Raw genomic sequence first — 144,179 nt, forward strand, 5'->3', positions numbered from 1 at the left:
CAAAATGAAATCTAGGACCTAGTAGACATACTTGCAGAATAGCCACCCTGTGCTACAGCTACCACTGACCATAAAGCTGTTTATCTCACTCTTCAAAATAGCCCTTACACGTCCTACTATGAAACAGATTTAATATTTACACGCTTATTAAAATGCTTTTTTTTGGTAGCTACTGTTTCGATTGGTTCATCCCTTGCCCTCTGGGGCTAACAGATCTGGGGTGTTTGAATTTTTTTAAAAAAAACTACATAGGGAAAACAGGAAAAAAACCCTAATCCAGTATGTTCCCTCAAGGAATGATATCCAGCCCTCTTAGAAAAAAAAGTAAAGGTGATACAACAAAAGAGGAAAACATTTTTCTACCTTAAGCCAAGATTGTTCTACATATGGTATAGATTAACATTCCCAGGGTTTACACATTATATGTCATATAAGAGTAATAAATTACTTACTTTAATTGGCTTAAGTATGTATTTCAGATGAGGAGGGGTTTTTTGGTAGGTGTTTAAATGTAACACAAAATTTATTTTTCATGAAAAAAGGCCACATACTCTAAGGCAAAATCCTTAAAAAATAAAATAAAAAAAATAATATAAAGACTTTTTAGCACCCAGCATTTCCAGCCTGGGCAGGAAGAATTCAGCGGGTTCTTATATCAAGTGGTTTAAACCCCCCATGTGCAAATGTGTGGAGAAATCATTCTCTTACCACTCGGCTCGCTCATCCACCAAGAAGAATCGTCGGGGTACAGAAACGATGCGCCGGCGCGCACCGAGGTGCCCGCGCCGGCCCGAGGGAGAGCAGCCGGCGGCACCCCCGCGAGAGCGCACGCGGCGCTCGCCGCAAATCTAACTTCTCGTAATCAAAATATTCCGCTCGGGGTTTTAGACGAGCTTTAGACCCTCCCAGTGATATGGACTTGTTCCAGTGTAAACTCTTTTTATTTAGTTTTTTTAATAACAACATAACAGGAGGGAGGAGTAAAACAAAATAGAGAAGAGCCTGTCTGCTCTGAATTTACTGAGTGTTGCTTCACTGTTGGGCTCGGTTCTGCATGGACTTGAACGAACGCTCAACGTTGTTGACGCGCCAGCTGTCTAGAGCGCACTCTCCTCGGTCGTCCTCTGCGCTCGTGCACAAGGCGCAGGTCTTCTCCTGGTGACCCTGCGCCGAGGAAGAGGTCTGCTACGACAGCAGTCTTCCTGCTTCGTAAAGCGATCCCAGCCCGAAGCTCCCGGGCTGGGACTCTGCAGGAACCTGAATAAAGCTTCAAGGGGCAAAAAACAGAATTTTGCTGTCCTAAACACAGCTGCCTGTCCCGATATCATCATCTCTGCAGAGAGAGCCTGAGCTAGGGACGTGACTCGGTGTATTCGTATTCACGCCTGGAGGGAAGGACCAATTTCAGAGATGATAAAAGTTGCTATGGGCTAGACAGCCCTAACGCACGGCTGGTCCCTCCAGGGCGGTGGGAATCCCCTTCTCCTTGGATATGAGATCTTTTGCATCTGCTTCCAGTTCCCACCCCAGATCTCTTGGTAACTAGCTTGCCCGGGCTCAGCGAGCAGAACGGAAGAGCGTCCAGGCGCCCACGGCAGAACCGAGCCTCGGCCGCGCAGCGGCGCGGGGAAGGCTGAGAACCAACAGTCGCGGCAACTAAAGCAGCTTCGTGCGGTGGCGGTGGATCTCAGCAGAACGGGAGATCTTGTAGGGTTCTCCTGACCGAGCGCCGAGATTGCTAGCACGATGCTGAAAGATTTAACACGGCCTTGTTCTAGTCTGTATTTTGTTTTCCTGTACTTGAAGGAGTTTCCCGTCACAGGGGCCCACTTAAGTTGAAAATACTGTAAGCTGCAGCATATCAACCACTTTCATTTTTATTCTTTGATGTGATTGGGTTTACAACTTGTATATATGTTTAAAAAAGGCATCAGCTAGGGACTGTGTCTTTCATTGCTACATCTGGCACTGAAATTTAAGAACAAAGCCAAGAGAACTGAGAAAAAAAAAAAAGCTGCCAAACCAAAATGCTTTTCCCACAAACATTCCACAAAATGCCAATCACTTGCTACAAATCTTGGAGGAAATCCCAGTAGATTTCTGCCACTCAGAGCTGTGAGGAGTCAGGACACGGGTGCGGTGAAATTGGGAAAAAATGTCTTTCCAGGGGTTGGAATTACAGAGCTAATCAAAGACAAGACACAGATACTGCCACTGTCAACATCTACACCGCATCATTTGTTCTTATCAGCCAAAAAAGCCAACAAACAAAATAGAGAAAAATTAATGAACAAGTTCTTTCTCTACAGAGCTGTAAGACCTTAGGAATCATTTCTATTTTCATCTATGAAGGGCATAACACTGTTGTTCTAAAATATAACTTGTGTGTCTAGATTTGAAATATTTGTATTATATTTCTATACTATCCATTATCAGAAGCTGTAATAATGGATAGTAGAGAAATAAAAAATTATTAAAAAAAATTAGAAAACTATTAAAATCCATAGATGGTCACTGAAGGTTATGAATGTTTACAGCATCTGGCCGAGATAAAAGAAATACGAGTTTCTTTTGGGGGCTTTGACACACACAATCTGCATGATCATGGGATGCTTCAGAGCCAGTCATAGTCTCAAGCAGACAAGGAGCCTTACTCATGCCAACAGCCCCTTCTTTCAACACGCCGTTACACCGGCTACATTATTCACTAAGCTCTGCATCTGCCTTGTCAGGCTTTCGTTCTCTGTGACTCAGTTCATTAAGTAAGATTTTTTTCCCCCTTTTCTCCTTGTGTACCTCTATTTCCTTACCCGTTGTCTTGGTTAGAGCAGAATGTCTCTGGATGACGTCTCGTAGTACATAGCACAAAAGGAAGCCAAATTTGGTTGGCCTGTACAGTTCTAAAACTAGCACAAACAGTAAATAGCTATTTTTTTTTGGGGGGGGGGAGTTGTTTGAATAGTCCATCTTTGCAAAACTCTCCAAAGTATATCAGAGGGGCCTTTGCATTCTGTGTCTCCCTCAAAGCATTCACATGGTCTATGATCATGCAAAATGCAGCTGGGAGTGGATAAACCAGATCTTTTCCATTTCCTCGGTGTTCCAACACGTGAAAGAGGAGCAGCTGGATTCTCTATGCTTTACAAAGCTAAGGAAAGAGGGAAAGCACAGGACCCTTCTTGGCTGACTGCCCGATGCTAGGAGTCTTTCAGAAGTATTTTACCTCCTGGTTCAGTGAGGCTCTGTAGTGCGCAGAGATCTGAGCTGGACCAATCGCCTAACTTTGTACACACGCCTACAGTGAAGAACTTAAAAATTTTGCATGTGAGTAACAGAGAGCTAAATGTAGTCACTTAACAACATCTGACATGTCCGGGTGAGATAAATCATGTAAATCATGTAGATGAACTTCATCTCAGGATAACCTGGTTACTCTTGGCAGAAATTTCCCCATTTGGCAAGAGTATAATTTGAGTGTCTACATGCAGGCTGGATGCTAGGGGCTCAGCCAGGAACAAGAAGACAGGAGTGAATACTGTCTGGTGCTCGTTAATGCTCATCATGGTTGATGAACAGAGGCTGGTGCGTCTCTTAGCCTAATTACGTGTGCTACGACTGAATTAGAGAATGGGCGAAGTGACCCTTGCAAAATAGGCTATGAAGTTGCAGGTCCAAGTGAGAACAAGCGTATCGCTCCTTCTGCTGAAGACGGGCGAGCCAGCGAGGCCAGGGGGGTTGCTGTAAGGAACACAAGGACACGGGATGCAGAAAGCAAAAAGTAGGGAATACATATGATAATAGTTTAGTGCAGTTGCAGGTGGTTTAGATATTTTTGGTCTGAGGTGATCTCAGCATATCTTTAAAGTACATTTAAAACACTTTTGAAAGAGCAACATTTTTTGCTCTGCTGCAGCAGTTCCTAAAACCATTTAGGAAAAATATGGACTTTAATAATCGTCTCTTCTTTTCCATTTTATCTGAACAGTTTAGTGATCCTTCTCCACAAGGTGGCAGAAAGACCACACAGTTGACCAATAACAGTTACAACCAACCTCTGCCTTGTCCTAGAATCATCACTTTAAAAGTCCTACTACCAAAGCAAAATAAATCCTTAAACAATTAACTCTGTGTTAATTGGAAGAGTGCGATGTATCCAAATGACACAACAAAGGTTTGAGAGAGAGACAGAAGGAGATTAAACTGCTTAGCCATCATGACCTACTCAAACATTATTATGCAAATGGAGGCTTTGCACCAATGCTGCCCAGTGATACCTTGGTTAACTGAAGGGAAACGGTTATGGAAGTAATTTGGGTAAGAAAAGGGATCACATTTTGATACAAATGAAACCAGTCTGGAGGGCAATAACCTCGCTTTGGAGGAGCTTGCAGATAATAAAGCTTCAGACGAAGCTGCTGAAGATAAAGCAGCTTTTAGGAAACACGCTCCCCCGTGGGCAGGGGAAGGCACCTCCCAGCAGAAAATCGACTTTTTTTTTCCTTTCTTTTTTTGGCTAACTTTTCCCAGAGCCTCTCTCCGTTACTTTCTGACTCTGTTCCCCTGCAGCCGAGCCAAAGACCAGCTGCACATACGTAAGAAGCCCCCTCTGCTTTTACACCAAATCCTCCCGGGTTCTCCTGCAATCAATAAATAGCAATTTCCGAGCAGCAGGAATAACCCTCACATCCTCCAGGAAGGCCTCCAGCCCAGGGGTGCTGTGCTTAAAACTGCCTTTTAAGAGGCTTAGAACAACAACAACTCACAAAATAGCTTTTAGCAGAACCATTTGTTGTAGTTAGTCCAGAAGAACATAAAAACCAAAAGATAACCAAAACTCAGGGCAAAAGCCTGTAAAGGCAGAAGTGTTAAAGCTGTGATACAAGTGCGCTGCAGTAACAGCAGTAAGCAGAGTCATGTGCTAAGAAAGTTTGACGTGACCTTATCTCAATGACAAACATCCTCTTCAACCTGTACAAATCTCCGTATTTTTGTCAAAAAAAAAAAAAAAGAAAGAAAAAAGAAAAGAAAAAGAAAAAAAGAAAGATTCCAAGACTGGTGAAACCAGAAAATCAAATTAGAAAAGCATTAAAAATCAGCTTAAAGTGATTTAAATTTTTGTGAAGTGTAACAAAGGGATTTTTAAATCACTTTCACCCGTCCAGAAGAAAGTACATCATCTGACCCAACGCGCTGCGCCCGCGCGCCCGGAGCGGCGGGGAGAAGCCAGGCCCGGCGGCGTGGCGGCTGCAGCGACCCGGCCGCGGTCGCGGCCTCCCTCCCCGGCCTCCTGGAGATCTCGGGGGGTTGTGGACCTCTCTGCCTTTCCTCCTCTTCTACAAGCGGGCAAAGCAGACCCAGGTTAAAAAAAGTAATTTATTGAGATACGCGAACACGTTTGAGATGCCACAAGCAGACTTTAAAAAATATCCTTGGTTAGATTTAGGGTTTTCGGTTTAAAGCAGCCAGCGTCTCCGGGATAATTTAGTGGAGTTTAAGAATAGCTTCTGCTTACACCCGTGGGACTATGCACCTGCGGCGATATTACCCTACATCTGAGAGAAGCCGGGGCACGGAGCAGGATTCTGCTCACAGAAAGAGAAAGCACTTTTTAAAGTGCTTCTATTCCATGAGGAAGATTAATTTTATTCATGATCTACACTGGAAAAAGGTGACTTTTGCAGCTAAACCCTGGACTGAAATTCAAGAAGCAGGGGTTTGTCACCTTGATCTCGCTGAGACCGAGCAGATTCTCCTAAAGCCGCCCGGTTTTGGTGCTGAGCGTTGGAGTTTCTCACTGAGAACAGCCCGTCCCCTCTCCCAGAAGAACGAGCCGGAGGAAGCCCTGCAAACAGCTCCCGGCTTCCCACACGGACGTTTTCACTATGTAAGGGATAATCTGCTTTGCAAAGCTCCTTGTAGTAGTTAGTGGGCAACAGTGTGGGACAGAGAAAATTATGACTAAGTGTGCTTAGGTAAAATGAAGATAAGTTACTAAATCTCTGCACAGAATGAACCAAGCTAAACACTTCACTCTGGCACAGTCATCCTGACACTGGCCATAACTATTTTGCCCACTCTCTGCAGAAGCAAGAAAGACAGTTTCATGCACTCCGTATCCCTCACCTAGCAGCTGCCACTTAGCGTCCTGCCCGGGCGAATCCTACAGAGCCCTAAAAGAAAAGTGATCGGGGACCTGAGGCCTCCTTTGCAGGTGCTTTTTTTTTTTTTTTTTTTTCCTTTGGCATATTCTCAAATGATTTATACCAAATTAGCCTGTTTGACTAACTGTGGCAGGGACAGCACGACTACGTCTTTCTTATTCTCATAAATATTATCTGGAGGTGCAATCAGGCTTGCGCTTGCGTCCTTTAAATGAACGGCCCGACTCCAGCAAGAAATGTGACAAATCCAATCAATTGTCTAAAAATACGAAAGCTTTTATCACGCTGCGTATTCATTTGCTGGGAACACGGGAAGAAAAAGGAAGAAATTAATGCAACCAGAAATTTAGCAAATTCTATAGAGTCACACCCAGACGAAGAAAATTTGCTCGGTGTCAAATCCTTAGTCAGTTAAGCTCTAATTGCACCGTAGTTTGAGATGGAAATGACTTTCTGAGCTCGTCAAATTTATGCCACTGCAAGGGCTGTCACAGAAGATGTATCAGATAGTAAGCCGAGGATACGTTTGTTCTTAGCAAAAAGGCCAAGAAAAAAATATATCTGCTTCCTACATCCATCAGCTGAGGCGAGAACACATAACTGGTTTAGAAGATAAGGCAATAACTAATGCAGTCATGTGGAAAGAGCTGCCATGAAATCCCTCCCACCACCCACAACATTTTTCCACCCACGTTGTTTGTGCTGCTGCACAATCCCCACCTAAACTTTAAGAAACTGAAATTCATCTCTTGGCAGTCCTACGGCTTTGTTATTTCAACCCACGATTCTCCGCTTCGTTGGCGGCATAATACGTTAACTGCAACGAAATCCCTGCAAGCCTAATTCAAGACCTTCACATGTCCACGGCGGCAGCCGCTCGAAGGGGAATCTATCCTTATTAGAGGAGAGAGGGTTGCGATCAATAGCTGTCGGCTGTGCATTTTCTTAAACACGCCGTCCGCGGGATTTCTCTCCCTCCGCGCATCAGTCAGATGCTTTTCATACTCGCAAACGTGAGAGCCACTTAGTCACTCTAAGCATCTGTTTAGATTTTAGTTTCTCCAGTGAGGATAGCAGCACGGAGGCAAACTTCGGCTGTGATTTTTCTGTATACGTGTATAGTGGAAACTGCTGAGACCACAAACTCATTTCACATTCTGTAGGTCACTGAACAGCTGCTCGTAATGATTTTTTGCTCACTAATGACCTAGGTTATATTTGAATTAGTGCCCTAGAGGTGAAAAACTCTGTATTTCATTACTGATCCCCTGAGTCACAAAATCCCTTGGTAATTTTTTCTAGGTGGCTTTTGCAGTGTTATTATTATTTATTGACTTATAAAAATTACTTGTTCATCAAGCTTCAGAAAAAATGATTAGGAAAAAAAAGCTACACACGTAAGAGCCAGATGCATTTGCAGTAAACGACCCTCAAAACGCGGCAATACAATGCAACCAACACTGCGTAGGAGTCCGGGGTGGGAGGCATGCTTTGGAAGGAAGCACTCTGTCGGGAGAATATAACTATATAATCATATACGTGAACAGGATACTGTTTCTGGCACAGTCAAAAAAGCCGTAGCAAAGGAATTAAAACCTTGACTTTTAGTCCCATCGTCAGGTAACACTCCAATATCTGTCGCTCGAATATTTAAGTTAATATGACAGGTCCTACTGGGAAAATACAGCTAACATGACCCGTCCTACTGGGAAAACGCCCTGCCGAGGGGCGTTCTGCTTTGTTGGATTAGCAGGCCCTAGAGTCCCGAGGAGGCTTTGCCCGGCAGCAGCAGAGCCGCTCGCCCTGCTCGCGCTCTCCCGCCGCGGAAGGCCGAACGCGTCCTTCCCGTCGGCGCGGGAGGCAGCGGCTCGGGGCGCGGAGCCGGGCAGCTCCTGCCCGGAGGAAAATGGAGCAGGAGGAAAGAAAAGATTATTTTTAGCTAAGGGAACCCTTTGTCTCACAGCATTAAAAATCCTGGAGTTGGCATCTCACAACCGCAGCCCTGCGCCGGGCTCTGCTTTTAACTCGTGGAGTGCTGTAAAAGGTTAAAAAAAAAAAAAAAAAGGCAAAGTGCAGCCATCAAAACTCACCTGTTTGCTCCTTGCTTGACATCCTTTCGGCTTCGATTAGGATTTTGCACGTGTCGAAGGCACAGATTATAGCGATAAGATTCAGAAAGTGGAGCACTTGCCCACTTCCAAGTTCCACGTTTTCATGCGTATCGCAGGCTTTAGCGAGAGGAGCTCTAAGCATTGTTTATTAGCCTGACAAAGTAAAACCGTTTCAAAATGCAATATCTAAAATTAATCTGAAGGTCCATTCCCATTTGAGCATTTTATCTAGCGAGACACAGATCACCCTTTTTCTCTAATGCCAAAGAAATTTGATTCTACATCCATTAATAATCCCAGATGTCAGCCATAGACAGCATTTTCATCAATCATTGCATTAAAGCACTGACCAAAAGATATACCTATAGAAGAAGAAAATACACTTCCCACTACCTTAATGTCTTATAATGTGTTTTCAAGATTTTAAGCCATTTTGCTGAAGGCCACTTTTAGTAAAGCAAAGAGACAACTGCATACACATCTCAGCTGCAAAAATTGGATTTTGTTTAGCAAAGAAAAAAATTCTTACAGTATATTTTAGCTGCAGCCTAGATATTCCCAAGTAACACATCCCATTTTTTCGTATACCTAGATGTTTGCAAGTACTACTTTTGGGCTGATCTGGATCGATTTTGATCTGATCTCCAGTGCACATGGAGTAGTTGCAACCGCGTGCCCTTGCTCCAGGTGCGGAGTGGTAAATCAAGGGTAGGTCTGCGTCGCACAAGTCAAACCAGAGGCGAACTACCCGAGCCGCCTCCAAAAGCTTTGATTCAAGTACGAGAAACAAGACAGATGATGCAGTATTCCACCCCCTAAATGAATTTTTCTGACTAATAAGCAGAGCTGTTTAGTCTACGCAGCAGCCTTACACCAGGGCACAGCTGGTGAACAGAAGAAAGCGAGTGCTTCTAGCATCCCACCGGGGCGGCTCTGCACGTTCCTGACTTCTGATTAGGGCCCGCGACGGCGGGTCCGCGCCTGCAGCGTGAGGAAAGCCCGCAGGGCACGGCAAGCCCTGCCTGATGACGGCGTTACCATCCACGTAAGACAGGCTTAGCTCTAAAAGTGAACGGCCTGGGCTTCTCTTCCCTCCTTGATGCGTGTAAATCCTACATCAACCACCACGCCGCCACCCGTCACACTTTTCTCGTGCAGCCTCAGGATTTATTTGCTTCTGATCATGTGTCTTAACTTTGCACCCCCAGCCACTGTCAGCTAATGCTGTATCCTTGATTTGCTTCCTCTTAACACTGCAACATTGGGTAACATCTTTCAAAGGCTTGAAGTAGCCTGGCAATTGAAGCTATGTTTCAATGTCAATGGGGCTCCTAAATCACTAGGAGAAATAGGTCTAAGAGCTAATTATATTTCCTGTTTGCACTTATGAAGACAGGCATTCTTGTAGATTCAACTAAACACCCAGGTGAACTGAATACCTGAATTCCCGTTGACAAATTCAGCAGCTAATCTTTCAAAAGCATTGTTACTAATTCCTTTTAAGTCCCTGTCTGCATTATGGATGCTAGTATAAAACCACATATAAATCTTAGGCTCTTGAAGCACTTAAGTTCTTTTTGAATTTCCTTCCCTCCAATTGCCTCTGTCAAACTTTTGCACTTCTCCAATGCTGTTCTCGCTCTATTTTTCGCCAAATATATCTGTTTTCTATTTCAGGTGGTTACTACATAGCTCTGTACTGTGAAGCTTATCTTCTGTAAGAGATTCAGCAAGAATTGAAAGAGCTCAGCCTTTGCTGGAGCCAGCATAGAAAGCACTGGGAAACCAACCTGATGGACATGTGCAGATGACTCGTTTTTCCAGGAGGAGCACGTCTGGATTCCCTGAGCACACGCTAGGGAGTCCCCCTGCCCATGCGCCAGGCTCTGGGCACTCCTAGGATATCCCTAGGAGTAACTGGGCTGGAAGGCACGATAGATAAGTGGCTCCTGGAAATGCCATTTTGAATCAACTAAGGCCCAAACTTCAGAACATGCAATTGCTAAGCTGACGCCATACTAACTAAGATAATTAACATTACAGGTGTTATCATACCATTTATGTAGCTTACTGGTGGATCAAGACCCTCTGGGTAGGGGCAGAACTGAAGGTAAAGGGGACAGAAAGAAGGTTCTTCTTTAGTCATGCGGAGATCGAGGTGAAAGCCAATCAGCCTGGTAAGGTGAGAGACAGGTCGAGATGTTAAAGTGGATAGGTGTGCCTTAGAGGGTTAAATGTAGCAGTGCTGAAGATGAGTGTGACAAGAAGGTAATAAAGAAGTAAAAGTGGGGTGAGGATAGGAAGAAGCAATGAGGAATCAATGGGAACTAAGTAGTAGTAGGTTCCTAGCGCTGCACAATTCCCCCTGCCAGCTCGTAGGGAGGAGAGAAGAGGGTCTGGATAGCACCAGTTGGAGGACTGAAGAGGAAGAAGGGAAGGCGAAAAGGGGACTCTTTCATTTCGAAATCTCATTCATTTTTTTGCGCTTTCATCAGAGACCTACCTGCAAGCCCTGGCATCAGATGGGACTTATGCTCTGCCAGACGTACTTGCTTTATACACCAAAGTACTCTCTAAAAATATATGTACAAGATAAAAAAAAAAAAAAAACCTACAAGATAAAAAAAAAAATACAAGATAAGTGGAGGTTGCCATCAGGGGAACAGTAGTGGGGAAGGAGCAGAGCAGCTTTGCCTCCCTCCCTCCATCAAATAACCCCTCTGTGCCCTCCCTCATCCTTGGGCAGCTCTCGGAAATCAGATATTGAAACGTTAATAAATAGTTGCCAAACGTGCTCTAATTTCCTAGCACTTACAGTAGGCAATGCATATTGTTTATTGATATTTGACACCATATATGTGTTAAATTTAGTGGCATCTAAAAAACCATAAGAAACTAAATAAATTATGCAAATATGGTGTGACTCAAATCTTACAGTCTCGTCCTTCACAGGAAAAGCATCTGAAATCTGTTAATAACTTGAACTTTAGTCATGTTTTAATGAGATACAGTCCTGATCCTTTTAGTAAGTGAGGCAGCAAATTCAGATGTTTCTAAAAATACAAATATAACAATTCATTGTGACCAAACACTTTCTTGGCATTCAGTCCAAACAATACTAATGAAGCATGATAATCCCTGATGGAACAGGATGTTTAAGCATCTAATTAATATTAACAGGCAAGGACTAATCAAGGGTTATAAAGAAAGTGCTATAAGCTGACCTGAGAAAGATGAATTGTGGAACACTTGCTTGAAAACTTGCTGATAACTGGATTTTATGAGGTAGGCTGTAGCGTCTACACACAAGTTTTAGAGTAGAAGCAAATATGTTGGGGAAGTGGAATTACAAGTGCCTTTTTCCCTGAAATCTAAATTTCCTAACAGAAGAAGTTCGATTTTGTGAAAATTTTAGTGTTTCTGAGGAGGAAACTTAACTGACAAATAATGCAGATCAAGAGAAGATTAAGGATTACTGCATCCAGGAATGTCTTTATAGAGGATAGAAATTGAGCATACAAATACATTTTTTGAAGTGTGGATGGTACATGAAATCCAGACAAACTGCCATTTGGCCCTGAGATAGGCCCAGGTGATGGGAAGAACTTTAAATTGGGAAGGTATTTCCACAGGGAGGAGACAGAAATGTAAACAAGGACGAAGGAACGGGTAAAGAAACAGCGATCGAGATGAGAGAAAGCGAACGGGAAAATGCTAACTCTGAAGAGTCGTGTGGTCAGATAAATGGTGTGTTCTGCGAAAAGACTAAGTTTAACTGGGCTGAAGAACCACATATGGTCAGTAAAAACCAAAGTATTCTTATATTAATAGAAAGATCTTGAAAAATATTTTCTATAATTTGTGTATGAGTCGGGGGAAAAAATCTCCTATGGAACTGAGGGTACCAGAGCCAGCTGGATAAGCAGCAGCTATTGCTAGGCTGGGAAGGAAACGGATTCCCGGGAAAAACAAAGGCCAGGCTGCCGGGCTGCAGCGTCTTGTCTGGGTAGCTCGGAAAGCAAAACTGCCAGCAAGTAACCTGGAAGCAAATATTCATTTTCAGGCAGCTTCACACTCAGTTATTTTGCCTGGAAAGCTCCTCCCAGTGAAAATTTTCACGGAACAGGATTGTCTTTCCTGGCCTCCTCTGCTTCTGCTTTAGGTCCTGGACCCGTTTTGTCTTTTCGCCTCTCTGGCTCGTTCTTCCCCCATCCGTTGTATTTATAATAAGGCTTACTCTCCTATCACACAGGCTTTTTGTGAAGACCTGTCACTTCATTAAACCGTGCTTCTCATTCATTAAACATTATTTCTACCTAAATCAGGCATCTCTTCCTTTGGCTAAGGAAATGCTGTTTCTCCTCTTTCTATTATTATTATTTTCATTAGAGAGAAAGAGGAGGAGACGATCCCTACCTGATTTTCTGTCTCAGACAGCTCGAGGCTATTTGACTTTTGTGCGCTATGAACAGTCTGCGAGCGGCATTCCGATCAAAGCGCGTGCGGAAACCTCGCTTTCAGTGAATGATCCCGCGTTCGGATTTCGGAGAACACGGCGCCATTCTGGCAAGAATATCTCATTACACGTAGCGTTGAGGCGAGTGGAGAAATAAGCAAGGATCCAGTTAAACCCTACGTGCTGCAGCGATCTCGCTGGGGGTTTGGCGGTAAGGAGGACGGATGTCCACCTGGCATCCAGCAGGAATTTGCAAAGACTGGAGTTGTTTCTCAGATCGCTTCCAGGACATGGCCAGTGATGACTTTCCTATTCCCCCAGCTGCAGCTGTGCGGGGAAAAAAAAGATGCTCTCCTTTCATCCAAGGGAAAACACCTTCCTCTGTCCATGGATTTGGGAGGATTTCACAGGCAGACTCCCAGGCCACGGACAAACAGGTCAGAAGTGAATACTCTCTGTATGATACTGAGCATTAAGCAGCTTCTTTATGAAAAACCTGCTCTGCTTTCTCTTCTAACCCGACGTTTGCATTCTGGCTTTTCCCTATCCTAATTAACCTTCGTCTAAATAAATGCTAGCCTCGGCCAGCTCGACTTAATGAACCCTTGAACAAATCGCTCAGAAATTATTACGGTTTTTGAAATATAAACTGACGTTAATTTTTATATTGAAAAGATACCAAATTCAATTCCGGTAACCATAAAAAAAAAAATCTAAAAAAAGAAAAGAGACAAAGAAGAGAAAAAATAACAGATAGGATGGTGGCTTTGATAGAGAGAGAAATTCAGAGCAAGAGTGGTGTACTTTGGAAAACCATGCAAAGATGATAAATTCTTACATATACAGAAAAGAAGCTAAGAGAATACTCTTTTTTTGGTCAGCGATAACTAGCAGCATTCTCTTAACTTCTACACTTTTTTTAATCGCTACTGCTATAGAGCATTAGCTGTACTCACGGTCACTAGAAAATAATACCAATATTTCTGAAATGTGCTAAGATCTCGTGGTATAGCAAGTTGTAAAACACAGTTATGAAAATGCAGGAAATACGAATCCTCATGTTTCAGGATAACCACATCCAGGGGTCTAGAAGGTCAAGACGGTATTTCCTGCATAGTATAGGATTGCTCCATTGATTACTCCAAAGATTTTCACCTTAAAAAGCCATTGTAAAACCAGAAAACAAATAAAGAATTGACAAAATACAGACAGAATGGCATATTCAGTTTTTTTCTTTTGAAAATTAGAAGCATCAGACTTCTCAGAAATTTAATTGAGTTTTCTTTTTCAGATGACGTGAAAAGGAAAGCACCATCACGTTTCTCTTTACTATGGTGGGTTGCTTTTGGTAAGACTCTGAAACAGCCCTGTCTGGTTCAGAACAAATGAAGTCCAAAGTGGTTTTCAAATGCTTTAAAAATAAAGGTTAAAAAAAAAGGAGAAAATACTGTGGTTGAGGTATGATTAAGTTGAAAGAAATGTCTTGTGTGACATACATCTATCCCAGGAAAAAAAATGAAGAAAGGGAGCTGCTGGGACAAGAATTTAGAAAACGTTGAATATGTTCGACAAGAGAAAGGTGAAATTAAGTTCCCACACTCAATAACGGGGCGAAAAAAGGAAAAAAAAAAAAAAAACATGAAGTCAAAAAGATGCAAAACTCGCCACTATTATGCCTACACGGGATGGAAGCAGAGAAAGAAGTGAGCATCTGCATGTTGAAGAGGGGAGGGCAGCAGCGAGGAGGTTTGGGTCCCGTTTCTACCTCCTCAGGTTTTCCCTGCTCAGAAACGACGGCGACTCCGGCGCGGCGCGGCGCGACGCCGGGGGACTTCAGCAGCAGTGCTTCTAGCTGCCTTAGGAAGCTCAGCTGCAACATCTGGTCCAGAAAAGCAAAAATCTGATCTGTATTCTGATGTATTGAACAGACTGTATGAACGGTGGTTAGAATCAAAATTCAGGGAAGGGTGAGACTGCCCTAAAGCTTGTGTTTCCCGGTGAAAAGGGACGGGTGAAGCAGCCCGGCGCGCTGTGCAACGGGAGTGAGCTTTCAAGGAGAAAGCTGCTTTCATGGATTGATCACAGCAGTTTCTTCTGGCCACGTACTCAGCCAAATCAGATGTGATCGTTAACGTTCCTCGGCTTTGATTTTGTGTTTTTCAGTGTTTAACTTGTTTGAATCTTTAAAGGGCAGCTCAGCGCTATGATCACCGCGGCTCAGGCTCGTGATGAGGAAAGGCGGTCGTGCCGCTCAGCTGCTTACTCCAAACTGCTCCGCATCGTCACGGCGGACGCTGTGAGCCCCACTCTCCCAACGCTATTCTCCCTGAGTAATTTTTCTGCAGAAACACTTGTTGACTTCAGTGCATGAGTGAATTTTATTCTCACTGGCAGGAGGCCTGATTGCAATTTTTGTTGTAGGAACAAATTGTTCCCCAGCTTCTATCCACTAACCATTACCCATCAACCACAGATATTTTTCTCTTTCTCTTGCGGGAAATACTAGTGAAACCTTACACTGGGCAGCGGTGCTTGGGAGCACCTGCCCTGCTGCAGAATAAGAAGCAATAAAAAAGGTGCTTAGAAACAGGTAGTTCCTGGAATGATTGTTTCCTTCTGGAAACAAACCCCTTCTCAATATTGTTCCAGATGCACAACCAATCCTGCCGATAAAGCAGCCGTAAGATGCAAGACTGGTTGTTTGTGGTCATTTGCTAAATCTCTTCCAGGAAATAGAGAAGTGTTAGGATGTTTAGGCTACTGCCACTTCTTTCTAAAATATGTTGGCAAGTTTTCCACTTTTTTTCTTTTTAAATATATTGAAGCGAAGGAGGATCCCCCACCTTCCTCTGGAACTCACCTGATTCATCCCTCTGTATTGAATATTTTTCTGTACGACATCTTAAGCTTCCTGGCTGCTTTGGCATTGGAAATGGGTGGGAAAATGCGTTAGCGGGAAAGTAAGAGCAGTGCCACCAGATCTGGAAGGAAATAAATGTTGCAGTAATTTTAGTAAACTTTACAGTAGCAAAAGAAGTAAAAGAGAGGAGGCCAAGTGGTCAAGCTTCCCGCTGACCTAAACGCTGCCCGTACTCCCCACCCAAGCGGCGGGGCAGACGACGTGCCTGCGGGGCCCGTGCGGTGCGACTACCTGAACCCCCCTCTGCTACAGAAGGCCAACGGGAGGAGAAGGGCAGACTGCAAGCGAGATAGGGAAAATAACCCAAACTAACCACAGGCGAGGCTCTTCGGTTTCGTTTTGATTTGTTTCCCCCCCCACACACACACTCTTGTTTCTTAAGGCATTGAAACACATGAGCCCATTTCTTTCGCTAAACCGCAGTCGCCTGCTGCAGCCCTTTGCCTGCTGCAAAGCAAGAGCTGGCAGTAAGCGGACTCATCCCCCGAGGAAAAAAAAAAAAAAAAAAAAAGAAAGAAAAAAAAGGGGCTGGAAAGGGCTGGCCAAACGCCAACCCTGAATACTTCTGGATACAATGGGAGCTAACCCGAAATCAGGCCGGCTGCCAGGCCCAGGACCCGTGCGCAGCCCTAATCTCCGGCGCAGGGGCGGAGGCAGCGTGATTAGGCGTCCTCGGCTCGCCCCTCACTCCGAGCGACCCTCGGGCGTCGCAGCGCCGGCCAGACCTTTTCCACCCAGAACATGACAGCACGAAATAAAAGATTTGGTTCAATTCCTATCACTTGGGGGAGGGGGGGAGAGAGAGAGAGAGAGAGAGAAATCTGAGGTCAGTGAAGGAAAATATTAATACCTGTGTTTGGACAGAACTGGAAAGGAAAACATTTATCACAAAAAAGCAAGATTTTAAAGCTATTTTTTGCACGGACACATAACTACACATGAATGGCATTGATTTCCTTTTTAGTAGGAAAAAATCCGCCTTAAGGACAGTAGGAAAAAATCTGACTTAAGGACAGATTCAAAAACGTTGGTGAGGAGGCAACGTCAAACTAGCAGCCCCCTCAACCCCAAAATATGTATTTTGGCTATTGGCGGTGACTTACGGGCTGTTTGCATGAGATAAACTTCCTTGACACCACCACCACCATCCAGCTAATTCCCCTCATTAGGCTCAGTTATTCACCATCTGTCCGTACAAAAAAATAAATAAAGAAAAATAAAAAGGGTCTGAATATTATTTCTTCATCACAACGTGCAGGCAATAATAAAAGACATCACGTGAAAAGCCAGCTGGAAGCCGGATACTCTGCAGCCAGAGCCGCGGGGCAGCGGGAGCCGCGGGGCAGCGTCGCTCCGCTGAGGGCTCCGTCGAAACACAGGGAGAAATTGTTCAAACAGCTCGTGGCTTTCAGCTCTCAAGCTGAAGCACCTGACCGAACCAGCAAGGCTTTGGAAGAATAAAACCAGCCTTGCCCTCCTCTCCCGACACGCGTCTCGGCGCCACTAACTAATGCTCTTGTGCTTTCTTCTAAGCACAACAACTGCGCGGAGAAGCTCGTAGCTGAGCCCGAGGGTAAATACTGGCTCTCGCTATCTACGAGCTGGCTACAGAATTAATCACTATGCAAAACTGGTTAGCTACTCATCACGGACAGTTTTAGGGAGTCGCAGGTACCAAGAGAAAGACAGACTTGCACGAATATTCCTGTATGCCCTTTCTCCCTTCTTGCTACAGAAAGAACCACAGGATATTGATTGGCTTTTTTTTTTTTTTTTTTTTTTTTTATGATTGATGGGAATGAAAGAAGTCTCCCATAGGATCATATAAATAATTTATATAACGCACGCAGTGGTTGTCAGTACTCAGCCAGACTCATCCCAGCTATAATTTTGCTTGGGTCTACGGCTTTCCGTCTGCAAAGCAGATAAATTAAATGTGTAAAAGAGAATAAGGAAAGAATAAAAAAATACCAGTAATCCTCTCTGGCAGCAGTTAAAATATGTCTTGCTGTATAATTCAAATCTAAACTGTATTTTTGGAAAGGTTATAAGGAAATTACGCCTTGAACTGCTTTGGGATCTTTGGGTGGAAGATGCTACGTATACGCAAAGTTGCTGGTAAGCCACCAGGACCTGAATGCTACTGCTCTGAGCACAGCTGATCCAACGTACGTGTAAAGGAGATGTTACAGGAGTGTTTTAAATCAGGGAGCCAATCCAGAAAGTATTAAAGTATATGAGCCGCCTGGTCGTCCTTAATGTTTTTAAAGCGAAAAACACTTGAGATCCTGATCACCAGAACTATCATGTTGTTACTGCTCATCGGAGCACACTCCACCCACTGCAAAGCTATGTGAAACCGCAGCTACCTGCAGCGAAAACTAAGCTTTGCTTGTTTTCCTTCCTTGTTTTCCATCACCTTGCCTTGTTTTCCATTTCTTCCTTAAAAAAAGGAAACAGTTGAGTTAAACTTTTCATTTCCACATCACAATGAAATTAGAAGATCTTGGTTCACTTACTGTTTTAGACTTAGAAGACTACATCTTATAAGTTACTAAAAAATGGAATATTTTCATATATTAAGGGAGTTAAGGGAGGGTTTCTTTCTCCCGTAAATATTCCTTTCAGAAGGGAACTAACTGTCTACACAGATTAATTTAGAAGCTGAAATAAATTTCATTACCTTAAGGAAATCATGGTTTGCTACAGAAGCCCAAGGAAAACCTACGTTATTGATTTTTTCCTTTGTACATCACACCAGCTACTATCTGAAATAGGCTTGTGCTGGGGGAGGAGGGACAGATACAATTTTATCTATCGAAGTCAAAGCACAAAGCGCAAACGTCACAGTTCTCAAAACCTTCGTCTCGGCAGGAAAAAAAAAACAAAAATGAAAAGTTACGCTTATTTAAATTTCTTGTTTGGGATTTTAAGTCTTTTAAAACTCCTTCCTAATGCACAGTTACAGAGGCATTTCAAACAACAGGACTCAAGGACTAAACGCGCTTGTGGCTTATTTTACGTAGGTAATCCTCCGCTTAGCCACCGAGTTGCTTTCGGCATTAAGAAACTATTGCATTTTTCCTCGATGCTCTCGGGCGTTAAGAAGTTTGCGTTTTTCTCACCGAAACGCGTGGACGCGGAGGGAGGCGACGGCGGCAGCGGGCAGGGATGGAGCCGCCCCGGCTCGAGCCGGCGCTAGCGCGGCGGGAACGGCCTCGGAAAAACTCCCGCCAGGTTCCTTAACGCCGGGGCGGCGTCCGGCGCGGGCACGCGGCTTTCCACCGCCCGGCGTTTCGCACCTGCGGCCGCGACCCGCTCCCGCGCACCAGGGGACGTTACCCGGAGGATCTGACGGTCCCCGGAGACTTTGAATCTGTGCTGCCGTTAATATTTATATCCGTAAAAGCAGGGTATTTGTATCCGTTAGAGCAGGGACAGAAAGGAAAGCGGCAATGACTTAGCAGTTTTTTAGGCATTAAATGTTTTAACCTGTTACGAGTCGAAATATTCCCATCATTTCAACACGGAGCAAATGTGTGCCTGTAGACAAAAAGCAGCAGTAACTAACTGTCTGCAGCAAAAACACAAAACCAACGATATTAATTTCAATTACCGGCCGTGAATTGCACTTAGGCAACATCGGAAATCTTCTAAAAAGGAATAACGTGATCAGACACATCAGTTAGGCTTCTCTTTATAAGCAGTTTTCTGCAATATTTACTTTCATCGGCATCCGCCTGTCTGCTTCCACATCACAGCAGGTTCCTGCAGGGCGAGAGCCGCGAGAATAACGAAACGCACGGCTCTCCGGTCCTGGAGATCGGCCTCCAGCACGCGCGGCCGTCACTCCAGCCGCAACGCAACGCAACGCAACTCGCGTCTGGTCAGAAGAGCTGCGACGGGCAGAGAGGGCCCGTCCATCGGGCGGCCCTGGCGCATCAAGCCGTTATTTCTCTGTTCCTACGTATTTGCGGTGCTGCGAGGTGAGGTTTGCGTTCAAAGGTGAATTCGAACGCTTTGGGACGGCTCACAGCACTGTTTTTAAAGCAGATAGGCTAAACCTACTGAATTATAAAAATAAAACCTTTCCCAAGACTTTTCCAAGATGAAGACTATTATTTGTTACATATTTTACTGAACAGGGATAGTCAGGGCTTACAGCGAGGCCGCTACGTAACCCAGCGTACGGAAGAGCCAGAGCGATTCGGGTGAAGTAGGTACCTCCTCTGCACTGCAGACCAAATAAAGTAGCAAGTTAATATTTGTTTTCATAAAGTTAATTATTTAGAGTGGCAATAGCAAGTCTCCAAAACACCTGTAAGCTACTAGTAGGAGGGAAAGCTGCTTTCTTCACGATGTGCACCTGAGGAACTGCAGGCACAGCAAGGAAGCCTAGAGACAACAGCAAACACAGGAACGGGTATTAATGCTGCGAGTTCTGTGTTTTACACCCTAACCACCATATACGCTCGTTTTCTGACCACGAGCAGGTAGACTTTAAAAAGACAGCTTTGCTCAAGCAAAGACTTCTGTTTGCTCAAGAGGAATGAGTTTAAAGACATGAAAATATTTAATTCTCTGGATTTCTCCACGTTCAAAAAATAATGCTTGGAAGAAAACTCAGGAGCAAGATGCATCTGGATGCTGTTTTAGAAAAAGGGTGGAAATGCTACCACACAGAGAAGCAAACATACAGTACTAAGTACCTACCTCGTCTGAAGGATTAAATTTGCCTAGCTACATTAATGGCAAGAAAAAGTTATTTTAGTGTGAGCAGCGCTATTGCCTATCCTTTCATAAATGAACTATCTCTAAATTCTAGATGGGATCATTAATCTAGAGTAGCTAAATGGGACCTCACAAGAACATCGTATCATGATTAAAACCTGAAAATGTGCTGAGCACCAATGAAACGTGAGAATCAAAGAAGCGAACCCCATCAGAAATGTTCATTACTTCCCATAAAATAACGCCATGCTATCCTGTGTTTTCCTGGGTTTACTGCTGGTAGAGGGGGAAATCGGTACAACGGCTCTTAACGACAGGGCTCTGTACACTAGCTGTGCTGAACCGCGGAGACGGAGTCGCTCAGTAGTAAACCTGAGATGATGCCGTGTTAACAGGTATTTTTCTATGAACAAACATCAGAGATAAAGGGAATGCTATAAACGTCTCTGAAGAAATATTAATAAAACATCTGGTAGAGTCATGCCGGAGCCCTGACTCGAGGGCTGGTTCGGTTTGCAAGTCACACGAGTGACCGGTGTGGAGGCACAAGCAAGGGATGATGATAAATGAGGCAGCAGCAAACTGAATACCTGATCACAAGAAGGCATCCTGGAGAGTTGTGTTAGCCCCACTCTGTTAAACAGCTATATTGATTAATTAAAAGAGCTCACTAAGAAGAGAGCAGCCCGATGGTCAGGTTGGGAGGTGACAATAAATTTCACGGACACCACCATAACTGAGAGAAGGAACTCAGAAATGTTACACTACTGGCCAAATAGAGATTTCTAGCCAGGAAAAATACCAGAAGTAACCCATCTGTGAGAAAGTAATCCAAACCAAGGAGATAAAATTCAAGCAAAATAGTCAGTGAAGCGCTGTGACCACAGGGAGAGAGTGGAGAAAGGGAGGGAGGTGCACGAAGCCTGCCGGGGCAGCTCTCCGGAGATGCTCTTGCAGCCCTGCGCCACTCCGCTCACAGGGGCTGGCAGCACACCAGCACCCAGATGTTCACCTGGGGACCTGAGTGATGATACCGACCTTGGAGAGAAGGCATCCTACCCGCCGTCCTGGGCGACGTACGCACTCAGGGCTATGCGACCTCCTGGCCCTTAGCCTTCTTGGGTGAACTTCTCTGCTGTCTTCTTGCACGTTTCTCTCCTGGAGCACAGATTCAGGTGTATCCTGTCCCCCAGCAATTTGTATTGTTGGCAGCCAATACAAATCTTCACAAATTTGCCCAGAAGAGTGGTGGTTGAGTGCCTGCAAGAAAATGAACTTGCACAATGATGCAAATGCCATACGTGCTCTGCTTCCTTTGCTGTCGCCGTTGTCGACTGGCATTGCTGAGCAGGAGAACCGATTTCAGTAGGTGCTCGCCACTTGTGCCCCTCTCAAAAACACAGAGGGAAGGAGAACAAACAGGCAGGTGTCTGGATTGAAAAGATAATGTGAGGATCACTCCAAGGTATAATTCAGGGTCAGCAGAGAAGCTGGTGGGAGGGATGCTGTGCTCAAGACTTGGATCAACGCATAGAATTTGCAAACTTGGCAGTTCCAGTGAAGGTCCCAAGGACCTCCAAGCTCTCTACACTTCTGTGGTGAAAGAACAAACAGTATTTTTAACGGCATATAGCAGAGTAGCCCATCAGATTTAGAACCTGATGGTCCTGCTGGTGAGGCACAGGGCATACCTACTTGGACATACTTGAATGTGCTAAAAGAGTTTGGCAATTTGTGGAGAATATAGAGAAAAACAACAAAGCAATATGATGTAGAGTACAGAGGTATTGATTGTCCTGACGCCAAGTGCAAAATCAAAATATGCAAAAGCCTGATTCATAGAATCAGTGAGGCTGGAAGGAACCTCTGGAGATCATCTAGTCCAACCTCCCTGCTCAGCACGGTCACCTAGAGCACGGTAGACAGGGTTGCATCCAGGCGGGCCTTGAAGATCTCCAGAGAAGGAGACTCCACCACCTTTCCGGGCAACCTGCTCCAGTGCTCCGTCACTCTCACAGGGAAGAAATTCCCCCTCACGGTCAGGTGGAACTGCCTGATTAAGAAAAGGAATGCCAGAACTGGCTGAAGTGTTTTAAACAAGCACAAAAGTAAGTGATAAACAGCTAGTAAATAAGTGACCATGAGAGCAGAGAAAGTCAGGAAGGAGTGTTTCAGGCAGGTATGATTTTTAAAAATAAATTAATTTTAAAGGGAGAAAGTCTCACAGATTAACAATCCAGTATTTTAAAGAAGTTAGCATTTCCCTTTGAAAGTGTTATAATGAAAAGCTGTGTAGTGAAATATTTGCAAAATCTGTTTCATTGAAAAATTTATGGTATTTTCTAAAGAAGAGAAAGCTAAAACAAAAGAAGTCATCTCCTATCTTTCAACAGGAACATTGTGGGGTTCGGGTTTTGCTTGCCTAGTTCTTTGCATTATTTTTGGCTGTTTTGTTATCGAAATTTGCACCGAGCCCAGAAGCTGTGACTTCCTGGGTGAAGCACCAGCTTCCTTGCGTGCTGCAAGCAGGACCATGCCCGCAGACGGAAACCCAGGAGCCCCCACGGTGCCTTCGCCGCAGAGCGTACAGGAGCCCCCAGGGCTCAGGGCCGCCTCGCTGCCGAGACCAGCAGGGAACGGCTGGTGAGAACGGGACAACCAGGCCAAAAGAACAACATTACGTCCACATTTCTAGTCACCCTCAGGAAAGGGGGGAGAACCCTTACGGGTTCAGCTCATGCAAACCACATTCACAGCAAGGCCTTGCTAGCCAAAAGTGTTCACATATCGCTGTTAGAGTGAAGTTATTGGGGTTCTTACTCAAAATATGGTGTAAGTAGATGGTCTAATCTGGTAGATGGTGCATTGGTGACCCTACTGTCCCAGTCCAACCTGAGAAACACATGGTCTTTGATAACGTCCTCGCTACCCTAATAAATTCCCTCCTGCTTCCCAGACATACCTTAATAATGTTGTCCTTGAATACTTGTGACATAATTTGGGTAGAATGAGATATTAACGCAAGGTGCATTTGTTCTCTACAAAACCCACACCTGCTGACTTGGGGAAAAAATAAATCTGTTTCTACAATCTGTGTGGTACGCATTATTGTTTTAGCTGCAGCTTTGCAACCAATAGTCCTGCAGTTATCTCAAACTTTTGTCAAAAAAGCCCTCACATCCATGCCGTTTCTAGAACAGTGTAGAGTATCATATATGTGTACCTGTATCTATAAATATATCACAAGAACTTTAGAGAAATACGCTTCCTAATAGGATATTTTTCTTAAAACAATCTTACATTATTACCTTTTACAGATTTACTGCAAGTCGATCGCTTTGCCATTTAAGAAACCGCTGCTTCGACGTTTCGGAGCGCGCTGCCAACAGGAAAGCCCGAAGGGAGGGGTATCGGCATCGCAGTCAGAAATCAGCAACCTTGATCAATGGTCTCTCTTGCTCCGAACCGCGACAGCGCGTCACACTGCAACGCTGTCCGTTTAGCTTCCTAGGAACATAAAGAAGAGCAGGCTGGAAAAAGAGAAAAATGGAAGGAAGAGCACTTTGTGCTTGAAAAGCCAGATCATACGCTTCCAGACAGTGGTACCTCTTTCACGAATTTTTTGTTTTTTGTTTTAATCTAGGCCTCGGAACTAAGGAATACAGCCATGCATTTAATAGCCAGCAGACCTATGGAAACATCACATTAAATCTTAAATTAGCACGTCCTAAATGAGAGCTTTATTACAGGATTCACTGCCAAAGACATTTGCATTATTTATAGAACAGCAAAAATCTCACTGCAGACAAAGTTAAAAATGCTATAAAGAAAATCTTCAATTCTTTCAATTTTAGAATAAGGAGTTATAAAGTGTTAACTAGGTACTCTGAATAAGAGAAAGTATTTTAATATTTTGAATATGTCAAAGTAATACAGAAGCCAGTGAAGACGTCTTTATGTCCCCAGCTATATTGCTCCTGTGAATGTCAGAAGCACCCACTAAAGAAAAAAAAATTAATTCTAGAATCCGCACCAAAAGAAGCCATTTTAATAAGCAGGAAGCGTGATAGTTGAAGGACACAGCACATCTGCACGAAGCACGCGCGCTTCCCGTCGTCAGCCCAGCGCGCCCCGCGACGCTGCCCGGGGCGACGGACGCGCTCGGCCCCCGCGAGCTTCGGCTCCGTAAATCGCCGTCCCAGGCTGAGCAGCACCCGCTAACGGCACGCGCCGGACGGGCGCCGGGCGTTCACAGCGCAGAGGCCGCGGGGCTGGCCAGCCGGACCCAGATTTTATACTATTGCACTAGGAGAGTGGTCCAGGTTGTACCACCAATATTACATTATGTTCCTATAAAAGAAACAGCACAAGAGGTTTGTAAACATAACCTGTAAAAAAAAAAAAAAAAAAAAAAAAAAAAAAAAAAAAAAAAGCTTCAAATAATGTTTTACCTAGTCGAGGTAAACAGACAGTGCAAATATTCACCAGGTGCACTTGCAGTAGAACTAAAAGAAATCAGTTTATTTTGCAGTAAAGAAGATTTAGCTTAGTTATCAAGAAAGTCTTTCTTCCCGTACAGATACAGAACCACTGAAATAAAACACTGAAAAAAGCTGTGGACTGTGTTTTATAGATTTTGAAGAACAGTACAGAAAAATACCCAGAGATACAAGAATGGCCAAGGCCAATATTCCTGTGTTGCAGGATGACATTTATCTTTATTATACCTCTTGCAGGCCAAGAGTTGTTACTTCTCAATACTTGTGTAAACTTTAAAACTTAATGAGCATTTTTGTTTTGATTGAATGAGCACCAAAATTGAAATAAAGAAAAGTAGTCAGCTATAGACACAAGCCAAGAAAAGTCACTTGCACATCGCAGTTTCCTGAGCTAGAACCCCTGTGTTAAGACCTGCAGACGTTTCCCTCTCTTCAGTTCACACTGGCAACTTTACGTGGATCTTCACATTATTTAAAAACTAAGCTCTTTCTCTTTTTAAGACATTTACCTTAATTCTTATCCATTTCCATATTTGGTTCTCTCTTTCACATTTTTTATTATTCTCACTGTTATACAACTTTCATTTTGTTTGTTTGTTTCTAAACCATACACCATACTCATGCATTTCAGAAGTATCAAGGAAAATTTGCAGGGTTTGCAGGTCTTCCTCCCTTCCTTGAAGTCTCTTGATAGAAAGGAGAAATACAAACATTGCAGATGTGAAACAAGAGGTTTGATTTCCTAAACTGACAGGCATGAAAAATAATTTAATATTGATTTAAGGTCCATTTTAAAATATTTTCAAAAAGAGGAGGAGTTACATAAGTAAACTCGTATTTCTCTCTACAGTGTTTACAGAGGACAACTCACAGCAATGCACCACACTCCAGTTTTCAGGGATTTCAGGCTGCATTTGAGCCTCTGCCCTGTCTAGAAACAAGGTATCAGCTACCCACAGCGCATCTGCTAAACCTGTGCAGCAGCACGTCCTACACAGAGAGCAAACAGGGGCCAATTCCCACTACAGAAACTCCCAGCGCTTCCTCAGTTTCACAGAGGTAAATACCAGAAAAGACTTCCTGTAAGCAGACATTTCTTTAGAAGCTCTTAGTTTTTTTCACTGCAAGGAAAAAGCTGGTGCAAACCATCTCCAGTGTCTTGTTGTCAAGGATATGACCGGATGGCACTCAAGACTGCTGCAGCATTAGAAATAATATGTGTTGGAAAATATCTTTGTGCTATGAAAATGCAGTGGTCAAGACAGACTGAATAAGCAGGCTAGGCTGCCACTTCACTTCTGCTCAGTCACTGGAAGGGAAGAAACCACCTGTATTTTCTTCAATTTAGCTTAAAATTTCTAAGCTCTTAAAATTCCTGTTCCTTCTTAGATTCCTGCTGATGAGCTGAACTAGTCTCATGTCCTACATGTTCACACTTTCTCATCTACTCATCTACCCAGCCAGTCATTCCATCACAGAAGGCCCTCAGATTGGTTAAGCAGGATCTCCCCTTGGTGAATCCGTGCTGGCTACTCCTGATCACCTTCTTTTCTTCCATGTGTCTGGAGATGACATCCAGAATGAGCTGTTCCATCACCTTTCCAGGGATGGAGGTGAGGCTGACCAGCCTACAGTTGCCTGGGTCCTCCTTCTTGCCCTTCTTGAAGACTGGAGTGACACTGGCTTTCTTCCAGTCCTCAGGCACCTCTCCAGTTCTCCAGGACCTTTCAAAGATGATGGAGAGCAGCCTGGCAACAACATCCGCCAGCACCCTCAGTCCCCGTGGGTGCATCCCATCTGGGCCCATGGGTTTGTGGATGTCTAGCCTGCCCAGAAGGTCTCTAATCCTATCCTCCTCAACCAAAGGAAAGTCCTCCCTTCTCCAGACTTTCTCCCTCACATCCAGGCTGCAGGATTCCTGGGGCTGCCCTTAGCAGTGCAGACTGAAGCACAGAAGGCATTCAGTAATTCTGCCTTCTCTGTATCCCCTGTCACCAGGGCCCCCGCCCCATTCGGTAGTGGGCCCACATTTTCCTCAGTCCTCCTCTTGCTGCTGATGCATCTGAAGAAGCCCTTCCTGCTGTCCTTGACATCCCTTGCCAGACTCAATTCCAGCTGGGCCTTAGCCTTCCTCGCAGCATCTCTACATACTCTGACTGCATTCCTATAATTCTCCCAAGTAGCCTGTCCCCTCTTCCACTTTCTGTGTACTTTCTTCTTCTGTCTGAATTTGGCCAAGAGCTCCTTGCACACCCATGCAGGTCTCCTGCCCCTTTTGCTGCACTTCTTACTCATAGGGATGCACCACTCTTGAGCTTGGAGGAAGCGATGTTTGAACACAAGCCAGCTCTCCTGGACTCCCCTTCCTTCTAGGGCCTTAACCCATGAGACTCTACCAATTAGGTCTCTGAAGAGCCCAAAGTCCGCTCTCCTGAAGTCCAGGGTTGCAGTCCTGCTTGTTGCCTTACTTCTTTCCTGCAGGATCCTGAACTCCACCATCTCTATTGTCAAATTGCTCATTTTCCTGCTGGGTCCTGAGCTCTGATAGACTGCACTATATGTGCACCAGTTTACCTCACTTCTGGGGAAAAACATATTAGTTCTCTTCAAAGAGAAAACACAGCCATGATTAAGGGGATAATTTGTTCCACAATTCAATTACTCTGCCAGGGACAATCTTTCAAATTATTCCAGCAGGATTCATGTCTTCACACATGCTCATACAATGATCTGGGCATTTACTGCACAGTCCTATCAAGCTATAAAAACACTCCTCTGACAAATGATAGTGTAGCTCTCATTTTCCTTGGTAGCTACCCACCTCTTTGGAAAAGCAGGAGGGGAACCCACACCTGGCCATGTACAAAGAGGTGGAAGGATGACCTAGAACTGCAAATCATGGTGGTATTATCAGTTAGAACCGTTTTACATTAAAAAACACAACAGAAGAAAAAAGACTCTCAGGGCAATACGCTTAAGAGGCAGGGATGCCAATAAGTAGTCTGCAGACACTTGGCATGTATGTCTCTGTTGTTTAACTGTACCAATTGCTGTTGAAGGCCACATGCTAACGCATGACCCTCCACTCAGGGGATGAAACTCCACATCAGACACAAGGGATTTTATTACCCCAGCCTCCGCAAGAGTAGTGTTAGCACTTGAGGTTAAAGAGAAGGATATAAAGGAGAGCTTTCCCATCTCCTTCCTCTATACCACCACTGGAAGACTCGAAAGCACTCTAAAAAACAAACCCCTACCATGGGAAGGAAGCTCAGTCCAGGTGAGTGCCTTCATCTCACTGACATGCTAAGAATTCTTAACACTTATCCTTCACCATTTTTACACTGGCTCCTCGCTGCTCTTTCCAACAATCCTTTTTTAAATGAGAGCTCAATTAACAGGTTAGGGTATAGGAAAAGGATCACAATGATGTCTGTGTCCTAGCAATTCTGATCTTCAGACATAGAAAAGGATCGCACTGTCACATTGCCCTAGGTCTTGCATATACATAGACCATAAAGATTGCTTCCATCCAAAAGAGCAGGTAAGTACATACAAACAAGTGCAGACTAAATGGGACATAAGATTATCGACAGACTTATTTTTTGTGGTTCCCATGAGGCTTTAGAAGAAACAAGTACTACAATCATGTTACAATTTGTAAGTTTTGACTTTAAGACTATGTCAAAGAGAAATATCAAGAGAAGTAACAATATAGCAAGCAATCATAAGCGGAAGGATAAAGAAATGTCTCACCTCTAACAGCTAAATAAAGGACGTAAGAGCAGTCTGATTTCAGTGACCACACAGGGTAACAAAATTAGACTAAACAATTCAGATGGGATAACAAAATTGGCTACATCTGCTTATATCCAGTTTTCAGAACTTAAAATTCAAATTTTAAGTATCAATTATCTGTAGCAGGTGGCCAGCCTGCTACAACTTTACTATCTTAGAAGCACTACTATCTGTATCTAAATCTTTACTGAAGAATATGCATGCATGTTTTATATATATATAAATAAAAAAGTATCACATTTTGTATATACGCACACATACTGTATTATATATATATATATTTTATATATATTTTATTATATATTATATATATATAAAAAAATATATATATATAATACAGTATGTGTGCGTATATACAAAATGTGATACTTCAATTACAGGTATTTCATTCTTTGTGATTTGCTATGTTCCGTCTTTAATAATTTCATGCAAGTACTTCAAAAAGCAGTTGCTCAAAGTACATTATTTCTTTGAGGTAGTTCTCTTGATTTCTTCCTCATTGCCAATTCTTGCCCAGGATTCCTGAGTCAGGAAAGGTGGTCATTGCAGAAACACAGTTAACTATCACTGCCAAGTAACAACAGTAGAACCTTAAAGGAGAAACCATGCTACCTGTAATTTAACAGCAACTTGATTTTTTCTGCAGATGCTTCACAAATTCGTCTCTCTTGGTGTCAACTGACCAAACAATCTCAACTCATAACTTACCGCTCCATACTCTCTCTCTCTCTCTTTTTTTTTTTTTTTTTTTTTTTTTTAACTCCACAAAACCCCGCAAGAGTGACTTAGGAGTCCCTGACAATTCTCTCATGAATGATAAATCTGGGAGAACTGCTGGAAAAGATGAGAATGGCTAGTTTGCTTTCTCTTTAGTTTTTCATTTCTGAAGTAGAAAGATCTTACAACAATATAGTGAATGATCATGCGCATTGTGATAGTGTAACACTAGAAAAAATACAAGTTGCAACTACACTACTTAAGTCTGCTGGTCCCTTGAGCAACTAGAAGTGCTCTTCAATTCAGTGCATCTGTATCTGCAGCAGCAACAAGGCCTTAGGAATGCTCCTCAACCATCATGCTTGCTCAACAGTTGTCACAAGATGCACCAAAGGGAGATAAAAAAAACACAGACAAAACCAAGGCAAGTATAACATGGCAAGACTTGCACAGCCCAAATAGGCAAACTTCTGCATCTCAAAGATTTATGTGCAGAGTCCTAGAGATCAAATACAGAGACCATTTCAAAATACCACATGCACATGGCTAGAGGTACCATCAAGAGATTCCCTTCCCATCTTTCCTCTATTCAAAGCAGCCTGTAAACATAAGCAACAGTGGCTTTTCATCATTATCAGGCTCACAGATTGAAAAAGAAAAAAAAAGTTATTGCTGTAGGTATTAAGCAAAAGTATTTAATTCTGTGTATTTTCTGAATCACACCAAATGAAGAACAGTAATGGACAAATTATTAACAACATACTCAGGTATATTAAACCCTATTCTGCAATATAAAAATCACCAGAATGTTGGCTAGGCATCAGTAACACTCAATTCAGCATGAAAAATTGGAACTGCAAGCACACATGTATTACATCTTAAAAGATGAGAAACATATGGGTAACAGTCATAGCACGCACCATCTATACACCTGAGAAAAGAATTTGTTGATAAGAAAAGGAGGTGTTCTCTTCAGCAGTCATGATGACAGATCAGACTGGTTCTTCTTGATTCTCTAGAAACTCTTATGATTAGCTGAAGGAATAAATTTAACCCAAGCGAGTATTAATTTTACACTTTGGTTGTCTAAGAACAGTTGTTCTTCAGGAAATAATATGTTGTAGAGATCAAACAGTCATATACTTCAGATTTAGTAAAGAAAACGTTTTTCATAGAGTAGTCTTAAAAAAAAATTCAATTTTCATACTAAAACATAGATAAAGATGCATTCCATTTGAGATGAAAATGACCAACAGCTGAATGCTTTGATTTATAATAAAACCTAGCAGCATTAAGATTTGAAAGCTCCCAGGAAGTTTCTGCAGTTATTTCTACATTTGCAGCATTACCCAAGACACTTTGAAGACATTCTAAGCATAGATGTTGCATGCACAAGAACGAGCAGGACGACTGTCAAGTTTTGAACCAACAGCTAGGTTTATCACATACAGTCAACAGAATACTATCAATAACATACAACCTGCAGAACTGAAAACTGCCCTCAAAATACAGTTTTTATTTCAGGTTTAAAAATTCTGGGAGGTGATGGAGAGAAGGGGAAGAGACAAGGAGCAGGGAAGGATTAAAAAAAAAAAAATGCAAGCAAGCAAAAAGAAAAATACTTTTCACTATTTATCACATTATATATAGAACCATTCCTCTAGCAGGGGATAAATCGGAAAAAATAATTTCTTGCTGAGCAGCTCAATCAAGTGAAAAAGGTAAGAGACTTCAGGAGCCACAGAACACGGCATGCATTGCATAGTTTAACACAGAACATCTTACAGTGCGACACCTTTGAGGTCTGCTCTCCTCTGTATGCGTGTATCCGCCTTGACGGAGGGGTACAATACTTGCAAAAGTCTTCACCATTGCGTGAGTCAGCTTACCCCACATTAACATACTTTTCTTCTTAAATATTCAGGCAACTGAGTAACTTCAAGAACTCAGCAGTTTAAAAGAAATAAGAGATCCAAGAAGAAACACCCCTTCCACCCCAAATGAACTTCTAAAGCATTTGGTGCACTCAGTTTAGCAAAATTTACCGCTAAATTTCATTTCTGTATATGCAAAAGAGACAGTAAGGTACTTTTGCCTTTAAAAATTTAGCAGGCAACTAAACTGAACATTATACACAATAAGCATCTTAGTATTTTATTCATTGCATCTTTTATACAGAATAAGCTTCACTGATATTTAATTCACTGCAGTATTCTGTTGGTATAGCAACAGATTACATTATAAACAAAGAACATAAGTTTGACTTTAAAAATTGTGTGTATATATATATATATATATATGTAATTCTTCAGTTGACAAACAGCATCACAATTACTGTAAAAAACTGAAATAAGCATGGAAGCTATGGGCAATTTTTGCTTCTGATCTCCAATTGATCATTTTTCTATGATTATCATAAATATTAGCAGCTAAATTCCAGCAACTAGACATATCTTAATTTTCTAGCCGCCAGTATTCAAATAACAGAGAAAAAATACAATGAAAAAAAAATGTTTCTTTTCAGTTAAGTTGACATCTGTGACCTATTTACACTACAGAGGTTAAAAATCCACAAAAATCATGGGAGGTAAGGAATTTTAAAATAACTAGCTAAACATTACTTGAAATGGCACTTTTACAACTCAAGTGTGGGATTGAAAAATCATCGAAACAACACTGAAAAACAATACACTACAGTATGGCTATAACAAAATTGCATTAAAAGACAAAAAAACTACTCCATAAAGTGTCACTGAGATGCTCAAGCCAAAGTAATATATATCTGTATTTTTATCAAGATAGTTATTCCCGTAAAAATGCTCACATTTAAAAATAGAGTTATCATTTGGATTTTCATTAAAACAAAACTATAAGGGACTACATTAGCCAAAGTATGAGGAATCTGTATATAACATGCTTCCTCATTTTATAGCGCTAATAAAAATAGTAATAGAGAAAGCTCTTTTATAAATCTTTAATACGGATGGTATAATTTCCTTTTTTTTTTAAAAAAAACTTTTACTACGTGGGCATATGTGCATGCAAGTCTGCGCACATGTGCTTGTGCACAGGAACACACAAACACTCAGAAGTTTCAGAAGGTATACAATATATAAACACACACGTCCACATTCCTGCATATAACACTTCGATAACGCAAACGGTATGCGGGAATTCTTACACATGACAGCCAAGTGCCACATGCTGTGCTTACTTCTTAAAATTTTTCTTTCAATGTTTTATCCAGTAACTGCAGTAACACTTTCATATTTGGCTAAATGCAAGCACTGAATTTTAACAATTCATGAAGTGATTTAATCATAACAGTATTCACATTAAGGTAAATGACACTGCAAATATTTTTGAACATATGACTTCATCATGGAAGTTCATGATGAAATGGAATGTAGAAAATTATTCTGAAAATTTTTAATGAAAGATTAGTTAAATATTATGGCAAACAACTTTGTAGAAAGTTTAAAAGGTAATTCACGTTACAAAGACTGGAGATACTTTACTAGATAGAACTTTTAAATATGGATATGACTGGCATTTATTTTTAAGCTTACTTCTATAAGAAATATGCTTGTTTCCTGTACAGGTGATAGTTCGTCTATACCATTTATAGTAGAAAAATAAATTCTTTAGCAACCTAGAAATAAGTTTATAAAACTCTTGAAGTTTAATATTCTTTGCTAAACATGCCAATGTTAGACTGACAACTATAAATAAAACTATATAGACAATAGATGTAAAGTAGAACAAGATAGGAATACTACAATTTACAGGACAGACTTTATTGTACTATCAATTCCTGTGTGCTTTGCAATAGGAATAGGGTTGGTTTCTCTCTTTTTCTGTTTTGTGTTTTCTTAGAAAAGATAATTACTTGCAAGAATATAACACAATATCAAGAATTTATAATATACATGTACTTCAAACAGCAGCCGGGTTTAGGGTATCATAGTAATCTAGAATGATAATCCAAGACATAATTAGAAGTACAATACCTAGGACATTAAGTGGGAAAGGCAATTTTTATTTTAGGAAAATGGAGCAAATCAAACTCTTAAGAGCCTTAATTCTCAAAATCATCTATTTACTATAATACATACAAGACGATCTTAAATCTTGTTATAAGTGAAGATTACAACAGTGACCATCATAAAGCTTTTTTTTTTTTTTTTTTTTTTTTTTTTTAAACTACACAAAACATTCTAGCAGCTGTATGAGCCAAAATTGCTTTTTTCTTTGAAGACCTAAAAAGGTAAATTTTGAGCATGAAAGAAAAAAGCTGCTATGAGAAGTCTCACAAATAGTCTTTATCTATGGTCTCCCCTTCACTACAATTTGTAACCTTCTAAATTTTCTTTTAAACCATTAACAAAATATTTAACCAAAAGATTTGTTTAAATAAGCAGCATTGTTTTACAGCAAAATTGGTACCAACATAAAAGGAAAATAAAAGAGAGATCATTAAAAAATGGTGCAAAACCAAAAATCAGTCATTTGAATTTTTAGTACAATATACCACAGGAAAAAAAAATATGAATACAAGTTTATGTGATTTTATATATACACACTCCAAAGAGGTTAATTGTCAGTACCCAAAGTATTTATTGCTATGTATTAGCAATGCATTTTTGTATATCTTTAAAGGGTCACATAAAAATAGATTTAAAGAATAGATTAATTGAAGTCCTAGATTAAAATGTTGTTTGGTTTAGAGAATTTTACTACAACAAAGTTCATGTTTATGTATGAAAAGTTATATAACCTTATATGAAAATGTCATGAACTATTTTCTAAACACTAAATGTATTCCCAAGTGGGAAAAATTAAAATATCTAAAATATATTAGATTAAGTTTACAAGACCATCAATGATCTTTTAAACATGCAGCTGTTTACAGAATTAACAGTTTTACAAAATGTTTAGTTCAGTAATGGAACATAAAAGAAATAAGTAGGCAACATCAAAATTTTTGTACAATATTTGAAACTCACTTTTACAACAAGCATGTCCTTGGTATTGTGCTGTAAGAAATAATAAGCAGGTTTACCCACCCTTAAACTCTCCACAGGTTTACTTACAAGTAAAGATGGAAGGTGAGGGACTGTAAAGTTCTCAACAGTGCATTTTGCATTTTTCCATAAGCATACTGTCACATAAGTAACCAGGAGATTACAAAATAAACTATAGCTGGGCTTTAGTTGTTTACACAGAATGCTTGAATGTGAATAAAATTGCCAAAAATAGCATGTTAAATAACAAAAACAGCCATAAAGCAGGCTGTAAGCATTGAATGTTTCATAAATGTAAGTTTTTTTAAATCATTAAATTTCTATAGAAAAATTTTATTCACAATATAGTGTGACAAATTGTCACAGGAATGATATAGTGATTGCAATAAGGTATCATGCAGCAGCAGCTTTGTATTTATAGATATTTTTGCTTTTAAAAATTAAACCTCTCCAGTCATGCTTATCACTTTTTTTTTAAAGTATCTGCAGCGTGTACAAATGAGGAACACAGTATGAGATAACAAAAACATGTCCAATCAGCTGGATGTGAATTATTTTTTCATAAATATGAAGTACATCACTGTATCCCAAAACATGCATGTCTATAGCTTTTCCGTACTGTCCAACGCCAGGCTGCCTGCAATCATCTTCTATCTATATAATACCAAGAGGGTCTGCTGGTAATTGTGGCTGTATCAGCTGAGGCTGCAGTGGTGGCGGTAACTGAAGAGGTACCATTGGTTCCACCATCTGCACTGTGTTGGAAGGCGGTGGCTGACAAGCCACTGTGTTAGGTGCTTCTACAATCTCTCCGTTGTAGAAAAAAAACTGACACTGTTGAATGAAGGTCTCTATTACTGACTGGTGGATCTTGGTGGTAGATAAAAATGCTCTGTTTTCAAAATCAGGTCTCATCAAAGTAGGCCAGAAACAAATCGATAAGTTATCAGCAGTCATAAAGTTGGTTTTATACTGCTGACTAACCCTGGAACAAGAACAACATGCACATAATTTAATTAAAAGTGGTGTACAACCAGCTACAATTTTTATATTCATATATTTCATATATTTTCATAACTCCCTAACCGTAAGCATTATTATTAAACTTCAAGATTTGTTACTTGTCTCCAACTATCCACTAAAACAATAGTCCTTGTTTTCTTTAAGCAATTATACAGAAGAAAATCTAGACACCATAAATTTTCATACTTTTGACAGCTAACAAACGATTATATTTTGAATCAAGAGAGAAATTCAAAAATGTTCCACCAATTTTTTTGAAATGACAATAATAAATACACTACATAACACCGGTGACTAAATTACCTATAACTAATAAATACAGTTACAAGACTTCACGTTTTACTAAGTTAAGCCCATTAAAATGTCCAGAAGAAAAATGAATGAAACTGCTTCTTCCTACAGGATAACCAGATATTAACTGACAATAATAGCACTCACAGGCAAAAAAAAAAAAAAAAAAAAAAAAAAAAGGAGAGAGATCACATTTGATCATAAAAATAAACAAAACAAGAAAGAAAGAATCAAATATTGATTAAAAGACATCGCTACAGATTTTTGTATTGGCCAGCAACAGAATTTAGCCAAACTAAAGAACATTACCAGTGGAATTTCCGCTAACAGTGTTAGCGGAAATTCCACCAACAGAAGCTGAAGTAGATGCCCCTTTGCAAGTCATTGTAAGAAATAAAACTAGTAAACTATGCAAAGCAAGGTCATTTTATTACATTCCTACTAATTCATATGAAAAAAAGTAAAAGCAGAAGAGTTCAAATGAATCTTTAAAATAACTCCAATGCATGATGGAAGTTTTCTGGCAAAGGGTTTCAGCAACCATTTCAGAATAGTAAAAAGAAAGGAATAAGATGCCTTAATGACTGAATATATAGATATTTTAACAGTAATAACTGTATTGCCATATAAACTAATTGAATCACTATCTTGCAAAGAAAAAAAGAAATGAAAGGGTTTTTTTTGCTCCTGATTTGTTACCACATTAAGTTTTGCCACTGTAGCTGCGCAGTCAGAAGTGTCACAGATCATGCAAAAGAAGCAGAAGGAACAAGCTCAACGTCCAGCCTTATCTCCCCTCCTAACTTGCAGCTTTGACTTTATTCTTCATTGCTGACTCTTCCATTGAAATAGCAGTTTCTTCTTCTATACTACTTCTTCCCCACCCTACCTCCTGTGGTATTTAATCTTTCTATGACTACAGCTTACTACTGTCAGAGACTTCTGAGGTTCAGAAATCTCTGTTTTGCCTTTATACTGCAAGCAGTTAACAATGCAACTCCCATGATTACTGTGGTGTTCTCCCAACGCAGTATCTAACCAAAGCACAATCTTGGTATACTCATTAGCTGCTTATTAAAACAAGTACAGATGGGTTAACTTTTAATTCCTATGTTCACTTTCCTCCTGTATTCACTTGATGTCTTTTCAATATGCTAATATGCTAAATTGAGACAGGAACTGGTTTTTTTATACCTACTTACAAGGCAGCAACTATTGCAACTCTTACCCAAATTTAACAGTTGGGAACTTCATGAATAGAACATACATTAATTAAGATAGGCAGAACGAAACAAATCAACTGGAAGAATTTTTAGAAGTATTTTAACCAAGATTAACTACTAATATTCTTATACAAGAATTTTGCTTTTCATGTTAATACCAGCTTTTAAGAAAATTTTTCTTTTAAATTTTACAAAGTAAAATGATAGTAGATGCATAAACTGTTGAAGTAAATTCATTCCCTATGAGACTGTAGATTTGCCAGTACAAAACTTAAGAAACAGTTCCATGAGACAGAATTAACATAATACTACTGTCCACTACCATCAAAAATAGGAATTCTCTATTCTCTCACTCCTCCAGGTACATGTGTCTGCTTATACTGGTTAGTTTTGGCACCTGTCACATCCTTCTGTGAGCTAATTTGTTTCATTAAATAGCAGAAAATGTCCCTACAAAAAAAAGGTGGCTTTTGGGGTGCAGGGGGGAATGAGAGGGGCATTTCAGTAAATTAAAATCACTTTAGCAATGGTTCCAGAACCTCACAGAAGCAAGAGCAAGGGAGGGTAACAGAGGTGGAAGGCAGAGGAAGAAATGACAAGTTGTTAGTCTCAACTGTCAATTAATCCATAGGTATATACATTGGATTTAGTACTACATTTTCATGAAAAAAAACACTATTCAATATCAAAACAGTTCTCCTAAATCAAGATAGATTTGAACTGTTAAAAAAAAAAAGTTGTAAACAGTGAGCTGTAATCAGTATTCCTGATTCAATGCTATTCACTATTAGATACCGTAACAAAACATGAAGTCATTCCCAGGGAGTTTTATTATTTCATGCATTAGATAAAATTTTGGAATAGTAAAAAAAAAAAAAAAAAAAAAAAAAAAAAGTAAAGTCCACAGAGTAAAAATCTTTTTGCTCTAGTTGTTTCATTAGAATCATGTAAATGTTTTGATACTATATAAAAACATCTCAAACCCAAATCCTGGAAACAAAATACCAGTCCCTCTTACAGCCTGGGGAATTGTGTTTGGAAAACTCTTAGGTCAGGAAAGAACTGACACTGTTTGAGGCACTAAGAAAATACAAGTTCCCCAAAAGAGACATGTACCAGAAGTTAAAGGGGATCTTGAGACATAGAAGCAGAGTAATTTCAAAGTCACAGCACAGGTAAGTTTGTGATTCCACTGAAAAGCTTGTGTTCAAACTTAAACATTATATTGACAAATAAAAAAGAAACACTAGCGTGGAACAACTTAACAACTTAAACATAATGAATAGCTTATTGGTGTATATATACAGAATTGTCTAAAATGCATAAAAAAAAGCACTGGCTACTTTTTAAGTGTTAAGTTACTGGATAACAAAGCTTTTCCTAAACAAGTTTACATTTGTTTTAGTATTGGTGATGCTAATTCTATCTATTGTTAAAATTTGTTAGCAATCCAATCCAGTATATTTCAGAGAATAATCCTGTTTTTGCTGAATATGAAACATTAGTAAGCTGGTCTTTTTATTGTTTTCTATAACCAGATATTGTGCACTTCAGGACATAAAGGGTTAGGTTATGAGATACCACACATCTACTAATACAGGATTACAGTAAATTTAGAAACAGTCTTTAAACAGCGAACCATTAGATTTCCACGTGACAGATAAGATTTTGGAAGCAAATAGAAGATGTTTACTCCAAGCAACATACATATTTTCAATTAGCTTCTAATACAGTTCTCAAAAATAAAAGGCAAGAAATAAATCCAGAACTTTCCCTATTTTACTGTTATGTATAGCTTTGTCCTACATTTTAGACATTTAGCACAGTTTTTGGAGCTATATTTAGATGCTAACTTAAGCTGGCTCTACTTCGATTAGCAGAGGAGGGGAGGGAGAATGACCTCCAGAGGTCAATTCAAATCTATATTAATGTATGACTTTAACATCCATCTCCTCAAAGAAATTTGCAAATGAGGTGTACATTTATCCTTTCATCATTTTTATTACATATAGCAGAGATTCTTACATCTCTGCAGTAGTGATGTTACTAGATATTTACACTTCAATAAAATCAGAGAACAGACCACGCAGTATTTTCTTGTGAGACCTTTTCAATCAGCCTTTTTAACTACTAGTTTCAACACCTATATTAACAGATGAGCAATGCAAAATGAAATTGTCAGTTTTGATAGTCCATTAATTTTACTAATACAAATATTCATTTGCAATTTTTATAAATCAAATAGAAAAAATACCAAACCTGTTTAGATGTGTTATTATGTATTTGAAGACATCATAGTTCACAGGATGGAATTTCTTCACAATTTCTTTTAACTCATGTAGTCGTTCTGTTTTATCCAGGATCTCTACAGAGAAAAGTGAAATTTCATCATACATTTAGAAAGATAAACTGAATAAAATGTTGCTGCATCTTTTTCCTACTATAAAGGTACATATAAAATAACCACAGAGAAATACAAAGTAAGAAAATAGTCTATAAAATTCTTATCCATATGTTATTGTATAGATTATGTTCTAATAGCAAGAGGTAACACATACAAAGATTTTTCTGTATTTAAATAGAATTATTTTTCTGTGTTTAACAGCAGAAAATCATTTTACTAACTTACTGCTGGCTTGTAGAACGATAAATAACAATGTGATAGAGTCGTTTTCTATTTATTCAGAGTGAAATTCTATAAAGAATTTGGGGAAGGAAGGCATTCCCACGAACTTAGAATATGTTATGCTTGTCAATTTGTCAAATAATAAAAAATACAAGTAAGTCTGATGCAGCTATTTTAAATACACTTTTAAAAAGAGAATAAATTTTCACAGACTATGGGAATATTATTTGTTTCAAAGATAATTAAGACAAACAAAGAAAATGACTATGAAATAAAATAACACATTATAAAAAAATTACAACGTATAGAGCTACTTGATATCAAGTTATCTATAAGAAGTCAATACTGTTTTGTAACTTGAAGTGAACCAAATGAGTTCAGATTAACTCAGAATTTGTCAATAAAAACAAAATTCTAAATCTTAGGCTTTTTTTGGGGGGGAGGGGTACGACTCTCCTGCAACCGAGCTGTAGGCCTAGGTATAAGGATTGAATGAACCCACATTATCCTAAAATTATTTGCATATAGAGGAACATTAGAGCTCACTCACGCTCTCAAAATTATCTTCCATAAATTCCTATTGTACATAATTACATTTTTGACCTATCCTACTGAGAAGGAAAACTCGTTTAAACAGAAAGACTTCAATTCTTATTTAAGCTCAATATATTAGTTAAATAATATGTCACCATTAAAGCCTTTCCCACTCATCTCTGAGAACCTGAAACCTAAATGAGTAAAACTAATTATTACAGAAAACTAATGCTACTATTATACCACTAGTGGAAAATACCACTAGAACACTGAAGAACTAAACATGCTGCAGTTTGCACTTGCATTCCATGATGATTCACACACAGAAGGAATACAAGCTCACTGCTATTTTACTAAAAATTACGTGCATGACTGCATTACTAAAAAGACATCTGGTATATGAGGGCACAAAGTGACATTAAATATGCTCCAATATGTCCCAAATAAAAATTTAAAGCAATACTAATAGCATTTTAAAACATTAATACCCTACTTATGCTCTATAGAAATAAAGTTACTGTATGTTTTGACTGAAATTCAACCAATGTGCTTTAAGAAGAAATAACACTTAACTGTAATTATATTAAACACAGGATCTGCTTGAAGAGTATCTCAGAAACATCATAAATTCATTTTTACAGAGATCAATCACAAATAGACAATTTCTAACAGAATATATATTAGTCATGTCATGACCCAACTCTTGGGGTTACACTGATATCACCATGTTTTGAACAAAAACAGTAATACTGTATGTCACAGTTGTATCCTACAAAAACGTATAGCTGTTTTTCTGAAACGGTTTGCTGCAATTGCCTAAAATGATCCCAAGGAAAAAAAAAAAGATACTTTCAAAAAATAAGACCAGTTAAGTCATGTTTTCAGTTGAAGGATCCGAAAAATATTTTAAGAAACAGAATTAACCATTTCTTATAAACTTATAAGGAGTTTGAAAACAATTTGAAAAAATCTTAAGACAAACATCATAATATTCCACAGACATCTAATTTCTAAAGTCTTACTTTGAAAGCAAGATTTCATGAATGCAAAATCTTTTTTTCCTATTACCAACAGAAACACACTTCCAAGAACTTTCATCACATGCAGAGCAAATACATAATGAAACACAGATTTCTCTAATTAAACTTTCTGGGAGAATGGGAAATAATAAACTACCATTTAGAAAAAAAATGTATTAAGCTTATTTTGTCATACAGTTCTGTTAATTTTAAATATAAAGTGCACATGCCTAAGCAATTAAAAAAAATTATTTCAATGCAGATAGTTATTTCAATTTACAATGAGTTAAAAATTATAGTAAGTGCAATCAATACAACATAAGAAGACAAAGACAAAATCGTTTATTACTTACTTGATGTTTCTAACAACTCTTGATGCAAAGAGTAAGGAATTAATGGATCTGGCAGATCTGCAAAAAAAGCTTTAAGAGCCCCAGCCACAGCATTTACTGTCACTTCCATAGACTCTAGACTGATATTATGATCTGTAAGAGAGAATTAAACAGCAGTGTAAGCAAAACCTACAGCTGCCATTCTTCACTGTATTTTATGAAAGTAAGAATTTGCTGAGAATATAAAAATGAAAATGTTGCCCAACTTTTGTTAAGCAGCACATGAAAATACGCACCAGTGGATCAACTGCCATCACTTTGATCCACATGCAAATATAATCAAATAGGAGAAAATCTGACAGAAAAAAAAAAAAAAAAAAAAGACACACGAGCAGGAACTTAGGTTGTTATAGGAAATAAGAGTTGTTTAACACTCCATGAGGACTTTAATGATTTTCTATTTGATTTTAACTGGCTCCTAATTGATTACTTTTGCCCAATAATAAATTTTAAATTCCATTTCCATTTCCCCGATTTTTTAAAAAATATAACTGGTATATTTGAATAATTTTAGAATTAATGTAACCTTGTTCATGTGGCCATATTTGAAGCCCTTTAAGCACAGATAACAGAATATGCCATCGGTTGCACATGACCATATAATTTACTGCTAGATTCCCAAATATCAGAAGCTATATGCTTTGTAACGGGAGTACTAAAAATTTTGAGATTTAGAATACTACATAATTTTTAACTGAAAGCAGTAAGTAGAAGCAAAAAAAACTAATCAAGTAGCTCTCTGATAAAACCAGGAGCAGTTTAGACTACATTTAAACCCTAGAATGTAACATAGGAAATCCACACACAACACTTAAAACCAGCTTTCGCTGGCTACAAAAATGCTTCCCCATCCTTTGTCTAGACACTGCATCATTGGTTATATCCTGGACAATGCCAATACAATATACCAGGGCATTACAAAAGCCAGTCTGAGATGCAACTCATTTACTTTGCATTGTCTATTAAAAATCTATAATAAAAATCTATGGAGAAGTTAAGCTCCATTTTGGCTTTAAATAATAAAATATATCATTACCTTGATCAAACTGCTTCTGAATGTTGTCTTGATCTGTTTTGTTTCCACTTACACGGTACAGGCCTTCAGTACACAAACCTTAGTAAGAAGAAAAAAATTCATATAGAAAGGTACCTCCTACAGAGCATGACAAAGCTAGTCAAAATTACTAATTCAGATATCAAAAGCAGGACTATAAATGTAAATGCCTAAAAAAAAAAAATTACAGAGATATTGGATTACAAAAATGCACAATACCAGTGGTCCACTATGTCCACTACTCCATTCAGTGTAAACCAGAGAAAACCATGTTGTAGGATGTCAAGAACCTAAGAGCAGGCATTTGTGGAATAATTTTCATGATTCTCTTCATGATCTCTATCACACCTGCTACTTGCAATTTAAAAAAATAATAATTAAATACGAAAATTCTTGGGTTTGATACCCACAAAAACATAAATTTAAAAAACCTTTACAATTTGGGCTCAACAGCTTCTTTTGGTAAACAATAACACACTAACAAAACCAACCACTTTGAATTCATTCTGAATTTTTTACTTATTAATTTCATGGAGAAATACACTTCTATATAACAAGACAAAGAATCTTCTAATACACTTTCCCTTTTATAAATTTGGTATCCACTTTTCCTCACTTCTTTTCTAAAGTAAGTTATCACATCATTTTCATGCCTATTCTCATGACATGGGGAAGAAAGCCCCAGGAAAGTTATGCAGGGTTTACATCATTCCCTTGTTTTACTGCATGTTTTGGAGTCCTTTTAATTACAACTGGCATTCTAGGTAAATGACATTATACCATATATACATACTTTCTTTTTACTGATATATATATATATACATATATATATATATACACACACACACACACTCTCTCTCTCTCTCTCTCTTTCTCTCTCTTCCATTGTTTATATGTCCTATCACCTTGCTACCTTTTTTGCCCACAGCTACTGAGTGAATGGAAGTGTCCATTCTGCTAATCACACTGTTACTCAAGATCTTTTTTCTTCATTAATCTAGAGCCCATTAGGGAATACAAGCAGCTTACAATTCCGTAACTCTTCAAGATACTTTCACAAGTGCAACATTAGCTATATGCTAACTCTCTATAGCATTTTTTTTTTAATTAAAAGTTTTGGAGCTCTATGAAATTTCTTGGCTCTTTACCATCACAGCTTAGTAACTGAATGCCTATTACATTACCAGGTCCATTCAGAGACTGTGGTGACAAAAGAGGTACTGTATGTGTCTTAAGTTACAGAGATGTTAGGAATCCTGTTAACATGCCCAAAGATATGGAAGAAAGCATAGAACGCCCTTAACTTCTTCATGGTACTAGGAAAGTTACACCCATTCATTCGCTGGCTATCTGCTCTTCCAATGTAATTTTTCCATTTTATTGCATCCACATTTCACACTTCACCTTAATGGCTCAACCAAGGCTACCTTAGCAAATTGAATATTTTGTTTTCAAAAAACCCCAAAACAAAAACCAAAACAAAAACATTTATACCTTTTATACCTTCATTTAGCTTTCCAAATCCATAGCCAAGAGTCTTCTTGTATAAGCAGGCATCTAAACTGATGCTCTCAAAAAACCCTGAGCACTACTCATTGACACAACCAAAAACTGTGAGTTTACAGTATGGTGGCACAAGGCAGAAAATGGTTTAAGTGACAGCAAATATGCTATCATTTGGTTGAGTAACAACTTCTCACAAATCAGGCTCCACTACAACAGATAAGATGATCACTCCCACAATTACTTTTGTAAATTGTATAATCTAGGGCACTCCATAGCTTTATTCAGCAGATCAGCCTAGCGTCCCTCTTAACCTGTATGTTACCCAGACACAAGATTAAATGAACCTGTCAGACTAGTCCAGAATGGCAATTCCCATATGCACAGGGTAAGTACAGTGCAAGGAATCCAAAGTCTTTTCAAGTAAGAAAACTCTAGCACTTATACAGAGTATATTAGAAATCCTACACACTCAATCTGTGCATATGAACACTGGTATTTAAAGATTCATAGGATGGTCAATTCACACACTCAAAAAGCAAATAAAACACTACTGCTTCTTATAGTGAAATAATTCATAGAATATTGAAATATAGAAAAAACCCAAAACACTAAGTACCATAAAAACCAGTAGTTTTAGAAAGACTCCTCAAAACCAGAAAGCTCTCATCTAAAACTGAATAGCTCTATAATTTACATTAACCAATTATTAAACAAGCTCTCAACCTTTTTACAAAGTGTTACTCTTAATCTTGTATTTCATGGCATGTTCACTTTGACAAAAGAATAAAACACTTCAATTAATATGACATGACAAACAGCAATTCACTTGCTCTGTATCTGTCAAAGAAAAGGTAGGTGCACTCTTTATCTCATTAAGAAACGGATGACAGATCTGAAGATACTTTAATTTCATTGTTCCCCAGCATATTCACTGTTTGGTAGCTTTGGGCCTGGAGGGAGGGAGAGGATGAAGAGGGGCAGCATAATCAGAAGTACTCTGTGAAAGACATTGACATCTTGGGCTTATCTTCATTGTTTAGAAATTATTTACATAATTCCCATGATGTTCTCTTTGAAGAGATACCTTAATTAGCAATACAGCACAAGTGCACAACATGTGTTCATGAATATTTATTTCAAAACATTTGTTTACAGTTTTCAGCAATTCTCACACACTAATATGTTTTGTGTGCTCTTCTCCATCCATTAGGTAGTCAGTCTTCTATTAGGAAAAACAACTGATGGCTGTTTTTCATCCGTTTGAGTGCGGGCAAGGTTTCTTCCCTGTTGACTAATTCCAAAGTTGCAAAACACAAGGAGAATCCTAAACAACAAAACTCAAGTCCTGAGGTGATTACAGATTCACTCAGGTTGGAAGGGACCTCAGAAGGTCATCTAGTCCAACCTTCTCCTCAAACCAGGGTCAAAACTAAGTTCAGACCAGGTTGCTTAGTCTCTTTGTCCAGTCCAGTCTCAAAATCCTCCAAGGACAGAGAGTCCAAAGCTTCTTTGGACAACCTAATCCAGTGCTTCAATAATCCTCCTTTTTCCTCTTCTTATCCAGTTGGATGACCTATTTCAGTGACCATTGTCTTCTGCCACATGCCTCATTAAAGAGCTTGGCTCCATCTTCTCAGTAACCTTTCACAGGTAAGGAAAGGCCACAATTAGGTGGCTTTCCTTTTTAGGCTGAACAAGCCCAGTTCCCTTTGCCTCTCCTCACAGGTCATGAGCTCCAGCTCCTGACCCTCTTGGTGACTGCTGGTCTCACTCAAGTTAGTCAACAACTTTCTTGAACTAGGGCACCCAGTATTTCAGATGAGATTATTTTTCTGTATTATCACTGCTGTTGAAGTGCTGGCTACCATTTTATTGGTACAGTCAAACACATCCTCAGCCTTCATCACTAGCAAGATGCACTACTGACTTATGTTTAGCCTTCTGCTCATGAGAATTCCCATATCCTTTTCATCAGTGCTGCGATCCATCCAGTTAGCTCCCTTGTACTATTGCAGGCATTTAATCTTTGCATTTGTCCTCACTGAACTTTATGAGGTTGCTGTCATCCCACTCCTCCAGCCTAACATTCCCCTGAACAGCAGCCCTGGCCTTGAGTGTATTAACTCCTCCTCCCATTACAGGATTGCTCACAAACTTGATGACCGTATGTCTTGTACTGTAAGAACAGCTAACTCTATTGTGTCTGTCCAGAACCTCTCATCACAGAATCACAGGCTACATGTATTTTGCTAGTCATATACCTTCATAGGCACCCGAGCCAACTTAATTGACAGTTCAGATTGAAAGATATCAGTCCAACTTTCTGCTTCGTAACTCTCTGCTTGTTCTTCACACTTGCTTCCTTGACCTGCTCCTACGTAGCTGCATAGTCCTGCTCGCTGCTCTGCACTTGTCCTGACACTTAACTGATCCTTAATTCACCAGAATTAACACTAAACAGCAGGACTCTGATCAATTTTTGCTGAGGTAATATTCTAAAATACTGAATTCCACTGCTTTACAGACAGGTCCAACAATCGCCTGACATGAAGAGTGGCAGAAGTATGCAGCAAGAGAGAATCATCCCATTTTGGAGGTTACTGGCTGTTACACTGATTTACTCCTTCTTATGTATGTACCCTTACAATGCCACATCCCAGACACTGGGGCTAACAGAGTGGCTACTCTTGTCACAATGTTTTCTCAACACTACCCAGAATTGTTACAAGTTAACCTCTAGCCCTCTCAAACCCTTCCAGTAAAAGAAAAAAAGAAGAAGAGATCATCCATCTTGAATTTCTGGATTTTAGAGTCATTATGAATATATTTTCAATGATTTATCAACCTTTTTACCTAATGTGGCTCCAATAATTCATTCGCTCATGTGGTTCCTTCCCTATTTCTACCCCCTTCTTTGCCTCTTTGACCTCTGCTCTGTACCCTTTTATGTCAAAATCTGGTCTCAGGGCATATTCTTTGGAAATAAGGGACGTGGGTATAACCTGGATGAAAGGGAAATTCACAGAAGACAGTAGTCTTTTACTCACATTACTTTTGAAATTTTAAGTTTAACAGTGTTAAAAGAATACACAAAGCTTCAAAAGCAGTAATCATGACACATATACGAAGTACACAACTTCTGATTTCACCTATAGCTCTCCTCTGAGACTTTCCACCAGACATCAAAACAGACTTGACACTGTCAAATGCGCTTTCCCTAATTTATGGCCTTCCTTGTCTCACAAGAATTACTTAATAAATTATTAAAAACATATTGTTGTACATATGTTGTACATAGCCAAACACTGAATTTATGAAATAGGAAATTTGAGCTAGTTTTCAAAATATTAATTTGATACCTCCTTACTTAGTAAAGAAGATGGAGTAAGTCATTCACACTAAGTATTTCCACAAAGGCATCCCATTCACTTAACAATATACACAAAAAATAAATCCCCAAAGAGAAAAAACAATATCCTAAAATTTCATGTAATATTAGAGAAATCTGGCAGATAATCCTCCTTATTGTCTACATGATAATTCATAAGAACCGCAGTGTCACAGAATTTCAAAACACAACTCATGATATTGATGCTATTAATGAACAGTTTGGCTTCAAAAGCTTTCTGTATCTCAGTTCTATTGCCTATGTTTAAATACATGAATTTGGAAAAATAAAATGTACTAAAAAAACGTTATGACCTACATCAGCTAGAATTTGAAAAAAATTAAAAGCTAAGGATTTTTTTTGCCTGCTACCATAATTGCCATTTGGTTTCTACTAGAACAGCCACTACAATTTTCTTAAAAAGCGAAATAGGAATTTAGTCTTTTTGGTAACACTGTTTCTCTGCTGAACATATTTCCATAAATCTAGGTTGCAGAACACCAATGTAGTTGAAAAGTTTATTTCAAATGATAACAAAATGACCTTGTATACAGTCCATCAGAATAAAACAGTAAGAGATGCCAAATATAACTGTACCATCAAAATATGTTTTCTGGAAGACCATAACTAAAAATAACCAATGTCAAAGAATTAGTTTAAGTAGTTCCCCTCATTATATACAGATTTAAGAGGAATGTAACACTGGTAAAAGCATACAAACATTAGCAGCTTTTACACTACACTGTGTCAGTGATGTAAAAATCTGTATATTCCTCAAAAAAAATTTCAAGTAAGATCACAAGATCTTCACCAGAACGTAGTTTTTCTGTAAGTAGTGTATATAAGTATTTTAGTGGAAAGTTTGATAGCTCACCACCACCAAGTTACTTACCTGAGAGTTACAAGATTATTTTATCTTGATCAATGAACCTATAGAAAAGAGTGCTAACAATCAGATTACTCATTCTGCTAAATTACAAGCAAGTCAAAAATTTAAGTCTTGGATAAATGAAGAATTTTCCCACAATCACAATGTATTAATATCCAAACAAACTTAAGATATTTAGCCAAGCCTTCCTCATTCCTTATCTAGAAGTAACAGTTAGTAAATTTAAGGTAATAATTACATGGTGTTGCATAATTTTCTTTTAATCACTATGTTCCAACAAGAGAAATAGTATGTGCTGTTCCTGCTCTGTATTAGTAGTATCACAACAGTACACTTCGTTACTGAAATAGAGGTTCTAATAAAAGTTTACTGCTTACTTGGTTTGGATCTGCTTAAGCATTAACCATTTCCCTCCTTCAGAGTTCCTACTTTCATTGCCATCCCAGAAAGAATCCAAGAAGATGCAAGCACTCAATCATCTTTGAAAAAGAGAAATTATTTGATTCAAAAAAAACCAAAAAAATCAGTTCAGAATAAAACTTACTCCTGGAAAATACCAACCTAACCGGGAAAAAAGAAAAAAAAAAAAAAAAAAAAAATCTGTGCCCTGACCTATGATTCCTTCTGTCCACTAGATCTTTTTTCATCTGCACAGGATCAATATGCTCCTTCAAAAGAAAAATGTACTGTTTCAGAAAAGGCTACAGAATTTTTTTCAGCTCCTTTTTTCAAATTGTCCTTTTTCTACTGGAGGTACACATTTTTCTTTGTGAAACTATTCTGAAACAGCATGACAAGACAGGAACATTCAATGGCATTATCTGCATGTTCTCTATTCTTTACAGTTTACGTTGAAATAAGAATCTTCAAGGACACTTTGCTATCTTCCCATCTGAGCATCCAGAGCAAAGCAGAGAAAAATCATGTTCCATACTGCACTATTTTTAACCTCAGTCACAACCCACAAGAGAGGGTACAAAGCACAGTTTTATAGTTTCATGAGATGGATACAGGGTATTTTAAAAATTAAGATTATCCTTTCAATTTGAGATTAATCATATCTGCATGCAAAACCTGCAGTTCAGCCGCAATGCACACTATATCCAATAATACAAATGGAAATTTATCCCAAAGTCTGCTCCCCCCCCCCCCCCCCCCCGCAGTAGCCTCCCTACCTGTAACATCTAGGTTATACAAGGACTTATTTTCAAGAAAGGATAATTCTGGAATATATATTCTGGAATATATATATATACCTGAGAAATATTATACATACAAAATCTTCCCTTTTCCTTTTTGTTCTTTTTAATAAGCAGGGAAAAAAAAGGCTCTGAAAACAAAATAATTCGAAATAAGGTCAAAACTTAACTACTTTTGATATAAAACTATTACCTCCAGAGAACTGAGGCACACATCATCAACTACATACCAGATTTGACCACAGACAGCAACTGTTCCTTCCTAATTGTAAGAAACTTCAAGAATAACAAAAAATTCTTTAGAAGCATTACAAGTCACATTTTCCAAACTCTGTAAGATTAGAACCAAGCTGATACCAAACACCACAAGTACACTGCTTAGGTATAAGCAAAATATAGGAAATACATATGCTTCAAAATATGTTTTAAATTAGACTTTCTTACTTTTCAAATCTGAAACCTAAGCCTTTGCTTGAGTTTTGTGGAGACACAAGCACCTCTTGAAGATTAAACAAATCACAACATAGAAATGGTTTAAGGACTACTTTTCAAAAACAGTAATTTGGTGATTCATACTCCTAGAATTTAAAAATTTGACATATGATGAAAAAATTAAGGCATTCAAATCAAACGCTAACTTTATCTTCTGAGATTTTCATCTAGTCAAATCTGAGATTTGAAAATACTTTTCAATTCCAAAGCCTTGAACATGGCTGAGAAACAGACAAGGCAAGGCAAAGAAACACCACCAACAACAAAAAAATCACCCCCACACACTACAGTCTTCATGGATGTGAACACCACAAAAGTACTTTAAAAGAAAAAACTAAATTTAGTCCTTTCCATAGAAAGGAAATGCAATAAAAATATACTGATTAGCCTCATTCAAGTAGAGTTGGAATAGACTGTAGTTTTTGATTATAAAGAGTATTGCAAAGTGATTACCAGAAAACATTTCCACTAATACCTTCTGAGGAGTGAAAGGACAGATCTTGAAAGAAAGATGATTATTTCCTTTTTTGAACACGTCCATGTTCAAAAAGATGTAAAATAGCAAACAAGAGAAAGGGGAGATGATATTCTGACAACTCAGGTCCTGAGAAGTAGGACACTCAGCAAAGTTGTGCTGGACTAAATACTAGCGTGCCTGAAGGTTCAGTTAGTAATGACAGCAGGTTGACTTGCTGAAGGACAACAGAATACAGAATGACTCCCCAGGGCCAAGGAGCTGATACAATAACTTTATAACAATGGGAATGGTGTCCCGGACTCTAGTCCAGAGCTAATAGATCCTGGGTCCAAAACTAATGGCTTGTCCTGGCTTGCCTTCTTCAGGCCAATGACATCTAGAGGTGTTTGCATGGATTTTACTATTAGACAGTCCCAAAGTCATGCTGTCATTCTATTTCAGTACAGGATATGAAGGCACGCAAGTGAAACATTCCCTTGGAACACGAACACTTCTCAAAGCCAGAGAGGTTCTATCAAAAGAGGAGGCTGGACAACAACAAGGCTTGAATCTCAGAAACCTACAGAGTATTACACCACTCTTCGAATATAGTATCAACACAGAAATAAGACAAATCAAAAACAAAGTTCCCACAGTCAAGTATAAGAGTTGAAAAGAGCAACCAAGAACTACTTGCACAGAATCCAATGTAGGAGAACAAAAAGAAATTGTGACATACTTCGAAGAGGTTTTATTCCATCTTTACCAAGTGATAAAGAGAAACACTAGGACAACTACTGTTCTTCCAACAGTCACACAGAAAGCATTTAGAATGCACAGTATTTGTGCAGCTTATAGGTATAGCTAGAATTAAAAGTTCACCTGCTTTCAGTACCTGCACAGCAACATTCCAGAACGAACAAACATACAAGCAACCAGCTAAAAGAAAAGCAGTATGTCCTGAGTCAGCACTTGTAAGAAGATCCTGGCAGTCTAAAAAAGTCAGCAGCTTGACTAAACATCTTATTCCTCAAAGACAGGTCATTAGAGGAGAGTAAGCATTAAATCTTCTGGCTGCCTGAGTTATTTGACGATTTAGGGGAGAAAAAAGAAAAAAAAAGAGAGAGAGAGAGAGAGGAAAAAAATCAAGTTCCCACGCTACTACTACTATAATTCTCTCTTTTCCACAAGCTGATAAAACCAAACTTTTCAGATTAAATACTGGATGTTTTGAAAGTCTACCACACAGCCAAAATGGATTACAGATAGTAATTCATTTAGGCAGTTTTCTTTAGATCTGGATTTAAATTTGTTGTTTGAAGGTATTCTTACTAAATTAAACATTCTCAAACGTAAGATAAACTTCTTGATTATACAGACTCTTCAAAAACTCATTTGGTCTACTACAACATAGTGAACACATTAGCCATTTTTAAATAACACAGAACTGAGATAGTGACTCGCCCTTTTTTTCTTTCACCTCTACAGTCAGCAGCAAACCGAAGATATATTTACAGTGATCTGTACCACTGTATTACTCCTTTCCCTTCTTTCTCCTTCCCCACCTTTTCCTGGGTCAGATGAGGAAAACAAAAGGAACAACAACAAAAAGAAATTCTTATCTCTAGGCAAGGAATCAGCAAAAGAAATAGAGAAGTAAGTATAAATCTACCTTTAACCTGACTTTCAAAAGATCAGTGCCTGAGGTTTCACCAGGTTTTTTATCGTAACAATGCAGAATATATAAATCTTCAAAAACCACCAGTAGTACTTCTGGGGTTACTACTCTTAGAGATGGCAGTAAAACTTAATTTTAATTAAAGAAAGAAAATCCTTCAGTTTTACTCCTGCTAAAACACTGTCACTTTCCAACAAAAGTTGTATTACAGAACTAAGAAAACATTGGTGAAAGTACGTCATTTTATGCTCAACAATACCTAATAGCACGCACCCACCAAAACAGAATGCTCTTTCTTCAGCTCCAACCACTCATTTCCACTCCCTCCCTTGCCTCAAATCTAGCAAACATCCAACTTCAGAGTAAGCAAGATCTACACACTAAGCAAAAAACACCAAACCTCAAAACAACTTCCCACTGTCAAACACAGGCTTCTCTGTTGGATTAGCAAGATGAGATCTTACTTGCCTCGTGGCCATATAGTAAATAGCCTGAAAGCAAGAGAGGGGTCAAACACATGACCATGGAGAAGGAAGAAAGATGAGAAGTATACAAAATTAAATCCAGAAAGATGCATCTTAATATGAAAACATATGCATTAACATTTTACTTGCAGTAGATCAAGAAGATTATAAAATAAATGAAGTACCATAAACCACACTGTATTAAAACAAAGAAAAACTCCACATACATTCACAGAGCACATTTCATAAATTTAAGCTAACAAATCCTCATAGATGTTAAGTTGGAATTTACACAAATTGCTTAGCATTTTTCATGTAGAAATCATTGTTTATGCAATATACAATATTTACAGAAGAAACTTTTCTGCTTTTGCAGCACATTAAAATGCAAATCTAACTTTATTTGCAAAAAAGAAAGCCCATTGACTGATTAAATAGTATGAAATACTTGTTTTCTAAACTTGGAAAAAGTGGACTTCAGGATAATATAATATTTTTAATATAGTAAATAAGATATACCAGAAATGGTAAGAAATGCAAGATTAGAACACCACTGGGTTAAAATTCAGCTGTGGTTAGAAAGTAAAGTCAGTTCTCAAAATTACATTACATAAATGTTAAATTCCACATGTTCAAGGGTAGATCAAATATTTGTATACATGGGGAAAAAAAACAACCAGTCACATTAAGTATACAATTTATAGAAATTATTCCTTTTTCAAAATGGAATTTTCCCACAATAATTTAACATTCTAGAAGTAAGGCTCTAAAAGATAATATTCTAGAAGTACTTTAAAACGTAAGATGAGAGGCATTACTTATTATGTTATTGTAAAAGTCTTTCCTCCAAAAATGCTATCTTACCTGTATCTTCAATGAATTGCACACATTTTTCAACAAACAGAGGTATGGGTTTCTCAAGTGTAACCAGATCCTGTAGGGGCATCCCAAAGTAATTACTTTCCCAGTTTCTACGGATTGGAGGATTTAATGCCTTTGTTTTCTTTTTCTGCTACAACAAAAACAGAGTTAATTTAAGTAATAAGTAATAAACAAGTAATGTTGTAATTAACTTGTACTGCAACCATTCAGTATAAACAAACAGACCACCTATCTACTGGACATGCAAGCTCATCTACAGTAAACTAAGTAAAAATAAAAATATTTTTATAATAGCATACACCAGGTAAAAAAGCACTCAAATCATTTCTATTAGATTTGGTCATTTTTGTATCACATAAGGAACAGGACAACCCAGCAACTGAAACAAAACAAGGGCAAACATAAAAACATCCTACTTGTTAAACGTTGCTATGGCTAGTCTTCATGTATTAACATTTAGCATCATTCACAAAGAAATCTTCATGAAGAAAACTATAATCATATCTTCACAAAAGTTTTTAGAATAAGACTGTTAATGAAGATTCTGAACAAAGCTTCTGAGAGTCTTTTTCTTTTAGTAAGGATACTAAATAAACTCTACAATGCAACTATCCCAGAAACGTGCTGTTGTAGAATACATAGCAAAGAATCTGTAGGTAATTGTTGCATATACTTCTACTAAGCATGAATGCTTTGTTATAGGCCTAAGACTTTAGTCAGAAGGAGGTTTGCACCTTTGAAACTTAGTGGGCTTGATAACGAGTTTTTTAGTTATTTGTTTTTTTTAAAAAAAAAATGATTTTTTTTAAATGAGAGTGACTTTTCATAGTTGAACTAATAACTCCACTGTGAATGATTACAGAAATTACATTGTATCATACAGCATTTTTCATCTTTGAAAGGTGATGAAAATATTCAGAGATAGCAGTACAAAATGATCAACCAATTGGTTATACAGCACTGAATAAACACCACAAAGAGATCTAGCCCTTCATTTTCAGATTTCTATGAAGTAAAAAAAAATAAAAGCAGTTATGTTTTAATATAAAAGCTACTGTCAACTTCCTAATAGTAAAAAAAGAGCAGAAAACCAAAAATCACAAAAGCTGATTTAAATTTAACATCTCTTCCAATATTTTATCTTATAATTCCTCCTCATAACTGTCTTGATGTAACACAAAACAGTCATAAGAGTACACTTCAATTAACAAAAGAATACGCCAACATTTACTATGGTTTCCACCATATTTATTTTCTGTAAAGCATTCTTATAAAGTCTTGAATTACAATCTCTTTGGGCAAAAGAATGGCTTATCCTCCATATTTTCATAACATAAAATTTACTTAAACAGTCCTTACAAACTACCCAGAACCCAAAGTTAGATAGCTGTACATTCACGACTGACTTGCCCACTGAGAAGGCAAATAATAAGCTGAAGTACAACTACACTGTGCACAAGAAGTACTTCTATTGGGAAAGACTGGAAGTCACAGCTTTTAAGAACACTTCTCCAATATTCACCTAAAGCAGTATTGTGGAACTTCTCCCAGACCAGATAACAAGATTTATTAATCAAATCCTTTTAATAGCTTAATTTAACATGGCTTTTTATATGATGTGTTTTTTCCCCAAGAGGGTTTCTCCTCCATGAATTCAGCGGTCAGAGTACCCATGACTGACCAGGGCAACAGAACGCAAACAAAAATAGTAGTCTTAAATTTCAAATTTGGCATTCCTGTAAATGGCTCAGCACTCACAGAGGGAAGGAATATAATTTACCAAGTTCTTCAAAACTTTAGAAACTGCTCTCTAGCAATTTGTTTATCCAAATTTTATGCTAACTAAAAATGTAAACTTTTTACAAAGTTTACAACAAAAGTTATTCTTATAGTTTCTCCAAAATGAATTAAAGCTATGCATACAGTCGGCAACTGGAGAGAATGTTTTTAGAAGCTATTTGCTTTAGCAAAGAAAGTTCCTTTTCTCCTTCCTCAGTCTCCTACTTTCAGGTCCCCAGCATTCACTTCCTCAGTCTCCCACTTTCAGGTCCCCAGCACTCAACCTAACTTACTAAAAGTGTGAATTTCTTGGCCTTTTTCTCCATAGTGAAACATCATGTATATCCATAAAGAATATTCTTCTAATGATTGTCCTACATTGAGAAGAACAGATTTAAGGGACTGAGATATCAAATATGACATTATAGATCCTCGAAAAAGGAAGTTGAGGGAACTGTCTACCTGAAACAGTTCGACCTACAATCTGGAAAGTGAGAATTTGTCTTAAATACGTAAAAAAAAGAAAAAGAAAGAAAAGAAAAAAAAGCCATAACTCAGAAAATTAGAGAGTAGAAGAAGAGATGATCCTTGGAGGGCTACTCCATAAACACAAAATCAGAACTCTGTAAGATAGACATAAAGCTACAATAATAACTTTATTTACTATTTGCCATTATTTATTGATGTTCTCTTTTTGTCCGGTATGTATAAATTATCTCTCTTAATACTTCTTTTCCTTCTTGTGCATGAGCATGGATAAACTCTCCAGTGACACATAAATGGTTGCTTCAAATCATGCAATTTGCACTTAAAGTGTTACAAACTTAAAATACAACTTAGAAGTATTAAAAGATAATTTTAAAATATTTTTTAAAAAATATACTGTTGTTTTCCAATTTGAGAAATTTGTGTGTTTAGCCTTCATAAGCAAATAGCTAGTTCAGAACAGAGAGACACGTTTACAGTGCCAAAGACCCACTTTTAGTCAAACTATTCAACTGACTTCAGAAAGAAGTCCAGCTCTTGTTTCTACAAAAATAAACTTTACTAAAAAGCTACCTTTCAATCCTTCTCCCTGCCCTGGCAAAATAGTAGTCAGCTGTTCTATTCTATCAGTCATAACACAAAGCTTTTTAATCAGCTACTCAAGATAACAACAAGCATAAAGTTTATCTGTGTAAAATTAAAAGTTCTTTATTAAAGCAACATTTAAAGAAAAACCACTGGTCAACATTAAACTATTCACTTAGTTAAAGAGTACCTGAAAAAGCTGAAATATTTCTAAATTTCTAGATTTTGGTGGGGGAATTATGATTTTGTTACTGATATTTTTAGTTCAATAGACAATTCAGCTGAAAACACCCACTCTGCACATGCCACTAATACTGAATGTAGTGAGTACTAATTTGGGCAAAGGTAGTTTTATATGCTCCTGTTAAATCATAATAACAAAGCGCTAATACACACCAGATTAGGCACCAAAAACTAGCACAAAAGTTTTGTTAGCTAATCCTAGCATAAAGTTCAAGTATGACAACTATGCCACTGTTTCATTTTGTTTGTTAAAACTTAAGCCCATCACCATAAAGCTGAAATCCTTAGTCTTCAAGTAAACTTCACAGACTCAAAACAGTTGAGGATGGAAGGCACCACTGAAGATAATCTAGTCCAACCTCTCTGCTCAAGCAAGGTCACCTCAAGCAGGTTGCCCAGGACGATGTCCTTTTGAATACCTCTGAGGATGGAGACTCCACAATCTCTCTGGGCAACTTGTGTTCAACCACTCTCACAAAAAAAGCTTTCCTTAGGGTAACACAGAACTTTGTGTTTCAGTTTGTACTTGTTGCCTCTTGTCCTGTCACTAGGCACCACCGAGAGGAAGCTGGTCCTATCCTCTTTACACCCTCCCTGCAGGTATTTACATGCATTGATAAGATTTATCCTCAGCCCTCTCCTCTCTAGGCTGAACAATCCCAACAGTCTCAGCCTTTCCTCATACGAGAGATGCTCCAGTCCCTTTGTCATCTCAGTAGCCCTTTGCTGGACTCACTCCAGTAGCTCCCTCTCTCTTACAGCGGAGCCCAGAACTGGGCACACTACCCTAGGTGTGGCCTCACCAGGGCTGAGTGAAATATGATTTCCTGTAATTGGTAGCTGTGCTAACACAAGTTTTCCACCATTTCCACCATGAGTTGCACCGCTTGCTAAGTAGCAGTCCTTTAGAGAGCAACTAGTCTGAGGCTTCAGCCAGCCGTGAGACTTGAGAGAACAACACACTTAAACACTATCTTTCAAAATCAACTTAGAAAACTAATAAATCCTCCAAACTGGCAACCAAACCTCATCACAGCAGAGCCACTTACTAAAGTAAGTTCTTTCTATTTAAGAAGGATGCTTTTTCTTTTTTCTCTCATCAGGACTCCTATCACCATTTGCTTATCCAAGAGAAATGCAGCCACTCCTCCTCTATTTCCCACTCACTCATACGTCTAATATAAAGGAAACTTTCTGCCCGCTTCATTCATCTCCACATTCATGGAGGGAAAAGTCACTATTTTTAGGACTATTAAAATACTTCATAAATAAAGCCTATCGTACCCTCTCATTCTTCCCCACATGCTTTCTGCAACTTTTAGAGTTTCTGCTTTTTACAGTAACTTAGAAATTACACACGCCCAATAAGATGGCTCCAAATATAAATTTTCAAAAGGGCTAAACTGATGAAAACTTAAGGTATATATTTTGGGTTTTCTCATACTCAAGGAAAAGTCACACTAACTAGAATGTGGTGAAAACTGAAAGTAATTTGCTAAATCAGTCATCACATTTGTTTACACAAAAACAGTTGAACACAAAAATACAAGCTGATTCTGTGTGTCACATTCTAGTCTTATATACTATGTATGTTGGTCTGGGTTTAAATAAGTTCCTGACACTATTTCAGTAATAGTTCCAGCATATGGTTTCAAATACTTTTGAATTTATAATGAGAGCTAACAAGTAAAACATGGTAAAATAGATGTTGAACCTGCACTGCTTATATCATGTTTTAAAACGTCAGAGTAAGAGATGTAAGAATTCATCTAAAGTGCTACTGTACTTTTTTGCTGAAATACTGAGATTTAATTTTTCAGATGAATTTAAAGTAATTTTAGAATTATCCTAATATAAAGAAAAACAGAAAGAAAGAGTATCATTCACAATTTTCTTTGTTCTTTGTTTGTAAAACAGAGATAACTAGATTACAAGGTTTATCATTCTAAAGTGCTATTTTTTAAACTTAATTTGTCAATAAAGCCAGACACTTGAATAGCTTTTGCAAGTGCAAAAAACCCAGAACAAACACAAGATGACTTCACCTTGGTCAATAAAACTATACTTGTCAAAGAATTAAAAAAAAAATCTTCAGATTTAATAAGATTTAAAAATGGCAGTCAAATAACTGAGTTCTTTCTGATCAGATAATTTACAACATTAATTACAGGATCTTTGTCATCAGCATTTGTTTTCAGAAGTACACTGAATAATTTCTTCCATACAGAAAAGTGAAAAACAGCCATACAAATCTGATTCCTACTTGTACAGATGCATTACAAACTATTTTTTTTCCTACAAACTTTATAAAGTAGTATTTATAAATATTTGTCACACAGGAGAAAAAAAAAAACAGTCTGCAGAATTTACTCCAAAATGAGGCTCTATCATCCTCTTTGCAGAAACTTATTCAAGATATTTGCTGTTCTTGATACGCTGGGGATGAAAAACCCCAGAGGCATGTGTGAAAACTAAAACGCACACACTTTGGTGGGAAGGTGAAGGGAGAGTGGAGAGGCATAAAAAGAAAAACCTAAATTAGGCAAATGACCTATTCCAAAAGTGTTCACAAAGATAACAGCTCTAAATTAGACAGGTAAATTTTTTTTACTAGTCCTCAATTCTATAACAAAGATAAATGGGCAATAACTGTAACCATTCTGCATGGTTATAGACTCCCAGACCAAACAAGCAATAAAAAGTCTTCTTGCTGTACAGAGAAGCACTTAATTAAGACTATAGTCAAAGATAATGGAGTTATTTAACTGTAAAACAATTTATATAGATAGATAGATATAGTTTCTACCAAATTTGTTTACATGTGAGAACACAGGGAGAATCATGAAAAAGCCAATGAGCACTTGAAATTTGCACCCTAAATATTGGTAGTATCAATGCATAAGCAGTGTGAAACTTGCCTGCTTGGGATTATTGTACATGAAAAAGTTCCTCCTGTTTCAGATATAAGAAGGTTTCCTCCAGTAAGATCCTTATCCTTCAGGAATGTTCACTGCCCTTTTATTCCTTGAAATTCCCTGCATTTCCTTTTTGTTGCTCCATGCCTCCAAAGTCAACAAGTTAAACTGAAGAGATTATTTATTCTGTGCCTTCCAAGATTGCTGCCTCTAAACAAACCTGGGTGGACAAGCACACAATAATACTCTATTCTAGAGCTCCTTAGAACTCTTCCTCAAACTTCATCATCCTAATACTTATGATTGAAATTCCTATTTGTACTTTTCCAAAGTAAAAAAAGAAAGAAAGAAAAAAGAAAAGAACAAGGAGACAAACAAGCACAGGTGTATATATATATAATCTCAGCTGGAAAGGTCTAATTAGACAAGAGGAAAGAGTAGAGGCAGAGTTGCATATGAACATTGTTCTCTTACCATTGGTCACAAACCTTCAGAGAAACTAAACACAGAGTGTAAACAGTCAAAAATGGAAAGTATGTTTCCATAAGGGAGAATTCACTCCGGAAAATGTATTTCATCTGCAAGATACTCTTAAGAATAACAGCACAAAGAAGCAGGTGCTCTTCTATATGAGAAAATTTGACGGAGACATTTTCATAGAGGAAAAAGGGACACCATAGCTTTACAAATACTGGCACACAACATGCACTTGAAAGCTTTCAGGTTCAGTAGTACCACAAGTATAGGGTGCTCCACACCAATCCAGCTATGAGTGAAGCCAGCCTGCTTCCCCATCACCATTTTTTTTTCTCTGTCTCTTCATATACTTCTCCACCAGAAAAAGGTTAAAGGCGCCATAAGTTAACAGTACATGCAAGGCCAGAGAACAGGTTTTGCAGAATGTTGAAGATGGTAATAACATAAAATACCATAAAGGTAGGCTATCACTGGTCAGATTATACTGAGAGATTCATGACCTTCTCCTTTAAAAACATCTTTTTTTCTTGAGGCAAAGAAAATACAATGATCAGCTGGCGTTACCAGTGTAGACTTTAGAAAAGCATTTGATAGCAACATACAGGAAATTACCTATAGGTAATTACCATAGGTAATTTCAAAGTCATAGACTAATGAAAAACGTTCATGCACTCACAAACTACTAAACGCCTGTGCTATATGGTAGGACCCCATCATTTGAAAATTACCAAGGACAAAGATGGATCAAAGGACTTAAAATGACAATAAATGCAACTATGGAAAAAGCACATGCAATCACATAATTGTATCAGGGAGCTACTTTTACTACAGAACAACAAATATCAAGATTATATGATACACTGCCATGATCTTACCTACAATACACTTTTTCAGTCATGCTTATTCACAAATCTCACTTTGGAGGGAATTACAAAAGTTTCCTTAGTCTTCTAAAACACAGGCCAAGAGATAAGAATTAACCATATTCTACTTATTTTGAGCTAACAAGATGCCAGAAAAGAAAAAAAAGAAAGAAAAAAAAATCAGCAGGAAGGTGGTCACAAATAAAACTGCAGGAAGTTCCATATCAATAGAGAAGAAATAAAAGTTCTGGAGGAGTTTTAAAGAGTAATAAGAAAAAAAAGTTTTCAGATCAATTATTCCTGCAATAATTGAAACCAGAGCCCAAGAATAGTTCCTCCAGCTCTGCCTGCTTGGTGTATAGAAATGAGATGTGAGAACACAAACGCTTATGGGGTTATGGACAACAACAATGGACTACTAATTCAGGCCAAAGCACACTTACTTTACTGGCTTCTGTTTTAAATTCTCTGATTTCTTTTGAGAGTAAGCAATGTTAGCGGATTTTGAGAGTAAGGTTGTCTGCTTGTCACAGGTTTGTCATTGCTATGTTTTCCAAAGAAAACTTATTTATGTTTCTGAATAGCAAAAAGCAGAACAACTCTGAATATTCATTTTTGCTTTTAATAACTTCCCAAGTGTCCACATTAGGGTAAAAAAAAAGTTTGGTACAAATGTGTTTGATAAAGGACCAGTTGAACTAAGGCTATTAACCCTGGAATTGTAAAATGAACTGTCATTTTTATATTCTATTGTTTGCCAAAACTCTTATCTAGCCAACCAGCCACTCTTCTGTCTTCTTCCCTTCATTTTTTTCACCTTAATGATACAACTACACTTCATCCATCCCCTGCCACCTCTTATCAGTTCCAGTGCCCATCTCCTGATACCTCCTCATCTTGAAAGTTGGGAGACTGGGGGCTGAAAGCACTGGGAAGCAAGGTAAGCACTTCAGCAAGGTAATGTCTCCTTCTTGAAACTCACTACCTTAAAAAGTTCTCTCATTCTAGGCTTGCTCTCAAGATACTTTCCAGAACCTCCAAAAGGAAAGTAAATGCCACTTGAGAAATTTTAGTTGTGTTTAAATTAATTGTCACAAATCAGAAAACTGCAATTCAAAAAAAAACTAAATGTAATATCTACATAGGCTAATTGTGTCTCCAGATGAATACTGCTTTGCATACTGAAGACCAAAGTGCAAAAACATTAACAGTTATGTATAAACTGCTGTATAAAGAGCTTTCTGCAATATCATGCAGTAAACCCATCCAGAAACACCCCATCTCAAAACTCCTCAAAACAATAAAAGTAGAAAGGAGTTAAACTCCGATTCAAGAACACTACAGGAGTATCCTATGTGGGCTTTCAAAAGGAACAGAAAGTATAACAAGCTGCGAGGCAAAAACAAAACAAAAAAAAAACGGTTAAGTTGCTTTCTGTTGTCTCTCTCTCTGACAATGAGGGCCTCTGCAGAGCTCTGGAAAAGGACCTGAAAGTCCTAGTGGACAAGTCCACAACCCACCAATATGGCCTTTTGGCCAAGGCGGCCAAGGGTATGCTGGTGTGCATTAGGAAGACTGTTGCCAATAGTTTGAAGGAGGTGACCCTCCCCCCTCTACTCAGCCCTGGTGAGGCCACATCTCGAGTACTGTGTCCAATTCTGGGCTCCCCAGTCCCCAGTACAAGAGGGACATGGAGCTACTGGAGAGAGTCCAGAATAGGACTACAAAGATGATCAGAGTGCCGGAGCATCTGCCCTATGAGGAACGGCTGTGAGAGCTGGGCCTGTTTAGCCTGGGGATGAGAAGACTGAGGGGGGATCTGACCAACATCTACAAAGACCTTAAGGGGGGATGTCAAGAGAATGGGGTCAGACTCTCTTCAGTGTGCCCAGCAACAGGACAAGAGGCAACAGGCACAAACTGAAACACAGGAAGTTCTGCCTGAATATGAGGAAAACCTTCTTTACTGTAAGAGTGACAGAACCCTGGAATGAATTGCCCAGAGAGATTGTGGAATTTCCTTCTAAGGAGATACTCAAAATATCTGGAACCAATCTTGTCTAGCATGCTCCAGGTGACCCTGCTTGAGCAGGGATGTTGGATTAGATGATCTCCAGGGGTCCCTTCCAAGCTCAACCATTCTGTGATTCTCTGTAACACACACAAGGCTTCTTATTAAAAGCGCTAAGCATTCAACCACTTTAGCAATGAAGTTAAATTTGCTTTCTCCATCACTGCAATAATTTGTATTCTGCCACTAGAAGTCCTGTTTTCTCTAAATAAATTTGAAGTATCAGTTGTAGACCATAACTTTGAATTAAGAAAGTATGCCAAAGTAATCTTACAACCATTTTTGTGCTCTTCTAACACTTAAAAGTCTTAACCACTAGGAAAAGTTTTAACAGCCTGAAATTGCCAACTCAGACCGGCTCTCAACAGGCCAAACCAAGCTGCAAGGGGTTGGATGAAACAATGCAGGGAAGGTAAGATCTACTACATTAGGTCTACACAGCTTCGACAGAAATAGCAACTCAGGAACTTTGTGTCAAGTCAGCAAGAATAGCAAGACTATAGAAGAATTAGAGATATTGTATTTATAATACTATGTATCAATATAGATACTATGATCTATATACCCTTTCAATCAAAAGTATGTAAATTACTGTTTTTCTAAAAACACTTTACAGTTTTTCAAAAAGGGTAACTTCAAAGTATTTTTTAACCACATGATTTTTTTATCCAAAAGATATCGTTATTTATGCTTACTAGCAAGCCTTAAGAAAACTTAAAGTGCTGTTTAAATCACTTGTTTATCATTCAAATCACAGCTGCATGTTAAGAAATGCAATTCAGAACATAATTCATCAGTAAAATTTAGCTGTTATATTTAACAAAAGTTACTTCCAGAAGTTACTTACTTCCACAGGTTTGCTGATTCTATGCAAGCTTAACAGAAGACTGGTACAAAAATCAAGCAACAATACACCTAAATTTTAAAAACATCTATTTCAAAATAAGGTGCTATTCTTATAAACTTTGACTCCTCCCTTCTCACAACACACCAAAAGTTGTGGAAAAAAAGTATAATGGGGCTTGCCTGCCTACATCTTATCAAAAAAGTGGCTTACCTTCTTTTCCTCTTTTTTGTGTGTTTTCTTCTTCACTTTTTTATCATCCAATTCTTGATCTGATGTAATAGCAGGGTTATCTATGCCACCCTTCCATGTTTCTACAGGTGAAAGAAGTGGGTCTTCTTCACTCCCACGATGCCTTCCTTTTCTTTTAGTTTTAGAGGTGGTAAAAGCCTCATCATCACTTGCATCTGAATGTGTTCTCCTATAGTAAGATTTAGCTTTGCTAAACAGTGTCTTAGATTTATATTTGTATTTTGAAGGCCTTCTTTCTCCATGACTTCTAGATATTCTATCAGAATATCCATTTTCTTCATCACCTTGATTATTTATAACAATTGAGTTTCGAACTTTTATAATACGATTCTGACTATCATCTGGAACTGCGTAGATATCATCTGCAAAGCCTTTATGTTTGAAAATAGTGTCGATAGGTTCAGCGTAATTATCAGATTGGTCTATATCTTCTGGTGGTACTGTAGGCACTCGAGAAGGCTGTTTCCTGGGATTTTTACCAATACCTGCCTCAATTGTTTTCAGAAGATTGGGATCTAGCTTTTTCACATTTGTTTTTGGAACAAGTGGTTTCGGTTTTATTGGGGGAGGCACTTTATGGTTGCGTTCATGGTCATGACAATTGAGTGGTGTACTGTGAATAGGATACTCATTTCCTTCCAGGTCCAATCGGTACTTTGAACGGTCACTAGGTGTTGGAAGCAACCTTACGTCATCACCAATTGGACTGTAAGGTGGTGGTCCTTCCGTATCATCCTCTGAATCTGGATAATTATAGTCAAGGGAACTTCCTCTGGGTGATCTTGGAAAAACATCTTCACTTGTATGTGTTGTTTCCCTTGCGCTGTATGACATGTAAGAACTTTCAATCATGCTTTTCTTCTCTAATACATCACTGAAGAACAATGTGAAAACCTCAGTTTGACGATGATATTGAGATAAGGAATATAAAGCTGTAAATTTAGCAGTAATCTCTGTTGCTATGTGTTCTCCTTCAGTCATGAGCTCCTTGATTGCTTCATTCTCAAAGAAGTCTGCCTGGCTATCAGTAACAGCCACCAATTGGACTGGAATTGTATCCTGAACTTCAGAAAGAAACGCCCGAAGCATTCCCATGGATGCCTTCCGCTTGGCAGAATAAACTAGTATATATCCATGAACAAGTTCATCTTTCCTTACACCAATTGAAGAATGGTACGATAAAATAGTTATTTGTATTCGCCGCCTCTTTTCTCCTATTATTTTATCAAGCATCAAAGAATTACTCTGACCAGCCTGAGCAGCACTACAGGAGTGAGAATCAAGGAAGGGGGAAAGAATGAGATCCACACTAAATGGATCACCACACATGGCACACATCACAATTCTCAAGTCAGCTTCTGACAGATCTTTAATGGTGGGAACTGGACTTACAACATCAAAATTGTGTTTAACTGCTTCAAGTACTCCCCTCAAAGCTTGTTTTATTTGGGTCTCATTAAATTTGCGTGGGTATGTACCAGCAGGCACATCTACAAAAGGACACTGTAATTTGTTGGCCAATTGTTGGCCTTGGTGTCTCAGAATAGGTAAATTCTTGCTAATACTGTCTCTCTGATTAGCCAATATTAATGTAAATGGAAGATTAGCCATATACTTGTCTCTCCTTATCTGAGATGCTTCAGTCCTTATTTTTGCAATGCACTCTCCAATAAAATTTAGTGATTCAATAGAGTTAAACACACAGAAACAACCATGTGGTTTGAAGGCAGAAGTCCATAGCTGAGTTAACAGGTACGGGGATTTTGCATCAACTGGCCTAAGATCTAGTTCGTATATTTTTCCATCTAAGGCATATTCATCATCAGTGGATTGTGTGCGAATTTCATTTGCCAATTCTTGTGCAAGGCCATCCTTGCCCAAAATGAAAAGATTAACTTTATCAATGTTGGCACTATCATGGTATAAATTTGAGCGGCCATGGTCCAGCTGCAGAAGACTGTTGGCAAGCAACTGCTCTACTTTAATGTCCATGCAATTTTGGCCACTGAGACAAGTTTCTTTAGTTGGATGATAAACAAATCCTATATGTTTAAGCAGAAGAGATTCCCTATCAGGTGCAAGTTTCTGTAAAGCTTTGTATCTAGGCTCTTCACTCAGAACTGCGTGAATTTCACTCATTTTATCTGAACTAGGCGTTGCATTAAGATCCAAGTCATAAAACAGCTCTGAATGTTCAAAAAGCATTTCCTGAAACTCCTCTTTGGCTTTTTCAACAATCTCCCTCTGATGTCTACTATACACTTCCTTACTATCTGCATCAGTGATGTATTTGAAAGCTTCATCCTCCATTACAAAACATATAACTTCTTCCCATGGCTGTCCAGGTGAAATGAACTGGATTTTCTCAAGCGTTTTTTTGAACTTTTCCTTCATTTCAACCCTCCTTTTTTCAGATATAAGATGCTGTACATGGTTTTGATAAACTTTTTCTGCTTCTAGTGTAGTAAGAAGGTCAAATGGAATCCTCCTGTCATTCACTTTATCTATATGGTCAGTTTCATCCCAGGGTGTTTTCTCAAGCACTACAAAGCATGACTGGAAATCAGGCCTCTTCTCCATTAACTTCAAGGCTTCTGACCAGGTCAAGTGTTCAATCTCATCGAGATTCGACAGAAGAGTATTAAGAGCTCTCGGCAATGCACTAATATATTCTTCTCTTCTTTTTCTAATATGTTCCTGCTTAAGTTGCTCTGTGTGTTTTGAAAATGTATTTTTGGCTTTTTTTGTTCCTTCCAAGTTTATGTACTCCTCATAATCAGGATGATTTTTCAGTTTGTTACTAACCGTTTTCCAAGTTGCATGATAGTCTCTCACAGTTTGGACAAGTTTTTCAAATTTATCCGTTGCAGTAACAACTAGCTGTCTTTGAGTTTTATAGGCATCCAGATAAGGTATTATTTTAGGTTTACCGCGAGTTTTATCCATCATTTGTACCAGTGCAGTAAAACATGTTTCAACATTGACGTTGAATCTTGCAGATGTTTCCACTACCACAAGGTTCTTTTTATTAGAAGCAAATGCCTGAACCTCTCGCAGGTAATGATCCACACATTCATCACATTTCGTTGCTGCTATTACGATGGGTTTTTTAGATTTTGACAGTTGAATATAGAGATTATTAACAAATTTAAGTTGATCATCAAACTTTCTATTGCATCCTTGGCTGACATCAATGCACAACAAAAACCCATCTACGCTTAATTTCCCTTCAGGCATTTGTTTTTGCTCAAAGTCTTGCTCCAAGCCCAGCTGATCTGTGCAAATGTACATTAGTTTTTCTGCTGACTGCAATTTGGAGGCAGCTGCACGTTTTATATATGGTTGTAAATTCGTACTCCGATGAGGCAAGAAAGTCTGATCATCAATGAACTCAGTCTGTTCAATTACATGAATTCTGCATTCTATTCCATCCTCGCCACTTTGTGTTATGTCACCCCAGTACAAAAAATGATCATTGTTAACAACTCTTCCTCCAAAGTCAATTGTGCTAAGCACAGAGGTATGCTCAGGATAATATTCATCTGCTTTCGAACGAACAAATCTATTGCACAAACACGACTTTCCAACTCCACAGTTACCTTTATCCTTTTCAGTTCCAGATAGTCCAACAACACTAATAGCATAAGATGGGGGACGTGGCTCTTTATTTTTTGCCATCATAACTTTCCTCTCATCCTTCTGCAATCATCAAGGTAATTGTATGTGGTTTTCATTCTGGAAGAGTTCATACAAATTAAAGTTGTATATCCAGAGTTCCAGAAATAGCTTTCAGTTTTTCTTGCTTCTGCTCATCATGGAGAGAACCTCAAATGTGCAGGATGGGAAAAATCATCTTCCTACAGAAAAAGAAAAGAAAAACACTGTTAAAAAATCTGCAGAAATTTCCCTCTAACATTCAACAAGAGATTTTTTTGGTTGCTTACACCGAAGTTGTTTTCAGCATATATGAAAATTTCCACAACTACTTCAAATGAGATCCTGAATTCAGATTTCATTCAAGTTAATGTTATTTCTATCAGAAGTTAAAAATAAGCAATTTTGAGACACAGTTTATCAGATTTTTTTTTTTTCCCCGGAAGTATTCTGGAAAAAAGTAAAAAAAACACAAACTGTTTTCCTTCATAGCTTATGGGCACTAGACATTGGAATGCATTTTATGCTTTAGCAGAATTCTCCTCATTACCTGTAATGAAAGGCAAATGAAGTTCTAGAATAATTAATTCTTGCCATGGATAAATGCAATACAAAAACAAGACTCAACTTTACATTCACACACACATACTTCTATTCATGCGCATAGCTCCCATTACTAACGCAATCTGCATGAATAATTACTTGTATGTACATTTGTAGGTTTGGTTTTAGGTTTCAAAAAATAAAAATCTTTATCCACGTGATTATCTAATCCAGAAGATGTTATCAATTTGCAACTAGTCCATCAGGAATAATTAGTACATTCAGATATGCTGCATCTTCACATAGCAAAGGTTATTCCTCCTCCAGCAGTGTTTAGTCAAACTGATGTATTAAGACAGTAAATACAAAGAATAAGGTGAAATGGGACATTTAAAATGGGAAAACAAAATACACTAGCCTCATAAGATTTCTGGCATAAGGGATTTTCAAAATAATGGAAGTTGAATCACTCAGAGATGTTTAAAATCAAGTTGATTTTTCCCTTTAAATATGATTTCTACTTTTCACTGACAGAACACAGCAATGGTACAATGTTTCACAAAGTGAAATGCATTTTAACTAAGTAATATATCTGGTGCATATGTGACTTCATAATGTCTTCACATTTACTGTATAATCAAATTAACTGGCTCCCTAACACGAAGATTTTTCTTTCCAGTATACCAGTAATTTTGGGGAACTAAAAAGTTTGTACTGTTGGAAATACCATGAATTTCTTTTGTATATATTTTACATTATCTTACTTCAGTCCACTTAACTGTCACTATAGCATAACAGGGCATAGAAAAAAAAATCATAAATTCAAAATATTCCACTCCTCCCCTCATCTACAATATTTTGTTTGTTACAACTGAGGAGGGGGTAGGGAATTTTGAATTCCCCAATTTCAGTCTTCAGATAGAAAATAATAAAGTATTTCGATCTGTAAACAGAATGATTGTGAAGAATGACAGAACACAAAAACATATGATATTACTGCAAAAAGAATCTCTGAACTTCTACAATCTTGCTATAGAACCTTGTCTCTAAGGGCTTTAAAATTCTAGAATTTAATGTAATATTTGCTAGTATTCATTCACCCATCTCCCTGCCTTAAACACAACCTTACGAAGGCCTACAGCCCAAACTTAAACTTAAAAAAAACAAGGCATCAAGCAAGATGATTATCCTGCTGTGATCTTCCTGCAGTGATATCACACATTTAAACAGTGCCCTTCAATAGGCCCTTCTGAGAAGGATCTGAAAACAAACAGTAAGATCCATTAATAATTTCAAAATTATGAAAGTGCACCCAGCAATCAGAGAAGCTAGTTATATTAGAATCACATCCTTCCATTTAGGCCTGTAAACATAAATCAGAATTGAGATCCAAAGCTGGATCTTTCTCAACTTATACCCTCTAAATCCTTTAAACACAACTATGAATTATTAACTAACTGTAATTTTAGAAATTCAACTTCGTATTTTAATGAGACCTAGGTTGCAGTACCCTCTTCTGAAAAAAAAAAAAATGAACATAGTGCCTCAGACAAAGCAAACAAAACATGAATTCCAACAATCACTTATCACTTAAAGAAATTTTTCATTCTAGAATATCTAGAATTTAGTTTTATAAGTTTAGTCTCATACTCATTAAGTACAAAATAAAAAGTGAATATTTGTCCAAACATAAAATCTTACTAAGTACAGTTACTTCTACCTCAAAACCCTATTACCTGCAGTACAGCACTTACAAATTGCAAGGTCTCACAGACTGTAACTAATTGGAAATTGATAGCATAATTACATTTGAATAGAGTGAACTCTCAACTAGGATACAAATATTAGTATAACCTTGATAAGTTCTGATTTTACCAAACAGATGATGCTATAAAATAATATAAATGAAATGGGTGCTGTACTAGTAGAAACTCTCTTTTTAAGTTTGCACCCACAAAGCCAGACTTGGAATACGAGGCAAATGACACACGTTAAGTAGAAAAGCAAATTGAGGTACACGTCCCGTATCATGATTTAAGCCACTTTTAACTAGGGAAGGGTATCGGTTTTTTTAAGCAAGATGCAAACACCATTCTGTAAATGCGCTACAGATAACATCAAAAAGGTAAAGGCAAGAGTTTTCTTTTTTGTCAGTTATGACTATGCAATCTCAGTAATTTCACTTTGCTTTGGAGGAAGAGTATAAGAGGTAACAAAAATCTAAGCCTCAGCAAACTTTTTGTACAAAACAGGTTTAGCAAATGATAAGCAGCATAGTAATATCACAGTAAAACTTCAGTTCTCAATTTCTGGTACCTAACCTGATCCCTCACAATTTTAGTGTTATCAGCCTTGCACTAAGCCTACGCTAGCTGCAAAGCTAAATTCTAGCAGCTGATAAGACTGAGGGCAAGCCACATTCCCCCTCTTATCTCCTAGCTGTGGCACCAGTACAGGGCTAGGTGAGCAGAGCAGAAACATGGCACATGTAAGGGAAAAGACTATAGATCTCTGAAGAAGAGACGAGACAGGCTGAGAAAACGGCCTCCACCTGCAAGTGCGTGTCGAAGAAAAAACTACCATCCTGCAGCACAGGCTTTACTACAAGACAAAGCTAAAAGACAGGCTCCACAAGATCAACTAGAAGCATTAAGAGGTCAGAGAAAAACCCTACTTTGAAATGTGCATTTCTCAAAGTCTCCTCTCCGAGCAAAATTCTAAATCTTAGCATGGGCTACCATATATTAGCAACTAATAAATTGGCATCAGCTACCATTAAGTTTTTCAGGTTGCACAGGAACTTGCAGATGCATTCATAACCAAGGAAGTAAAAAATTTTCTGATATCCTGAAAGTCAGAAGTCTTTTTTTTCCTGACTTTCTGAACCTCAGAATATATTTAGCATCAGCAGACCCAACAAAGATCAAGCACAGATGTTGTTGTTGTTGCAGTCATGAGCAGATCTGGAGAGTCTTGTGGGCAACAAAAGCCGAAAAGAACACCAACAGGGAAAGTAAAACATGTTTTCCTACAGTCCTTTACTCACTCTTCATTCCTGCCCAGGTAAACTTTCAGTTAGGGATCACTATTTTTCAAGGTTATTTTCAATTACCAGAGTCTTGTAACAGCATTTGTACATTAGTCAGCTACTGCAAGCCCTCCAAGTAAAGAGCACAGATGAAAAAAATGGCTGTCACGTTCCAGTCTGCTTTGCAAGTTATGTGAATATAGCAACCAAAAGTCATTGAGACCTCTGTCAAGAATCACAAAGTCAAACTAAACACAAAAAATATCACTGAAATGGTTTGTAAGATGTTTTTTAAATGCACAGCTGCTTCAAGTATCAAAAATCTTGATTTCAAGTAAGATACATCTTTGCATTCAGGTTACTGCTGACAGGAAGTTTATTGTTACTTTTTGAAAACTTGGAACTAGAAAGTATTTAATACGGTATCTGAACTCCAAGACCTATACTTACATCAGTAATTGCAGCTCTACTCAAAACATAATACAATAAAAATGTAAATGAAGAACCAGTAAAATTTAGTGTTGATGTAACTTAAAAATGGTTACCTTTCATTCAGTATTTAACAAGAGTTTTTCTTTTTTTTTTTTTTTTTAATTCTCTTAGGATATAAAAAGTGTGCTCTTCAAATCAAAATCTTTTTTAGAAACAAAATCAGACCTTGAGTGTGTTAGTATCATCTTGCCAAAAACATCAATTCACCAAAGTCTGTGGATGATCAGTCACTTACATTTCCAGTCGTCTTTACTAATAGTCAATGTGCTTGCACTCATAAGTGCTGATAATCATAGCAAAATAGCTGTACTTGAAATCTTATTTTTAATAAGAATTTATGCAACATTCGCTGGTAAAATTCAGCAAGTATCAGCCAACACGGGGGGGGGGGGGGGGGAGAAATCAAATTGCATATCAGAAAGTAAGTTCAACCAAACAATAACAACATAGTAATGGATGATGTCTTAAAATGTCTTCAATGGTGATGCTCAAGCCAAACAGGTGTCCAGTCTCAGTGGTATGGTGATCAGTTGTGCTAAGCAAACAGAGGATAAGAATGGATTATCCCAATAGCTGTTCGTTTCTGATTCAGTTACAATAGTCAACTACTATCCTTAAAGGTAAGTTGTCATCTATATAGTTTTTTCTCCTATTGATTACGTTGCTTTTGTATATGGAATATTGACTGTCCAACTTGTCCTACAAATCACTGCAACACTGGGTTTCAAAATATAAGTTCAACATTCTTACTTCTCAAAAAATTTACCAAACTTCTCCTATTAATAACAATAGTTTGAAGATCTCCAGTATACTATATGTAGAATCAAATCAAGGCCTATACTTTATTTCTAAACTTTTATTTCTATGCTCAGAGCAGAACATGATTCCTCAGCTGGAATCCTGTATTCCAGGAGCATCTATTATGATTGTTACTGCTAGCAAAAATTAAAAAGTTAACATAAATTATATCAAGATATAACAAACATGTAAACTGTAAAAGTGCCAACTATCATCACTACACAAACCTGAACTTCAAGCTCAAGTTACCTATCTACAGGTTTTCAAATACCTGAGAGCATTTAATATAGATACAAAGCCTTTATTTTAAAGGCAAAATAAATAATACAAGCTTAGAGAAAAAATAAATTCTTAATCCCTTTTACACAGAAGTTCCTACTCAAGATACCCACACTGCTCATGGAAGTTTATTAGCATGAGCCTACCTGATTGTGGTATTTACAAAGTTATTCAGGAAAAAATCACAAGAGAACCAATAAATACTGCAAAGGGCATCCAAGACAGAACTGATAAAAAAAAAAAAAAAAAAGAAGAAAGAAAAAGGAGATTAGAAGAGGAGGATCAAGGCAAGCATAGAAACACAGCTAAAATGTATTTGCCACAAAATGAAAGATTAAAATTCCAAAATTTGTTCTAGTTCCTGTTTTCATTGATCCATGTATCTGAATCATTAACATGTTATTTTACTTGATGAGCAACTGCAGCATCAAATCTAGGACTTGGAACTAGAAGTTTTGAGACTTAATTCAAACAGTGAGTTGGTGTTTGACCTTGTACAAACCACATGCCTTGCCCCTTAATTTTCACCTATGTAAAATGAGAATACCTGCTATCCATTTTTAAATTGTTCATGATATGAGCAAACAAAAAGTGGTAAGCATACCTTAAGCAAATATCGTAAGCAGCAAATATTATTATGCATACTTAGTAAATTCACCTAGATCAATACTAAGTTATAAAAATACATACATGTCCAATATTACGCGAGCAGGCATTTGTTTTACTTTTATAAATGCAAATATTCTTCTGTAATGCTATTACATCAATGGATGCAGAACTGCAAAAACGCATGGGAAGAGTAACTCAATCCTAAGAAACAATTCCAATTTACCATAAAATCTAATATCCAGAAATAGTCACAGTAATTATTTAATTTTTACATAGAGAAAAGCACAGTGAACATTCATATTCAAAATAATTCCACTACATTTGCTTTGTATTTTCCTGACAGGAATTTTGAACTCATTTTACTTCACCTTAAATATTCTATTAAAGATCTTCAAAAATAATGAAGTGATGAGAAGTTTCAAAGAGTAGTATGTAAAACGTAATACCCGTAAAAGTACTTTCTAGAACAGATGAAAAAATGAGAATATTCCATCCTAGCTGTACTGACCTTTAGTCTAAGAATTCTCAGGGGAAAGAAAAAAAGTGATCAAATGTTGTGTCCTCTAGTTATTAATAAACACAGGTAAAGGAAAAAATCTTGATAGTTTAATATATAATTCCCAGAGTTACTGGGACTACTTGAAACTAAAGGTTTTTTTTTTTTTTTTATTACAAGTAGAGCAGAACACCTTAAGAGCAACACCTTAAGTTAACTCAGAAAATTATTATTTCCTTCAAACATCTACTTAAAATGGACAGACAAATTAAGTTAGTCTGCACTACAAAGACGCAGATAGTTCGACTATCCCAGGATAGCTATGCTTACAAAGCCCCCTGGTGGTGATGTGACTTATGCTAGCAAAACGAGTTCTTGCCAGCATAGTAAACTCTCTTCCCTAACAACATAAACTCCGCTGAAAAGCATTCTTTCACTATCATATGAATACTTTACAGGTCTTACTCCCATAGGTATATTATTAATGGATGTGATATTTTCAGTTTGCTAACCAACATAATCACGCTAGCAGAACTTAATACTGAATATTTGGCTTCACAAACTTCCATTCTTACAGGAAAGGTCAGACAGTTTCATCCCTGAAGGATGCCTTATACATACATAATTTTAAGAACACACAACTTAACAGTCTATTAAAAATAATGATGCGGAATGATTTAAAGATCTATGCAAAATATTCCTCAAGGATGCCAGTACATGGAATTCATCTTTTGTTAAGAAAGTACCTTTGGAAGTCTTAAAATACTGTCAGCATCCTTTTAATATCTTTATTAAACAAAATGGAAATATTTTAGTACCATCTACTCAAATAACAACTCCCAAAGGGGAAACTTATACAGAACAATCCATCATTATGATTAGCACATTTTTTGCTGCAAACTTTGTACATGGAAAATTGACTATGGTTTTTAAAAAAGTGCATTTTACCTTTGACCTCAAAATATGCACACTATTTGACTCTATTCATGCTAAATACAGGATTTTAAAACAATTTAGTTTGAGTAAGTATTTAATTGGATTATGTTACACATGCAACACCTTTAAGTAAAATAAAGTCCAGTACCAGCAAGAGACAGACATTTGGTTGCAATTATTTACTTTTATTACACTACTGGCAGTTGCTTTATATAGGGATACTTTTAAAAAATGCATACTATTTACATTCAGCATGTTCTAAGTTTAAAAGCAACTTGTTATAATGCAACAAGCTAGTGATAACGTAACAAATGCTCAATTTCTGATATTTGTAGTAATTTTAAGAATTTGTGTAATATTTACATTATACTTTGTTGAGCTACTGTAACACTATGAAAAGGTTTTAGCACATAATTTTCAAAGACGGCATGAAGGAAAGCATATACTCTTAAAAATGCAACTGGATGCTCATTTGTAATATGCTAGTTTTAGATACATACTAAAAGTTTTAAATATGTGTGGTTTATTTTGAGAAAACAAGTAACTGGCCACTGATGTCACTGCTGAAAACAGCTCCCATACCATAAAACCTCATGAAGGTAAGACACGAAAATGTTACCTATTAATTCCTCATTCATTTATAAAATAAGTATACAAGTATCAGTGTTGTAACCGGCTTCAGTGCACAGCTTTAAAATGGACGTGCACTTGAGCAGCAAATGCTGCTTTACTGTTTCACCCTGAAATGTAGAGTTTTAAAATGTCTATCAAGCATTTTTATTAAGAAAAAAAAAAGAAAAAAAAAAAGAAAATCCGCCAGTTATCTGCATGACATTAAACTCAAGAATACACACATACCCCCACAGGCCTATTTTGGTCTAGATTAGAAATGTTTGCCTCCTACTTATTAAGGAAATCTTTAACGCTAAGGATACCAAAAGCAATACAAGAGAGGGCAAAGGGGGATACAGAGGAAGGGTGGAGTGAATTCTGGGGGGAAGGTGGGGAGTGTGTCCTCCTTTTCTGAGTAAACAGTCTTTCTTCTATTTTTAATATAACAGAGTTTTACACCCCTTATATCCTATACTTAACAAATTCGGGTGTTATATCTGTATATTGCTGGTGCTTTCCTTGGGCGGAGAGAGTCTAAAGGTTATGCTGGTTGAAGGGATTCAAAATGCTTGAAAGCTGCAAGACTGCAACTGGCTACCCTATTTCAAAGGCTTAAAATCCACCTGGTGGAAAAACAGAAATGCACACGCATCATTAGGAAAGTGAAGTTTTCTGAGATTTAATTTCGAGCAATATTTGAAGGTGAGGAGGAGGAGAATTGACAACTGCTCAAATCTGTTAGAGAAGGAAGAGAATAGACAGCACGAGAATGAGTAAAGAAGGGGGGAAGAGCAGAGAAGGGGGTACAGAGAAAGGGGTGCCGAAAGGAGAAAGAGACAGGCAGGAGGAAAGGAAGGGAAGAAGCTAAAGGAGTAGAGAGGGAAGAGGGGAATGGGAAGGAAGGGAGGAAGGAAGGAGAGAGGAGCAGGGAAGCTCCCCTTCCTTCCTTCCTGCCTGCCTGCCTTCCTCCCTCCCCGGAGAGCCGTGACCAGCTGGCAGCCTCGTACGGCAGGCTCAGACCCTCCCATCGCTCGGGCCTTCATCACCTGTGCGGGACCAGGCGCCGCGCTCCGGGCGCTTCGCACCGCCCCTGCGCGCCGCGGAGGTGCCCGGGGGGGGCCGGGGGCAGCCGGATCCCCTCTCCCCGCGCCGGCCCCGGCCCTCTCGACCGGGTACAGCCCGCGGCCGCCGCACCGGCTCGGCTCCGCGCCGCTCCGCGCCTCCCGGCCCGCTCGGCTCCGCGCCGCTCCGCGGGCCGGGCCGGCTCCCGGGGGAACCGGATTCCTGCCCTCACCTCGCGCCGTCGGGATCCGGCTCCTCCGCGGCGGCGGCGGCAGCATTCCCGGGACGCTCCCTCCGCGCCGGCGCCCCCGGCGGCCTCTCCTCCCCGCGGGGGGCTCTCTCCGCTCTCCGGCCCGCGGCTCCCGAGCGCTCCCGGCCGCCACAGTCCCGTCCCGCCTCTCCGCTCCCTTCCCCGGCGCTCTCGGCTCAGTAATGGCGGCCGCCGAGCTTCCCCGGCTCTCGCTTCGCTGACGGAGTCTCTCTCTCCCCCTAACTTTACCTCAGCAGCTTCCCTCCCCTCCCCCCTCCCGCCCTCTCCCTCCCTCCCGCCCGCCGCCGCGGCTCAGCGCGCGCCCGCCGCGCCAGCTGCGCGTGCGCGGGGAAGCGCCTCTTCCTGCCGCCGCTGGATTCCCTGGGACGCCGGGGATGGGGGCGCGCCGCCGCCAGCTGCGTGTGCGCGCGCGCGCGCGCGCGGCGCCGCCGCCGCCTCGCCGCCCGCCCGCCCGCAGCGCGTGCGGGCGCGCGCGCCTCGCCTCGCCTCCCGCTCCTGCCCCCGCGGCCGCATGGGGAAGCGCTGGGAGCCCGAGGGGCGGAGGGCCGCGGGTTCGAGTCCCGCCTCGGGCGGTGAGTCAGGCATTGCGTGAGGGGAAACTTGAAGGCGCTGGTGGGGACGTGGCTCAGCCCTGCGCTGAATCCCCTCCTGAATACCGCAGGCCCGCTCGCAGGGCTGGCGCTGGGCCCGTGCGGGGCAGACGTACCCCCGAAGGAGGGCACAAAGTCTCTCCGCAGCTCCAAGATGGCGCCCACAGCCCCAAACGCGCTCCGCGGAAAACGAAGACGCGAGGCAGCAAGTTCTCCTCGCCGCTGCCTTTTCAGGCTGCTTATAACTCTTCAGAATCTTCCCCAGATTTAGCATATGTCTGAAACATCATTTTTTTTTAATTAAAAAAAAAAAATCCCGAGCCGGTGGCCTGCAGGTGCAGCTCGCCTGCGGGCCTGCAACGCCAGCATCGCGTGTTACTCTGCGAGCGATACAAAGCGCCCTGAAAGTCCAGGAGCAGCATTAAGCACCCAAGTTCAGAGCACATTTTCCACCATTATCTCCACCTGCCACTGCCTGGCTGCTGCATAAGGGAGAGTGAAATCTCAGGGCCTCTAGCAGAGGCCTTCTGGATTATTCCCAGCATTTCACTTTTCACCATAATATTAAATAACAGTATCATTTGTTCTGTGCAATTGTATACATGACATGCACATGTTGAAGTTACACCTCTGAAAATTAGGAAATCAAAAGGTTTAAAAAATTCAGATTCTTTCTCATGACACATTGTCTGTAAACTTGCGCTTCTGAGAAAATTGTAACTAGCAAAACCTGGTTTTTGTTAAATTGGGGCAAACAGCACTGTGTGAACACTGCATTACAATGAAAGTATTTGTAGCAATTTATCTTAGGTAAGTCCTCGCTAAACAGATGTAAAATACTTTGACACTGTAATCAGTGTATACACAAGAGAGTTGTTCTGATTTAGGTTTTTCCAGTCCACCTCTATCGCATCCTAGTTCTCTAAAAACAAGAAAACTAAACAAGCCCAAAATCAGAAGTTAATTTTAATTTGAATTGCTAGATTATGAGAGTTTCTCGGGGGGGGGGGAGGAGGAGGAGGTCAAAATATGTAACTTGAAGTATTCAAACACCCATTCCACATTACCAGAATTAAAACCTTATGTTGATATCCATGAAAAATTCCTTTGAGATTTCTGAGTTTAATAAAGAGTTTTAAGGAGTAAGATCTGTATCCTTCTGAAACTCTGCCTAGTATTAATTACCTGAAGCAGTCCATATTAATGATTTTTTTCAATCTTCCATCATATATAAGACCTCTTATGTAAGAACTGCTTGTATCACCTCTTTGAACCTAATCTGAACATTAAACTGAGTCAAAAGACAAAAACTCAGGCAAACTGAGTAAGCTTGCAGAAGTATATTAAAAAAAAAAAAATCTTAATGAAGCAAGACATGAGCTTGGAAATAGCAGTAAGCCTTGCCCAGCGAGGTCAGACATAAAGCATGCAAGGATGAGGCCGAATGCTTCCTTAGGAAGCATATGGAAATATCATTAGTTAGGAGAAGACAGAGGTACTCTCTGCACAGTCATGAACAGTGATAGGAAAAAAGACAACAGACAAGTTGCTTTCGAGTAATTCTGTCTAGGTATGGTAAAAATTTCTTCACGAGAACAGTTTGGAGTAGGTTACCCAGAGAAGTGGTTGAATCTTCCATGCTGGAAAAATTCAAGACTTGGTTTGACATGGTCCTTGTTAACCAAATCTAAGACCCTGCTTTCAGCAGAAGGTTGGACCAGATGGTCTTCACAGGTCCCTTCCCCAAACAACTTTTCTGTGTTTCCACAAGTTCCACTTCTACAGTCTAGAAAGTCTGAGAGGATTTTCCTCTTACACGCTCAGGGGTGACCCTTCATACACACCTCTCCCACTCCCAGAAAAAAGAATGACTCCTTATTTTATTAGTCCCCAGCAAAGACACTGTCAGCTCTAAAGGATATCCTCTGCAAACAAAAGGAGCAGAAACTCAGTTTGCTACTTGTCTTCTAAGAAGCATGCAAAGCTCTGCTGGCACCTTTCTATGATTCTGCAGAGGTTACTAAACCTTTTGATTTTAGATAAAGCTACTAAAAGCAGGGAATTATAGCCAGTGAAACCAGCAAGCAGGTTAAAAGCAGGTTTATGACAGTGTTTTTCCTAGGACTATGAAATTTATAAGCTTTACAATTTAACATAACTATTGGATGGAGATGCACCATATTCATAAAACATGCAGGGTTTATAAAGCTTTGCAGGCAAAGTGGTGAGACAATTGAAAATCCATGGAAAAACAGTAAACATACAGGTAGTTTTACACCCTCTTAATACTTAGAGCTATAGAGCTACTTAAAGGCTTCAAGTCACTAATGAAGCAGTATGATAAATAATCTGATCCAAGGATTTCTGAATATGACATTTTATAAATATAGTTCAGAGATACCTGAATATTTGACAGAAAAGGAATTCTTTGAAAAAGATCTTTTTTGTGATAATAATAAATACAGTTTAGGAAGTAAAAATAAAGTATAATAATGAAATGCAGAAATAAAAATGAAGTATAATAATGAAAACAGGTTAGCATTTTGTTAATTATACGGAAAGACATTTCTGACAAATGTTTTAATAAAGTTTGAGAAACTGAGGAGAAAGTCATTAATGATATGCTAAGTTTGTTATTTATATTTTGTTATTATTTGAGCCTTTTTCTGTAGCAGATTTCCTCTTAGAAACACCCTAATGCTGCAATGCCTGGTTATAATAAATAAAAACAATAAATCAAGCACCTTCAGGAGATCCAGAAACATACAGAAGCTGTGCAAAGAATGGATTGCTTGCTTCTCTTTCCTTTTGGACAGCAGGATCTTAGGAGCATAAAAAACAGCAACAGCAACCACAATTCACCATTTCCCAGTCTCGTTCTGTTCCTTTTGTTAAGGAGAAAAAAAGTTCATATTTCAATTTCCCCACATTTCTAGAATTCTGTGTTTTCAAACCACAAATCAGATTAGCAACACGCATGCTTCTCACTGGTATAAGATTTTCTTAATTGCCTTAGCTCTTCTTTCCTTGCTTTCTTTACACAATTTGGAAGTGTAAAGCAAGCAGTCTCACCAGTGTACTGAACCATCAGTGGTTCAGATCAGTGTGCTGCTATTGGTTGTTGAACATGAAATCTGCACAAATTATTTTACAACAAGCTGCTTCTCAGACCTCTTCCCCAACACCCCTCATTAAACAGCAGAACTGCCAAGTGTCTCCTACTTCAAGCCACTATTTTGCATGAAATTTAAGAATCTGTGCTATAGCACACACATTTTTTCTTTGATATGGAGATTTGTTTCACCTTTTTAGTGAGAAAATCTTCGTACAGTGCAAAATTGTTCTACTATTTACAGTCATGTTGAGTCATTACATTCCATGTAAAAGCATTCTTATACAGGAAGAGAGGGCAAAATAGAAGTGTAAATACTTGCATTTCCATCTCCATCCAATTGATTAGGGAAAATTTGTTCAAATTCTAATAGGAATCATTTATTAAGAGACCCACATCATCAGTGTCAGAGAAAAGGCTTTTCATCAAGATGATTGGTTTTGTGATTATTGCTGCACCTGCAAAGACAAACAGAGGTAGAATAGTCTCTTTTCTTTGCCTTTCTCCTGATCTCCAACCTTGTTCTTGTTTTTATTATTATTATTTTGATTACCATCTTTGATTCATTTGGATGATCTTCCATGTCAGGAGGAACATCAGGATCCGCCATTGCACTGAATCTGATTCACGCGAAATCAAGCAATTCCTCCCAGCAGCACTCTTAAGAATGTTTCACATGCTGTAGGTAAATACAAAAAGCCATTAATAAACAGCTAATTAACCACAAAGCACTGTGTTTCCAGAAGTCAATTATATTGAAAAGAAATTATAGAAGATTTTCTTCCCTTACATTTGACTGATTTTTGTTCAGCAGAATGACATTTTATCTGTTGGAAATGGAAATAAATATTTGAATATGTCAATGCACTATTTTATGAGAGTTAGCCATATGCAACAGGGTTTAAAAAAATGATCATTTACTTTAATGATTTCTCTGTCAAGATTATTATAAGTATAATCAAATTGCTATACTTTTTTCTTATCGCATGGTTTCTCTATGATTTGAGAGAGTGTGAGTGACAGAACCATAATTCTTTCCACATCTGTAAACAAATCAGGTAGTATTCCAAAGTTGGTTTCACAAAATCTGTTATTTCAGATGATATTGCCTAATGATAGGCAGTGTCTAGACAAAGCTGAGCAAAGGGCTGTACCTCTGCTGCTAGTTACAGAGCTTCCTGTCTTCTGCTTATACACGTCTGTACGTCCCATTCTTGTCATCTTGATCTGTCATGTGGACCACCACGATATAGAATAATATTTCTGTGTTCTACTAGAAAACCACTCACTTTGTAGGAATAAAAATAGCAGTTCTCAGGGGTCTTCCAGCAGAGCATGTTATAGAAGAAAGCTCTTTTTCCTGAGCGAGCACAAGAAGATTCCGCTCCTGAAAAATTAACTGGAGTCTGCCCAACATGCAGAGGAAGTTGTCCCATGACTAAACTTAGACTAATGATCATAACGTTCTCACCATGCTGCAACACAGGAATGGCAGCTACCAGAGTCGCATGGTCTTGGATGCAGCTCTTTCTGCCATGACTCCTTGCCTTTTTCTAAGCCAGTCTATTCTCCATATTGCCAGTACGGAGTCTGCAACTCATAAGGACTGGGAGATCCCAAGGGGATGCAGAATGATCCAACAGAGCATGGGAGATAGTGCTCCCAGATGTAGAGTCTAGCTTACTTATAAAAATGAATTGAACAAAAGTTTAGACAGACTTCTTACATGTTTTTAGTTTAGAAAAAGAGGGAAAAATGTGCTTTCAGGCAAGGTTTAGTACTTTGCTACATGCTCAGGAGAAAACTATTGCCTTGCTCAAGATAGGAAGAAAGGAAATAGCCAGTTGCTTCATTTTGGCCCTTACTTGTAAAGAGATAATTTAACTCCTACTCCAAAACCTGGGACGACCTGGCCCAGCCTCGCAGAAGCCATGAGTGCGTCTGAGCAGAACGCAGGGCCACGAGCAGCATCCCGCACCCTCCGCTGGTGGCTTGCGGCAGGCATGCCCACACCAGCCCCACCAGCCAACAGCAGCAACGTTTGGATACCAGGTCACGTGCACTTACTGAGGATAACTCATTATTTCAGAGCAGGTGGATCTTTGTGAACACCTCGTCTTCTGTTGCTTGCCTGTTTATTGAAGAAATCATTGCACTGGGAGCATTGGGAGCTGCTGAGAAGAGATTACACTTATCACAGGTGAACAAGAAGAGGGCTGTGAAGAGAAGATACCAGAAAAGACTCCTGGGGACAAGGGCACAAAGGAGACTGCTGGTGCTATCGCGGTGTCTCCCTCTCCGCTTTCAGCCAACTCAAGCTTTTCTGTTTAGAAGCACATTGATTATAGGAGTAAAGGGAGAAGAGAGAGTTGGGGATAAGAAGATTTTTCTTGATTGCTTTCTGCTGGATAATTGGTATCAATATGTTTTTGTTTCAGGTGCCTCAGGGATAACTGGGCTTTAGGAAATGGGTAGATTTCAGTTGTCTCTTTGCTTTAAAGCTATAATTGAGAATTTCTTTTTGTGAAAGGAGAAAAAAAAAGGTGCTAAATGTGCTTTGGGAGAGGTGGTGGAAAATATTATGACACTAGTCAAGATGACTGCAAACACTGTAAGGCTGAAATGTATTCAATTGACCTAGCTAATGATGTATAATACATCTCATTTGACTACAATATTACTGATCCAGTTCCAAGCAATGCATCAAGATGATTTCAATAATCAAGTTACTACAATATCAGATATTAAGAGTTTAGATTTTACAAGAAAAATGTGCTAAAATATTGTTTCTAAAGAAGCATACAGTAGTGTGCTTTAAAGCAGCCTTCCTTATAGGGCAAGGATCTTTCCTTCTCTAATAAAAACTTGTTAAATGCTGCACTACAAGAAGAACTGTTTCCTCCAAATCACAAACATCTGATGAGATTTAAAGGCAATAGAGTCTATGAGAAGGAGAGAGGAATTCATTTAACCAAGAGTGACTGCAATTAGAAAATAATCATACCATCGCTTATATTGACATTTACCCTTGAAACCGTGCTTGTAAATTTATTGTATTTACCTAGAAATTGTCTTGAATATCAAATTGAATAGAAATAAAGGGTACTTGCTACTTATCAAAAGCTGACTGTAGGCTACAATACTTTCAAGCCGGATTGCAAGTGTAGGGCTGCACCTCCTTTCTCCCCCAAGTCTTCAAGGAAGAGCTAAGAAACAAGAGTGCCAAAGGATCTCTGGATCTTGGATTAAATGTCAGAGAGACTGAATAGCCTTTTGGTTTGCGTGTGTGTCAGAATCCTGGGCAAGGCAAGCATGACTGTGAAATACATCCTCTGCAAAATAACTGTTTGTGCACATTTCTCTGAAAGCATATACGGCTGCTTTTTTGTATGAAGAATACACAACAGCCATATTTTCCTAATAGATGCTAATTGCCTTCAATTGCTACTCAGTTCTCTCCTTTTGCTCAGTGGTTGAAATTCAGGATGTAGTCAGATCAGAATACATTAAGAGAATTCAGGTAATTTAAGCTCTCAGTAAGTTAACAAAATGTTAAGGACGTTTGTTCCTAAAACCTGGATTCTGAGTTGTGACTCTGAAATGAGTTTTATATTCCTGTGCCAAGTGCTTTACATCCAAATCACATCTTGGAACAAATATACATTAAAATAGTCAGTTGAGCAAACATGTCTTAAAAGGTATTGCCAAATAAAATGCAAAGTTATTATATACCTACAATAAACAGGAAAAAGATATTTTATTGTCATTGTAAAATGATTTAATGGATTTCATATGAACACATTCAAATGCAAAACTAAATGTATTGAATGTAATGGGACTTTTGACATTACAATGTAGAGCTCTTTTTTTAAGATAATTTCTGCCATGAAATGTAAAGCCCAAATCTGGAAGGAAAATAAAAGCAAAACCTTGGGATCTAATTTTCTTTCTTTGCATTTTAAATAACACTCATCCCTTAATGTGAAATATTACAGAAAATGCTAACACAACAGATGTAGAATCATATTTTGTAGTCAAATTCTTAATTTTTATAGTGACTCATATTAATCGGAAGAGAAGATGGTACTAGAGACTAAGGTTCCTTAAATTCGCAGTGTAGAGAATGTGTTTTGGAATCCTGGACGAAAACAAACAAATACGATTATGGAATATATCCTCTACAAATCTATTGTTCCTGCACGTGTGTTCTGTTTTTTTCACCAGAAGTGTGTGTGGCTCTTTAGCCTGTGTGAAGAAGGCAGAACAGCCGTGTTTTCATAATAGATGCTAATTGCCTTCAATAGATGCACAACTCTCTCCTTTTGCCCGGCGGTGTGAATTCAGCATAACAGGCCTATTCTTCCCGTTCTCTATATATAGGCTATACAAACTGCAGTCAAAAGAATTACTCAACTAAGCAGGAACAACTTACAGGCATATATGTTTATGTAAACTGTTCCAATAAAGAAACAACATTGAAAATGTTCTCATTTGGTGTCCAAAAGTCACTCTTTGCCATTTTTTCCTGTGTATTTTTTTATTGGTGATTAATTGCAATTCTTTCTTCCTCAGTGATTTCTTCAGTGTCATTTCCTATTGCATATATTCATTTTATATTGATAAAGCTGAGAAAAGTCATAGAGTAAAATTTCGATCCAGTTGCAAATAACAAATTTCCCATTGACTGTCCTAAAGCCTACCTAATAATTTACCTAACAGGATGTTTCTGAAACAGTAGTAATGGTGGAATATCTTGTGTAGCACTTGCTCAAACTGGGAAATTATTTTCCTTGTGCTGACAAAAGGAAGTTTAAAAAGAGCCAGAGGAGAGACTCCTTTCAGGTGGTTCCCTGCTTTCATAATTAAACCTTAAATTACTTCCCTCTTATAAAAATGACATATTTACTTGGTTAACATGATAATCAGTGCTTTCACTGTGATTTTTTTCTACCCTGCTGCCTTTCCAGCTACACACACGTGCACGCACAGTACCACGTTGAATGGAAAAGCGACGGGCTGAAAGGCTCTGCTAAGATTGTTTTGTTACTAAACAGCTGCTCTCCTCCTTCAGCATTATTCATGAATCTGTCAACTTCTTCCTTTCTGACAGTGAATCTGCTATGCATATGAAAGAGGTGTGACACCCCTCTCTATCTTTGGACATAAGAATAAGACAAAATGTGGTGTGTAATAAACAGTAACTATTAGCATTGCCGTTTTTTTTTATCCTATAATCTAGTGCTTCTTTACAGATTTTCATCCGTAATACAACTGAAAGGAAAACATAAAATAATCTTGTTAAGTGATACAAGTATTTATGGTCTGTAAAACCTATTACATCAAACAACTTGACTAACATGACACCAAATTACTCTTGCAATTAGGGGAATTTTCCTTTTCAGTAAAATGGAAAATTAATCCCATTTCAATCATTCTGGGAATTTTGAAATAAATTAAGTGTTGGACCTGTATTACTTTATAATTTTCACATATATTTGCCTATGTAAACTGGTCAAATTAGAGAAACAATAATGATAATAATTGTTAATCTTTTTTAATCTATCAGTCATCAAAGTTCATTTTTTGTCTGTGAACTTTGGACACTATAGCTGTAAGAGAAAATGAGCATGTTCCACAGATTTCTGCTCATAAAAGTCATCTCTCCGCTCCGAGGAAGCTCCTTGGACTTCCATTGCACCTGGCATACAAGTTATTTTTTTCAGCAAAAAAAAAGTAAAATTACACAGGAAGTAGTTTCCAGGATCAAAAATTAAAGAAATAGTGTTTACTAATAAAAATACATGGAAGGAATTTCAACACTGCCAAGTGTAATTTAATACGGTGCAGAAGTGAAGTGATTAATATTTTATAGAAATGTCTGTATTCTGAGAGACACATTAATCACATAGATTGCATTCAGAAAGCTGACTGGTTGGTTTTGCTCTTTGCTTTGAAAAAGAACTTTCTTTCTTCTCCACTTTTTTGGAGAGTCATTTTAGCCTCAACTAAAAAAATAAAAGTCACAGTTCATATCTATTGCCAGCTCAGTACATCACCTGGAGCACTTAAAGAACTGATGGGACAGCTAATGGCTACCTTGTTTAAAGAGGCTCGCCAGCTGCAAGGCAGATCGTTTTCGCTGAGAAACACCCCACAGGAATCCATCTGTATCCCCATTCTTCACTGGGTTCAACGGAGTCTCCTGGGATCGGTGGGATGTTTGCCAATAACTCCACTAGGACCCACACTTTGCCCATGATGCATGTAGATGATTCATTAATATAATAAGATGCAAGTAGTGAGCGGCAAATAATTCCCAGCAGAGCTGAGACAGAGCCACGTCAAGAATACAGATGCAGAAAGCACTCTTGTCCAGGGACATGCAACCCATTATGGCCAAACAATGAAAAAATCAAATCTTCTGTCGGCTGTCAAAAACCCCTTTCACCCTCAGGAGAAGCAACAAGATCTTCCGCCACTTGCCAAACCTTTGTATGTCATATGAATCACTGAAAAAATGCCTCAGGCTTTTAAAATTTGTTTCAAGAGCTCTCCACAGGAGTTATAGTTGCGGGTCACGGTACCGAAGTGTGCATTAGTTTTGCCATTAAATTGCTATGTTGAATCAACAAATTGCTTAGGGGCAGATTTAAAAAAATAATGATGCATGTATCTGAAATAGGACACAAACACCCAAAACTGAAATCCAGAAAAACCCTGTTAAACTGCTCTCTGATCACTTGGTAGCCCACTGCATTCTCTTAGGAGCGAGGATTCTCCAAATCTAGTTCCAGCTTTGAAAACTATTTCCGTTTCTTTTTCTTTTCTGCTAGTGAATGTCTAATGTAGGATGGACAGGAAGACCGGGAGCTCTTTGTCCTGCCTTACAGCTTAGTTACCCTAGCCACTCGCTTAGAGCCAGTCTTCCTTACTTTCTTGGTAGTCGTATGAATCTTTCCTTCTTTTCTGCCCATTGGAAGAGCTCCAGTAGAAAGAGGGTTTCCACTTCGGCCTTGCCTCTTGCCTTGTGGCTTGGATCTTCCTTGGAAATAAAAGATATGAGTATGAATATGCTTAGACTTTCCTTTGGAAGACAAAAGCCGAAGGCAATATTGAACGTACGCTTTTCTGTTTTCCTGGATAATTTCTCACTGACTTCAGAAGAAACAACTGAACGTCTTTGAGGTCCTAAGCTCTTTGAGGTACTAAGAGGTATAGCTGCACATCCTCTAAAGTGGCTTCCCTAACTTCCTTTGGGCTTCTCTACATCACTGTCCATTCACCAGGTGATTTTTTTGGATAGCAGATCCCTTAGGATTGCATTCCTAAGGGGAGCCTGAGCATCTCATTCTTGGAACCAGGAACTTTGAAGTTATGCATTCTGGCACCTGATTTATAAGTATTTATGCCTTTTACTGGAACTAATTCTTCATTTGTACAGCTCAGGTTATCAATCCACAAACTGATTATAACGTCACCTCTCTTAGTTTATCGTTAGGCTTCATTAATTTGGAATTTGTAAAATGCCTGGAAACCATCAGAACAATGCAAAGTAGAACTCTTGCTATGAGTACTTTTATTCAAAATAGTAAGTCTGAACATCCCTGTATATGTTAACTTTATACACGTGGGTAGTCTTGTTGAGCTCAATTGGACTTGTGCAGTTTGTAAAGTTAAATATATACTTCAGTGGTTACAGGATCACGGTTTAAAGCAGCTTCCGCCAGTTTAGTAGAAAAGAACATAGGATATTAAAAGAAACAAAGTTCATTTTTATTTTTCCATTCTTTTATTTATATGGCATGTGTTTAAATTCTACATAGGCACTTAATGATTAGATAGGTAGATGATTAGGTATATAGGCTTCAATAAGAATGACATTTATAGCAGAATGATTGTAGTTTCCATTTCTACATTAAGTCTGTAGCAAACAAAGTATCTATCCCCCTAAAACACAAACAATTGTACTTTCTATTTGCCTTTTCTAAAAGGGAAGGAATCTACTATATGTGGTTTAATTTCAATTTAGTATCTGTAAACTGTAGATTGTATTGTTAGTTTCTCTAACAGTACTGATGGGAAGCTAGTGATGAATTCATTTGGCATGTAATACCTGCCAGAATAATCTGTAATAATTTATAAATGCATCTCCAAAACTATCTGTGAGACTATAGGAAAATCAATTCATTTGCACGTAGATTTACCATTATATTGTTTGCACCATTTTGTTTGTTTTGTTTTTCTCACTAAGAGGTTACTATATTAACTTTCATTTGTTGTTATAGTTTAAGTGAAAATACTCTGAAAAGAAGCTGCTCTATTCTGGGCTTCTTAAATCCGAGAAAAAATGTGTGCTTAATGTAACATTCATACTTCTGAGTACATTATTAAGACCACTACTGATTATTTGCCTTTTCAAAATTACAACATTCAACAGTAGCTAGAGAAATTATGTCAGTAACATTCTGGTTTATCTCATTTAGATGCAATCTGTCATATAATTATTATATGTTCTCGTATGTCAGGTAAGGTTTCTTCCTACTTTGTGGTAGCTTTAAAAACTATGCATTTTGCATATGCTTTAAATGTATATGTTTTTAATATGCTTTAAATCCATGAGTTTAAATGTATATATATTTTAAAACTACATCATTTTATGCTATAACTGAGCATTTTCACTCCATTTCCACTCAGGCAGGCTCCTGACTGTTCTCATTACAGAGTGCTACCTTGATATGGATATTCAATATTCAATTTATTGCTTTGAAACGTAAGCTATTTAACTCTCTTTCCTGTTCTCTACTTAAAGTGCTCCAGCTTACTAAGACTGGAGAACTAAATCCAGGCGTGGCATGAAAAGAGCTAAACTCAGATCAAGATGCAGCCTGCCTGGGAAGTGCTACAAAAACATGCAGTAAGCTCCCTAGCACTTCCTCAGGACTCAAAATGGTACATAATTTTGATGAGTAAGCCATTCGGATATGTGGCACAAATAATACTGAAAATTACCCTGACACAGGCTAAAATGTTCATTTACTGGAATGTTTCCTGTTGCTGAAATTGTCATCACATGGATTTTAAAGTGAGGTATTCTTCGTATTTTGCTTCTCCTGCAATTAAGATTTTAAAGTGGGTTGATGTAATTTTCAAGATACTTTGAAAATAGTGCATTTTTGGATACAGCACATTTCAAAAATAAATTTATGGACAAGGTAGCAGAAATGCAGCCCTGAAGAACTGCTAAAGGTCTAAAGATTTCCTCAGTCCCTCCACATATAGTGATGGTCCTGTGAATATTTGCCACTCTTGTGTACTCTGCCCCCTTTAATAGATTGTCAGTTAGTAGAAATTACAGAAATGATGCGAGGGGAAGTCAGCACGAAATTATGTAATGTAAAGGAACCTGCTCTTGTAATTTAAACTCTCATGTTCCTGAAAATGCAAACAGTAGCTTCACTATTCATAACACAGACCAAAGGCCTTTGTTTACCAGATTCAGAGTTTAGGACTAGGGCTGTTTTTAACAAGTTAGATAGACTGATATATTACAGAGGAGTAATGATTTATCATTACATTTTAAATATTTTAACAGTACAATCAGCCATGAGTTTGCAACTGACCACATGAGATCATTGCTATCATAACATTTGGCCAATTTTGGCAAGTTCCTTTCTCATTTTAAAAGGTCAAATAATGAGTAAAGTAAAGCTGTGTCGCAAAGTTCTATCAAAAAAGTTTTTTAAATGGGATTTTTCCACAAGTGTTTCTTTAAAAATGCAAATAAAGTTAGGATTCTAGCAGGATTGCTTAAGACCTTCAAAGATATATGCAGAACAAAGAAAACCTACTTTTTAATAGGATTAATATATCAGGAAAGGAATTTCTATTCTTGTTTTTTAATCACTTGCAAAAATTATACAAGCCTATAAAACTATATTCTGAAACTGTCACCTCTATCGGATTTTACCCAGTATTTGACATTGACACAGTTTTCACAACTTTATTTTCAAAAATAGAAATACTGAACATCTGAAAAAGAAAAAAAAAAAGGCTCAAGTATAACCTGCTGAAGACCGAAGCACAGAAGTACACTAGCAACAAAGAGCAAAACACTTTGAACTAAGCCTTGTTTGAACCCGAAGTAGGACAGCGTCCCTTTGACCGTCAAAAACGTGGTTAGCCCGGGAGCTTAATATCTTCTCCTGATAATCAGCAAGATAAATAGCAAGAAACATTTTCTACTGTCTCCAGATTCCTGGAAGAATGTGCATATTCCTCACATAGGCATTTTCAGCCATGATGTGGAAATTCATGACCTTTTTTGCCCCTGCGTACATTTTTTGGCCAAGAACTATTAAAACCTCCAGGCAGTACAAAATGCTCAGTAGCCCACCTCTTGAGCAGAAGCAGCTTTTGATAGCACTTCACATGAGAAGCCTGCAACTTCCATTAATTCCCTTTATATTTTTAAGTCCCAACAACTTTTTCCTGAAGTATCCCCTCAGCTTGGCGAAAGGACTCTGTCTGTGACCTATTATCATAGCAGTGTTCAGCAGGTTGGATTCTTCCGTTTGCTAAGCCTGGAGTAAAGAGGATTTAAAGGTGTCCAAAGGACTAGGCTAAGGGGACCCTCTGGCCCTGTCCCAGGCACTCCTGGTAGGCAGCAGCCAAGGGCTACCCCTCTTCCAGGAGCAACCCGAGGTCAAAGCGAGCCCCAACACAAGCTGGAATTCTTCCATAAAAACTGACAAACTATAAATCACTCAACCAGTCACCAATCAGGGAGCAAATGACACTCTTGGTTTATCCTTCCTTCCCCAAACTAATCTTGACAAGTCCCTGTGGCAGGGACAGCAAGAAGAGACAGCTATGGAGAGGCCTTTAAGGCATCTCAGGACTCCTTCATGCCAAACGAACACTTAATAACACACTGAGTAAAGTTACTTTATGCCATTTTAATGTGAACTAGGGCTCTGTCACAAGGAAGATGTAGAACTGTATCCAAAAGGTCAAAAGAGCAAAACATTCTTTTTTTAGTTGCCACTTGCTTTCCTGACAAGCGGTGACCAAGAAGAAGGTTCAGAGTTCCTGGCAGACGGCGTCTGAGCATAAGTTCCAGTGCAGCAACACAGCTAGATGGTCTAAGGGAGCCTTTGTTTGTACCCCTGGAGGATTGTCCTCAGCTGGCTGCTCTAACTGGCATTCTTTGAGCAGAGCAGTGTTGTAGAGGAGCTCTAGAGGTTCCTTCCAGAGCACGTGAGTCTGTGATTTTATGAGTATCAATCAGTATGATGGCATTACCACTCCTGAGCTCGTGTTTGGTAAGGTAATTCACAGAAAATTTATACATTTCAGAATTTGTATTTTAAAATCTGGAAGAGTTTGAGAAAGAGTTGCAAGCTTGGGCAGAAGTCTGGGAGGCCCGACTTACATTGTATTTTTTATTTTTCCAATGTACTTTAGAAAAAAGATTAAGAGTTGACTTTTTTATACTCTATGTATTTGCACAGGAGAGATTTGGATAGTAAAGGATCTCTTAGCCTAGTAGTGAAAAGAATAATGATTATAAGTTGAAGGTTTTTTTTCAGTAATCAATGCATTTGATGAAAAATATTATTTCAGAAGAGCAAAGAAAATTACTAGTTCTAATACAAAATAGCAAATGTATCTGAAAGGGAGAGCAAGAAAGATCAATAGGAAGAAGGAGATTTTTTTAAAAATGTAGGACTATATCATTTCAACCTTCACTGAATTTATTTTAGAATTGCCTGAATATTTTCATTAAGATGAAAGTTTGACCTTTTCCTTCAAAGTACTATTTATAATTAGAAATTGAAAACTGTTTTAAAAGAAAAAAGCTTGAAAGTCTATAGAGCCTGCTGAAGATTTTTCTCCTTTACAGCTTTAAGTCATTGTGAGCTAACCCCAAAATACTGACTTTTTTTTTTCTTTTCTGAAAAGAAAAAAACAATCTATCTTTTCCCAACATGAGCTATTTTGCTTTCTCCAAATTTTATGTGGAGTTACTGATACACTCAGGGGTTGTTGGATGGTTTATTATCCTCTGTCTATCAAAACAAAAACTGCACCACCTCTCACCCAACTCAAGTTAAGAGATCCAGTGGCTGAAAAAGACCAAACAAGATAAATGAGAATAGAAACAAGGTGCAGATATTTAAATATAACAATATTCAATCTGTAGAATATCTTAACAAAGCATATCATATTTTCTATGCAATCAAGATCTTATATTTTTCTTTAAAAATATGCTTTAAGTCAGCTAAAGCCTATGTATGGAGACGCTCAGGCCAAATGATACTATCCTCATCTGGCTTTAAAAATCAATGAATTTAGCCAATAAAATTCAGTACTACTTGGCCACTGGTGCTGCATTACTCAATGTAAGAGCAAGTGCTTCTTTGTTGATTTTTCAGGCCCCAGACTGACCTTGTTCTGACAAGGTCTGATCTCAATCTTTTATTTCCATAGAAGAATGGAAATGAAAGACAGTGGAGATGACAGGGAATCACTGAGGAGTACAGAAGGGTTTATTCTGTGACTAAGCATCAAATTAATAGCAATCATTATCGTTTACTATGGACTAGTCCTGCAAAGACTGGACAATCTATGCAGGATGGAGACATTGGTTCATAACAGAGATATAGGACTTCACATCATACCATCACATATTCACTCAAAAGTGACTAACGTTACCACTGCAACACAGGACTTCACCGTATTTTACTGCAGACATTTATATTCGTTTAGGTCTTTTCATTATTGTAGCTGTGTAATGTATATTTTTGAGTATATGAATCACAGTTATAATGGGACATAAAGGAAACAGAATATACTCCTGTAATAATATATTTAAAGTTTAATTTCAGTTTAATATGCTGTAAAATCAGACAATAATTATAGATACAAATCATTTAATTAAGCTGATTGCTCTGGTAGTGCCTATTCTATCTCCATTAACCGCACTTAGATATATACATCATTTCCGAGACCCAGGCCCAGGCCTTGGCCTTAGTGGAGCACATCATGATGTCCAACTCATGCTTTGACAGGAGTTCCAGTAACTATCCCACACATCTTTGCAATCTACAACCACAAGCTTTCCACCACGTACAGTTCAGTACACTCGTTTGCCTCAGTTACCTCCTGTGATCACCCCAGAGTACTCTAGGTAATGGATAGCACCTTGCTATCCTTCAGGCTCCATCCTGGAACTGAGGGGCACCTAGCCCACTGTAGGGCCATCTTCTTTCTGTCAGATAACTAGTCAAACCAAGGGTGTCTAGTATGCCTCACCTGACCAGTACTTTGGCTACAGCAGAAGACCAGGCTGCCTCTGACTGCAGACCAAGCTCCAGCTGTAATCCAAAACTGTCTCACTTTTGTAGAGTGCCAGGTATGGATGAGAGAAGCTAACGCCAACCACATAGCTCTCCAGACTTCCCACGGCCAGCAGTATTTGTCAGCTGTTCCAGTGCCTGGAGGAGGATTGAGTGTGTGTATGCACAACACGAATCTAGTGTTGAACATGTTCTTCTCTGAAGATAAATGAAGAAATCTACTTTTTCTTTTTCCTAATGCAAATGTATACACATAATCAAGTTAACAAGCCACTGCAGCATGCAAGTATAAAATGTCTGTAAAGAAATCCTCTGTGTTCTTTCACCGTTAAGTGGCTCATGTGCCATGACCAGTTATACTAATCAAGCTCACCATGTCCTGTCCGGATAGTCTGCCCTTTTTCAGCATAGATAGAGTGGTACTCTCTTCCTGACAGCAGACAGACATTTAAGATGTCAAGTTACTTACCTGCCCTGCAGATGATACCATCCCTGAGCTATGGACCTAACTAGTCCATCAGGGTCGACACAGGGAGTTACAAACACCACTCCCTTCCCAAACTTCCTTCTCTTCAGTGATCCCTATTTGTGTGCCATGCTAATGGAGTGCTTCACCAAGGGCCTGAGGGCTTGGGGAGCAAGGAGACAAGTGAATGGGACATGGCACCTATCCAAACCTGGGACATAACGCTGCTGTTCTCCCTTTGCCTGAAATCATTTCCATAGAAAGAAGTCAGCAGTTGCTAAGCTTGTCCTACTGTCCCAATGGGTGACGGAGAAATCCCTTTCTTACTCCAAGAGTGTCTGTTATTTGCTTGTGTCGACAGCCAGAGCCTCTTTTGCTAGTGAACCTCATGTCAATGAGGACGTAAAGCAAATGGGATGTGACCAGATCTAGTAGAAGAAACGAGCAGAGGATACTAACTTGTGCCTCAAGAAGACCATGGCTCAAGCAGGAGTCAGAAAACAGGGGAGATGCCTTAGAGGATTTCTAGCTGGATGGGGAGTGCCTGATCACTACCAGAATCGTAACAGTCCTGCCAGGTAGTTATTTACCAAATTGAATGGTGTGTTTGCATTAAGTAATTATGCAGAGCAACTTGAAATGCTGCCATGGTAGCTAATCCAAGCTGGCACAGAAGAAGAAAGAAGGGTTGTGTCACCTGCAAGCTGTGTCACCTTCAAGCCTGGGAAGCCTGTGTCCCTCGGGAGAGGAATGCCTTATTAGTACTGCAGTCACCCACCGCGGCAACCTGGCTGTGGCTACCAGATGGAGGTGCCAGCCAGCCCACTACTATGGCCTACCTCCAATGCGACGAATAACTCCCTCCATGACCAGTCCAGAATTCCCTTTGTCTGGGAGAAGGGGAGAGCAGAAGGATGGGGAACAGGTGAGATGTTTCCAAGAGGTTCCCTTCCCCTCCACAGCATTATGTCCTGTTTCTGACTACGTTTGTTGCAGAAACAATCATTAGCAGATAACTCAAATCTAAGCAGATCTGCCTGCTCTCATCTACACAACCCTTACTCCCCACCCCCAAATAGCCATATAAAAACAATTGCCACAACTCAGTTCCTCATGGATGTCTAGCTGGCCCAAATGTCCTGTTCTCAGTTCATTAGGAAGAAGAGAGGAGGAGGAAGTAGCTACCGATGAGTCTCCTGGATTTTGGAGACTTGTCTTTCTGTCTCCAAAGGTTAGCGTCACAGATGTGAGAATATTTTCTTTGAATTTACAGCGTCATTCTTCTTTGCTTTGTGAATTGCCGGCCCAGGGCAGCTCTGCCAGTTCAGAATATCTTGCTGTCAGACAGCTCATTGGCAGAGGAGTGATGGATCCTTGCTCATCTATCTATGCTGATGAGTGTTTCATCTCTTCTACACCTGGGTTGCTCCTGGGTGCTTATCTACTTTTGTGGTGCCAAATAAGTGGGACCAAGAAATAAAAGGCCAGCTCTCCAGAAGCAGCTTTTTACAATGTGTACCTGAGGTTGGTCACTGTGTGGAAAGTGTGAGGGCTTGGTGGGCTCTAAGGAGCCATCAAGTCTTGGAGGACTTGCAGGTGAGCTGGGATGCACCACTGTTGTGTTGTCCCATTTGTACTGAACACTGGGATGCAACTGCGTGAGGTGCAGCCCCTCTACATGCACAGGTTGCCTTAGAAAGGGAAAGCAGGGTGCACCTCAGGTTGGAGTTTTACCACACATTAGCATCTAGGCAATGTAGATTATTGGTGATCTAGGACTCCCGAAGGAAATCCAGAATGCTCCAACTTGGCAGCACAGATGAAGTCTGAAAAAACATCGCTGTTAAAAGTATAGTGCATCTTCATTGGAAGTAGATTTGGCCACAGAGCTGCTTGTCTGTCACTTACCGCTTGCCTATTGACCCCTGAATAAACCGTATATTAGATTCCAGGTACGAACTGGGAACTAGGAAGCTAACAGGCCTGACACTGAGAAATGATAGCTTATTTTGCATGTCCCATCCCCATTCCTCACCACACAAATTGTACTTGCCAGCAAGAACTGACAAAGGGACGTGAATGAATGAGGTGAAATTACACAGGAAATTACAGCAGAATGCTGCTAAGTCATGGTCTGAGTTAGAAAGACTTTCGGAAAAAGTGCCTTGTGCTTGCAGATAGCCGTGCTAATTCCACGTTTGCACGACAGGCAAAGCTGTAGAAGAGCTCCAGGTGAAAACAAACCTCTAAGCCATGCTGATGTTACATATACAAGCTGGATATATACAAGTTATACAAAAACACAACTCTGGAAAAGCATGATATTATGTGAAGCCAATTCATGTAAATTTTTCATGGGTATATGTGCCTCCTGGGAAGAGTACAAAGGGTATGTGGTATGTCTACTGTACTGCTGAACTGAATATTCTTTTCAAGTTTGTTTACTAGCAGACAGGTACAGCTTACTGAATTTATAACCTGAATTTGGCTTTCCTGGCTTATGAGTTTATAATATGTGTCTAAGATATATTTTCATTGTAAAAATACTGAAAACAAACCTCTAACCTATGTTTCAAGCTTGCCTTAGAAATACTGCTTTGAAGTTAAGAAAAAAGTAAAGCATAAAATTGTGTATTTTTCCTGTTCCTCTTTATTAATTTTCACCAAAACTGCAGTTCATCGTAGAAAAGATAGAATCCTTTTCTGGGCATTCAGATTAACTAATTTGGTTCAGGTGTATCAGATTCTAGTTGGTTACAATGTTTTGTTTCTGCAGCTATGGTTATATTCAGGTGAACCTGGGAAAGCAAAAGCTAAGCAGTTTTTTCTGTAGCATTGCTCTGAGTAGCTGGCAATTGGCAGAGTAAATTCTTGAAGCTGATCTTGAAGTTGGCTCCACAGGAAGGAAAGAAATTTGACGGCTAGATAAGGGAGGAAGAATAGGCATCAAGATCTCAACGAAAGCTGGGCAAAGGTTGGTGCCGGAACCCTTGGGAAGAGGAGCGCTGGACGCACCGACCTGCGCCTCCCCCGTGTGATGCACTCACGAGTTTTGCTCTGTTTCCCGTCGTAAAGAGAGAAGCTTCCTTGGCCTTCAGTCGCGGACTTCCGTCTAGTTGTAGCTGCAGCTTCACAGTGCAGGATTTCTGTTTTACTGGAGAGTGGCATGAAAATGAAATGCAGAAGCCAGGTCGCACCTTTAGATGGGGCATTTTAGAAATGAGGTATTCATTTTCTCTCTTCTGAGGCAATCATTTCGTTTAATAAGTATTTGATTCTTTTCCTATTGACGTAAATGGCAAAACTCTCACGAGTTTAAGTAGAAAACAACTTTGAACTTACAGACTCATTTCAGTATAGGAATTTTATCATTTGCTTCAATGTTGCTGGTTGGTTTTGAACCTATGGCCAAATTAGGAAGTTTGACACACGCTATTTTCAATTGAAATGGATTTCTCTGCCATTAAAAGAAATATTTGCTCTAAGAAAAGTATTGACTATAAAAGTCACAGAGCTCTAGATCATTTCCCCTGGGAATTTTTCAGTATCCTTCCAATTAGTCAGTCAATGGGATGTTCTTATAAACATAATAGTTCATTCTTCTCTAGGGATTTCCTTCTATGCTCTTCATCCAAGATATTTCTAGAAGAGGAAGAAAGCTTTTAGAGCATCTACTCCCCCAGCACAGCATTTATGATGACTAATATGCATCCCATGCTATAAATGATAAAGAAGCAACTGCACAGTTACTCGCTCTTTTCTTTTAAAAATATTCACTGCTTTTTGTTTCTAGCCAACTGTCTTTTTTGATAACATTGAGACAAATGACACTAGCAACCAGCTACCCTCATTGACTTCCAGCACGTATTTTTCTAGTGACTGTAGAGATTATGCATATTTTCAGTTACCTAATTTAATAAAATTCTTCATTCTCTCCACTCCTCCAGGAACACCGAGCTTCTATTACTCATATCAACAATTTTATTGTATTTTTATTAGATTCTAGTGGCCCCACATACAAACTTTACATTCCAAAATATATATAATTTTACATTTAGAGCATATTTAGGATTTGTTTGCCAGAGATTTCAGGCGGTTCTATTGCACATCATTTTATCTTCATTTAGGGATAAGGTCTACCAACGGTCTACCATCATTAAAAGGTCCATCAAACCGATAACTGTCTTCTAATTACATAAATATAAATATTTGCATTATTTTATTTCAATGCATTATATTTACATAGGATGAAATTCCTCAAATTAAAATAAAGGTCTGTGAAAGGTTGTACATATTACTTCAGTTCTGTGTTACACATTGCCTTTCATAAAGATTTTACCCGAATGTCTGGTATAGTTTCTGTTTCTTGCATCGTCTTCATTGCACAGAGGTTACATCAGGCATATTTCTCCTGATATTCAGGTGAGTATGGCGATATTATCTGGCAGGCTCGTGGCTTGAGCCAAGGGTCCCTTATCCCCCCTTGTCCAGAGGGACACTGCACCATGGGGAAGCTGCAGCGTTCAAAACTAATTCAGCTCCAACACTGCTGCCACCAGCAAGGTGGTTGCAGCGGGCTCAGGCACCCTGGCATGGGGGACTTCTCCCCATCCTTGGATACAGCTAACATTACGAGTGAGGAATACTCATCGAGGTACAACTTTGTATCATGCTAAATCTGGTCAAGCTGCAGTCTGCCCCTCATTTGACTCGTATTTAGTCTCCCGGGTGAGCGGCCACCGGCTGAGCTGGAGCAGTTTATCACTTTAGCAAGACTCTATAGAGAGTTTTCAGTCAGCCTGGTGTACTGAATCAAGCCACTTTTCAGCCTTGATTTTGAACAAGAGATGGAGCAGAAGTATGCGGGAGAGGGAGAGGAAGAAACAGGACCATCCCCTTTAGCTTCTGGTTGCGGGTAGACTCAATTGCGTGTAACGTGGAACTGTGCCCGGCGATGAAGGTGGCGATTACTTGAACTGCACAACAGATTTACGGCATGCTCTCAAATCCCAATTTTCAACCCCCACCCCAAAAGAAATCACATCAGTTCAAAGGAACCAGAAAGAAAATGGTGGAAAAGCTGTTCAGTTTAAAAATAACAGGAATATTCATACAGCCAGAAAATCAGAATCAGAATTATTCAACAGAGACTTTTTTATTAAAGAAATGAAATATATGTGAAGCCTAATCCTCATGCTTGGACAGAGCTCAAGTAAACATGTCTTTCACAGGCAAACCCTGATCAATAAGCCAGTAAACAGAATTTTCCAAATAAGCTGAGGTTTTCACAGTCCACTGCAGCCTCGAGAGTGAATCAGTGAATTTCCATAGTTACATATACTTACACTAACCATATTTTTTCCCTCACTGTAAGCCGTGTGAATCCTCTTAAAAAGTGAGGCCACCAAATAGCAATAAGTGGTGTGTATGAGCACGGCTTCTTTCAGCACGGCATCACCATCGTCGGAGCTCCTGACCTGCGACGTGTTGCGTTTGGAAGGGCATCGATTACCCAGGCAAGCGCCTGATCCCTAATGCACACCCTTAGGTTTAATGTACCGCTTTATCATTTAACTCTCAGACAAAACACATTAGTTCAGCATTAAAAGTCTGGTCATAGGTCTAGAAAAGAAAGTAAAATCAAGTTTAAGAAATAGACTTGGTATTATAATAGACAGTATTTTAGATGTTACTTTGCATCCTCCTTTTTTCAGGGAATTTTATTCTGTAGCTAGCTTTTTTCTTTTTTCCTTTGGCTATTTGGAATAGTTCTTGCAGTAGCAAAGAACTAGTATGTACAGAGAGCAGCTGGTAATATTTCAGAAACTTTCAAAAAGGAAGAAATGCTTTTTTTGTCAAACTAACAGTTTTGAAGCATACAACTAAAGGGTATTCTAGCATTTGATGTTCTCCTTCAGAACACTGTTTGTTCTGGAGAAAATAGTCAGTGAACATTGAATAGTTTATAGATACTTTTAGAACTTGAGAAAAATAAGTATCAGGAAATTTCATGTGGCTCTAGAGAAAGTGGAAAAAAACTTAAATTTGTATTTACATCCTTTTAGTGACAGGGGGAAAAAAATCTCTTTTAAACCACATGATTTGCCTCTTATTTCTAAACAAAAATCTTTAGATCACAAAAATTACACCCCTTCAAAGGTGCACTCGTAATTTCTCATCACGGCAGCTGCGCACGATGATTATCAGCAATTTCGGAGTCTGAGTCGCTAGACGCTGGAAAGCAGGTCTGCTGGAAGGGCCTGGATCTTCTCCCGTGGAAAGCCAGAAGCGAGCTTAGAAAACTGCCAGAACGGGACCAGTCCATCAGTCCTAATCGAGGCAAAACTCCTACGAGCAGTAAGGATGTTTATTTGCCATTCCGTTCTGCTATTTTGAAATGTATGTGATATGCTATACTTGCTATTTTGCTATTATGAAATATATAAGAAATACTATACTTCAGTTCCACTAGCCAAACTCAAGCGTGTGCTGTGAATTCGTGTGATCCCAGTCTGCGAGATCACTTGCATTAGTGGTGCTGGGAGCTGCAGTCCGGTGGGGTTCGGCTTAGACCTTTGCATACACTGCATGAACACCCTAAGCATAAAAGATCTGAAATAGTCTAGAGTTTTTTAAAGCTGAAAAATAGTTAAGATTTAGGGTAAGGAACACCCCACTGTTGGGATGGAGGGAGGAAGCAAAATTCCACTCAGTATTTTGCATTTCTTTCAACTATTATTAAATTTCCAGAAAGAATGCCTATGTATTCTTGCATTCGCTATCTGCCTTTTAATCAGATAATCTACTATATTTATAATTAATTCCTTGATAATTAGAACAATTGAAGGACAGATCAAGAAGAGGGACTGTAATGAAATCGGGGGGCGTTTTCCTTGCAACGGCGAGAAGGGGGCCGGGGGTGAGAGGTGGAGACGCCGGAGCGGCGTAGCACCTTGCCGTGCTGCGAGCCCCCGCGGCTGAGAGAGTCCCTGCGCCTCCCGGGACCGGGCGGACAACAACGCGGGAGGGGAAATCACTGTGATCTGTCAAAATGCCTAGACGCCTGCCTCCCGCTAAAATCACAGTGCCAGCAATCCAGATGGGCTTCAAAACTGTAATAGTAGGCACCAAGCTGAACTACTTGACGCAAATGCATGCACAGTCTGCCCCTCACGTTCCCAGTAATTTTTGAAGACCCTTTTCAGCTGCAGACACGCGGTTCGTTCTGGCGAGTTTGCTGACAGAAGGGAACTCTCGGTCCAGCCCCGCTGCAGCAAGTTTGCCCTCGTGTTAGTCCTTACGCTGACGCTTTGATAAACTAGAACTCCAGCTCTGATGAGAAACAGTGTGATGATAATCTCCGGCAAACACTCACAAATTTAAAAAGAGCAGTAGGGACGGCAGTGTAACGCGCTGCTCCCTAGCACCAGCAGCGGTTGCTGCTAGAGACCTTAGGGCAGCACCTGGCTCTTCCTCTCCCTCTCCCTTACCTGCTCTCTCCGCACCCCCTCACCCTCCTCCTCCTTCTCCAACACGCTTTTAATTTGGGGAAGCAGAAACGCAATGCGATCTAACACATAATTTAAGATTAATTTAGTATTAAGTTAAAACGTAAGGTCTGAAACCTATGGTATATCTCATTCTTTAACATAAATTAGGAAGAAAGTGCTGGCAAATCGGACTCTGTTCTCATCATCGGCCAAAAATACTGAGCACAAGCAAATAAAGCCTAGTTTAAGTTTGCGTAAATTAAGTTACTTTGTGATCTATTTGATCACTAAAAGTAATCCATCTGATTGATTGTGTTTATTTTTTTCTTACAATGACACTCCTTATTACTTATGCAGTCAACCTAGGATTTTTGTTGTTAGGCCTGATCAAATACGCAAATCACAGAACTGTATCAAAAGTTATTTTTTTTGGTTGGTCCCACTTTTTAACCTGCATGGACCTTTTGGTGGCCCTGATTGCTAACTGTTATCGTTAGAACGATCAGAAGTTACTGGATCATGGCTGTGTAACTGGGCAGTTTGGGTGCTTGCTCCTTCTACAAGCGCCTCGCAATAGGTGAAAAGGAGAATAACGTACGGCTGAAAGGAGGAACAACGTTGTGTGGGACAGTATCCTAGTGCTTAGTTCAGAAGAATTTCTATACCAACGTATTCATTCAATTAATTAATAACTGATGGATGTAACACATCAAAAACAGGGAAAATAGTTGCAGAGTAAAACTTCTGAAGACATACAAATTACTTAAGAGCCTAAATTTCATTTTTAAAATTGACTCGGAGCTGAATTTTCAAAGGTGCTTGTATAACTGATGGTGAATATAGCCATCTACTACTGAGCTTTTAAGTACCGACGCCTGTTTGAGCACTTTGAAGCAGCTCACTAAAGTCTAAAAGCACTTAAGTACTTCAACTGCATTGATTTTAACCGAGCTGAATCACTGTTAATTAAGAACCATCTCTCCAGAGAAGTAAAGACCGTTTATAGTCAGTCTGTACGTATATGTATTGTTAGGTAAGAAATTCGGGAATTGATATTAGTCTTTTAAAGCATGTAATGGAAACGTAGGTTAGATCTATCAAATCTTAACCTACAGCTGAAAGATTTACTGTAACGAATTTCACTTAGGCTGATATTTCACTTAAGTGACTTTCACCATTGACCTTAGAACAGTAAGGGATATTTGCATAAAGCTTTACATTGTAAGAGAAGTTTCAAGCTTTCCATCTGATTCAAGAGAAAATAATCTCGAAATAATTCGATCACCTCTTCTGAAATTCTTAAATTATCTTGCTCCAGAACTTATTTGACAGAAGGAATGAGTGCTGTAGCCCACTTCAATGCAATTTGTAACAAGCAAGGCATCAAGATCTGAGATGCTGATCCATTAAATTTGGTGAAAGTTCATTGTTTTCCTCTTTTGGCTCCTTAGAGGAGTCTCATTTTCGGTGGCACTGGCTTTCAGGAGGAATTGTGGAGGTTCCAGAAGAGGAAAAGATGAAGAAAGGAAGGACAGGGTGATGGGATATTCCTGCACTCCCGCTCCTATTTAGCCGTTCCGTTTCCTAGCAGAGACGTAGGGTTGGAGTCTGATTTCAGTGACAGTTCAGTGTATCAGAGGGACTTGGTGGAGAGCGAGTTAGTCTGGCTTTAAACTCGCAGAAGGAAGGGAGTCAGGCCCACAGTGTGTGACCTTTTCAGTTGAAGGAAAGGGAAATAAATGTTTAACTGTAACTGAAAGTGAGAAATGGGAGTGTACATGTTGGAACTGCTTTTCTACAGCAGCAGAAACTCCAGGTCTTCCTGCCTCCCTCTGAAACTGAGAAGGGCAGATATAATGATGCAAGAAGAGAGAGCAAAACCTTTAGAGTGTCTTCTATTTTATCTTTAACAACTGTGAAGTTTATTTGCTGCTTGTCATTATCAGTGTATTTCACTAAAACAGGACTAGTGAATAATTTGAAGAATAAATGTGCAAAGATATTCAACTTGATTACTCACAGGATTTCATTAACATTTTAAATGCCTAGCTTCTATTATTCCTGAATAAATTCAAGGACACCATTATTTCCTACTTTAATTTTCCTTATGTGGGTAGAAAGCTAACTAGAATACTTGCATTCTTTTAAAAAGTCAACATAGAGACTGTACTAAAATAACAAAATACATGAATTAAAAACAAGTATGTTGCATTGCTACCCTACATAGACAGCCTGCACATTATACAATATTAAAAATTTTGCAGACTATCAAAAGAGCTATGAAGAGTACTGTCCCCCCTAATATGTATAGTACAGAACTGAACTTCTTCAAGTCATTTATCTAACAAATCTTTTCTTATTCAAATTACTATCTAAATCTTAAAATACACTTTTATATGCTTTGTTCTATTTTTAGATAGCACTATGTGCTCTGAAGATTAAATTTTTGTAAGGGGACAGTATCAACATTTTAAACAATTTATGTCTGTATCTGTACTATGAGAGCATCTTAAATTGTTAAAGTAGAAAGAAAATCTTCCAGCCTCATGCAGTAACACAACCTGGCCTGGAATTTCCAATATTGCAGAGATACAGATTATTAAAAAATGATCAGCTTTGCAGTTTCAAAAATAAACTGTGTCAAAAATATTTGTATCATTTTTATATTCTGCAAGGCTTATAACAGGCTACACATTTACCTGTGTTTAATAACCTCAAATTTTAACTATTTCTTCATGTCTTCTTACATCCCACTGGATAAAACTGAGGATACAGGAATAAATTTTTCATATTTTGAGTCCACTTTCACTGCAGGGAACGATTCTACCTCCCACCGCAGGAGCCCGAGGAGAGCCGGGGGCTCCAGCAGCACCTTGCCGCAGCACGTCGCGGCCGAGCGGGAGACCTCCCCGCCACTGCAGCTGAAACGTTAGCCTGGCAGAGGCTGGAAAGCCAAGAAGAGCACGGCAGCTCTTCGGTAGCGGGTGTCCTAAGCGTTCGCTGAGTAGTTTATCAGCTCTTCACTTCCTGACCTAAGCTGATGCATAGAGCGTTCAAGGGTTATCGCAAACGGTTAGTTAGAGGTGGTGACTTACTCTTAGGAGGGTCCTAGCTGGGTGCCTCCACCACACGTACAAAACGCCTCTGTGTGAGCTGCAGAAATAACGATATTTTCAGTTTCTATTACAGCAAGCAGACTCTTCCTGAACCGCCCTCAAACGCAGCTTGTTCTGGCCTGGAGCATAAGTAATGTGTGGGTGGAGGGATGCAACTGGCACAGCGGGCAAGGGTGGACACGCATGCAAGTCATGCCTGTGATCACTCAGCCCACTTCCAAAGTGACCCGTCCAAAAGGAGGGCCTGGGCATGACTTCCGTGTAGATTACACAGAGGCCAAAATTCGGAGAGTCTCTTCTCTGCTTTCCCTGCACCTGCAGATTTTATGGAATAAGCGCACGTGTGTAAGGGGGGATGATCTGGACCACCCCTTTATTAATCTCCAGGACCCGTCAGAAGCAAAGATGCTCCGTAAGTCTCATATTGTCACGATCAGAACAAACTTAGAATGAGGGACCTAAAATCATACCCGGTAAGTGCACAATGACATGCAGTGTTCACACAAGCAAGCAGCTTGGGGACTAATCATCAGGCAATTTTACATAAGTAAGCACTTATCATTTAGGTCTAGCACTAATGTCTTATTAACTTCCATTGTGTTTTAGAGATAGAAGAAAATGAGAGTGCCAAAACATACTTTCAATTTCTATTGAAATCTTATTTAATGTTGTTTAAATTAAATTATCTTGTTTAAATGCTATAATATAAAATCCACAAAATGAGGCCCCCAAATACATATTTACACTGCAGCAATTATTTGGCGTAATATTAAAATAATCCTTATTCCATTTATCAGCATGCTAGCAATTCATTATTCCTCTGCTGAAAACGATTTTAATGCAATGTAGCAACAGACCTTCACTTCTACTGGAATCATATTTACTAAAGCCACAAGTTATTTTCTCAAATTTTAATGACATAAGGTTGTATTTTTCCTCCTTGTTTTTCTTCCTATTTTTTCTCCCTCCTCTTATTTTTACATATAGTGTACATTGTCATAAAACAGCAAAACAGCAACTGACAGGCACTGTAGGATTGCAGTAATTAATTTAAAATAAGGCTGATTTGTCCTACTGCTTCTTTCCCTGAGGCCAATAACTGGAGGCTAGTTATACTGCAATTTAACAAGCCAGAGGAAAAACACCTGTTGTATATGATTATTCACTATTAAAATGCAATGAATAATTCAACATGAATATTTTAAAAATCAGCATTGTTATCATGCCTCTCATTTCTTAAGAAAGCATCTGTAGCTGAAGAGATGCAGGGCCACATCAACCCAAAATATTAGTTGTGTCCTGTCAGGGGAATTAGCCTATCCACTTTCTTACACCTAACAAATATGCTGCCGTGCTTTTCCCTGCCATTGATATGAAAGAGGAAGGAGCAGTGATACTGCTTCATTAACCTGATTGCTGCTACTTTTCTATGTAATTTTACTCTATACATAGGTTTAAGTGAGCCAAAAAAGAAAAAAAAAACAGCTGAGCAAGAAGATGGCCTTATGCAAGGGTCATCTCAAAAAAGCGATTCCAAAGTTAAGGCAGGGTAATGAAGGTGAATTTCATAGTGATATCGCTTGTGTTTCACCTGGAATAATTTCCCATTCCTCTAAGCCGACAGGTAAATTCCCAGTGGATGCAGTGGCACCCGTACAGAAGAAGCTACCTTCCACGTCGGTGAGTCAGCATGTTTTCCGAGAACTACTTTATTGCTAAAATTTCCAGAAAGACAGATAAGTCTTGTGCCTTGACATTTAAAAAGTGCACCACCCCGGGATTACAAAAAGTCCAGATCGCAGAGGGCTCAAATACACAAGCTGCCTGATAGGATGCTGCTGAGCATCCTCCACTAAACTCAGGCTGAGAAAGCTGGGCAGCTTGCAGCACCGGGCTCTCACGAAAAAAAGAACAAAATTCTTAGCAGTACAAGCAGATACAGAGTTAATATACGTATTTACTCATTCTTATCTAGCTCTGATAATCACAAAAAACAGGACTACCGTCTGCAAAAGAGACCAGCTGGGCAGAGTCGACTTTAATTCATTCCCAAATCACGGGTCCCAGAGCCTGAGCTTTTTGTGTTTTAAAGCAAATGCTTGTTAAAGCAAAGACAGCGAATCACTGGAACTGTTCGAAGACCTAGCTATCAATGAGAAGCAATTTTTGTCTCAATTACTGCTGAAAAATGGCAATTTTGAAACAGACTGAAGGGGAGAATGTCAAAGGTGCAGCGAGTAGTTTCCTACGATCCTGACCCGTCTCAAGGCAGGGAAGTTGCCTGCTTCCAACCTCCGGGAAGGATGAGCGGGGTAGAGGAGCTCCAGGCGTTACCAGTGACAGCTATAAAAATAGTTCTAACATCCCGCAGCTCTTAGGGCACTGGCTAAGCCATCCAGACGCTGCCGCGGTTACATTTCAACAGGCATCCTCCTGAAGTTCAAACTGGGATGCTGGAAATTTAAATCACCACAATTTTCACTTCTAAAAGCTCATTCACTCAGAATATGACCCACTCGGCTAGGTCATATTCTTCTTTCGGCAGCTTTACCCGTTTATGGGGAAGACGATCAATAGTTCCTGTGATTCATAAAGGGAAATAACGCTTCAGTTCAGACGCTGCCTACTGGCAGATGGGGCAATGAATTCAGTAATGTTTTCAGTGATTTTTAATATCCTTTCACTAACCCCTCTCTAAACTCATAACCTTAGAGGGGGTTCTGATCCTGATTACACCTGTATGAAAACGCTCATATTCAGGGGGAAACAGAAACATTTTAGCATTGAGAGTGATACTGATACTTTAATTGTCCCTACATTTTGTGGTTGAAAAAAGGATTCTAAGGAATCAATTTATTTTGGTAAATCAAAATTTCTTCCTAATGCCATACCAAAACCTTTCTCCCTTTAAGATTAGGAAGAAAACATGTTATAAGAATTCATACTTTGGGCTAGCTGCTCTCCCCACAACTTCACTTTTTCTCTACAAAAGGTTCACATCCGCTTAATTTGCAGGCTGCCCCACAGCACTCCTAAAGCATTGTAGGAGGCCTTGGGAACGTAAGCTTGAACGAGCTACATAAAACAGCCTCTCTGGAAGTGGGCACTTCTGCATTTTTTCAAGTTTAGCCCTTAAAAAGTTCCTGCAAATTTTGATTGGATTGGGGAGAAAGATTGTAGAGGGTCTCTGTTTTAACTTTCACAGTTTTCTCCAGACCATTCTGTGCAATATTTTGTGTTCAGTAAAGTGATTAGAATTATTTCTTCAGCGAATATAGTTATATTATATAGTCACTGTTCCCTCTACCTGAGAAATCCATATTGGGGCAGAGCACAAGCAAGCTGAATGAACCTTCGCTAGGTCAAGAACAGAACTTCCTAAACTACATCCTCATGTTAAGATTCCTTATTTTTCAAATGTTTGTCCAATCCTTTCCTGAATTAGACAACTTCTTCAGTTCAATAACCGAACTCAAGCAACTGCACGAAAGTACTTCCTCTTATTCATTTTAAAACTATCCGGTAACTTCACCAGGTTCCCCTTTATACTGTGAGAAATACCAAGTATTTCCCAATTTCATTTTCCACACCATTCATGATATTGTAAATTTATATTCTATCCCCCTGAAGCAGTCCTAGTCTAGCTACATATGAAAGTTATGCTACACTTGTGTTGGGTTTTATTGCCCTGTTCTGTTATTCTTTCCTAATTTTTCTATATTCATTTTGAGAAGAAATGATCAAGCTGAATGCAATGCTCAAGGTGTGTAGTACAGGTTTACAAAGGGTGATGATGATCCTTTTGGTTTCCTCTCAGTCTCTTTTCTACAAATTAATTAAATTCTCACCACGCTGTCTGCATTTTGGATGAATGAAAGCCACACAACAACATCTTCACGCCCAGATGTCACGCAGTCCCCTGCAGTGACCTCCTCAGTGTCTGCTTTACAGTATCCGTTGATAAGAATGTCCCAATGATTATATATGAAATCATTAGTAATCAAGGTTGTTCTGTAATGTCATCTTATGGCTGTGTTTGGGTGTTCATCCAGAACCTTTCATCCCATACTCTACTAGGCTGCTGTCCTTTAGAATGATAGTTCTTATGTAGATGAAACAGCTACTAGCCAAGAAATTTTAACTGTTATGTCTAAACAGTAAGAAATCTTATCATAATAAAAATGATATCCTAGAATTTTAAGCATATTTTAAGCTGCTTTTCTGTGGGAAGGATTGTGGATTGCCGCTGATATCTGTTTCATAAAGTATTTCCATGATGTACAGATGAGATCTTCACATTTTTGGTACTATAACTCATCCTAAGAAAGTTTAACTGGCAAATTACTGCTTCAAGCTACAAGCACATGATAAATACACTACATTCTGTGCTTGTTTTACCCTTCTGGTATTGATTTGTATTTTTATTGAACCTTTGCCTTTAAGTTGATTGAAAAAAAAATAAAGACATTCTGTAGCACTTCTGACAACAATATCGTAATATTAAAATTCAATTTACTTTGAATCAGTGTCTCTGGCAAAATATTATTGGATAATATAAATTAAGGTTTTACGTTAAACATGGAAAACATACAGGGAAGCAGAATTGACCGCCCTATGCTCCGTGAGGGCTGTCTTGACTTCCTCATCACAGAGCCTCTTCCTCTCTCTCGCCTCCTGTGTTCTCACACCTTAGCTCAGGGCGCATTTTCTGCTTCTCTTCAACTCTTCCTTTTTCCCATGCAGAATATGCCAGGCATTTAGGGCCCTATTTAATTCCCTCAGGTAGTGAAAGGGATTGAGCCTGGATCTGCTAGGGAACCACAGTGCCTTACACATTCTGCTATTGCAGAAAATAACAGTCTTGCTTCTTCTCATCCCTTAAGAGAAGATGTTGGCTATCACTGATCTATTTTTAGAGGGGTCAGGAATATTAAACACATTCCAGATATACCTACAATCTCCAGTCCCTGAGAAGAAAAGTGTCTACTCTCTCGTTCCTGATTTTGATTAGATATGATCACAGAGCTGAGACAGTTTGGAAGTTGTGCAAAAATGCATGGAAAGCTTTAAATCAAGAGATAAGAATTTAGGTACCTTCAGGATTAGCTGGCAATTGAAGTGGAGGTTTTCAGGACTGAAATGTTGGGTGCTGGATCCAAATTTCATGTAAGTTCCAGCTAAGGTGCCTAAGTCCTTTGTTGGGCCTGGCTCTAAATTCCATTAGTTACATGGACAAGAAAGAAGAAAATCAATACTTGAAGTCTGAATGTGTCTGGAAATAGAGTTAATCCATTATATACACATTGTGTCATACTGAAACAATATAAGATTTTTTCCCTTACTTTGGAGAACTCACAGCTGCAATATTTCAACTCTACTTTGCAGGCTTTTATCACAGTTTTAATGAAGTGTAGTTGGTTTTGAAGTAAAAGTCTGTCAGTTTTCATGAAAAGAATTAGATTCTTGTCCTATACCGCCTGAGCAGCTTTAAAATAGGGCTTAGTTCTCATTATCCTCTGAACAATGTATTTTAAAGAAATTAATTGTAGTGATACATTTTAACTTGATGTGACGACAGGCTCATTATCAAGAGTAGCATGCCAGCAGGCAAAGATGGATTATCTAAAAAACAGGCTCATGGGAAGCAACTTTAAAAGATTAGATTGTCTCCTGGGCAAAGGGTCTTTTCACCAAAGTCAAGAACCTTTGGGAATGCTCTGTATTCACTTGTGCTTTTAGTAGAAAAGATGCTTTTCATTGCCACAATAAAAGAGGGCATCAATAGCATAGGTGTAGCTTCTTGGACAATTATTTACTGGTAAGAACTAAGCAAAGATCCAAGGAGAAAGCAACCCAACAGGTGACTGTTTGCCTGGTGTGGTCCCAGCAGTCTGGCAAGCACTATGCTTCCAAAGTTGCAAGAAGAGGTCAACGTTTCCCTTGAAATTTTCAAATTTTGATCAGAGACATGTAAGACATCGGAAAAAAAAAAAAAACTTAAAAAAGAAGACAAAAGAGTTAGACTTCTACCACCTCCCATTTTCCAACAGTCTCTGTGAGCGTTCCTCCCACTCTTCAGCCTGCTGAACCGTTAACTTCTCACTGGGTTCTGGATTGCTATACGTGGATGTGACATTTGGCTCTGATGTTAGTGGCCCACTTCATGCCGGCTGTATTTCACGGCAAAACTACCTGGAGGACCGTCGTGCCCCAGTGGCGATGCCTTGCCTGGTCCACGGCTGGGTGCCCCATGCTGCTGCTGCGCACCTGATTTTTCGGGCTATGTTTAGGCCTCCCCTCCTCACAGTAGAGCAGTCCCAGGTAGCTGTGGTCTGGTCACCGCAACTCGCCTCTCTGGGACTCCTGTCCCCATGACACCCCCCTCCTCAGCGCTCAACACCCTGAACACCTGCCACCACCACCCACCCGTCCTGCACTGGTCCATCCAGAGTGTCTGCAGAAGTGGGGGAGATGCCAGCACAAGACTCAGAAACAGGTCACCCCTTACTAAAAAATAGCATATCGCTCGCTACCACCAGCGTCTGCCAGGAGGAATAGCCGTACTTCGCCTCCACCCACAGCCAACCTTCGTCCTCCCTCTTGTAATCTGAATAATAACTGAGCTGAAAGCCCTGACCAGGCTCACTTGGTCCTGGTGAGCAGAAGGCTGGTGGCTCCTGATGCTGGGCAGCCAGCCCTGCAGTCTCCCCAAGCAGTGCTCCTCTACTAGAGGGAAATCGGGAGATGCTTTAATAAGAAAACAAAGTATTTGGTTTAAACTATCTTAACTGAGGACGAGTTCCTGATGCAGCTTAGTGGTCTGACTAAATTGGAAATGGAACTGGCTTGAGAAAATTCTCTCAAATGTTTTCTCAGAGACAGAAAGAGCGTGTCAGTATTTCTGACATCGCTCCGGCACCGTGAAATACCACTTACCAAAAGACTACTCTTAAAATGGGGAAAGGACAGGCAAAGCTAAGAATTAAATCTGAATAACAAACAGATTTTACAATTCCAAGAAAATCAAGATCTTGAAGCAGACCAAAAAAAGAAAAAAAAGTACAATTTAAACTTTTTAAAAAATTGTTGAAAAGTTATGGTTTTCACAGGAAAAGAAAAGAAACCCGGAAAGCAAGTCAGAGGAAAAGAAAAAGGGCAAGATCTTTTCAGAAAGAATGTAGAGAATCCAAAACGTCTTATAAAAAGAGAGACATGAGAAGTCTTCTCTAAAGGGGATTTATATAACAGGGGAAACTCCCAGCACGAGACCACCTCGGTGATTAAAAACAGAAAAACTACTATCAACAAATTCCGCTAGTCACCAAATGTTTTTCATTACTTCCACGGTGGAGGCTTCTGCCTTGAACTGCGAAGAATGCTTTGACAAGGAGCTTCCCAAAGCCTGCTTGAGGAAGCTTCAGAGTTGCTTCATTCATGCGCAGCGACTGCAAATTACTGGCAGAACGTCTGGCTTCCCAGCTGCAAGACAAAACGCCCCAAAATAGTGCGCTTAATTAGGTGGGCTTCTGAAGGACGGTGGCTGCCTTGCAAAAATAAGGAAGCTGCTTAGCGTGCTGCATCGGGCAAAGCGCACTGAAGGGCCAGCTGCAGGCTTTGAAACAGAAATCAGCACCGTTCGTGCCGACTCCGAGGTTGTAAACCGTCGAAGCGTTTCATTGACTGCGGAGGTTAAACTCTTCCACAGGCTCCGTGAACACCAGTGGCTTCAGAAAACTTTTCATCGGCAAGGCACAAAGCGGAGGTTCCTGAACTCTCCTTTCTCCCTCTCCTTTGCCCTCTGCCCACACACACGCGCAGAGGAAAAAGGAAGCAAAACATAGATAAAGCCTAACTAACATGCAAACAGCTTGTAGCAACTTTGAAGAACATTGCTTATGAATAAACAATTTCATGAAGAGTAATGTTTTTGAGCAGATTAATTACTCTGTCCCTATCTGTAATTCAAAGCTACATTCTTCAGCAAAAAAGCCTTAAGGTGGAGGTTGAACTAGGATTTAAGCAGAGCAGCTGAGTCCTCACATTCAGGTTAAAATATGAGTGAGGAAGATGCACATACACATTTCCCCTCCTCCTTAACAAATTTATTTATAAAGTTTCTAACTAGTGGAGTTTATTGGTCCTCCACTTTTTATACCAAGTTATTTGAGAAAGAGTGATACAATTTACTATAATTCTCATAGATATTTAAATAACATGAATAAGAACTAAAATCCATATGTTGCACAGTTAACATTCTCCGTTTCCTTTTAATATCACGGTATTTATTTAAGCAGGGAGTCTGGTCGTCCACTAACTTTTCTAAAACTTACTCGCAGAATATCTGTGAATTCAGGCAGAAAATATCCTGAACATAGAGGCAAAATGAGGAATATTTGTTCTCCATAAATATGCAAGAAAACAGTATAAATTTGCGTTTTGAATTTTCTCCAATTTTGCTTCTAGTCATCGATTTTCCAGTATTTCAGGAAAAATTCTGAGAATACGAAATAATTTAAATAAATAAATAAGCAAAAAAAAAATCCATAAATAAAGCATCATTTTCTTAAGGAATTCTTTTTCTTCTGATTTTTGTTAATGGGCTGTCAATGGCTAGACAGTGTGTAGGAACAAGGAGGGGAGTTATTTTATAACCCAGAGGAAACACTCCCTAACCTGCTTTATTAATTCTTCAACTTGCTGATCCCTAAGAGCACGTTCCTGGAGTGTCTCTCAGCTACAAGCCGACACCAGGAGCGCCACGACCACCAGCAGCCAGCGCAGCAGCTAGCATCTCCACCGGATATGTAGAGGAGCATTGCAAAAGCTTCTTAGAGGCTGGAAGAAATACCGAAGGAAACTAGGTTGTCAGGGATAGAGTTGAGGCTGTACAGATAGATAATCTTAGGGTATCAAGCTGGAGCAGAAAGCCCACCAAAGAAATAGATGTTTATTGTGTTCTTTTGGACCAGGGATAAATGATGCGATTTTTCCACCGCAGGAGGAATGAAGATCTTTACGTGCAAACTGAGCCAAGTATTCAGATGGAAGAAAAAGAAGCAGCTAGAGCCGAGACTATTGCCTAGGAACAAATCACAAAATGGGGTTCAGTCAGAGCCAGTCTCCCTCTGACCAAGAGTTATTTAGAGGAGACTGTGCATACATAAAGAGAAACTTGTGGCTTTGGAAGGAGACAAATTATAAGTGACATTAGCTTTCCAAGCGTAAGCATTGAGAACAAATGCCAGCTCTTCCAAGATACAATAACCAACAGATATTTTCATCAAATAGTTGTTAAAGCAACTGGACAGATTTCTATTTCAGGCTTGGCTTTGTTAGTGGTGAGGACACTTATAAAACCATGGGTCATAGAAAATAACCTCAAATTGAATGATCTGAAGCTGATGCCGTTTAAATAGAATGGAAGAACAAACAAAAAGCAGAGGCTGTAACTCCGCAGACTCTAATAAGCTCAGGCACGAGTAGGAGATGAAGTAAAGCAGCCTGGAGCTCAGGGCAAGCAGCAAAATGCACCTGAGAAGTGGAGTAAGTCAGCCCAAACATAGCTTCTAACCGCTGCAGTTAGACCAGTGCCTGAGTAACCTAACTCAAAGCTGGCGTGGATGCATCCGTTGAAGTACAAATACTGTGAGGGCTGCAGTACTCACAGTAGCAAAAAAGTTCTTAAAAGGACAAACTTTAAGGAAGTAAAGGAACTTGTTAAGTCATCCGGGACAAAAGTCGAAAACCCTCTTTCTTTAGGGAGGCAGGAATGTCATTAAGTCAAAGGTGCCAGTCCTGTCTGAAGCTGCTACACTAAGGAGGATGATTGTAGGAGAAGTCTCAAAAACATTATTGGAGATAAGGGAATGGAAAAAATGACCAGCCAGCCAAGAAACAAACATTTCACAGGTTAGGAGGTGTAAGAATAAAGTCAATATTGTCAATAGTCAAGGGGAGTTCAACCTTTCAAAGGAAATGAAAACAATGCTCTTCAGCCATAAAACTTGAAAGAAAAAAGGAAAAATAAAAATAGGTTCATTATACAAAAAGGAAGAGGCAGCTAATGAAGAAAAAACGGTTATTTTTCCAGAATTAAATAGAGAGGAGCTGGAATAAGGATATGGAAATGAAAATTATTGTACTTGGGAGTACAGACAAAAACGCAAGTGCAAAGGACCAGATCTTCTCTTTCCCTGAGTATCCAAAGGAGGGACACAGAAAATTTCAGGTCTAATAGCAAGGATTAATAATAAACTTATCAAACAGAATGGTATTGCATAAGCAGAAAATCACAAGCAACCAATCACATGTATAGCAACGTATATAGCACCTGCATGTGAAGCAGCAGGGAAGTGGGGAGAACAGTGGTCAGGACCCCTCCAAGCCCACCAGACTGATCTGAACAAAAAGCAAAGCTTTAGAATGAATTTTGAAGGAAAAAAAAAATCAGATCTGAAGGCACAGTGAAAATATAACGTGAGCTTAGTTAGTACAGTTAAAGACCAAGAAAATCTTATCTTCCTTTACTATCTAGCCAAAGGAAATGCCTACACTACCTACGCTAACTGCTCCGGAAAGCATTGATTCAACGTCAGGTAAGAAATGATTAGTGAATTTAGAGAAAAATGGTATTTTCATTAAAAAGTATGTATCGCTGATAATGATGTGCAACAATATCATCTATACCATAGTTGTTGCCCAAGGTTTTACAAGCCCTAATGAAAGGCCAAGAGTGTAATTTCTCTGCCTGGTTGCAATAAGAATTTCTTTGATAGTGTTTCTCAGGTTCAGTGTGCTTATCAATCCCAGAGCAATTCTTTGTCTGTTAGTTGAAAAGCTGCTGGAAAATGGAAGATCAGCTGACATTTCATGGCAAATTTGAAACTATTTTTGGGGAACAATGCTTAGCTTGGATTTTCTGCCTTGCAACCTGCACACCCAAGCAGAGAGCAGCTGCCTTGAAATGGCAGCATTTATCTCCATTTGTAGAGTCACATATAATCACATAAAGTCATGTGAGGACAAATCAGATCATTATGTCAATTATACCGGATAAGTTCTGTTTGTTTGTTTTTTTTTCTTCCTCTTCACATTATTATCAGGATGCTATTGAGGAAATAAGAATTTACTGACAGTTACTCCAGCTGTTTATTCCTTGCCAAATGCTTCAGGGGAAATACTTACTCTTTTGTCAGCACTTATTTGATACTATACCCAAAGGTATATGATGGCACGGGCTGCCGAAGATGGTTAACACTGCCAAACAGAGATTTGTCCAGCACTGAGGAATCTTTAGGTGGAGCCGGCTCTTTGCTACCCCTTTTAACCCACCCAGTACTACTAGTCAATGAAGGACACTAAAGGAGAACTCTAGCTGCTACCAGTATTTAGCAGAACACAGATCTATCTGTCACTGCACTCCCCTTCCTAACACTGTTCAATTATTTGGTATTTTGGGGGAGTAACAAAGCAAATCAAGGTCAGTCCCTTCTAGGGACAAATAAAATCTCACTCTCACCTCTGTGAATTTCTCTGTTTGACATAACTTCTACATAAGAACCACAGACGTGGCCAATCCGCCAGCCTGGGCACCTTAACAGGTTGCCATGCAGAGTAGCCCAGCTCATTAGTCCAGCTAACATCCAGCTGCTATGGGACAGAGCATCAGTTTCACCAACCTTCATTACATTCGTGTGAGTCACTGAAAGACTAGATACGGAAATTCTATTAGGAATTTTTTCTTAAGGGAGAAAAAAATACTCTCTCTGCAAAGGAAGGGCTTTATAAATGTTTTCCTAGGTCTTACTTTAGTGCTTAACCATTTTGGTACTGTGGGTCTTACCTAGAACGTGGCTTTACAGTTACCCTTAAGTCACAGTAGCCTTCACCTGGGGCCGTGCATAGTGACTCTGAGGGAATGCAACCCCTGCTTGTGTGCATAAACCAAATATGCAAAAGAAATTGCAGACACTAACCAAAAAGGCTTTTTTCCCCCAAAGAAAAACAGAAGAGAAAATAGCATGTCTCTAAACCAATCTCAGCATACAAAGAAAATTCTCCTGAAAGTCAGCTTCCCATTTGAGCTAATCCTGAATTCAGAAACAACCCCCCCAAAAAGCCCCAGGAAAACTGAAATAAAAAGCAATGTAGGATAGAAACCCTCTGGGATACATAGTCAAAGTAGCTCTTGAGGTTTAAAGTCAATGGATGTTGACGAGTGAGACCAAAATTCTGAGAAGTGCTTTAAAAATACACCCTACAGTACCAAGCAAAGAAACCAAGAGCTAACCCCTGCACACAAATATCATCTACAGCAAACTTTACTTACAGATTTTTTCAAAAAGGTCGCAAGGGATAGAATTTTTTCTCTTGCCCAAAAGGGCACAAAACATTTGGAAGGCAACCTGCCCCACAGAGATGGACAGTCCAGTTCTGAAGGTTTAAGTTAAGTTTCAGTGATGTCCAGATCTCCTGCTGCTCCTCTGCATCTGAGACTAACTACAAGCTCTGCGGCCATGCACAAATCCACTTGCTATAGCTTTTTCCTCTCACTTCTCTCTCCCCTCCCATCTTGTAGAAATTTTTCTACAGATACCCTGAAGCAGAGGGAACAGTCAGTTTAGTAAAACGATCTGTGGCTGAGATCTTTCAGAAACCAGGACGCTGGCTTATTAAACAGGTGCAAATCATTACTTCTTTTACCATTGCATTTTTAAGAATTTATTTTGCTGTTTGTGGTGCAAGCTGGGAACTGAATGAAATTTCAAGTGATAAAAAAACCCCAAGCAACCCTGCATGCTGGCATTTAACAGAATCTATTCAATTGTTTATTCTTCTGAGTCATGCTGCAGTTTGGAGCGAGGAAGAGATAGGAAGACGACCTTTCTGTTTACTGAAGCTAATGGTGCTGGTGCTTAATGGAATTTATGTCTTTGTCTCCCTAATGGAATCTGAGATAACCATTCTACTTCAGCATTGTACGTATTTATTCTCCTTTTTGTTTAATACGGGCCTTGGCATGAAAGCAGGGTGATTTCCTGTTGAAGGCTTCACCCGCTTCAGGTCTGGTTTCTCACTCTTCCTCCCCAGATCCCGCGACGTGACACAGGAACGCGGCTTTCGGAGGCGGTGATACATGAGATAGCACTTGGGGTCCCTCCAAGAACATCCTGCATGTTTACAGAGCAGTTGTGCAGTGTATAAATAAATAACCAGATGCCCTGGACGCTTGGACAACAGCAGCGTCGATGGCCACTTCCTCAGTTATTTCCTACGAGCGCGTTCGTGTTGTCCTCGTCGTGCTGACCACCCCGCAACTCCGCAGAGCAGGAACGCGGGACGCGGCCAGGCGCCGTCCCCGGGTCGGGCTGAGCGAGGACCAGCAGAAGGCAAGTTGCGCAGGAGCGGAGGCCGAGTCCAAGGGGGCCCTCGGAAACGAGCGCTCCCCAGGCTATTTTTACCCACGGCTCTATTTCAGGCACGACTTTGTTTTCCTCGTGAGCAATGCTGAGATTAGCACAACAAATCTTAAAACCGAACAAGAAAATCCACGAGGTAAGCTAGAACGCTTCTCTGCTGCTAATGCAATGCACAGCGTATCGTCCTCCCCCAGATACTAGGGGTATCTGTAATTTCATCCATTTCCCGGCCGACGTTGCATCTATTCGCTGTTGACGCACCTCCCGCCGCTAAGGCTCGACGTCCAACGGAGGGGATTCAACACGTGTAAAATCCTTTGGGCGAATCGCAGCCAGACGGCTCTGAACTCGCGAGGAACCTGGAACAGCCGCAGAGAATATTGCTGCCTGGAACCGACGGTTAGGTTAGTGGTAGAAAAGCCTGTTTTAATCAAGGCTAATCTGATATAATATTTAGTTTCAAGGAATTTATCTCCCTGCTCCATTACCTATTGTAAAGTACCCTTTCTCTTTCTGTTCTATTCAAAATGAAAAATATTTACCCTGATTAAATGCTACCAGGAGCGTCTGAGGCCAGCTTTCACTCCTAACGTCCCTGCAGTCTTTTCTCCAGCCTTCAAAGAGACTCAGCCTCACCACACCACCAGCATAAATATGGTTATCACACACAAATGTGTGCACACATGTAAGCATATACATAGCCTTCATTTTACATGCAAGGAGACTGAGTGGAATTTTATTTTTAAAGGACACATTCGGACTTAAGGCTAGTTTCAGCTTTCTGTTTCAGAGTCTAATATTTACCAGGCTCGATACATATGGAGTAGAAAGAAAAGGAGACTTCTACAGTAAACGTAGACCTACAGTAGATGACACTCTCTAAATGGACATAGCATATATGTGATGTGTGTATGGAGCTATACATATATATTCAAATGCACACATGATATGTATGTGTTATACTAGAATATATAAATATATTAGCATTAATAAGTTTATGAATGCTAAATAATCTCCAGGTATTTACTTAGATATGCATTCTTATGATTAGAATCTTTAAATAACATTTATGACAATTAACTGCCAAATTACACTAATTAATGTTGCTCCTTTCTCCTCTATAGCTGAATCACAGCTGCATTTTAGTCTGTTACACACTCAAATTATACATTTCAAATGTAGTTTTGTATATATTTCTATTGATTTAATGCATGTAAGAGTAGAAAATAGTTTTTCTCCTGTGTTAGAAATGCAAAACAATTTAGTGGGAGTCAAATATTTTTGTGATGCTGTAATTAAAAACTGACATTAATTTCCCCACAAACTGTTCAGATCTAGAAAAGAAGTCCACGTAGTTGGCTTGCTCTTTGCTGCACAACGATGCTCTTATTTCGTCTGACATTCACTAAAAATAAATGTGCGCGAATGAAGGAATTAGGTCACCTAGTGACATTACTGGTGGCAGACGAACACTCAAGGAAGAAAGTTTCTCTCTGCAAATCAGGCCGGTCAGGCACCTGTACCCGCCCGAGGTGCTTTAGCTCACAGCCCGGATATCCCCTACCCACAGCTAATTGACTTCATTATTTGCCCAATTGCACCATGCCCTGGTGCAATGCCTGCTTTGGAACAGGATTACACAAAAATTGCAACTCCAGCACCAGTAAGAAAGAAGCTAATACAAAAATACAAAATAACAAGCTGTGATGAAAAGATCAGCTTTCTCCTCCATGACCACGTTATAGGAAGGCCATTACCTTGTGGTTTTTCTAGGACTCAGGAATATAAAGCACGCCTAAAAAGCAGCATATAATCATCATCATCATCATCGTCATCATAGAATCATAGAATCAGTAAGGTTGGAAGGGACCCCTGGAGATCATCTAGTCCAACCTCCCTGCTCAGCAGGGTCACCTAGAGCATGTTAGACAGGGTTGCGTCCAGACGGGCCTTGAAGATCTCCAGAGAAGGAGACTCCACAGCCTCTCTGGGCAACCTGGTCCAGGGCTCCGTCACTCTCACAGGGAAGAAATTCCCCCTCAAGGTCAGGCAGAACTTCCTGTGCTTCAATTTCTGCCCATTGCCTCTTGTCCTGTCACATGGGGCAACTGAAAAGAGTTTGTCCCCGTCCCCTCAACACCCTCCCTTCAGGTACTTGTCCACATTGATCAGATCCCCCCTCAGTCTTCTCTTCCCCAGGCTGCAGAGGCCCAGCTCTCACAGCCGTTCCTCATAGGGCAGGTGCTCCAGCCCTCTGATCATCTTTGTAGCCCTACGCTGGACTCTCTCCAGTAGCTGCATGTCTTTCTTGTACTGGAGAGCCCAGAACTGGATACAGGACTTGAGATGAGGCCTCCCCAGGGCTGAGTAGAGGGGCAGGATCACCTCCCTCAGCCTGCTGGCAACACTCTTCCTAATGCACCCCAGGAGACCATTGGCCTTCCTGGCCACAAGGGCACATTGCTGGCTCCTGGTCAACTTGTCATTCACCAACACTCCCAGGTCCTTCTCTGCAGAGCTGCTCTCCAGCAGGTCAGCCCCCAGCTTGTACTTGGGCACGGGTTTATTTCTCCCTAGGTGCAGGACTCTGCACTTGCCCTTGTTGAACCTCATGAGGTTCCTCTCCGCCCAACTTGGTTCTTTAAATGATGAGAAGTGACATTATCTAAACTCTTTTTCTTACTTCTTTTTACTCAAAGAATTGTGCACAGATGCAAAGCCTGTTTTTGCTTTTTAGCTTCCTGTGCATGCTCTTTGATAGACAAAACTAATACCATTTTATTTATTCGGCAAAGCAAAGAATTTGTCACGTAAAACAACAAACTGTTGGCTACTGCACTGACCGAGTACACACAGAATATTAAAGAGCCTTGACCTTCATACCTACAATGACTGAGCAGTATTTGAAGAGGAAGGAGGGGCCCGCTCCTTGGATGCGATTTATTCCTTTTAATCATCTTTGCCTCCTTCCTCGGCTGGCCTTCCGTCATGACAACCTTCTTTGTGTCTGAGAAGCATCAGATGAAGTTTCCCTTAGATTTGGTTTTCATTGCCCTACACTTTTGCCTCCAAGATGTTCCTCCTGAAAAGCAAGTACGTTCTCTATATATAAGTTCTCACAAGCTCTTCCAGTTCAGTGAACAAACATTTCATCCCCAATATTTTGGACAAAAAAATTTCACATTATAGTGCTTATGGTGCTATCATAGGGAGGATCTCGAGGTTTATACCAGCCTGCTCTTCAAAGCTGCTGTGAACTGTAGATATATTGGCAGAAAAGCACGTACTAATATCTCATGTTGCTCGAGCTGCAATGCCAGCCACGATAGACCCAGCTCATATGCTTAGAAGACATTCAGAGTGCCCCAGAAAAATCATACGTACAGTAATCTTTATATACCCATTTACACCAGATCTGAATTAGGTCCTGTGTGTGTTTGATAAATGACGAGCTTTAGCACTATTACAGTGTTTGATTCACTGAGATGAGATTCATGTGCTGAAAAATTCTGTAAGTCAAGAATCTTTCAGCTCAGTAAGGAAACACATCAATAATGAAAGAGCAAGCACGGGTCACTTCTAACACTAATCTGAGACATCACAAACTGCAATCAGTATGCAGTGCTTTCTGCTGTGGTGTGGAAGGGGCAGGAACTGTGTGTGTACTGGTTTGTAATAGTGTCCTGGCCTTTTTGTATTATAAGAAGATCTATTTAGGCATAATACAAAAATGGCTTGTGAAGGACAGAAAGGGCAGACATCGCACAAGGAATTTTCTGTTTTCTGCCTTCTATCAGTACAGTATCTGTACAAGGAGGAATTAATTCAACTTATCACGGGTCTTGTTTATAGCTCTGTAGTAGGCAATTTACTGCAAGAGCCTTGGGGGCCACAGAGTCAGCAAAGCAAGCAAGAGCCACGCGTGCAGATCTGTTTACCTAGGTATATTAGTGGGCAAAGGTGGGAAAGCCTCTTCATTCTATGACTTTCCAAGTCTCATCCTCTTGAAAGCAACGAATTTCACTGAATACACACCCAAAAGGTTTGGTCTTCCAATTCCCTCTCAAAAATTTTGCCATTAACTTGTGAAAAACGTCTCAGAAAGTGCCTCCAGGCAGCTTAAGTCAGCCTTAAGTAAGCCTTTCCCTTGTTCCTGGCTGCGAGTTGCTGCCCTCACTCCTGCTATAGCACTGGAATTCATGTGACACGGAGGTGAGACAATCTCGGAAGCTGATCCTGCCAAAAAATGACAACTTTTCTTGAGGGATGAGTTTTCATCCCATCTGAACCATGCAACCACACGCAGCCACATGACCACCAGCACCCACGCAGGGCGGGAGGAGAGGACAGAGCCTCGGCAGCCTCCCTGCGTAGCCTGAGCTGTTACGATGTGCACATTCAGTGTCTTCGGCTTCCTAACATTTTGCAAGGCAAGGTCAAGTCAGAATCTGTCTTGAAGAAAATCTTCTCTTGTTGCAGTACAGGATTCACATGGTAGCTGGTCACTACTCACATACATCCTGTTTTAATTATTCTAAGACTGTTCTGAAAAAAGAAATACATTTATGGGATAAACATTGATTTTGAGCTTACCCATCTGACGATGGCAAGGCTCCAGTCTACTGTCCACAGAAAACAATAGTGGAGTTTACTGGACAAAGCTTATTTTCAGCTTACCCTTGGTCACGTCCTTGGTCACTTGGGCCTCACTGACATCAGCTGTGTCACATTAAGCATGATAAATAGAAATGGAAGTTCATCAAATGCGTGTCACTCACCAGATAAGATGCAAGCTAAGAGAGGTGCAGGAAGAGTCACGTCCTCTAACACTTGTATGCTACTAGTCCGGCCCAAACCAGCCCCAGGAGCCCTGCAGCCGTGCTAGCACAGTGGTATTCCCAGGCTGATTTACCCTGTCTCTCAGCTGAGCTCGTGTGACCTTGTGTGCAGTAATACATCTACATGGCTTCCAGGCAGGAACTGGCTTGTCTCCAACTGGCTCAATAGCAGGCACAGCAAACATTTAACTCTGCACCCCTCTGTGTAGATACAGTCAGTTCCCTTCAAGAAAAAAGGCAACAATGAATGGAAACTATCTAATCTTACTTGGAGATGCTCAAATACTACTGTGGAGAACATGATACAACACTTGCTGTTAGCCAGAGGACCAAGCTGTGGAGAAAAATTTATTGAAACTGTATTATAAAACATGACAAGATTGAGGGAAAGGAAAACATTTTTTAAAATAAAATGACTCACTCCATTTCAATACCTGTAAAACTGAGGTTAAAACGGGACTTTCCACTGTTAGGACTTAGCTGCCTAGTGCTTTGCCCAAAACTCAAAAGCTCAAAGTTGACTTCCTCGTGCACGAGAGCTTCACTTCTTTGGCCATAGCAAACTGGACACGGTTCCAGGCCAGCTTTATTTGGGCCTCAGCTCTACGCACAGTGGCCCCGTCGTAGCACAACAGATGCCATGCTGGCATGTGCAATACCCTTACTCCAAAATGACTATCTGTCTCACTAAAATGATTTTCTCTAGATTCTTGTGACCTGTGCATTGAAATTTTTGATGACACAAGATTTTACTGTGATCCTGATCAACTGTGTTGGTTTTTTCATTTTTTTAACAGAAGTGAAATCTCAGATTGAAATACTATTCTGAACCTCAAATAGATACAGCAGATAAAGATGTTTTATCTGACACAACAAAAGACTGAGAAAACATGGGTTTATAACAACTTTGAGGAAGAAGTGCTCAAATCTTCCATCTGTGTGTCTTCTAACTCAAATGGAGACTATTATTACTAACATAATGCATTTTTTTACCAACACATCCTGCTCTCAAGCCTGAGTTCACTCTCATATAAATTACTGCCTAAACAGTTTTGCTTGTATTTTAGTGATCCAAACAGTTCCCAAAATAAGAAGAAAGCTGAAAACAGAATGTTTCTGTTTAATACTGGAGAACTCTTTATATGTGGCTGTTATATCAAGAGCAAATGTCATCCCTATCCATCAAGATACACTTCTTGGAAGTACCACTGCTTTAACTATAAATGCTTTAACCACTGATGTATCTGGTAATGAGTGGAGAAGGGGGAACACAAGAGGCACAAGGGCTCTCAGAGACCAGGCATCACACATTTTAATGTAACCTGCTAGAGGAGAGGAAACTCTGCACCGAGGGATGAAAACACGTTTCACAAAGTTCGGACTTTTAGAGATAAGTTGTTACTGTGCTTTGTTTTAAACAGCTGTGTAAAGTTTACAGGACATTTTAAGGTACCTACTGCTTATTTCCTACAGCTGCTAATGACAGTCCAAGAACCAGAAGGTAAAAAAAAAACAAAAGCTCACTAGTTTTAGCTAAGAAAACACTGCTTTCCAAGCATTCCACCAGACTCATCTTTAGTCTTTACCATTGTATTTTGATAATTCAGAGGCAGGAGTGCAATCTTTTTTTACAGTTTATACATTTAAAATTAGATTTGCTAAATGAAAGCCTCTGCTACCGTGGAGAGCCTTGACAGGTCGTACGAGGATGTATCCGTCTCTCTGAACAGCAATGCTTTAGCACAGAGCCTAACGCAGCATCTGTCTTATGGCTGAGAAGTCCCGGGACGGCACCAGCCACTGGCTCAGCTCTGCTGCTCCGTGCAGCTTCTGAACACAAACCTGCTCCTAGTTTTGAGGTCCTGTCGGTACTTTTCCAAAACACTTCTACTGAAATAAGCCAGCTCGTTTCTTTTTCTAAGATAAGAATTTTTATTGCATTGTGTGTATCCTATTTTACGCTCTTTTTCTATACACTTATCTTAAGTAAGGCCAGGTGAGTGGAAAGAAAAAGTATTCTTACTCTTATTAGACCAGTTGACAGCACTGGAGGAAGCAGACCAGCATTTTAGCATCCGAGCTATTTTCCAGGCCTCGAAGAGGGATTTGTGTGCTGGGGGCCCTGTCTGCTACTTTTATGACCTTGGGCTGCATAGCTACAACGGCAGTATTGCTACAGCATGGAGTATATAACTCGTACCTCCCCCAACATAAACATAACACATTGATATAGAACAACTACGGTTCATCCCAACAAATTAAATCTCTCTCTTTTAGGTGCATGGTTTGGGTTTCTCTTTCTTTGGACTAGGGAGAGAGCATGTTCCTACCCTCGCTTATGTCCTAACCCTAGCATTCACGCAAGGTTGATGTGAGACAGTTCAGAAAGTATCCACCAGATATGGATAGATTGCTTATCAATACAGTTCTTCAAGGCCAGTATATGGGAAAGGTATTTACAGAAATTCAAAAGCCAGTGCCTCAAACCTGGATGTCCAAAGTCAGATATCTGGGGTCATATTTAGTTACTTATGTATTTGTGAGATTTCTTGGAAGTCTGGGAGACCCGTACAGACAAAGCTACAAGTCTCGCTTCCAAAACTGACTAAACAGACTCCCAAGCCTTTTCCCAGAGCAGGGAAGGAGGAGACCTTCTCATGCAGAGCAGAAGGCCAGCGAGTGCAGGCAGGGGGCTCCTAAACCTGACCCGGGGGCACGGAGAAGCGGTGGCTGAAGCTCTCCCCCAGCTGGAGCAGCAGTGGAAGAGCTCTCCTCAGTGCAAGGGAAGGAAGGGAGCGCAATCTCCAGCAGCGCTGAGGGTCATGACAGCGCTGCCAACTCCGACCGCAGGGCTCCAAGGTCAGTTTGTGTCACAGCTCAGCTGCAGACTGTTGAGTCCAAGTCATTCCCTCCCTGATTTAGATACATGCACATGGATTTTAAATCTTTGATCTGGTTTGTGTTTATCTGATAGAATGAATCTAGGCTACATGCATGTGGTTTGGTTTTTGCATTCAGGCTAAAGTAGATTTCAGTTTCTGAGACATCAAAATGATGACAGAGCTGATCCATATACATATGATTCTCACATACATACATACATATATATGTGATTTAGTATGTCGACGTTTAGCTATTCCATTTATAAGAAAAAGCAAATCTTTACATGGGATTCCTAAGCTTTTTCACAGAATAATTATGATTCAATTAAAAAAAAATATGCTGAGTTTCCACAGTGTTACTGAAAGTCATCCGATACATTTTATTCCACTCCTCTCTTCCTTCTCAAGTAATGTTCTTATTACTTGAATTTCTCTTCATCAGAGCAGACATGAAGGAAGCAGTGTGAATAAACAGAAGGGAATTTGGATTTCAGGACACATTTTACCTCAGGCTTTTAGCATGCAATATAGTTCGCTAGAAGGCAGCTTTGATGCCACTGTTCTTTCCCCTGAAGACATCCCTCATTACTGAATGCTACATGTTGCCCTGTTGGTCTGGAAGGAACATTTCATTAACTACAATATCACTATAGATTGCATCTAGTTGCCATAGAAACTTTAGAGAAGAAGCTTGAGTTTAACCCTTGGAATGGACTGTTTTTTTCCATCCTTATAGCATTAAAACTTAAAAGATACCATTTCTTTTACTGATCTTTATCTTTCAGTATAAAATCTGCCAGCTGCCGATAATTCATACAGAGCTGATCGCTGTGGAATATTTTTATTACAATAACTACTATTTAACTGGGACACTGCAATGAGGCACGAAATTGCAGCTGTGATTCTACCTCAGCCATTCAACGTCAAAGGCTGCAGTAAAACTGGTGTAGGACAGTCCTCCTAATGGCATATTCTGGTGGAAGCGAGAGCACACCAGTAAATTTGGGTGCTGGCCATGGCTTTGCCACAGCTCCTGTCTGGCTTAATTTCCCTGCCGAATGGGCATAACAATATCTGCCTCGTGCTTCCTGGGTTCAGGCACTGCGTATTTATGAGTTCCCTGGAGATCTGCAGGTAGAAAGTGACTGCTTATGGACACTTGTTGGATTTTTTCATGCACTAGAAGATGCCTGAGAGACGTATGCGTGGTTGAGCTTTGTCTCGAATAAAGACAACCCTTCATCAGAGGGCTATCGACTGATCCATACACCAGGCTCCACAGCTCCCTAGGCAACGGTATTACTATTAAAATGCTGTTTTCTGTTAACTGAGACTTCTTCCTGGTGTGCAGGGAAAGCTCAGACTTCATAGTGTGTTCACACCAAGTAAGACGCCGCTGTGCTCCAGACCACCTCACTTCATCTGGTAGCTAGATAGCTCTTTCCCTGAAGAAGCATCAGCCGTCTCTGAAAACTGGAGCCTCCACTCCATAATTGTCTGTACTTTGGACTTGAGCAACAGAACATTTTTTTACTTTACTAGTTTCACTTCTGCAATATGAAAGCACAAAACCTGCAGATTATGGTACTTCCCGTTCACATGAGCGTAAGGGTAAACTGCGCAGTGTGTGCTATTATCACTCAATAAAGAGCTCCTTCTGCTTCGCCAGGCTGCATAAAAACGTGAAAAGCCTAGTCTCCAAGAGGTCTCAAGTTCTCCATATCCCTTTTTCTTGTGTTCTCGTTTCCTCACTTATTACAAATACATCAACAAATGATAGTTTAAGGTTACAGTAGTGGAAGGGCCTGGCTTCGCCTGCTGCCAACATTCCTTGCAGGGCGGCTTCTGCACACTAGCACTTTTGTTCTTTTTGCTGCAAGCTCCTTTCGGTTTGTAAAACTCAGCCTCTAGTTACAGCTGGTTTTGTGCCGAAAGAAAAACCAGAGGGGAATGTGTGCGTGTGTGTATGCATGTTCAGCTTAGTGTCTATCCATGGCAGGGCTGTGGTGGGGGTTATATTTAACTTGGTAACAGGGGTTTTGTTACGGAGATCCCCTGAACTACACTGCACAGCCCTTGCTCATGTTGGTGGACCAAGTAGCGTCACTGAAGTCAACAAGACTGTGCTGCTTTATTATTTCAAATCATATAATGATCACTGTAATAGGAATGATCATAATGAAACACTTTCATTTGGGAAGTCAATGGGTCTATTTGTGCAAATGTTCACATATATGGATGAGAATTGCACGATTTAGCCCAATACATACTATTTTCTAACAAGTTCAGTATCTTTTCTCGATAAAAATCTCCATGAATAATACTCTCTCACATGTGCAAACTACACAGTGAACCTGGTTCTGCTTCAAATATCTAATTTGTCTCAGTGGCATTGCTCCAGAGGAATGTATTTAACTCTTTGGAGCCACTATTAGATTAGAACAAATTTGATGCTTCTAGCTGATTGACTAAAGATGATTTGAAAAAGGGTTTTGTGTCTTTGGGAAGCACTAGCTTTGACTAACACTATTTCATTCGAAATGTCTCATAACTAAAGTACAGCCTGAAAATGGCACACATATGGAAATTGTAACGAAGGAAATATAATGAATTATGATAATTCCTGTTAGAGGACAATTATATGACTTGAAATAATGAGGTACACAGCAAAAACGATCTGGCAAATAAAAAGAATTTATTAGCCAGTAGTCTCATCTTTTATTAGCATTCACTGTTTTGAAATAGGAAGATGGCCTGCTACGCAGTTTCACATTTGAATTTAGAAATGCAAGCATCAGTAAACCCATCAAGCACATGAATTCTGTGAGGGTCTAGCCTGCCAAAAGTAATTTGAGCAGCATACACAGGTAAAAGGTTTAATTCGGCTCTGCCAGCAAAACTGTGAACAGATAGCTGCTTATCAAACGTCCTGTTCCTGCACCAGACTGAGGCAGATTCTTAGGTTACAACAGATAGACACCTTATTTTTCTGAGAGCATTTGTCGTGATGCATTGGATAATTCAAAACTGCATTGCCTTTGTCCTGTTCAATTGCCAGCCAAGTTTCATTCCCATCTATTTGCTCCTAAAATGACAAAGCTTGAGTAGAAACTGAGTCACGGAAGGCAAAGATTGCAACAGACTTTGTGCTTTATGCAAATAACCATGTGAAAGGGGGGATGCATCGGAGGCAGCTTTGCACTCTATCTAGCTGGAATTGGACTGCAGGAGCAGGGGGGCTGAGGCCACGGAAATGCAAACCCTTCCACGCCAGTTACAGTGATTTCCTCCGTTGCTGGGATGTGGGGCTGCAGGACAGACAATAGCCCTGTTTGCTCTGGAAGAGCAGTACCATCAGTCTTCGCAGACACAGTGCTATTTCTCATCTGCAGACAGTGTTTGAAAAAAGGGGTTTGAAAACATTCAGAAAAGCACTTTGCTTTATTTCGGGCAGTGAGACACAACCTAACGCTTTGCCTGGCTACCATGTGTTGGGGTTACTCTGAGCATACTTGTCCAGTCATTCTGGATGTAAGAAGAGGACTTTGGCCATGTTTCTGGATGTTTGATATCCTGGCTGGAACAAATGAAAACTAATCATGCCCAGACTGGCTGAATGTAGGCACGGTGATCCTGACAGATCCAGAAGTTGGATTTACAGTGCACAAATGGCACAGTTTATGCACTCAAATGTTTTCCTTGGGGATATGCTGGCCAGAAGTTAGGAACCCTAGCATCTTGGAAATACAAAGGTTCAGTCCTGTAAAACTTCAGCTAGCTGAAGAAAAAGTAAAAACAGAGCAACAGTTGATAGATACTAAAGATATCCTATTCAGTAGTTGATGATATTGGATTGGAATAGACAAGTGTTCTTTGAACTGATGAAAGTCCATCCTGTTATCCCACTGTGTCATCCTGGAGGAACAGGGCAGCAAGGATGAGCATTACTGTGGCCTCTCCCGGGCTGGTCCATCCCTGCAAGCCGATTGACCCGCTGTGGAGTGAGCAGTCTCACAACCAGCATCCTGACAGCTGTGAACCTCAGCATCTCTAACACTACAACCTCTGGTTCAGGAATTTTCTGGTTAATCTGTGACTTGAGTCTCTCAGAGAAAAATCAGTGCCTCGTGGTGCAGATTCTGAAGAACTAAGATATTTTAATATGTCAGGTTAGTCTGTTCTTGCACTTCAAGGCACAGTGAAAACATCTAAAAGTAGATCTGATCTTAAAAGTCCCTAAAATCTCAAACTCACTAGGAGGTACATTTAATACAGTTTACAATTTGTGTCCCAGTAAACTTACTGTCCAGAATAACTCTAAAACTTTTTGTACTTAAATTATCTGACAAATGTATTTCCACAGCAACTCTACCTGCAGACATCCTGCAACGCAGAGACCAGATGTCAATTCAACATCAGAAAGAAAATGTCTAAGCCTAAAAAGAGCAAAAAGCACTTATACGAAAAAGGAAGAACATCTGTCTAAACAATCTTAAAAAACACTACAGTATTCTAGAAAAATAACCCAAAAGCATGTAGTAACACTTGTTGCCTTTACAGAGCCTCACTGCAGAATATTATAGGCTATTATTTTCAAGTGACTACTTTGTTTTTTTGTTTTGCTTTGTTTTAAACCTGCACCTTTTCAAACATGCTCTGAGGCATCTTTCTCCAAAGACAGTGCTTAGATCTGTGAAACTTCGGTACGACTGAAAATCAAGTTGTTTCGAAAAATAAGGGCTATTCAGTACTATTTTGATACAGGATCAGATGATTTTTATAAATATGTGTATGTAACCCGATTTTAACAATAAATTGATTTTCACCTCTAAGGTGTGACAGAAAAGCTGATATATGAATAACTGACAATCTAATTTAACCGAAACGTTAAGCCTGCATACACTGGAGATACCAGTGCGGGCCAGTGTGTGTGCTGGATGACTGGAGACCAGATTGTTTGCAGATATACAGGTACGACAGAAGGCGCTAGAACCCGTTCCTCAATTTTGCGGGCAAAATGGGAGTAGTGAGGCTTACCTAGGCACGCTCACGGAGGTGTATGAATGCGAGCACGATCGAGGTGTGCAGAGGAAAACCACCTGTACAAACTGAGTGCTTGAGAACTAAAATCATGTTAGTGGTGCTAAAAATTAAGTTTGGGAAGTTTTTTTTTCCCACTCAAGATATCTATTCCGTGCCCCAATGGATTATATGATGACTTCTCGCCCCACCTCGGGACTCTGACAGCTGTTCCCAGCAAATCTTTCAGAGAGGAAAGCTAAGTAAGGTATTAGCCACAAGTACTCAAAAACAGGAATTTATGTTCATTGTCTTAGAAACTGAAAAATAACTTGTTAAAATTGAATCCTCTTTGCCATGCCTTTCGTTAAAATCTTCTCTTATAGACTAATCTGTGCAGCACAGAAACTCAGCTATCATTTGTAAGCAAGTGGTTAAAGGATGAGAAACGCGGAGCGCTCACCCTACCAGCCGTATTGCCCGGCTCTCAGACAGCAAGCCCTTCCGCTGGATTCAGGCAAGTGAAGGGCATTATTTATCGATAGCGACTGAAACACAAGTTAGTTGCACTTGCTGGATTGGAAATAGTACTGTACAGAGAAAATGCCTAAGGGCTAAATTCCCCGAGGCGAATCAGGTTCAGCATTGTAACACACAACTTTTAGGCGTCCTGCTGCCTAGCGAGTCCCAGTGCTGAGCCCATGGTTCCATGTATGTTTTATAGGGAGAAAGAGGTCCTTAGAAAGGGGTTTTCCAAACATCAGTTGGTAGAGGAGGCAACAACCTAACTTTTCTCATCAAAAACATGAGCACAGAGGCAGGGCTTGAGCCCCTGGGGATTTTGCTGCCACTTTCTAGATGGCCGTGAGAATTCGCAGCTGTGTCCTCTTCTAGACGGGGGTGCCCAGGCCACATCACTCCTGTCTTGGAAAAGAGGATGTAGAAAAGGACTCCAAGTGGGGCAAGTCCGCAGTGCCCTGCAGGCTGGCTGAGCTGAGCAGCCAGCAGTCCAGGGGCAGCAGAGAAGGGAAGGCCATGGCAAAGGCAAGGCCAACGGCTCCCCTCACCTTCCCCTCTCTTCACTACCACGTACTCTGCTGCTTCCCACATGCTAGGTTGAGGAGAGAAAGAAAAGCAGAGAAAAAAGTAATTCTGAGAAAGCAGAGATAGTTTCCAGCTCCCTTACTACATTGCCTCCGCCTACACCCACCTGCTTCCTCCTCAAAGCCTTCCCTGGCCCTTTATACCACCATTTCCTGCTGCTGGAGAATATTGAATAAAATGGTTCTGGCTAAAATGCTTAAATATCCATTAAGACAAAGAGTTTAAAAGAACAATCCAATATCATTAGTAAGAACACATCCCAGAAAAGCCTTGCCTTCAGGCTCTGCTCCAGCGGGGATACCAGCATTTAAAGATACTGAAGCAAGTTCCATGGCTCGGTCTTGGGTTACAGGGATATCGATACTTTACCATCACTCTGTACTTCTTTACAAGTTAGAAGAAACCACCAAAAGTGAAAGAACAGATTCATTTACAGTCTGAAGTTTAACAACATGATAAAACATTGCATTGGAAACCTGCCAGAAATTAGAAATAGCAACAACCAGTGGCAGTTTCTTTGGAGCTTTTCACTGCAGTGAAGCAGCATCTCTGTACTTCTCTTTCTGCTTGACTTGTTATGACAGAGACCCTTCTGCAAACATATCCCAGCTCTTTCGCGGTCCTGGCTCTAAGCCGTGCACCTCCTCGGCCTGAGGAGGAGCAGAGGGCAATCACACTGCCGCCGCTGACCGGCAGCATCGTACGAGGCAGCTCAGTCATTTCCCCGTCAGCTGAGAAAACACTTGGGCAAGCGAGTGGGCAGGAGCCTTCTTTTGATCCTTGTCCTTTATGATTAGGTTGAAATTACCCTGGAAAAATATCTCCTGAGTTGCATCGTGATTCACTGGGGGCCTAGAGACTTATTTGTGGTTTTGTCCGGTGTTTCTCCCTTCATTGCTGGGCAAACAGCAGTGACTGATCCATACCAATCTTATTAAATGGTGGAATTTCCTGCTCTGGTTAGTACTACAGTTAGGGTTTTAAATTATCCCCCAAGTGAGTGTTTTCCTGGTTTAATTGCCAGGCTTTGGAAAGAGGCCTGGCACCCAGGCCCTGACAAGAGCACAGCTATGCAATATCCAGCTGGCTGCTGTCCCAAAGCGGTTAGAACAGCCACAGACTAGAGAGAGATTTACACCCCTGTGGGCTGAAATACTTGTAGCTGCTCTTGCAGAGCTCAGCCCTCCCCGGCTACTGTAAGCCATGCTTCCCGAGTGACTGTACAAAACAACTTGCTGTCATTTTGCATTGACCCTGGAAGTCCTGCCAAGCCTTGGGAGAACAGGACGCGATGGACAGCTTGCTGCTGCGTCGGTCTGAACGCTGCTAGAGGGCTGGACGATGCTGGGAGCTGCCTCGTGTGCAGCCTTGATCCATGCTGGCTTTTTAAAAAAAAAAAAAAGAGAGAGAGAGAGAGAGAGAGAGAGAGAGAGAGAAAGAAAAAATCTTTGCAGCTGAATGGGTGGTAGAGAGCTAGAGTTTCTGATTTTCTTTGGCTTCAATGAAATACTTACAGTATTTCTAATGCACAGGATTCACTTGTTGATCTATATCAAGAAAAAAGACTTAACTTTTTATTAACATCAGTGTGCTGACTATTGCACACTTGTTCAGCCTGATGATGATGATGATGATGTAAAGCCCCTTTTCAAATTGTCCCTTTTATTGTCCATACGCATCAGACTCAAGTCTACCACCAGCTCATTTGATTACTGCTATTTTACTCCTAAGCTGAACTCAAAATGTTTGTTAACCTCACTCTTATTTTCCACAAATTCTCAGTAATTCAATCTCTTCTGGATTGTTTTGCTCCTCTTGGGTTATAAGGGGTGACAGAGGGAATCGATCATTCACATGAAAAGGCAGTAGCAGCCTCAGTATTTTTCTGCAGTACATACAAAACCGCCAACGTTACCAGTGTCCTGCCTGACTGTCATCACGCGGCCCCGTTTCTCACTCCCTATCTTCCCTCGTGGAGTTCTCAGGGAGTTCCCGGCATCGCCCTGCGGCAAAGTTTCCTGTGCAAACTACGCTGAGTCCAGATTACAGGAGCACGACTCCAGTCCTGGCGATCGGACCCTGCTCACAGGCCACGCTGGTCTGCGAGCAGACGTCTGCAAGGCTACGACAGGAACCGTTGAGGTAGGGCGATGGCTGCTTTTCTTCTGGCGGCCACTTCCATGATTTCCCTGGTACTTGCTCAACCCGCACCCATCTCCCAGAGCCGATTTTACCAAAGAAGCTGCTAGATCTCTGCCACAGCGATAGGGCAAGAAGAGTTAACATCAAGTGACTTACACCAGAAGCAGCTCTGGACCATACATTGCTGTTTGGCCTCCTAGGACTCAGACTAGACCCTGACACTACTCCTGCTCTTCATCCACACAGCAAACCCGTTTGCTTAGGCCAGGATGCCTTTTCTCCAGCAGACAAGGAAGCCCTTCAGCCCACAGAGAGTTAGAGGTTTATTAAGCGAGCCTGACCTTCCTCTTCAAAGGCCGCAAGAGTGGAAAAGTACAGGGGCATCAGTGCCAGCTCCTCAGTTTGCTTGGGAAACAGCTGTAGCAGTTTAAGGAGTAAATATGTCACAGCTGCTCCCAACAGTAAATTCCTGCTGCTCAGATGAGAAGTAGAATCTGAACCCATGAAAACTCTTAATATATTTCACTACAAAGTTACACTGTTACCACTATGGTTTAACTTAATCTGTTGGACTTTGTACTGAAAGGCGCTAGGAGCGTTCACCCAAACCACCACTACAGCTCCTCAGCTCCAGGCCAGGGACTGGTGGCCGACAGCCCAAGGACTCGCACGAGTCCGGGCAATGCTGATGCCCATGTAGGCATTAACGTGTGCCCTGAAGATTTTGAAACAGAGGTACAGCTCTGGGCTTTAGGTCTTTTAACCGCATGGCAGTCGCCCAAAAACTTTCAAGCAGTAATTGGGATGGACGGGAGTGTTAGAAGGTTCCCTCAGCCACTGCCCTGATCCCACACCTGGAGACAGATCTTTTGAAGTTTTTCCAGGATAATGTCTTGCAAAGGCAATTGTCTAGCTACCTAATTAGTCTAAAAGTTTAAGTCACAAACAAGGCAGAGGATTTTGTAAGCAACCTGGTGGGTTTAGGCACTCAGACCATATTGAATTTCACAGCTCAGACTTTGAGCTGATTTTCCAACCCGCAGGCAAAATTTGTACATGACTTAAACAGGCTCACATCCACCTGCTCTTTGCTTTTGTAAGTTTTCCCTTCTGAAAAGAGATATTCAGTGAATTTTTTTCAAAGATTATGGAGCGTGAACAGAGGAGATCTTGGCCATCTCGAGGTGCCTTAATGACCTGAGAGAGTTCTGGTGATCACTGCCAAAGAAAATGGTGGGAGAGATGACACTGAGACACAAGTCACCCCAAAGAAAATACTGACAGGTGGGAACACCAAGTTTTGGCGACAGAGCAGAAGCAAGACAGAGCAGCGCAACTTGCTATTTGTGCATTACCGGCCTTAAAAAGCAACTAACTGGCCTCTTTGCAAGCCACATTGTTGCAAGTTTTTACCCTGACCCCTGGGGAAGCAGGTTCTGTCAATGAAATGCCACTGCAAATTATGTTTTTGCTGGCTCCCAAGAACATTGCATTCTTAAAATGTGAGCTGGCAGAGCTTGATGTGCAGAAAACATGGGGGAGGGTAGAAACTGTGTCTGGAAGGGAAAGGACTTAAGACAGTGATTCCAGGAAAGAGCCTAATAGATTATAAGAGTAGAGAACAAAAAGCGCACCAAAAGAGCAAAGCACTAGGCAAAGCATGCCAAGCAAGAGATGAACCTCTATTACTGCAAAACAGGCTTTTTGCACCGCTAAAAGAAGACAGACCTCAGCATGCTCTTCATTTTATCCCCTGGATGTGCTCTCAGGAAAACATCAGTAGATAAAATAACATAAATGCACATGAATGAGAAGCTTGGATTCTACTTTGAAATATTTTCCCTTCAGCCTAGGTGCAACATGTTGTGTTAGGTGGCAGCGTAACTGCTGGGTAGCGTTAAATCCTTTGGGGAAATGAAATCCTCAGGACAAAGTCTCGGGCACCTTTCCGAGACCCTTTCCCAGGGTCTCGTGTTTGCCCAGGACACCATTCTTCAGACTAACACAGAAGTGGAAAGAGCAACGTTCTACATTTTGCGTTCACACGTTTAAGATTTGCATAGGGTGAATATATCCCGTATGTTTGTGTTTCGGGATTGTCACAGCTTGCAGCAACGGGGCTGGTAAGCTGTACCGTGAATTTCTTAGGGTACAAGGAAAGGATGGAAGAGGAAGCTGAGAGAGGACATTGCCCGAGGAAGTAAAGTAGTATGGAAAAATATATTCAGCGAAAAATGTAAGAATATACAATTTCAGGTGAGGCTGGGAGAGGAAGAATGGGATCGCCTTGCTGGAGATGGGGAGTGGGGACCTTTTCTGATGGCGTTTGGCTTTCAAGGAGAACAGTGAGCTAAGATGTATGATCAGGGGATCCTGTGTTTCTCCCTGCTGAACGAGGTCATTAACTATAATTAATACACTCATTAAGAATAGGTGCAACTGCCTATGCTCTGAAGTTATGAAAAGTAGGAATAAATCAGGAAGCAACTGGAAGATCGTTAACCTCATCGTTGCACACACCCGAACACATGATAAATGAGCCTCTCCGAAAGGGAAACAGCTGAGCTGCGTGCGGTGCAATACAAGCTGCAAAGGTCAGCGATAAGAAAGCACAAGCACGCAGGATGTGCGCAGCTCGCGGGGAATGTCTCTGAAGTGATAATAAGTTTGGCAGCTGTGTGCACCACTAAAAAAGAAGCTTTTTTCATTTCTATTACAGCTTGTGCCATTAACATGTTAATGGTAAGGCTGATAGTGAGACTGAAAGAATTCATTAAGGAACAGGACTTTTTTTTTTCCCCCTCTCTTTTTTTTTTTTTTTTTTTTTTTGAGTGTAGCTTTTGCTGCTCATCATTTTTGTTTCTTAAATAAAGAGTTAAATAAACTCTGATCTTTTCTGAACTAGATAGCCAAAATCCCCAAATTCCAGCGAGGTGGCGTTCCCGGGGACACTCTGGGGTTATCTGCTGACGTGCTCATTCCTTCATAGGGGAAAATGTTTTTTATCATCAATTCCTTTTCCCTCTCTCCATCACATCTCATGTGATTGAGCTGGGGAAACTTGCCCTGTTAGTCTAGCTCATCACTTCAGCCCTAGCAAGACAATACGATCTTGCAACGACATTTGTATTTGACACCTTGGCTGTTACTTCCCTGTTATTACAGAAACGTGACTGAACACAGACCACGTGCATTTATTTACTAGTCAAAACATATAATATTCCTCATTGATCTTTCCTGTCCCTGCTGTAAACAGAAAGGGAATGGGAAAAAGCAAAGTGAGCATGTGAAACACTGTTCTTAGAGACAACCTAGATTACGGATTTGGCTTTACCTTCTTTATCTTTGCCCTGAACTGAAAGAAAAGCTGTCAATGAAAGATATTCTTCTGAGGAAATTAAAAAAAAAAAAAAGTCTCTAGTGGCTCTATAACTACTAGGTTACTATATATTGGTCTTTAATTAAATACGCATCCTGTGTTATTTTAAAATTTAAATTAAGCCAGAGATAAAAAATTGTATGAGCAGGACCGTGTTTTTTTGTTTTTTTTTTTTTAAGTACTACAACAGTCTTACCTACATAGAAGCATCTAAGACCACAGTCCCCCAGAAAATAAGCTTGCTTTACACAAGTGATTCCCATTTATACAAGTTACACCTGATCCAAATTAGTAAAAATTAGATCCACTAATTGGGCAAATGTGTAGACCTTTAAAAAAGTGCTTTATACTACATATTTCTAATCTTGAGCCAAAACATATTTGTGAGAGTTTCTCCCAAAGTAGAAGATTTTAGCATAATGTTTTTATTGATAATCTAAGAAAAAAAGTTTCATTTTATCTAACAGCTTTTTATTATTATTTATAACAATGGAGAACACAGTGTTTCTCTGTTCAGCTTTCTCAGATGTTAAATTGTTGACAATTATGTTCTCGCAAGGAGCGCAGAGCCTGCCAGCGCCGGTGCTGGCGTCGCTGTGGGCACCATGAAAGGCAGTGGGAAAAGCTCCCCTGGATGTCCATGGAACAGGATGGAGACTTTCCAGGATGACCCACATCAAGTGGGTGTTAGACAGACCCTTGGTGAGCAGTTTGCCCAAGCTGGAAATGGGGGGAATCTCTGCACGAATTCATCAGCGCGGTTTCTAGTCGGCGGCAAGGGGTGAGGTCTGCGAGGACGCCAGCCTTCTCCAGGGACCCAGTAATGGTCAACACCGCAAGCAGAGCACCTCAGAAATCCCTGCAGGATCACGCGGTGCAGACAGCTCTTGGAGAATATCGTGTCCACAGCAGTTTTGGGGTTAGATCTTTTAATGGAAACACATTAGAGGATTTTGTTTGGTTTTTTGTTCTGCATTTTCTAAATGCTGACACAGGTAGTGACTCCTGCTATTGGGTCAATGTTTGAAGAACTGGTATGTCAAAGAGGGGAAAAACTTCAGCTGGGAGAATAATAGATTCAGGGTTTATTTCATATTGTTTTAGCAGATTTCTGTACTCCATTATCGTCCCCCCGCCAAAGAATATTCATCATAGTCAGTCTGCAACTCGCAAGCATCTGAGGGACCTTCTGCCGCCAACGTGTGTATAGAGATTATCATCAGTGGAGCGAACTTCAGCTTTACAGCACAGGTGATAGCAGCTATTAAAGGAATTTGAAAGCAGACAGGGAGTTTAAGTGAATTTACTACCACTAACATCTGCAAAAATGCAAACATTAAAGTCACTCATGGAATTTGACCAATCCCCTATTTTTCTGTTATCAACACTGATTCCTGTTGATAATGACAACATAAAAGTCAGATTAACAGAATGAAATAAAAAGTAGATGTTTGACACTGCCCACACCCTGTAACCTGATCTGTACTTCAGAAGGGGATTTTTCTGGTTTGGCAAAGGAATAATCATAAGTATTTTTTTATGGATAAAAATGAAGGAGGAACCAAAATGGAAGTAAGCAACTGTGCTAGAGACTCCCCAGTCAAGTACTGGTTTCTAGGCTATGCAAAAAAAAAAAAGGATGTAAAATCTAGTTGTAGATACCTTAGAAGACAATTAAGAGCAGATAGCTTAAGTAACCAAAGCAAACAGCCTGCAAGGGTAAGAGACGTGAAGGGAACATGCATTCACAACAGGTCAGCCGTGGACCTAGCTCTCATGAAGCTGAGGGTCCCACAGAGGTTCCTATGGCTTTAAAGTGCCTAGGGTGATTTAGAGGAGATAAGGGATTCTTGATCAGAGCAGTGAAATCAGCTATTCATCAGAGCAAAAATGAGAGCTAGTAAAATCAGCTATTGACAGTAACTCATGATAAGATAAGGAAAAAGCATCAATGCAAGTGGCAAGAAAATCTCAGAATGCCCTACTGGCCCTCAGCCTAGTGGTTACCAGTGGGCAGACCCACACAGACAGGTTAGTAGAAGCAAATACTGAAGAAAGTTTTAAAGCAGAGTTGTTCCTCGAACTCTTTACCTTGATATATGCCCTTCTAAATCCAATTCAGTGCTTTCTTTGCAGAGTTAATTCTTCACTATCATTCCTAAGTGTAACTTGCCTGTTATATAAGGAGTGCTGCCATAAATAAATACAAAAAAGCAATTTTAATCCTCATTCTTGCTCATTTCTAAAGTCTCTGTTTATGCAAATTTTTACTGAATTTAATGGGACTTTTCCCTGGGTAAGACTGAAGGCACAAAGAGATTGTAAATCCACTTAATACCAAATTATCATTCTTTTGTTATTATACTGATGCCTGTTCACCTCTAGAACTTGGATAGAAAAATGTGCTCGACAGACCAAAGACCTGCTCTCCTCTGCAACTCCTGCGCTGCTACCTGGGGCTCAGCTGTCTGCAGCTGAGAGCCTGCCAACACACACCTCGCAACACCCCAAGTCTCAGCTGGGCAGTACTACTATGAAACTGGAGATTATGTCCTCTGCTATGGTGGGTTATCAGCTCAGCTGCTATTGCTGCAGCTGCACAAAAAGATTCCCAGACTTCACCTCCACGAGCATTCCTCAGCTCTAATGTAAAGTTGTTTTCTGTTTGCAGCTGATCATCTCTGTCCTCTCTGCAGAGAGGAAACCAAGGATCCTAGCTCTGCAGACCTGCCACACTCCTGAGGTGAACAGATGTTGTCTGTGGGAACGTGGTGTTTCAGCATAGCCACTAGCCAGGGCGTTAGCAGCCCTACTCTGCCAACAGCTGGTCTATCAGAAGGGGAAACGGAGGGAGGTTTAGTGTGGCTCCATCCAGAAGCTGCAGCTGAAATAGAAATGATCCTCATTGTACTTTCCAGTTGGTGCCTCTCCCTTACTGCAGAGGTGACTCTGTTCTTTTCCCCCTTGGCTTTTGGTATTACTGAACTTCTGTGACACTCATAGAAAGTTTTTTTTTTCCCATGCACACAATAGTTTTCACTTTGGAAACCATGCCTCTCTTTTGACAAGTCCCAGCATTTTTTCTGAGTTGTCTCAGCTGTGATCTCTCAGTCTTGGCCTCTCCTGGCAGAACAGAGTAAGACGAGCATCCCTTAGGAGTCCATCAGATCTGAGTGTCAGTCACTGAGAACAGTCACTCCTGAGCAGAGGAGAGCTCCATGGGAGTGGGGGAAGCACTGTGCTTCCACCGTTCCTGCAGACCTCCCAGGCTGGTGATACTGCACAGCGTCTTGCAGAACATCTCCCTTTGCTGACAAGGTACAAGTTCGGTGAATTGATGAGCGTGCTTCCTAGACTGGGGGTGGCTGGAAACAGCCGCTTGCTCTCAGCCTGAAACCAGTACGTTCTCACTGGTATTTACAAGGCAAGTGTGACTGAGGTCTCCAGGCATGACGGAGCTGGGAACAGTAACTAGGGAAAACAACGGTGATGAGAGAAGGCTTACCCAGGCCAGGGGGCTGTGCCTGTCAGCTTTCAGGCAGAAGCCTAGCGGGATGTGAACACGGTGCATTGCCTCCTTCCTCCCCCTTGGGTTGTTCTTGGTTTGTGATTTTTCCTCCCAGCCTCTGCTGCTGCAGCAAAGCATTTGCACAGAAAAGGGCCTGGTGTGACATGCCAGGAACAAGACCGTGGGCAGTCAGGAGGCTTTGATCTTGAGGACCGTTTCGCTGCACACAGTGCACGAGGGTGCAGGCTCAGCACAAATTGCACAGAGGGAAAAAAAAAGTCCAGTGGTGAGTTCTGCCCAGTGACTGAAGAGGTAGTGTGAGTCAGTAATAAATGCTGTGTGCATAGTTCTCCACTGCTGATGCAGTTTTAAAACATTGAGCATATGCAGAGGAAGTCCCAGTGTGGTGGTAAATTGCTGCATCCAGACATTTTTTTTATCATTCTGTATATTTTTAGAGATGTACCAGAAATGAAATCTTCAACCAGCAGGAAGTGTGAAAAAAATTTTCTATGCATGAAGTCATTGATGTTGGTGCACGAGATATATGTAGAGAAATAAATAGATAGGGAGGGCAAACCATGGCTTTTCAGGCTTCTCCATGTGTATTATTACCTGTATCACCCTTAGGAAATTCAGAACTTCTGTCTATATTACTCACTCTTTTGCTATGATGCCTTTTCAATATCTCTTGGTCTCTTGATTTACAACTAAGGGGACAAAAATCAAACAAACACATTTCTTTGTTTTCTAAAACTCCATAATCTTTCTGTTCCAATAACCAACCTGACAGACTTTTATATCACAAAGATAGAAAAGGAGATACAGGATGTGCTCTGAACTGCAGACTTCTCTAAGGATAATTGATATCACCGTGAAGTAAACAAGCACAGGTCCCCAAGAGGGATACAGCATATTTGGGGAAGACAGGAACCTCCCAGGGAGCTTTTTGGTAACATTAGTGTAGTGCTATCTGTGAGTTAAGTCTGGTATATGAATTTTTCCATTCTTTTTTTAACCTGATCAAAGATGCCTGGAATCTCAACAGACATTTTTAAGCCATCGTTAATAATCTACGTAACTAGAACACTAGCTACAAGCTTCACGGTGCACCACTGGCTAAGCGTACAGCATGCAAAATTTGACCCAGAACACTTAGCACCATATAGGCCTTTAAATGTGACTTAATACTGAGGGTAAGGATTTAAATGGTAAGATCTCGTTCTGCCTTTGTATTGGGTAACATCCACCTCTACAGTTATGGTGATACAGTAGCACTTTTTTGTAGATTAAAAAACATTTTTCAAGTTTGAAAAAAATTGACTATAGCTGATAGAAGTGACAGTGTGTTAATGTCGACATCTGATGAATACAAAATGCAGGGGGAATTGCTTGTTGCTGAAATACATTAGATCATAGCAGCCGCAAAATGTAACAGTGAGACGCCACCATCATCATTTCAACGTCTGTTCCACATAATTGCAGAGTGACTGCAAGCTAGCAGGGAAAGCTATCTGTCTTTGGGATTCTTGTAATGACATCCTATTTAAAATAAAGCATCGAGACTACGAACAACATTCAGAGGCTTTTCAGCATCTACTGAATTGTGTACAGTCTACATGGAACATCATAAATGCAGTCCTCAGAGGAAGCAAATCGTTATCTGAAGACACATTCCTACCAATGCCATTAACACAACTCATCAGCTAACAAGAACATACTCATCCGTCTAGACACAGATGATATTAGAAAAGTAATCACCATAGATCACATTCGCGTTCCAGTCCTGAAGGAGCTGTACGTGATTCGATTCTGTACCCTGACCCCCAGCACTGAATTCAGCAGTCCTCATTCGGAGATGGCGTTGGTCATCCTAGCTCTGCGTGGTCAGCGGAGCTCCTGCTGCTGCACCAGATGAAGTAGTGGTCTGATGCAGATAAACACAGAGCTCATTGCAGGACCAGAGCCTTAAAATGCCAAGAAAATATCTTCTAGTCTTTTTTTTTTTTTTTTTTTTTTTTTCCTTTCTCAAGTGCTACAGAGAATATTTAGAAGATGATTAGTTTAGATTGAACATCTAGATTTTTTGGCAGGTAAGGAAAAGGGACATGATATCACCCAAACTGTTAAGTCACTGACCTATACATAGAAGCACAAAGATTTGGTATTCTTCTCAAAGACTGAATGTCCTACTTTTTATAAGCATTACGATAACTCTATGCTTGAAATTCTTATGTGTATTCAGTCCCTTTCTTGAACTTGCTAAATTCTCCACCAAAATAATACACAACTGCAGTCTCACATTCACATTGCACTTTGTGAAAAAGTATTTCTTTCAATCATTCTTTAATTTGCCACTTTTTTCTCCTCTCTCTGTGCTGTTTTTCTCATGCAAATGTAATCTCTATTTAATCATACCTTGGACAGCATGAGTACAGTTCTGGCCAGGTTTGTTAAGTCTGGGATGTCATCAGTACAGAACATACTTGTCTTGCTTGCTATATGATGTAGCAGAGTCAGAGGTGGCAGCGGTCCAAGTCTCCACTTGAAGTTCAAGCTCTTATCTTGTCACTAGGACACTATCTTAGTTTTCATCAAATACACATTAGTGGAACAACAGAAAACTTAGAATTTAATTCAGATTTATTGAAGAATGTTAAAATTATGTAGCGATGTAAATAAACACGGCACAATCCAATAATGCTTTCATAATAAGATTGGAGAAAACAGCACAAGCAGATAATGATTTTGACATCTACACTTTTAACATCTGCAGAGTGAATATTTCAAGGGAAAGTTACTGGAGAGAATGATATATAACGTGGCTATCAGAAGTTTTTAACCAATTTCTGCTTCTTTATTTCAAGTGTGGCAGGATAACCATATAATTTAAACAGGCTATAGTGCTCTGGGTGATTTTGTGTCAAC

The 144,179-nt window shown here is 39.8% G+C and overlaps 1 protein-coding gene across 2 annotated transcripts; it reads right to left on the reverse strand.

Moving 5' to 3' along the window:
• Positions 1 to 33,169: 33,169 nt before the first annotated feature.
• Positions 33,170 to 77,014, reverse strand: ARHGAP5 (Rho GTPase activating protein 5). Of its 2 annotated transcripts, none has more exons than XM_062577303.1 (7): positions 76,791 to 77,014; positions 64,011 to 67,906; positions 53,517 to 53,661; positions 42,562 to 42,639; positions 41,487 to 41,618; positions 39,214 to 39,319; positions 33,170 to 35,402 (listed from the first exon to the last, which is right to left on the reverse strand). In XM_062577303.1, the coding sequence occupies exons 2-7, from the start codon at positions 67,728 to 67,730 to the stop codon at positions 35,072 to 35,074; spliced, it is 4,512 nt and encodes a 1,503-aa protein (XP_062433287.1). In that variant the 5' UTR covers positions 67,731 to 67,906; positions 76,791 to 77,014; the 3' UTR covers positions 33,170 to 35,071. The 2 variants fall into 2 exon arrangements, with proteins under 2 accessions (XP_062433287.1, XP_062433286.1); XM_062577302.1 differs by having other exon boundaries at positions 53,517 to 53,664.
• Positions 77,015 to 144,179: the final 67,165 nt, after the last annotated feature.

The sequence above is a fragment of the Rhea pennata genome, chromosome 5 (assembly GCF_028389875.1).
Source record: "Rhea pennata isolate bPtePen1 chromosome 5, bPtePen1.pri, whole genome shotgun sequence".
Lineage (NCBI taxonomy): Eukaryota > Metazoa > Chordata > Aves > Rheiformes > Rheidae > Rhea > Rhea pennata.

Coding starts and splice junctions, on each gene's coding strand:
- ARHGAP5 (XM_062577302.1), bottom strand. CDS start 67,730: ATGATGGCAAAAAATAAAGAGCCACGTCCCCCATCTTATGCTATTAGT. Junction 53,665..64,010: donor ACAAAAAAGAGGAAAAGAAG/GTAAGCCACTTT, acceptor TTTTTGTTGTAG/CAGAAAAAGAAAACAAAGGC. Junction 35,403..39,213: donor ATAATAACACATCTAAACAG/GTTTGGTATTTT, acceptor TTCTTGTTCCAG/GGTTAGTCAGCAGTATAAAA.